We start from the raw sequence: 121,896 nt of genomic DNA on the forward strand, positions 1-121,896 counted from the left end.
AACTCTCTAAGACAAACTAATCCGAGCCTCTAAAATCTACTCTGTAAATATGGAAGAATTAGAAAGTGAATATTTTCATTAAAACATATTTATTAACATTGCAAACAAAATTCAATATAAGGATCCCTGAAATAGTTGGCATCTTTATTTATTTTTTATCCTCACCTGAGGACATAGTTGGCATCTTTAGATATTAGGTGATTCCATTTCCAAAAATGTTGTTCACCCACAACTTTTCAGAAATACAATGGCCTTTAAAAAAAAAGATTTTATTTGTTTACTTTTAGAGAGAGGGAAAGATTGACATGTGAGAAAAATATTTATCACCTGGCCTGCAACCCAAGCATGTGCCCCGGCCAGGAATCAAATTGGCAACCCTTCGGTTCACAGGCTTGTGCTCAATCCGCTGAGCCACACCAGCCAGGGACTTTTGAAATAAGGCACACCTATGGTTACAAAATGAGAAAAATGGAAATGCTAATATTTGGATTTCTTTTAGAGGTAAAGCCCTGAGCTAATTATTGAGGTGATTAGCCAACTCTGTTCATATTAGACTCATTTAGCAAGAAAATACAAACAATATTTTTGCTTCTCTCAAACATGTTCAGAAGCTGAGAAACCTTTGGGACAGACAGTACAAATACCTTTTGAAGTAGATTTTATTAATGGAACTTCACTAACTCATTACATCCTTATTTGATTAATTGGTCTCACTGTTTTTGCATACACTTAGTTGTTCTGAAGTAATATTGCATTTTTCCAGCAATCTGGCAGGCATGGATTTTTCAGACTAGGAGATATTTAGGGCAATCGCTGCTCTGAATCTCAGTTTCATGTTAGATGTGGAGATTATAACAGACTCCTTTTACTGCTGGCCGAGTGTTAGAGGCTTGGAGCAGATTCCAATTTCCATTTGTTAGTTCTTTGTTGAGTAGTTCAGCCTTTGTGATACATGGTGGTTGGAATAATCTTCCTACCTACAAAACATAAAATAGCTTGGGTTTTATGTTGTTGGATGTTACAAAGGAAACACGTAAGGGTTTGAATACTCTTGGATATCTTTATCTAACAAACTAGGTGGAGTTTGGAGCAGAGTTAGAAGAAAATGCACTGCAGTGAATGAAATTCTGACCAATATTAAGTCACACAATTACTTCCAAACTCTTCCCTCACTGAGCTGTTATTAGAACCACTAACAAGCAAACTGTTTTGGAAGATCATCTTTGCTCCATGCCAATGAGGTCAGTAAAAGTCATTAAGTGGCTTAAAGGAAGGGGGAGAGTGTCACCCCTCTCAAACCCCAGGGGCGTGTTTGTCAGCAGTGATGGTATCCACTGGCTACCCACCTTCCATCCAGAAAGGCCAGGTTTGCTCTTCCTCCTCTCATTCAACACATAGTTAAAAAATGAATCTAACCAACAGAAAATACCACACAACATACATTCCATTCATTCTTTCAGAAATTATTTATTGAAAGCATAGGATGCCCTAGGCATAGAGACACAACTATGAACTAGACCCGTTCCCACGCTCATGGAGTTGGAGGTTCTCTACTGGAAAAGACAACATGGTGACAAAAAGAACAAAATTGTTACATGTCATCCTCTTTCACGAGATCTATAGAAGAAACCCACCAAAGCCTGGGATTGGGAATATCAGGGAGCCACTCTGTTCCATGGAGTGGTTAGGGAGGCATCTCTGAGGAAGTGATGAGTGAGCTATGGGACAAGGGGTTGGGTATTTCAAAAGCAAGCGGGGAACGGAGCAGTAGGGAGAAGGAACAATGCACGCAAAGGCCAGAGCCTGAAACTGGGCTCCCCTGTTCTAGTAACTAGAGAAAGCCAGCCTGTCTGGAAGGCAGTGAGCAAGGGAGAGGGAGCAAGGCAGTAGAGGGAGCCCAGGATCAGTGGGGATCTGGATCATGCTGAGCTGTTTTAAGCCTCTGTATTAGTTTACTAGGGCTTTAGGGTATGTGAGGGTTTTTTCCCCACACTGCCAAATAAGCAGCTCAGATCTGTCACTATCTACCTAGAGATAGTGTCAGATTCCACAGGTCAAGGGCTCGGCTCTATAAGACTGCTGCCGCCACCTTCAGACACCAATGCAAGTCCACGTTGTCACTTGTGCTTCTGACCAACCCAACTACACACTGGAGGTTCCAATGTCCTCTTTCTTGGGTTTGATTAATTTGCTAGAGTGGCTCACAGAACTCAGAGAAACATTGTTCTTACTAGATCACTGGTTTCTTATAAGGGATATAACTTAGAAATACTAGCCAGATGGAAGAGGTGCGTAGGGCCGTGTGGGAAGGGTCACAGAGCTTCCTGCTCTCTAGGCTTACCACTCTCCTCAAATCTCTACTTGTTCACCAATCTGGAAGCTCTCTGAACTCTGTCCCTTTGAGTTTTTATGGAGGCTTCAATTCACAGGAGCAATTGATTAAATCAGGGGTTGTCAGTGAATGAACTCAATCTCCAGCCCCTCTCCCCAGAAATGAAAGTTGTGGGTGTGAGGGATTTCCAACCCTTTAATCACTTGGCTGGTTCCCCTGACAACTAGCCCCCACCACAGGTTACCTAGGGGCTTTCCAAAAATCTCATTAACATAACAAAAGACACCTTCTTCTGCTCTCAGCACTTTGAAAATCCCAAGGGTGTAAGGAGTTTAGTGCCAGAAATAGGGAGAAGCCAAAATATATATTACTTATTATAAATCACAATAGCACAGGCTACCATAACAAAATAGCACAGATGAGGTGGCTTAAATAACAGAAGTTTATTTTCCCACAGTGGAGAAATGGAGGCTAAAAAACCAAAATTGAGGTGTCAACAGGTTTGGTTTCTCCTGGGACCTCTCTCCTTGGTTTGCAGATGGTCGGTCTCCTTTTTGCCGATGGGCATTTACTCTGTGCCCAAGCATCTCTGGTAGGTGCTTCTCCGTAGGTCCTAATGTACTCTTCTTGTGAGGGCGCTAGTCAGATTTGAGTCAGGGCCCGTCCTAAAGGCATTCTTTTCACTTAATTACCTTTTTAAAGGCCCTATCTCCAAATATAGTTATATTCTGCAGTACTTGGGTGTTGAAAAACAAGACAATAGGCCAAAAATGGGGTCATTTATACTAAGTCCCAGGTCCCCAAACCAACACTTAGTTTCACCTCTCTCGAAAAGGACTCTTAAGCCAGTCAGTTGGGAATGACTTCAGAAGCACCACGAGGTAATTTGCACATAGACTCCTGTGATGCCCTCGCGGGGTGTCCAACCTTTTGGCGTCTCTGGGCCACACTGGAAGAAGAAGGGTTGCCTTGGACCACACGTTAAATACACAGAAAATGAAAATTGATGAGCAAAAATAAGGTTTTAAGTACATTTACGATTTTGTGTTGGGCTGCGTGCGGGTTGGACACCCACCCCTGCAGGAAAGTGACCTTCCAATAACCAGCCATCTGTTTTGCCTAGAATAGTTTCCTTGTTCTTCCTCCCTTCTGCCTGTAAATGCTGCACAGCTTTTCAGAGCTTCCTTCTAGTTGCTTGATTGGATACTCCCCGGTTGAAATCAATTTTTGCCTCAGTTTATCTTCTAACAGGACTTAGGGTTTCAACAATGAATTAGCGGCGGGGACACAATTCCGTCCCTAACAGCAACTTTAAGGATTGTATTTGATTTTATTTAGCCATTTCAAACGAGTTGGTTTGATTCCAGCTGGTACAGAATTCTGGATGGAACAAAGACTGAAGAACACACTTTGCCAGGATTCTGGGCTGGCTTTACTCTGACCTCACAGCTGAGGTTGAAATGGCAGTGAGAAGAAGAAAGAGACGAGCCACTGCATGATTAAGATTATTATTATTAACAAAAGTTTATTCTTAAATGTACAACAGGCTCTGAGACAACACTTCATTCTAGCTATAGGTGGCAGGAGATGTTATGACAGGGAATCCAGATGTTAAAATAGGAATGGAATGAAGGATCACCGTTGCCCCAGGCACAAGAACAGCTCACTTTTTGCCAGATTTCTTAATTTCACCTATAGCCAGGGGGCCCTTGGCCTTTTCTTTTAGCTCTTCAAGTTTCTTCTGCTCCTCTTTTTGCTTCTGCTTGAATGCCCTATCTTATCTCTCTCCTTGGCTTTTTGGGCTGCTTCGGGGGCTTCTTCTTGTCACCTTTGTGGCCAAACATGGTGCCTGTCACCCCTTCCCCAGATCCTGCCACTAGAAGCTCCTACTTTAAAGATTTTAGATTTTCTTCTAGAGCAGTAGAAAACCACTGCAGGGTTTGAAGCAGGGGCTATGTTGAAGGAGATATAGCAGATGCTTCTAGATATCGATTCTTTACTAACAAAACCCTGGTTTTTTGTTTGAGGCATTGATATGTTCAGCCAAAAATGCAAATTGACTGGTTCCCTTGGCACAAGGGGTGGTCATGTGACAATATAAGTGGCTAATGAGATATAATTTGGAAGTCTACTGAGTGGTCTTCTAATAGTGTCAGGGAAAACTATTGTTTAGCTGATAAAAATATGTCACTTTGCCTTACAGTCTTTTTTCTTTTTCCTATCTGAGAGAAGGGCGGAGATACAGCAGCCACTTTGCGACCGTGAGGAGGAAGGTTTCATGTCAAGGATGTAGAATGGGCAGATAGAAGGAGCTTGGTTTTCAGATGACACCCTTGAGCAGCTATGCAAACGCTGATCAGCCCATGCCCAGACTTTGTGTTGCATGAGAGTATTAAATCCCTACTTGTTTAAACTACTGAGGTAGGGATTCCTGTTACAGCTGAACACACTCCTGATCAATACAGATGGCTGGAGCAGAAGCAGGAACACCAATTGGGAAGCCTTTGTCAGAGTCCAGATCAGAGATGACAAGGACCTGTATTAGAATGACGGTAAAGGACTGGGAGGAAGGACACAAGATACATTACCTGAGCAGCCCCCATATGGATACCAAGAATATCCCTTCACTTATTCAGGGCCGTTGAACCCATCTGCGTATGAGGTATTGGAGAGGCTGAGGCTGGGGAGGTTTGGGAGGTTTCCTGGAGCATGGGGATTTGCATAAGTCAGTAAATGAGAGAGAGAAAACAACCTTATATCTAGATCAAAGTTCCCTCTTCCAGCCTTGTCTTCTCTGTACTTGCTGCTTCCAGTTATTAACAAGAGACATTCCTGCCTCCTGGGCCTCTGAGAGTATTCCTATTCTGTGGGCTGGAAATCTCAGACTTCACATTCTTGGCTCACATGGGAAGACCTGGCAGGCAGGACACTTACTTTTTGTCACCCTGGCTGAAGGGAGGACCCAACTGTTCCTGGGAGAGCCACCTAAGAAATTGCTTTTCCAATAAATAAAACAAGGCAACTTTAATTTGGTAGTCTGGGACAGGCTCCAAGAGACACTGGTAAGTGAGAGAAAGAAAAGTACAGACACCGCGTATAATATGCTACCATTGGGGGGAAAAGGAAGAACACACACCAGACTGGAACCGGTTTTCTGTTTGAAGTGAGCCGGGCAGCTGCGAGATAAGGATGGGAGAGGCTTAGTTTTCATGTACACCCTTTTTGTGTTTGGAATTTTTTACCAGAACATGTTATAACCTATTCAAAAAGATTATTGTTTCCAATCAAAGCAATTCATGCAGCCTTAGAAATGATGTTATGAAACATGTTTAATAACATAGCTTATATTGTGGGCAGGAGGGGGTGGGTGGAGGTGGAAGAGGGTATGGAGGGATGAGTGGTAATGAAAAAATCAAAAAAAAGAATCTAATATATTTTGATCAGTAAAAAAAGAAACATAGCTTACGATATCATTTTAAATGAACCATTATGTACATTTATAAAACAAAAGTAACAATAAGCAAAACCCCAATGTATACAGAAGAACACTGGAAAGTTATATACCATAAGGTTATTGGTGATTTCTGAAACTATAGGTATTCTCTCCTTTTTTTAAACTCAAATTTTCTTTTATTATATCTACCTTTTTTAAAAAAAGATTTTATTTATTTAGTTTTTAGAGAGAGGGGAAGGGCAGGAGAAAGAGAGGGAGAGAAATGTTGATATGTGGTTGCCTCTCATGTGCCTCCCACTGGGGACCAGGCCTGCAACCCAGGCCTGTGCCCTGACTGGGAATTGAACCAGCAATCCTTTGGTTTGCAGGCCCATGCTCAATCCACTGAGCTACACCAAATAAGGCTCTTTTATTATATCTTTCATTTCATAATGGTGAAAACATAAATCTTATAACAAAGAAAATGAATTGCTTTTCCTTCCCAGATTGCAGCAACTGAGCTGTCCAGGAGAGAACTAATGTGTCCACATGGTGTTGACTCCCCTGTGGCTTGAAGGGTTAGATTTGGAGTAGAAAGAAGCTGAGAGGCAGTGAACAGAGTCAAACAAAAACAAAGGCAGGAATTTCAACTGCCTTCCACCTGAGGGAGTTTCTTCACCTTCTCCACTGATGTTTGTCTAGTGTGGAAGAGTCATGTGTTCTTGGATAGATATACCTGCCCCGTAAAGCTTTCTCGATCTATTATGCTCCCACCTCTTATATCACCGACTCTTCTAAGTACTTTCTAGTTTGTAGCTCACAATTTCACACTTAACTCCTGCACTGCCTGGTAGCATCCATTTGATTCTCCGCCTGAGGGTGCATCTCCATCATAGGTTTGTCCCTGACAATGCTAAAAGCCCTACCTCCTGCTCTGTGGAGATGTATGATCAACTGCTTCCTGGGTGTCTTCCTGGAGAGCACCAGGTGCATTAGAAGGGTTTGAAATGAATGTGCAAGTCCCCGGCCGAGCCTGCTGCCTGTGTTGTACTCCTCATCTCTGTGAATAGCACTACCACTCACCCAGCTGCCCAGCCAGGGATTTCTAACTTCGCCCTGACTATCTCCTCTCCTTCTTTTCTGCTAGTTCTCCCCTTCTCTCTATACCGTCGCCTGTCATTGCTCATCCTCAATCTCCCAGCTGTTAGTCCAGCCTATCATTTTAAAATTAAAATCTTACCAAGCAGCTCTCTTACTTAAAAGACTCCCAGCAGAACCCCATGACCTGACGAAATCCAAATGCCTAGTTCGGTAGAAAATGTTCCTCATGGTACATTCCCAGCCTGCCTCTCCGGCCACATCCCCTGCCATTGCCTAAATTATACAAACCTTCAGTTTCTCAGTGCTCCTTGAACAAAATATGTTCTTTACAACTCTGTACTTTAGTACATAATGTTTCTAATACTTAGTTATTTCCTACTCTCATTGCAGAATTACCTGAATTATCGCCTCCTCCCTGAAGCCTTCCCAACTTCCCCAGAAGGTAGCTGCAGTTCCCTCTTCTGTGGGCTCAGTAACAGGCTTTAATCTCTAATCCTTGCCACTACATAAGAACAGGGAGTATATATTAATTCTTCTTGATTTTCCCAGAGCCTTCCCTACACAGTGTCCACCACACAGTAGGTGCTCAAAATGTTGAATGAATTAATGAAATGTTTGCATCTCTCCTGTACTCCTACTATGCTATAGTGGCCCTGAAATGTGGTCAAATCACTGGGTGACAAAGAGCCATGGACCAGAAGAGTCTCTAGTAAAGAAAACTTTCCTTTCACCTGTTTCTCTGGTTCTTCCCTCCAGCCGTTCCCCACTTCTCTATCTCTCAATCAGCAGACCTGGGCTATGTGGGTGGTAGTATGCATAATAAAACAACTAAGCCTTTGATTTGATTCTATTCTTAATTTTCATCCTACTCAAGTCTATTCTTTCCAAAGATTTAATAAGTAAGCATGCATTCTCCCTTGGCACCACACTGCAAATGGAGCAAGAGGATTCTATTATAGCTAAGAAATCATCTGTGCAAACAGAGGAAAGGGGAGCATCAAAACTGTGCTGGCAGGAAAAGGGCTTCCAGGCCCTTGGAAGAGAGCTGCCCACCCCATCCTCTGGCTTTGATCTCCACGGCTCCATTAGAACAACGTATTATCTTTAACCAGCTCTTTGTTTCTATGCCAGGAATGTAGACCAAGGGGTTGTACCATTAAACAAAAAAGAACAACAACAACAAATTGCTGAAGTCAGACATGACACAACATTAGGAGATGGGTTCTTTCAGACATACTCAGAGTCAGGAGGCTTTCACTAGAAGGCTAGAAGGCCTTTAAATAAATATTACAGGGTCTTAGGGTCCTGCATTCTTAGCCTGTCAATTCGTCCAAGATGCTAATCTTCAGATGTCTGGTGGTAAAAACAATGGAACAGTTTCTTCCTGAGGTCACTGAGATGGTCATCTGAGGATCTGATGTATATCCAGGCATTGACTTGGACTGGAAAGTTCAGGAGTTTAAGTTCTCAGGCTAGTTAGCGCAAGAGCAGAATCGTTTCCTCATGCCTCAGCCTCCTTTATTTTAATCATTTAGCGGCTTGACCATAGTGACTCCATTTTATTTCTTCACTTTATTCCTTGAGACAAGAAGCAGGAGCAGCTGTGGCTGTGATCTAGAAATGGGAGGAGGTAATCTCGGACTGCAGTTAAGCAGCTTCCCTGGGAGCCACAGCCCCTGCTGACCAGAGGAGGCCCAGGCCCAGGACTGCTGAAGGCAACTGCTATTGCCACACACTCAGAGGGAGGTCGTCACACGGGTAGTGTGGGGACAGAGAAGACACCAAGTCTGCTAAGTCTTCTCAGACGGTATCCTCTTCTTCTCTGGGAGAATGGTAGTGCCATTCACAGAATAAATAAATCTTTTATTATTTATTTTGAGAGAGAGGGGAAGGGAGGCAGAAAGAGGGGAGAAACATCAATGTGTGGTTGCCTCTTATGTGCCCCTAACTGGGGACCTGGCCTGCAACCCAGGCATGTGCCCTGACTGGGAACCAAACTGGTGACCCTTTGGTTTACAGGCCAGCACTCAATCCACTGAGTCACACCAACCAGGGCATAAATAAAATCTTTAAAAACAAATAAACAAACAAAAAGCACACCAGAACCTGCCACTCCACTCCTTTTAGGGGTCTCCACTGGACTCAGAATAAAACCCAACTGCCTCCTCTAACTTGAGGCCCTTCTTCCACTGGCTCCGGCTCCATTTCAGATCTCACCTTACATGTCCTCCCTCTCTGTTGTCTTGGCTGAGGGAGCAGCCAGAGCTTTTTGCTTTAGGAACTCTGCATGTGCTGTTCCCTCTCGTCCTTCAGAGCTGAGCTGAAGTGTCCCCTTCTCTGACTACCACCCAGCAGTGTCCCTGTCTGTCATTTGTTTTGGTTGTCAAATGATCTTTAATTGAAATATTTCCCTTTGTAGTTTTCTTTTAAGATTGTACTTATTTATTTTTAGAGAGAGGGGAATGGAGGGAGATAGAAACGTTGATCAATTGCCTCCTGCTCACCCCCAACTGGGGACCTAGGCGAGCAACCCAGGCATGTGCCCTGACCAGGAGTTTTGGTCTGGAGGCTGATGCTCAGTCCACTGAGCCACACCAGTGAGGGCTCCTTTGTAGTTCTTAACTAGTTGAGCAGTCCACTACATAGTACTATATATTCATTTCTACACCAGCACCAACTACTGGGCTAGGTGCTGGGGACTAACAGGTAACTCACAGACTCTCCCTTTAGTGAGTTTAGTGAGGGAGACAAACAAGTAAAAAAAAAAAATGATGATGGCATTGTAAATCAACTAGCTGGGCATCAGCATTGCAGCCCACAGACTGGGCAGTCCCCAGGGTCTCTTTAATGGGTCCAGAGAGTTCTTTAGCTAAAGATTAGTGCTGCGTCTGTTGGGCGAAGTTGACAATCTCATCAAAAATGGTATTTCCACTATGCTTAATGTTTTTGTTTTTGTTTTTACTTCTTTCTGTCTTTTGGCGGTACTCTGAGGGCTTTGGTGATCAGCGCAGAGGCAGAAGGTAGAACGGGCAGAAGGTAGAGCAGGGGCAGAGTACAGGTCCAGATTGAGGACCTGTTTGTTCTGAATGATCAGTTTCACTGTAACTCTTCCAATCACTGGTTGCTTTGATGATGTCATCACCAGCTCTTTCGGGAGATAGACTCAGAGGGCCACTCTTGGGAATCAGGAAAGATGTGGCACTGACTTCCCCGCCAGGATACTTCAGGTATATGACTTTGGTCATGTTGGGGTCGAACTTAGGTGATGTGGTGGAGGCGGCCAGTGTCAGTAAAACCCAGATTCTGGATGCCGGAAGAAAGTCGCACCTAAGCCTCCCCCGAGCCGAAAGCTGACAGCTTGTCTGTCTTTTTTTTAAACCACTGTATCCCCCCAGTGCCTGACAAATAGATGTCCAATGAATAGTTGTTGACCGAGTGCACAGAGGAACAGGGCCACTGCCACTCTAGGTGGGAAAGGTGGGTTTGGGGTTTGGGAGTCTTATCTATCCTTGGACTGTTTTCAAGGTGAGGCTTTGAAAGGTTTTAACATTTTTGGTTGATCTGGGAGGTATTTTTAAAAAATAGAAAAAGACACATGTTGGTTTGTGAGACTAGTAGATACTTTTTTGAAATATTTGTAGCAATTTCTGGACACCATCCATTTCCTGGTTCTGCCTGTCGCCCGGCACCTCCCCCTCTCCCCCCATAGCACTAAAAGCACATCAGCATTAGCTTATATTTTCCACTGCTGTTTTCTGGATTTCTTTTTTTTTTTTTTAATTTTTACTTATTGATTTGAGAGAGAAAGAAAGAGAGAGAGAGAGAAACATCGGTTTGTGGTTCTACTTATTTATGCATTCATCAGTTGATTCTTGTATGTACCCTGATCAGGGATCAAACCCCCAACCTTGGCGTATCAGGATGATGCTCTAACCAACTGAGATTCCCGGACCATGTTTTCTAGATTTCTTGACATATTGCCTTCCTCATTTCTGATTTAACAAGGAAAACCTAGTTGGAGTAAAAACTAGGCTGGAATCAAAACCTAGCTTTTTATTCCAATTAAAATTACTCTATAACAGTAATAAGAAGAGTGACAAAATTTGTTTCATATCATTTGCTAAACTTCATAAAGAGTTGGTCATTTTCAAAAAGGAGCCAGAGTACAGCTGACTCACAGTGTCCCCTCACCCAGAAATTGCTAGCAGCCAATGGCAAGGGTCCTGGCCAAGAGAAAAAGGCAGCTCGTTTACTGAGAAGCCAAGGTCCTGCCCCTGAGCATCATTAGGAGGTACTCTACAGGGGAGAAAGAAATAAGTAGGGACCAGAAATCTTTTCCAAGGGAAAAAAAGAGTTAAGGAGAAAAGTGAATGTTTGACAATCCTATCAAAATAAAAAATGGCATAGACCAGGGCTGAGGCTTATATATTCACTCACTTCTTCATTTTCATTTATGCATCTATTCAACAAACATTTGGCGCTTCGAGCAAGGCACCAAACTGAGTCCCAGCTGACAGACTCAAGAATGAATGAGTCTTGGTTCTTGGATGTAAATAGCTCACCGTACATGGCCAAATGATATGTACGGTGTTTGTGAAAGTGACTTGTGAATGGCAAACATTGCAATGTGTTGGTTATTTTTCCAACATTTAATACAGTGGCTGGCATGGAATAGGTGTTCAAAAATGGCTGTTGAATGAATGAATAAGGAGCAGGATCAAAACAACAAGCCAAAATATGTGAGTACTGGAGACAGTGGAGGCTGAAAACTACAAAGGAGATCTGTGTGATTCAGGAAAACACCAAACAGGGCTCCTTGATTATTTCAGCAGTTGGGAACTCAATGTTCCAAACACTGCTCTTCTGGTGACCATGTGACTTGGGCGCCTTAATCTCTCTGGAGTTGGATAACGGACTACCACCCTGCTATGAGACTACCCCACCTGTGATGTGCTGTATTTGTGAATTGGGCTCCATCCTGAAATTCGTTAAAGTAGCTGGAGTCAGAATAATACATTACTGCTTCTCAATTGTAAATCCCTTCAAATCCCATGGAAGGAAACACATAAAACTGTTAATAAACATTTCCCGCTTTTGTGTAGGAATGTGTTCACCTCAAATGAGAACTGTTGGTTAAATTAAAACCTCACACTGCTGCTTATTTGAGCTTGTCTTTCTCCTGTTGATCTTCAAGAAGCTGCAATAAGAATTTAGTATCTAGTTTGGAAATTAATTAGCTTGTCAAGTTATGAGACTTGTTTTGAGAGATTTACAATAAGGTGCCAAATTAGCTCCCTCAATTTCTTATATCATAAAAGTGATCATTAGTAGATATAAATATAACAAAGAAAAAGTTTCAAAGGCTGTTTAACCGTCAAAGCCCGTATCACTCTTAATTTGCACCCAGTCAGGGGAGAAATGGGGCCAGAAACCCCAGGGCAGAGAAGTCCAACAATTCCCCAAGTTCCAGAATGAGATGGAGAGAAGTCAAAATTTAATCCTACAATCTCATTAAAGCTTTATGGCTATAATTATTACTTGAAAGCTATCAGGTGGTAGAGACACGCATTACTATTGTGGAAATTGAGTGGTACATCTACGTTTTTCAACAAAGAGATCACTTTGAGGGTAAATTCATCATAAGTCGTAAGGATCTATTTTCTATTAAAACATTTTCATATATCTCATTATATGATAAATAAATATTCATTATTAAAAAGTTAGGAAATGTAGAGACATGAAAAAGAGAAAAAAACACTCAAAATCCCATCCTGTAGGGAAAAAAACACACATACTTTTTAAAATTAAAAAAGGGGATTATACTATTTGTAACAGGAAAAATACTCAGAACCTAAGATCAAAATGCCTGTTTTCATACTAGAGGAAGCAGCACCTAGAAAGCAGTAGAGGTGAAGGATGACACTTGTTTTATAAATATAAATACAAAAGAAAATGAAAACTGAAAAAATACCTTGATAATGAGGCAATTTTCATATGTTGCCTTATATTTGTATGGTATTACTTGAGGTTAGAGAATTTCGGTTCCTTGTTTCCTCTGCATAGTCCTCATAAATGTTTATTGAATTGTTTGCTGACTGGTAATGTTCTAGCATTCCACTTAATTAATTAAGTATCGTATGTAGTGTTTATTATGCTCAAGTACCAAGCTTACCAGGAACCGGCCTGGTGCAGTGCTTTGTACCTAGTAGATAATCAGTGAGTTTTTGTTGAATAAGTTCATTCATGTACAGTATTTAAACCCTAGTTTCAAATATTATTTGAACGTCCCAGCCTAGGATGTTGTATTCACATGGTTCATAGGTCTTAACAATCTTGGGAACATCCTTTTCGGAAGAGACTTGAATGACATGCACAAAGCACAGACTGACACCATTGTAAACGGCATGCTTCGTGAAGTGACCCAGAGTTTGTCTGGCCGCTAAGAGAAAAATTTGGTTCGTAGCAACAGTGAATGAACTGCAAACTTTTGGGAAAGTTCATCATAGGGAAGAAAGAATGGGCCAACCATGCTGCTTTAACAATTCCCCATCAGAACATGCTAGAGTTTATTTCAAAGGCAAGGAGTGTTCCAGAGAAGGGGGGATGACTTGCTCAAGGCCATATAGCTAGCTAATGGCAATGATAGGACTAGCAGCCAGGGCCTCTGAATCCTGATTCATTGCTTTTCTACCACCATGCTCTGTAATAGCATATGTCCTACAAATAAATGCTGGGTCAGTGGCCCCAGTTTTGAATACTTCCACATTATGTTTCATCTAGTGATGAAAAGCAAATGCTTACCACCTTTATTGCAGACAGAATAATAGTCTACATCCTAATAATCCTCAGAACCTGTGAATATGTCACTTTAATAATCAAAGGTGATTAAGCTAAGCATTCTGAGATAAAAGGATTATCCTGTATTACCTGGATGGGCCCCAAGTAATCACCAGGGTCCTCATTGGAGGAGTCAGGAGCATCAGAATCAGAAAAGGAGCCGAAGATTGGAGTGATGTAGCCCGCTCACAAAGAATGCTGGCAGCCTGTGGAAGCCAGAAGAGGCAAAGAACAGACTCTCCCTTGAAGCCTCCAGAAGGAACCAGCCCTGGTAACAACTTGATTTTAGCCCATTAACTCATTTCAGATTTCTGACCTCCAAAATCTGTGTTGTTTTAAGCCACTAAATTTGTGGTAATTTGTTACAGCAGTAATAGGAAATTAATATAATCTTCATTTTAAAGTAGTTCTGATCTATTATTTTTTATTAGACTGTTGATGATCTGGAGGGTGGAAAAGTGGTAGAAGAAATCCTTTTTGTGTCTGGCTGGTGTGGCTGTGGACTGAGCACTGGCCTGAGAACCAAAGGATTATCAATTGACTCCCAGTCAGGGCACATGCCTGGGTTGCAGGCCAGGTCCCCAGTAGGGGGCACGAAAGAGGCACCCACACATTGATGTTTCTCTCCCTCTCTTTCTCCCTCCCTTCTCCTCTCTCTAAAAATAAATAAATAAAAATCTTTAAAAAAAAAGTCCTTTCTGTTCTGTGAGTGGTCAAGTATTTTCCACGTTGTATTTCAAAAGCTATGTTTTGTGTTTATCATATTCACTTGTTTTTATCTCTCCTTTTATCAAGCCCTCTGTTTACATATCCCATTCATATTTTTCTACACCTATTCAAAGAAACTGTTCTATAAAGAATCTATAAGCTTACTTAGGGAGAGTCAAAGTTGAAGCTTCTCTTTGTGCCTTTGATCACAGACCCATCACATGTGCCTCACTCTTTCTCCCCATCCCAATTCTTTTTTCTCTTTGTCTTTCTGTTTCACAAGATCCCCCTTTCCTTCTGCACTTTTTTTATGTTCTTCTGCTCCACTTAATTTCAGTTAAATTGCTTAATCATCCACTTTCTTCTCTTTTTCTTTGGTGTTCTCTCTGACCCTGTCATATTCTTGCGTTTACATCTGATCTTGCTCACTATAGTCTGGACACTTTCTCTACTTCATCCACACTTCGGATTTCTCACACAGTGCCTGAAAACCAATCAGAGGAGTCAAGAGGTCCTCAATTCGAACGGTTTTCAAAAATCATCTAGTCCAACCGTCCACCCATTCATGTTTGAATCATACTTTCCCCCTAATATGTTTGACAAATAACTTCCTTCCACAAGTTTTTGTTGTTGTTGTTGTTTTCTTTTGTTTTCAAGTCTGTGTGTCAGGTATATGCTCAGCCTTTGCTGGAGCATACCCAGGGTAGAGAGCTAATTCATCAGGAAATTCTAAACTGATTGCTTTAAAATTCTACCCCTGGGAGAGGTTGAAACTGCAGTTAGGTTAGTTGTTAAGGTTTGGTTTGGTGACTTGGCTTAGCAAAAGTGACTCCATTTTGGGTCTTTTGTTTCTTTTTTACAATGTTGTTATTATTATTATATTTCTTTACTATGTGTATTAGTTTTCTAGGGCTGCTATAACAAAATATCACAGACCGGGTTACTTGAAACAATAGCAATTTGTTTTCTCACAGTTCTGGAAGCTAGAAATCCAATATCAAGGTGTAAGCAGGTTTGATTTCTTCTGAGGCCTCTCTACCTGGTTTTCAGATAGCCACCTTCTCTCTGTGTCCTCACATGGCATTTTCCAGGTGTCTCTCTCTCTTTCTCCTTATATATCATCATCTCCTCTTACAAGGACACCAGTCAGATCGGAGTAAGGCCCACTCTAATGGTCTTCTAGCTTAATTACCTTTTTATAGGCCCTGTCTCCAAATACCATCACATTCATTGTAAGGTGCTTGGGTATTGTAAGGCTTTAAGGTATGATTTTCTGTTTTGGGGAGGGATACAACTTAGTCCACAACACTATGGTTCTAATTTTATTTTAAAATACACATTTTAAAAAAGATTGAAAGGAAATCTAGTAGATCTGTGATGTTGTGAGGAATCCCGAAGATTCATATGTGCTAATTGGTAAAAAGACTTTGCTCACGTACAAATCTGAGACATGCAGCCTGCTAAAGATGGCCTGTGGCAATAACCACTGGGCATCCTCATCTCACTGGGTTTCTTCTTTTCTTTTTTCCTTTAGATTTTATTTATTTACTTTTAGAGTGAGGGGGAGGGAGGAAGAAAGAGAGAGAGAGAAACATCAACATGAGAGAGATACATGGACTGGTTGCTTCTTGCATGCTCCCCAACTGGGGGCCTGGCCTGCAATCCAGGCTTGTGCCCTGACTGGGAATTGAACCAGTGACCTTTGGGTCAATCCACTGAGCCACATGAGCCAGGGCCTCATCAGTTTCTTTATGTTTCACTCATTATCTTAGATGCAGCAATTTTCATTAAAAGTCACATAATTGTTTTGGTGATGCCATACCATATTTTATAGGGGAAATATGCCACAAATTATTTATAAATAATGATGCTCTCCCATAAATATATAAATAATAAAAAGTATTAAAGGTTAAGAGAGGTTATTTGAGTAATATGATAATGTTATTTTAATTTTTTTTTGTAATATTTGCAATTTGAGCATGTATTGCTCTTATAACTGGGAAACAAATTTATGTTGCTGAAAAACTATTGAAAACTTTCCACCAGAAAATATGGGACCAAAATTGATGTGTTCAATTTCATGGTTTGTGATTCTTTACATTTTTAAAAATTCTATTTAGTTTGGTTTGACAATTACTTGTTGTACACCGACGCTGTGCTTGGTGTTATGGTTCAAAGCGTTATGAGACATCATCTGACCTTACTCTAAGGTTTGAAAATTCTTATTCTAGTTAAGGAGACTGAAAATCACTTTCCTGAATGTGAAAACTGCTATAAATAAAATGTGGAAGTCTAGAGGAAGAATCAATAAAAGCTTCACAGGGGTGACTTCCACTTTAGAGTTAAAACTTGAGGATAGAGTAGGATTTCACCATTCAAAAAAGGGGAAAGATGTCCCCTTTTACAAGCGGGGTCTGCAGGGAGGCAGGCAGGCAGGCATGGAGGTGTTTATACCTGTTTTTGAAATGAGGAGCAGGCCTTAAGCGTGGAGAATCGTGTTTAGGCAGGGGTACAGCAAAGGATGAAATGGTGGAGGCAGTGTTTTGGGCATCAAAAGTAGTTTGGAAGTCATTATGATGGTCCATGAGAAATGATAAGGAATCATTAAAGAACTAGCAGCTGCAGGGAGAGTAGGGGGCCAGTCAGAAGACCATCTGGAGCTAGAGTTGGCACCATTGTATTTGCGGGAACTAGCAAAGAGGTATTGGGCTAGACAAAAAGTTCATTTGTTTTTTTTTGTAAGATGGATCTAGTACTGCTTTGTTGCCTTTAACTTAATTCAAAACAATTTTGTTATATTTTATTGTGACAGCTGTCATATCAGTGTGCATTAAAAAAACTTACCAGTCCTGGCTGGTGTGGCTCAGTGGTTGAGAGCTGGCCTGTGAACCAAAGGGTCGCCAGTTTGATTCCCAGTCTATGGCACATGCCTGGGTTACAGGCCAGGCCTCCCAGTGGGGGGCATGAGAGAGGCAACCACACATTGATATTTCTCTCCCTCTCTTTCTCCCTCCCTTCCCCCTGTCTAAAAATAAATAAAATCTTTTTTAAAAAATTACCAAAATTGGTGAATTTTTGTGTAGCCATTTTAATATCGAAGATAGAAGAAAATATACAATATTTTGGCATATTATGCTTTATTATTTTAAGAAAGGTAAAAACACAACTGAAATGCAAAAAAGATTTGTATAGTATATGGAAAAGGTGCTGTGATTGATCAAACATGTCAAAAGTAGTTTGCGAAGTTTCATGCTGGTGATTTCTCGCTGAACTTCATGGTTGTTTGGGTGTTTCATGGTTGGGTTGACCAGTTGAAGTTGATAGCAATCAAATTGAGACATTAACTGAGAACAATCAATGTTATACCATGTGAGAGAGAGCCAGCATACTCAAAATATCCAAATCAATAAAGTTATTGGTGAAAATGAAATGTGTGCCTCTTATTTTACGGAAAAAATCATATAGTCTTTTTGGCCAATGTAATACAATGAGATACCACCTCATACCTGTCAGGATGGCTAGTATCAAAACATCAACAAATAACAGGTGTTGGGAAGGATGTGGAGAAAAGAGAACCCTTTTGCCCTGTTGCTGGGACTTTAAATTGGTACATTCACTATGGAAAACAGTATGGAGTCCTCAAAAAAATAAAAATAGAACTACTGTGTGATCTAGCAATTCACTTCTGGGTATTTATCTGAAGAAAATGAAAACACTAATTTGAAAAGATATGCATACTCCTACTTTGTTTATTGCAATGTCATTTATACTAGCCAAGATGTAGAATCAACCTAGGTGTCCATCAATAGATGAATGGATAAAGAACATGTGGCACATTATACAATGGAATATTACTCAGCCATAAAAAATGAAATCTTGCCATTTGTGACAACATGAATGCACCTAGAAGGTATTGTGCTAAGTGAAATGTCAGACAGAGAAAGACAAATACTGTATGGTTTCCCCTGTATGTGAAATCTAAAAAAAATAAAATAAACAAACAAATAAAACTGAAACAGATTCACAGAAAAAGAACAAACGGATGCTTGCCAGAGGGGAAGGGGGCGGGGATGGATATAAAGGGGAATAAGCGGCACAAGCTCCCAGTTATAAAATAAATAAGCCACAGAGATGTAGTGTACATCACGGGGAATACAGTCAATAATGTTGTAACAGCTTTGCCCAGTGAAAATGGTCCCTAAACTTAGTGTGGTGCTCGCGTCGTGGTGTATGTAAATGTACAGTCACTATGTTGCACACCTGAAACTACTATCATGTACGCCCACTTTATTGTAATAGAATTTTTTTAAAAGGCTGAACACCAACTTGCCTGATTTAATAAGAATTCGGTCCGGAATCCAATTTGGAGTCCAAGATATCTTTTTTCTTGGAGCATTGAAACTTAAAGTAACACTTTAATTTTGTCATTTAAGGCATAGTTTTCAAAGTGCTTTTGCTTTATTATTTCATTTCATACCATGAAATCTTTTCTTTCACTAACTTAGAAATTTGAAAAAAGCAAAGGAAAGCAGTGCAGATGAAAGCACAGCCAGCCCCTAGTGTAACTGAACCGGAACTTAGCTTTTACTGCCAAACGTGAGCATACATCCTTCACTCAGACCGTAGTCTGGAAGAATCCTTCGCCCTGGAGTAATTGAGCCAAACAGATCAAATTAGTATGGTCAGAGAGATGCTGTATCAGATTTTGTAAGTGCTGCCTTTTGTGAGTTGGGGAAAGAGTAACTGGTAGAAAACAAAAACTTTCTCTTTAAAGAATAGATAACATAATAGGTGAGGACAAGGATGTGTAAAATCCTAGCTTTAAATCTTTCTATTTTTAAAATTTCTTGAACTGATATATTTGTGATTAAATAAAAGTTGTATTTATGAAGATGTGAACATCCATTTGAATTACCTTGATCCCAAGAAAACAGTGGTCATGAGAGGCCCTGGAAAGAAACATTGACATCGTCAGTGGTAACGAGAATCACGGCTAATGTTTCCTGAGAGCCTGCTGTGTGCTGAGGGCTCTGTGGGGGTTAACTCTTCCATCCTTTAAGTCAGAGCTGCTCCTACAGCAATCTTCCCTGACAAGTGTCATGCTTTAATCCGAAATTAGGGTACCCTAGTTTGTGTTTAGAAATAACATTGACGCACAAGTAGAAAAAAATTTTGAGACTGAGTTATATACTTCAAAATAACATTCCATTGCCTCTGCACAGATGTATGTAGCACTTACATATAAAATGAAAGTTTAAAAATGAACAATCATGTTTAATATATTGATATACACATACACGTACAAACATTTTTACAACATGAAATAAACTTTATTTTTAAAACAGTTTTACATTTATAGAAAAAAATCTAAAGATGTATTACAGAGTTCCCATACCCCTGCATCCAGTTTCTCCAATTATTAACAGCTTACTTAGTTGCCACATTTGTTAGAATTGATGAGCCAATATTAACAATGAACTAACTTTCATATTTTACTCAGATTTCCTTAGGTTCTTTTTTTACTGATTGATCTTTCAGAAAGAGAGGAAGGGAGAGAGAGAAATACTGATTTATTGTTCCACTTATTTATGTATTCATGGGTTACTTCTTGTACGTGCGCTGACTGGAAGTAGAACCCACAACCTCGGTGCATCCGGATGACACTCAATCCAACTGAGCCACCCAGCCAGAGGCCCTGGGTTTTATTCAGTGTTCTTACTCCGTTCCAGGACCCCATCCCAACATCGTATTTATCCGTCGTGTCTCCGGTCCCTTTGGCTGTGACAGTGTCTCAGACTTTGCTTTGGATGTCCTTGACAGTTTTGAGGAGTACTGGTCAATTATTCTGTGGGATGTCCCTCAACTGGGATTTGTCTTATTTGTTTTCCCCATGATTAGACTGGGTTTATGGATTTTTTGGAGGAAGATCACAGAGATAAAGTGCCATTTTCATCACATTATATCAGGGATACATACTTGATTACCTGGCTGAAATAGTGCTTGTCAATTTTTGCACCCTAAAGACCACCCTGCATTCTCCCCCCTTTTCTTACTTTCCTTTTTGAAGGAACTCACTGTGCACAGCCCAAACCTAAGGAGTGAGGTGTTGTACTTCACCTCCTTGAGGATGGCATATCATTGGAAATTTTCTGCAGGAGAGATCTGACTATTCCTGCTCCCCGCCCCCTCCATTTATATACTTAATCATTTACTTGTATCAGTATTGACTCATGGATACTTATTTTATATTTTGTGTTATAATCCATACTTTATCTGATGTGCTTTCTTTGCTCAATAAAATGTGGACAACTTTTGCCCTGGCTGGTGTGGCTCAGTGGACTGAGCGCTGGCCTATGAACCCAAAGGTCACCGGTTCCATGCCGATCAGAGCACATGCTTGGGTTGCCTGCCAGGTCCCTGGTTGGGGGCAGCCAATCAATCGATGTTATCTTTCGTACAGTGATCTTTCTCTCTCTCTCTCCCTCCCTTCCCCTCTTTCTAAAAGTAAATAAATAAAGTAAATGTGGACAAATTGCAAAGTCAATAGAGGTGAACATGGTAACTTTTAGAGGTTGTACATTAATAGTATGCATTTAATCAGTCCTCTACTGAGGGATATTTTTGCTTTCCCCATTTCCTTACTTCCAACATCGATGGGATAACATCCATGTACATCACTTTTCGGGGGGCACTTGTGTGACTATTCTTAGTTTATTATTCTAACCCCATCCCTAGGACGCATTATACTTGCTTTCCTCAGTTGCACTATTTTCTCTACCTAGAAAAAATGCTCTTCCCCTATCTCTGCCCGCTGACGTTTCCTCTTTGATTCAGGGCTCAGCTCAAAAGGCTGCTTGCTGTGGAAAGTTTTCTCTAGTGTTTGAAATACAATTTCCCCTCTGCATTCACTTCTCTTTGTTGAACATGTATTGCTGAGCCTCCCATTCTACCCCAGGACTTTTCCCTAGTAGTTCATGAACGGGCACAGGCAGAAATGTGATCCATCACACTCACCTGTGTGCTCGCACCGTCACCGCGGTGGGCACATAAAGTAACTACAGAATATTTTGAGGTTGAAATGACGAATCTGAACAACTGAGAAAGTTAGAAGTGTGCTCAATATTGCCCAGCTAATTACTCTTCGTTTCTTTTTCTACAATGTTGTTCCATGCTTCAGGGAGACAGAGGAGTTGCATATCTATGTTAGCTTTTAAGTGCAAACAATTCTGCTGTAGTTTAACAGTAATGTTTACTAGCTGTCTGTCAAAAACGTTTGTTTGAAGACTTCGGTATTATACTCTGTGTCTTCCAAAATGAGTATCTTCAATTCATAGGAAATTGTATATGAATGCAGGAGAAATGAAGTTAATTAAATGAGTCGTGTGATCCTTCTGACTCCGTTTTTAAGTAAGCAGGTGGCATAATGTTTCTTACATGTTATAATTAGTAATTAGAGCTGAAAGCCAAAACAACAAAACAAAACAAAGAGACAATGGTTGTGAGGCTGTCAGTGAGCTGAGACTAAGGATCCCACCCTGCTGCCCTGTGGACCCTCCGGCCTGCACCTAGAAGACGCGCCCCTTCCGTTAACACTGAGGCCGGGTGACCTACACTTCTGTGACCCCGCACCTGGATCCGCGCTCCTCGCAGGGGAGGGGGAAGGCGCTGGGCCCCGCCTCCGCTCCCCGAGGCCCAATCGCGTGGACACCTGGGGCCCGTCCCGCTGACGGCCACGCCCCCAGCCGGCGGGGTGGGGGGCGTCTTTAAGAGCCGGTGACTGGGCCGCGTGGGGGTGCGGGGCCGTGGACTGGGATTTCGAGTCCCGGACCCTGAGGCTTCTCCACGCAGCCGCCTTTCTCCAGGCAGCCCCTGCGCCTGGCGGCGCCCCCCAGCTGCGGCTCCACTGCTCCCGCTTCGGCCTCGCTAGGTCGCCCTCCGGGCTCCGGGCTCCGGGCTCCGGGCTCCGGGCTCGGGCAGCTCCTCGGGGAGCCCGCAGGGAACTCCCGCCCCTCGCGCTCCCGCGGCGCCCAACGGGGTCCGCTGGGGCCATGGTGCCCTCCCCCGCGGAGCCCGTCTCCGAGCCGGGGACGAGCGAGACGGAGTCGCTCGGCCCCGCGCCCGTGGGGGCTGCCCCGCTGCCCGGCCCGGGACCCTCAGACGGTCCGGAGGCGGCCGCCGAGAACGTAGAGGTGGAGTTGGCGGGGCCGGCGGGCGCCGAGCCCCCTCAGCCTCCCGAGGGCGGCTGGGGCTGGCTGGTGATGCTGGCGGCCATGTGGTGCAACGGGTCGGTGTTCGGCATCCAGAACGCCTGCGGGGTGCTCTTCGTGTCTATGCTGGATACCTTCGGGTCCAAGGACGATGACCAGATGGTGTTTAAGACAGGTGAGGCGCAACGCCCGCCGCGGCCGGCCCGGGGGGCAGGCGTGCCTCCCCGCCACGCACGCGTTCCGCGTGCCAAGTGTGGGTCCACGCCCGTGTGGTGCACCTCGGAGGGTCCCTGTGTGCTTAGGTGAATGGGCGCCTCTCTTGTGGGCGGGGGTCGCCCTCTGCTGAAGCACAGGAGGCACAGGAGGCAGCCAGATTAGGGATTGGGAAGAGGGAAGGTGAGGGGTTACTTTTTCCTGTCGTGTTGTCATGCTTAACGATTTACCAAACTAGATAAAAAGGTGAAACTCAACATGGGGGTGGGGGTTGTAGAGCGTTATTATGGGATCTAATGATTGATTAGGCAAAAAACAAGTCCAAGACCTTCTCTATAACTCTTTCACGTACATGATTCGTTTTATCCTGCAAGGCGGCGTTGTCAAGCCCATTTAGGTCAGCAAACTGGCGCTTGGTGAAATCAAGTGTCTTGGTGAGTAGCAGAATGGAGATAGAGCACACGTCTTATGCCTTAAAGGGCCAGGTGATTTCCATTACTAAATCAGACTCCCTTCCTGCCACTTAGGGAACTTGATATGATAATAGTCTTTTTTTAACTTTAATTAAAAAATTATTTTTCGAGTGAATGTTCCTTGGGTCTTTAGTGCACATATAATGAATATGTAAGATTGCTATAACAAATTCTAAGGCAGAGGTAATGTTGAGAGTTTTAAAACCTTATGAATATCAATAGTATTACATGTATCATTCTGCAGTTTGCTTTCTTTTACTGTGTTATGTCTGCAATTTATCCATATAATACCTCAATTTGAGCTGGCAGCCTACATTTTTTAACTCATAGTTTTCCATTATATGCCATATTATATTTTTTATGCAGTGTCCCTTTAATAGACATTTAGATTATTTCCAAACTTACTATAAATGATGCTGCAATGAATATTCTTGTGTGTACACTGTCTCCTTGGGCATGTGTTAAATAAGGTACCATGTTTACCCTGGAATTTCTGTTCCATACATAGCTCTTGAAGCTGCTGTGTTATGCAGGTCCCAGGGCTAGGTACAAAAGTGTTAAAAATGTAATATCATATACTTACTTTGTAAGGAAGGCTACCACTAAAAAGTTTAGCAGGATGTATATGCATGTGTAATAGTAAACACATAATTTTGTGTCTTTTCTATGTGAGTATCAGGTATCTGGGGGGGAAAAGCTCAAGGAGGCTGAACTGGCTGTGTTACCATTTTAGGACTAGTTCCTTCAGCATTTAGCATATTCTTGCTTGGGATTACAGATTTTTAATGCAGTCAAAACAACAAGACAACAGCCTTTCATGTACTACTGTTTTTGCAAACTCAGGTAAGTTAATTCATTGGTGTCTGTGGCCCTTCCTTCCTTCCTTCCTCCCTTCCTTCCTCCCTCCTTACCTCCTTCCCTCCTCCCTCTGGGAGAAAGACCATAGCTTTGCTGGAGATCAGAGTTTTGCAGTGTTGAAGCCTCTACCTACCAAGTTCCTATTGGCCACAATATCCCATTACTGGATAGCTGAAAGTGAGGGAGGGGGACAGGACTTGCTCTCTTGACCTTTTTGAAACTCCGTATTTTCAGTTTTCATGAATATCTTCCTCCATTTACTCAGTTAACTCCTTGACAGCTTTGTCATGTCTGAGGATGTGTGTGTGTCATATAAACAATTACACAGGCATGCCAGTTAGATACTGAAGATCCTGGGGCTTATCTGCGTGACCGCCGTGTTCGGTCGTGCCCGTGCACAGAGTGCCTGCTTCGGGATAGGTGGAGACAGAAAACCAGCCCGTGCTCTGGGTGGCCTTTATCTAATTTCTGCAGAGGGGCCTTATGCATTTGTGATGGCTCTCTGTAATAGCAGCTTGATTGAGTGTTGGCCTTTTTTGGATGCTGTGTAACACTTGTACAACAGATGCATTTTCAGATAGGAGGGGGAAACATATTTAACCTTATCTGTGAAAAAGGGCGACAAGATAGTTATTGAGCCACTTAATGTTGAGTTACCCCTCTCCCCTCCCCAACAGGTGTCTCTTAGAGTCCATCATCTATAAAAGGCACTGAAGTATTTGAGAATAATTGCTTTGAGGTTTGGCTTTTCCACTAATGCGGAGTCATCTGTGATGGAACATATGCAAGCTTAAGTACAACGCAAAAAATATCTAGGCCTATTCAGAGCTTTTATTTTTAAAAGTTTTGGTTCATATCTGATTCATGATTGATAATCTCAGCATTCAAGGGCAGTTAATAGTCTCCATGTTTTCCTTAGCTGTTTCATAGTGAATAGTCCAAGGATACCCTGGGAGGCTGTGGTAAAATGGGAACTCAGGTTTTCAACTGATGGTTCATATTTCTTGAGAACTTCCTGTTTGCCAGCCCAGTGCTAAGCACTTCGCATGCATTCCTATGTAAACCTTCCTGCAGCCCCATGGGGTTTTACTTGATATCTTTCTCTTCAGACGTGGAAACTCAGGCTTGCAGACTTTAAGTTAAGCAGTGGAGCCAGGATTCAAATTCAGATTTATCTGATTCCAGAAGCTGGGTTTTTAACAATTGATCATATTGCATTGGCTAGATAATATTCTGCTAATCCAATGTTCTTTATGTTTTTGATTAATTTAAGCATTAGCAATTGACTACTATACCAGGAATTCTGGTGTTAGAAAAGAAATCTGAAAGATCAGGGTCCCTGTTTCTTCCCCCCCCCCCCAAAAAAAAAGCAAACAAAAAACACCCTTTATTTAAATCCAGTGGGAAAATAAACTATAAAAATAGCCACGTTTGCAAAGTCACAGCCTTGTTAAGTGACAGGCCATAGACATGGCACAGGGCTCATCAGTTCCAAATCCCCTCATCTGTGCTGGAGCAGCTGGTTCAGCAGAGGTTCAGTTGGGTCATACTTGGTTTCCTGATTCTTAAGATGTGGTCAAATAATTCAGCGCCAGGCAAACACAAAATGACCCTTCTCATACCATGAAGGATTGATTCTGTGTTTTGTTTAGTTTTGTACTCCTGACCCTAACCTATCCCTGAAGTATCCTGGGTTCTGGAATTTGTGAGATTCTTCTAGTTCTTCTGGATACGCAAAGGAAATCTGAAAGATCAGAGTCCCTGTTTCTTGATCGTACTTAGCTGTCAATAAACAATTGCCAATTGTTAATGTCTTATGGAAATAGATCTTTGAAGTATGGAGAAACAAGATCACAAATAAAAGTCTAGGGTTTCCTTGAAGACCCACGCTCCTCTAGTCTGACTCATAGCAGGACGGTGTTTCCAGGAAGAGCTGAAGAGTGGCCTTTCTCAGGCTTATTTCTCCGTTTCACGGCTCTCTTAACTCTTAGGTAACTGATAGTCCACCCCAAATTTCTTACGAAAAGGCCTGAAGACATTCATGCACACTAAGATTTAAGTGAGTTTACACGTCCTCATGTTACTCCTCATCCATCCTCCAAGTGTCATTCATTACCAAGTATCTGACACCCTCCGTGCAGGCCGCTGGAGTTGGGAACTGAGAGAGACAGCTGTTTCCCAGGGAGCTTGAGATCTGCTTTGGGACACAAACAAGTAAAAAGACGGATAAAATACTTTCCTGAGGCACTTGCAATATACCAGGACCCAATTTATTTTAAAAGGCTGAAATTCCAGAGATTGGTGGGGGCTGGAAAAGGCATTTAATGGCCTCTTTCTATAGGGTAATGAATCTCACTGTGTGAAATTAAGACTTTGGAAAGGGAATCAGACTGAACTACAAGTTAGGCAGTAGAAGCCATGAAAAATGTTGAGGGCATCCCAGCCCCATTGTGGTAACGCGGCTGGCAGTGGCGGAGTGCTCGGAGGTACACCTTGCCATATGATGCTGGGTCAGTTGTGTCTGTGGAGGGAGCAAGCTGAGCTTGAGTTGTCTCTTTACCGTTAAGTATTTACTTGTTCATATGTGCATGCTTCTTGCCTGTGTGGTGGGGAATCAGACAATTTTGGGAAAATTAAAACAGAGACTACAATGAACTGGAACGTTGTTTCCCCTTAGAAATTGCAACTTAGCTAGATATTCAAGAACTCATTTTTAGTTCCTTCATGGAGCTGATAAATAGTGCAGGGTTTTTCATTTTCCTGATGCAGTGCCCTGAACACTCTCTGGGATTTTACTAGGGTATTAATTCAGTTTACTTGTCTGCTTTCTTCCTGCAGAAAGAAAAATGTTTTAATGGTATATGGACTTAAAAAACATACCTATTTAAAACAAATATGTTTTCAGTATCAGTATTTAGGGTAGTTAATGATATCCTTTTGAAGAAATTATGTCTTTGTGGTCCAGAGGCTTGGTCAAGAAGACCCTGCTTCTTTCTTTTGTAACTCCCCAAATGTGTTCTTTAATAGCCTTTCTTTCTTTCTTTCTTTCCTTTCTTTTCTTTCTTTTCTTTCATTTATTTTATTTTTAGAGACAGGAAGGGAGGGAGAAAGAGAAGGAGAGAAACATCAATGCGTGGTTGCCTCTCGTGTCCTGGCCCCGGCCCCCCCACCCCCATGCCGGGCACTTGGCCTGCAAACCAGGCATGTGCCCCGACTGTGAATTGAACCAACAACCCTTTGGTTCAAAGGCCGGCACTCAGTCCACTGAGCCACACCAGCAAGGTAATTGACTACCTTTAAATTAGAGGTCTGTGGTTAAATAAGTTTGAGAAACAAAGCACATTATCCTCCTCTTGCATATTTATAGTAGAAAACAAGGTATTAAAAAATTCAATAGTTATAAAGAGAGGTGGACTGACTGTCAAAAAGGTTTCAAAAGGGAGACTTTTTGGCAACAGTCTTTGAAGGAACTGTTTTCCCTTTGTGGAGGTAGATTGCTCTTTAAAATGGTTGTAACCACAAAGTAGGATTTTCAGTTGCACTTAACTGGTGAATGCATCTCGAAACACCTCTCAATATAGTCTCACTAGTACCTCTGAAATTTCAAGTCAGTTAGTGCTTCCTGAAAGTAAAAAAAAAAAGTTTTCACATTTACAGTTACGCTGATACCTACATATGGCAGCTGTGTGCTACACTTAAACTTACAGGAGGTTTTGCCTACAGTTCAGAACTGAACTGTCTGGCCTTTAAGCTGAGGGGTTTTTTTGGTGGGGAGGGGAAAAAGCTGCTTGTAATCTAATAATTTCTGTACCGGAGCAAAGTGTTTTTAGTAACGGTGCTTTGTACAGTGGATGAGTGATCTGGGTCTTGGTTCTAAATGTCTTTCACTATAAATACCTAACTGGTATTTTGCACTGAGAGGTTCAAAAACTAAGAGAACTTGCTTATGGCAGCTGTTTTACTTGCATTTCCTTTATTCTTCCCATCTTAAAACACCCAACCTTTTATGCCATGTGAATTCATCTAAACTGCCTGCTAAAAGAAGTCATTAGACCACAAAAATTATTCCAGGACTTTGGAATAATAAAGGAATGAGTACAGTGTGAGCATTTCATATTCCATTTCTAAAATGTTTCTGATTTCAGAGCAAGACTGAACAGTGCGAATAGTGTATACTGAATTCTAATTAAATACAGTCATATGAGTATTCCTGGGGTGTTTTTATCATGGGATTTTTGTCAATAAAATTAACCATCAGAAGAACCAAATCAAGCAAAAATAGAGGCATAACAGGATAATTATTGGAGAGATTTTGAGGTGTCATTTTATTTATTTATTTTAGCTTATTTTTTAATTGTATTTTTTTCATTACCACTTATCCCCCTTATACCTTCTTCTACCTTCTGAGGTGACTCTTAGACTAAATTATACTCTGTGCTCTTGATGTGATATGCTTATCTTTTTACACGGGCCCTTGTTGAGCCCATCTTGGATTTCCTTGAGGCTTAGTCCCAGGCCACGTAGTTTCATTTTTCCTGCCTTCCTTGGTGTCTCATATGCCCCATGGCTCCAGCCACTATCTTAGGTCGTTTCCAAATATTTTCTCTGTGTTCAAAACCCGTATCTGCTGTTTCTGGACAGTTTCATTTGGATATACAGGTACATCATACTCGACTAAAATGAACACATTTTTAGCCACTCCATTTAATCTTCACCTACCACCCAAACAACAGCATTCCAAAAATAGACAACATTTCTTGTAAATTCTCTCAGTGTATGACACCTCTGGTTGCTTAAGTCAGAAACCTGGAATCCATCTTAATTTCTTATTTCTCCCCTTTCCTTAGATATTTTGTTAAATCAGACCAAGTGCTTTTAGAGTGTTTACCTCTGTAATGCCTCATAAACCAGTCCCTTCTTTTCCTCTAGTGCTGTGTCTTAATTCATGACCTTATTACTTTTGGCCTCATTTATTGTCATAGCCCTTTAACTTGTACACCTGAGTGATTATTCTAAAACATTGGACCATATAATTTTTCTGTTAAAAAAAGTCATCAGTGATACCCATTAGTTCTAGGACAATGCCAAACTCTACCAAAGGCCTTCAGCTCTGCCCTTGCCTGGCCCTCTAGCCTTGCCTTTCAACTCTCTCCCTTCTTGTTCTTTATGCTCCAGCCGAGCTGAAGGGCTCAGATTGTCCCAAGTTTGTCCTGCCGTCTTTGGCCTCTGTGCCTTTATCTGTGTCACTTCTGTCTTCAGTGGGTTTTCAGTCCTTGGGCAATTCTGATAAGACAGTTGGCCATTTTATTCCTTTTGTGACAACCCTGTGATATAACAATAATTTTATGCAATTTGGGATGTTTTGTTGCATTTTTAATGAACTTGGAATGTTTTAGGGGTAGTATGAATTCAAATGAGTTATGAATTAAGCTTAAAGTGGAAGACAAAGAACCAAACTTTAGCCTATTCTAATCTAACATTCTGTGAAAGGCACTTTTAAGATAATAAATATTTGTTTAAATGATAATTTGCATAGCCCTTACCATAAAGAAAGAGCTTTCATGTACATTAATTTTATATTGTATATTAATTGTATATCAATTTTATTTTTTAGAGTAGCCTCCTAGGATGTCATTACCTCCACTTGGAGATAAGAAAGTTGTGACATGCACAGTTTAGGGTTGGGCCACATATCAGTGTTTATGTACATTACGTTGAATTTAACAACATCTCTAGCTGGGTAAAAAATTATACTTATGTTAAAGTTGTCTTGAAATGTAGAACTCTGCCTCTTTTCCACTCAAAACTAGTCTACATACTTACCTATGCGTTCTCTAGAGCCTCACCAGAAATCCTGTGGCGCTGTTTTTGCCATAGAATACCGTGTAGAGTTATCACAACCCAACTGAGGATCTGACCCCATATTCAAATTAAAGACACGAACTTCAACGGAAACAAACTGAACCCCCACAGTACTGAACGGTCAGCTCACCACAGCTGTGAGCACACAGGAACCATGGGTGTTTTTAGTGGCAGTGACTCAGAAGGAGCAACTGCAGCATTCCTGGGGGACAGCCAGCCCTTCGCAGACCTGAGTGTCGGAGGAAAACGGTGCTTTCAGGTGTGCGTGCACCAAATGTGCATCTGCAATACCTTCTTGGCTAAAGTATCTGCATTAGCAACAGAAGTAATTTCCCACTCTGCATGTACCTAGACACTAGAACTTAAGAGCTGAGGGAACGACTTAGCTTACTGTCAAGTTGGAAGTCTTTTTTCCTTTCACCAATTTTTAATTATGGGGCTGCATATGAAACGCAGGTTCGAAATAATGCAAACAGACCAAAGCAGTGTTTCTAACCTCCTTTGTTCCCTCTTGATAAACGTAAAGATCTCATGGCCCCTGAAGTGCATACACACCTCCACGGCTAGTTTACCTTTTGAGTGAGGATCCCTAATATTCAGAAGATAAAGCCAAGTATTTGTCCACCAGCCAAGATTTTGTCACTTTATTTTTAGTTGTACTTTGCAGATAATTAGGATTCATTTTTGTTTTTTCAGTACAAAATTATAATAATGCATTTTTTAAAACCAAATGTGCCTCCCTGGAACTTCTCATATGCCCCTCTTAGTGAGGGGGGACTGTGCTGCCCCCTCCTCTCATCCCCCCCTTGAGAATCACAGACTAGAGTCTTAAGTTCAACTCAAGGTATGTTTTTCTGTAACTAGATAGCTCAGTGAAAGGCTCAGTCAGTGGTTAAATTACTGGATAAAAGTCAGGGAAAGGTGCGTTGCTCTGCAGTTCGTTTATTACCACCCCCCCCCTTTTTTTTTTTTGCTAAAAAGTACATTATATGAGTGGTGTTGTGCCCTGGCTGGTGTGTCTCAGAGGATTGGGCACCGGACGGTGAACCAAAGGGTCACCGGTTTGATTCCCAGTCAGGGCACATGCCTGGGTTGCCTGGATAACAGGCCAGGTCCCCAGCATGGGGCACGGGAGAGGCAACAACACATTGATATTTCTCTTTCTCCTTCCTTTCCCCTCTCTCTAAAATAAATAAATAAATAAAATCTTAAAAAGTAAAACTACAGAATTAAAAAAAAAAGTTGTGCTGTGTTCAAAAAGTCAAAATTAAAAAAAAAATTAAAAAAAAAACCCAAAAGGTCAAAATTTATTTTTATGACAAACTTAGACTGGATCCAAAACCAAATTCTGAGATTTTATAAAAATAGAAAACCACCATTCATTAAATGGAGATATTTATTGACTTTTCTGGGTACACAGGTATTGATACCAAATTCAGTGGGCTAGTCTGGTGATTGTTTTTAGTAATAAAAACCGTTTCATCTTGCTTTATTATCCTTTTTATTAGTTTTGACTTTGTGTTCCAATTTCAAATGACAATATCTCAAAGGCTTCACACTTGTCAACGGTTGTTTAAGCAACGACACTCCACAGACCTAACTGATGTTTTAGTGCAGATGGGGGCAGAAGGTTGCCATTGTTGTCCTATAGTAATAAACACTGACCTTGGGCAGCAACACCCCTAACTTTGTAGTTATCCCTGAGTGCCAGGTTTTGGGGTTTCTTACTGTTTGTTTATCTGTAGCTTCTAATTTTCTGTGTTGAACAAGTATTGCCTTTATAATAGTAAAAATTTTAATGTTTAGAACATTAGCCATCAGTGTTAGAAATACTAACTCATGACTGTAGTAGTAAACTTACCCTAAGAATAAGCCATGTTGTAGGAATAAATGATAGACATGTGAGTTGTAGGTGTACTAGTATGTTTGTCTCCTACTTGGAGAAAAATGTTGGTCATGGAGTAGACTGGAACTGGCAGAGAGACCTCGTTTTAAATAAGATCAGATTATTTGGCCACATTTTGTTTTCTGTTGGATCAAAACAGAGATGTGTAATGTCAGATGGACAATCGTTAAGAGCTAAATCGTGGTACCAGTCACACCTGGGCCCCAGCCAGGCACTGCACGTTAGATTCTTGTTGGTCTTTGGTGGGGAGCGTGGAGGGGGTAGAGAATAGGGAGGGTCAAAAGAGATAATAGACTCCTATTTGTGTTTGTATGCATAATTTTATAGGAAACATTAAATCTGGAGTTCGTAAATACTTTCTGACCTAAAGTCGTCTCATTTTGGTGGTTCTTATGTGTTTCTGACACACAAGCTAACTTGTATGGTGAGCAAAAGCAAATATACTATTTCCCTCACATGTTGCTGGCTAGCAGAAAAAAAATCTCACGGTCTTTGTCTGGATAAAAAAAATGGTTGTTTTAAATGTTCCTTTAAATCAAAAGATTTCAAGTAATGCTTTTAAATGACTTAAATCTTAGATCATTGTATTTAAGGGCCATCTGGAAGATTTTTTATAAAACCTGAGGGTTTGTCATTTCTTTCAATAAACTCGTGTCTGTAAATGATGACCATTTACAGATGACTGACCCTTTTCCAGAAATACTGTGAAATCCTCTATAGAAACCTACTTGAAACTAAGTAAAAAGCAATTGTGAAAATTTCAGTTTTATTGGTTTGGAATTTGTAAGGATTTGGAGAGGGATTTGTTTTATCTGCATTTATTTGTCTTTTTACACACTCCTACAGATGTAGCCAATTTTAGGAGCCTCCCTAAAGAATATGCTCCTTTCAAGTACTTTTTTTTTTTTTTACCAAAACCTAGGAATACCAAACTTTAACTCTTTTACTTTAAATTTACAAGTGATGCATATGCATGCGTACACACACACATGCACATACAGAGATGTGATCAGTACAGAGCCACAATCCCTTCTCTGAAACTCTTGGGACTATATATGTTTTGGGGTTCAGATTATTTTTGGATTTTGAAATAGTAATCAGGTATATACATACACCTATGTTTTTTAACAGTCCCCAAGGCAGTCTGAGGCAGCACTCTGCGGTTGAACACAGTGATACTTCTCCAACAAAATGTGTGGGTGTTCAGAGTGAGTGGGACGAACAGGGGTCATAAATGGCCTTGTGAGTTCAGATCATGTTTTCCTTCCAAGCGAATGTTGATGCCATCGTACAAAACACTTTGGTTTTGAGGTTTCATTTCAGAATTGTAAATAAGGAGTTGTGGATTTAAATTCAGTTATTTAATTTGTTTTCTGTTTCTCAGTGAACATTCTTTTAAGGCACATTTTTCTGTATCATATATAGTGTACCTACTTAGTGATTTCATTACGTGTGATATTCTACATTACTGGTTGGTTACTCTAGGTTATTCAACCAGGCCTCCTTTGCTGGTTGTGTTAATTGCAAATAGTGTTAGATGATGTAAGTAGCATATATGTATACATCTTTAAACGGATTGTTTTTTTCCCCTTTTGGATTGCTTCCTTCAGGTATATGTCCAGAAGTGAGATTACAGGTTCAAAGGGTATGAATACTTTATAACACTTGTTATACATTGCCAGCTTGTTCTTTTTTATTATTATTATTTTTTAAAGATCTTATTTATTTTTAGAGAGAAGGGAAGGGAAGGGAAGGAGAAAGTGAGGGAGATAAACATTTGTGTGTGAGAGATACATTTGTTCGTTGCCTCTCCCACACCCCCAATTGGGGATCCAGCCCAGGACCCAGTCATGTGCCCTGACTGGGAATTGAACCGGTGTCCCTTTGTTTCACAGGCTGGTGCTCAATCCACTGAGCCACACCAATTAGGGTGCCAGCTTGTTCTTTAAAGAACTTCAATCAGTTTTCTGTGCCCCAGAAAGATGCTGGCTTCCTGAAAACCCTACCAATGTTAGGTTTATTTTTTTATCAATTTGGTAAGTGCCAATGGTATTTTTAAAAAATGGTTTTAAATCAACTTTCATTGCTTTTAGGGCTATGCGTTTTCCCAGTTTTTGAAGCCTTTAAAAGCAGCAAATGCCTTGACAATTATATGTAATATCTGGAAATATAGAGGACACACACCAGTGAATATATTAGAGTAAAACTTCTTAGTCCTTAGATTCTCTCCCTTGACATACCTTGGTAGGTGGGATGCGCCCTTGTTCCCTTTCCTCTGTTCTCAGTGCAGGTGTTCATCAAGGCCTTTCTTGCGATCAGGAGTGGTATTGGAAATGAACCTTCTGGAGACTCAGCCATGAGTTGGTTCTTTGTGACTCTTCCAGGTGACATCTCACCCCAAGGAGGCTTGGTCTACAAGAGCACTCCTGTCTCGTTCCCTCTCTGTGCTGTTACCTTGCCTCATCCTCCTTGGACCTGGCTAATCCTGTTGAAAATAGCTTTAATTAATTAATCTGGGTGTATGTGTGTTTAAAATTATTTTTTGCTCTATTGATTTTTAAGAGATAAATCATTTAACTCACTGAATACAAACTGTACTAGGGACCATGCAAGAAACAAATAAGTTTGACTTAATTCCATATTCTTGAGAAGTTATGAAGGAAATATATAAACAACTCTAAAGCAACATGCTACCCATGGTAAGTGCAGTGTAAATAAGAGAGATTTTAGAGGAAGGCAAAGTGACTTCTGGCTGAGCTGACCAGGGAAGGCTTCATGGAGGCAGCTTCTGAGTTAGGCTTTAAAGGATTGGTAGACTATCCTCAGCAGATTTAGCAGAAAAAGGTATTCCATGTGAGGTTTCAGGGCCTGGGCAAGGGCTAGTAAAGTCGAATAATGAATGTTTTACTGTGCGTTACTATGTAGTTTATATTATCTTGTTTTATCTATTCAACGATCCTGTGATGTAACTGCTATTACGATCTTCATGTTGTAGATGGGCAACTGAGACGAGTGAGTAGCAGGGCTGGCTTTGCACTGGAGTCTCTGGCATCGGGAGCCAGGCTCTTTATACTAGACCACACACTGGACTGATTAAAAGAATGACAAGGAGTACGGTTTAGCTAGAGCCCAGAATGTATAAAGTTATAGCAGGTAAGTCTGGATGAGGATGGTCGAGCTGGGGAATGGAAGGTTTGAATGCTGAGTTAAGCAGTTTGGGCATTATTTAACAGACAGGCAATGGGGAGATAATGAGGGTTTCTGAAGTGTGCCTTAAAAAGACACGAGTGGGTTGCAAAAGGAAAGAAATAAGAGGAGATTTGAGGTGCAGGAGAAGTAGGAAGGAAGGGACAGATGTGAGACATTTCATAGGATGGACCGAAGGAATTCTGGCAAATGATGGTTCTGGACAGGGACCTGGAAACAGGTGGTGCTTGTGTTGGAGACTGCGACTGAACAAACTTGGAACTGGGAGGCCTCACCTTTTCATTTTGTACCGCGCCCTACAGATCACGTAGACAGTGATGGGTGGTGCCATTGATAGAACCCAGGGCCCTGGAGCGGAGGAGTTGACAAAGAAAGGCTGACTCAACGTTGGACATAAGACTGTTAAATGCCAAAAGAACATCAGGGATGATGTCAAGCAGATAACTGGAAATGTAAACTTGGAGCCTTGGAGTGAAGCTGAGCCTAGAGGTGGAGCTTTGGAAAGCCCACATGTCTCTAAGAAGAACATGATGTAACAGTAGAAAGCAGAAATTCTGTCTCAGGCAGACCTGGGGACTGCTTCTAGGTCATTTAGTTAGCTTCCACTGAAATCATCTTGTTTAAAAGTAACAAAACTTTATTTTTTAAGAAGTCTTTCCAGCATTTAGATTTCTCTAATTCAGATTTGCAACTTTCCAAAGGAGGGATTGTATTTTTACTATCATTGTCCTAAGTAGTTCCAAAACTTAGTCCTAGACTTAGTCATTTTTTAAAAAATATACTTTATTGATTATGCTATTACAGTTGTCGCATTTCCCCCCCTTCACTCCCCTCCATCCTGCACACCCCCTCCCTCCCACATTACCCCGCTATAGTTCATGTCCATGGGTCATACTTATAAGTTCTTTGGCTTCTAAATTTCCTACACTATTCGTACCCTCCCCCTGTCTATTTTCCACCTATCATTTATGCTACTTATTCTCTGTACCTTTCCCCCCCTCCCCCTCCCAATCCCCTATTGATAACCCTCCATGTGAGCTCCATTTCTGTGGTTCCATTCCTGTTCTAGTTGTTTGCTTAGTTTGCTTTTGTTTTTGTTTTAGGTGTGGTTGTTAAGAACTGTGAGTTTGCTGTCATTCTTACTGTTCATATTTTTTATCTTCTTTTTCTTAGATAAGTTCCTTTAATATTTCATATAATAAGGGCTTGGTGATGATGAACTCCTTGAACTTGACCTTATCTGAGAAGCACTTTATCTTCCCTTCCATTCTAAATGATAGCTTTGCTGGATACAGTAATCTTGGATGTATGTCCTTGCCTTTTATGACCTGGAATACTTCTTTCCAGCCCCTTCTTGCTTGTAAAGTCTCTTTTGAGAAATCAGCTGACAGTCTTTGGGAACTCCTTTGTAGGTAACTGTGTCCTTTTCTCTTGCTGCTTCTAAGATTCTCTCCTTCTGTTTCATGTTGGCTAATGTAATTATGATGTGCCTTGGTGTGTTCGTCCTTGGGTCCAGCTTCTTTGGGACTCTCTGAGCTTCCTGGATTTCCTGGAAGTCTATTTCCTTTGCCAGATTAGGGAAGTTCTCCTTCATTATTTGTTCAAATAAGTTTTCAATTTTTTTGTTCTTCCTCTTCTCCTTCTGGTACCCCTATAATTCAGATGTTGGAATGTTTCAAGATGTCCTTGAGGTTCCTAAGCCTCTCCTCGTTTTTTTGAATTCTCGTTTCTTCATTCTTTTCTGGTTGGATGTTTCTTTCTTCCTTCTGGTCCACACCGTTGATTTGAGTTCCAGTTTCCTTCCCATCACTATTGGTTCTGTGTACATTTTCTTTTGTTTCTCTTAGCATAGCCTTCTATTTCTTGGTCACAAATTAGATGAATCTTTTCATCTAATTTGTGACCAAATTCAACCAATTCTGTGAGCTTCCTGATTACCAGTGTTTCGAACTGTGCATCTGATAGGTTGACTATCTCTTCGTGGCTTACTTGTATTTTTTCTGGAGCTTTGAACTGTTCTTTCATTTGGGCTATTTTTTTTTTTTTTTTTGTCTCGGTGCACCTGTTACATAAAGGGGCGGAGCCTTAGGTGTTCACAGGGGTGGGGTAACGCTGGTTGCTGCGCTGTGACACTGTATGTGGGGGAGGGGCCAAGAGGGAGCGATGGCACCTGCTCCACTCTGCCGGATTTCAGTCACTGCCTCCACTACCCACAAGCAAAGTGGGCCCTTTTGGGGCTGCTTCCTGACTGGGTGGGTTTGTGCACACTCTAGGCCCCTGTGGGTCTCCCCAGCAAACTCTCCTGTGAGGCTGAGAGTTTCTCCTGCTGTCACCTCAACCCCCATGGGTGTTTTCAATCAGAGGTTTGAGGCTTTATTTCCCCACGCTGGAGCCCTGGGTTGCAGGGTCTGTGGCCTGTTCCACCAGCTGCTGCTTCGCTGGCCAGCTGCAGCTTTGCCTGCCCCGCTCCACAATCCGCCACCTTGCTGGGTCCGCCAGTCTCCACCTTGCTGTGAGTCCTCTCTGCCTGGCTGCCCATCTCTGCCCCTCCTACCAGTCTGGATGAATGGTTCTCCTTTATCTCCTTGGTTGTCAGACTTCCACACAGTTCGATTTTCCGTCAGTTCTGGTTGTTTTTTGTTTTTAAATTGTTGTTGTCCTTCTTTTGGCTGTGCAAGGAGGCACAGTGTGTCTACTTATGCCTCCATCTTGGCCGGAAGTCCCTAGACTTAGTCATTTTTACCTCCTTAATTTAACAGGACCTCTGAGACTATTGGCATTTACGGTTTCTCTCATTCATGATGTAATTAAGTCTTATTTTCAAGATGTTGTAGGCCAAGAGACAATGGCAATAGCTTAGAAGTGTTTCAGTTAGCCCTTGCTGGTGTGGCTTGGTGGATTGAGTGCTGGCCTATGAACCAAAGGGTTGCCAGTTCGACTCCCAGTCAGGTCACAGGCTTAGATTATGGGCCAGGTCCCTTGTGGACGAGGCACAAGAGGCAACCACACATTGACGTTTCTCTCCTTCTCTTTCTCCCTCCCTTCTCTCTCTCTGAAAATAAATAAATTTTTTTAAAAAGCTAAAAAAAAAGTGTTTCAATTAATTCATATATTTCTAATTTAAAGGTATTGACAGTGGTGGCAAACTTGTTCAACAGGCAGGCGGTGTTATGTTGTAGATCAGCCTTCACAGCGTTTAGTAACTGACTCAGCTACTTCATTCACCATGCAAAATGAAAACAGCTCACTTCAGTATAGGCTCATTCTTTTAAAAATTGCCCAGGAAAACTACTAGAAAACTAAAATAAATGAACTTCAGTTCTCTCTTGACTAGGACCAGGGTGGAACATCGTGCCCTTTGTTAAGAGACATGACTTGCCGTGTTGCACTCTCACGTTAGCCATCTGAGGCTCGGCAGGTGGAGGAGGAAGCTGTCCGTCTTGTGTTTGCTGGCCGGTAATGGTGTAAGTTGCAGTTCGGATAATAACCAGTTACCTGGCTACACACAGTTGTGTTTTGCCTTAATTTCCTGTCACACAGCGTAGCTGTGAGACTGAAGATAATAGAATGTCTAAGTGCTTGGATGTATGAGGCACAACAGACGTGTTATGAGCCGGCTGGCACCGCATCCCCTTGTGGGCGTGCGTATTGACTCATGGGCGCTGCTGTAATCTCTCAGAACTTGGGTCCTGAATTGCTCTCTTGTGACCAAAGCCCAGCGAAAGGTGCTGGACGTGCAGTGACCCTGGAGGAAGAACCAGTGAAAGCAGGGGGAGGATGAAAAGGGAATTGATAGTTGTGCAAGAAGAGGGTGTCTGCCTTATTTTGTAAGCCAGGACACCCTTACCCTTCCAGCAACTGTTTCATTTTTAATATCATTTGGCTTCATTTACAAGGTCTGTATTAGAGCCAGTGCCAAGGTGTAAGGCAGTACTTTTGACCACCTCTGCTGTGGTGCTGGCTGGGATGGACTGGCTTGCTGACAAGTAAATTTGATATCTAATAATTATGGGGAGAGGAGGAAGAGGGAAATTTAGCTAAAACATTTTCTTTCTCGGAGTTTGAGTAACAGAAGCCACATAGTCTTTTAAATCCCTGCCAACACACCGGACAGAAAGAAGTCAGGAATCACAAAAGAGCTCTGCGTGTTTTTTGGGTCTTCACTTCAAAGCACACTGTTTTCTATAACTTAGAGTTCATTTGTTGTGTATATGCTATAATTAATTTTGTGTATGTGGTAGTTTTTTATAACTTTGATTAGGAAACAAATAATAAGCCACTTAAATTAAAAAGCAGGCTATTAATTCTTTTTTTGAAAAAAAATTAGGTAAAAGTAATGCTTAATCCAGTTAACCTGTCCTCTAATTCATCATAACGACTTTGGTTGTCTGGTAGCAACCGAGAATGGGCTATGGAAAAACGTCAGGGCAATGCAATCTCTATTATTTATGGTCACTTAAGAGGATCATCATTGGTCACTAATCTTTGGATAATTACTCTATTTAGTTGGAAATTATCCTCAGTTTTTTGGAAAGCAAGTCAGTGCGTTAGTAGACCTGTCAAAATTGATCAGCTTTTTTAAGCCTAATAATAAGCGAATGGAAGCTAGTTGCCTTCAGCCTTATCTTCCCTGTATTGTAGCACAATCATTTTATAACTCTGGAAACTGTATACGAACAACAGGGAAAATACATTAATACCCTGTCTTGTGGTTTTCAGGTAGGCATTCATAGTCTTACCTCAGCTGAGGAGTAAAAAAAACTGCATTAACCACAGGTAAAGGCTTGTGACTTGAGTATGTGTTTTGGTTACTAAAATTAGATAAGTTAATAACATTATAAAATTTGTTTGAATGTAGATTGTTTAAGAAGTGAGTCTTAGGAACAGCAATTTCATTGATTTATGCATTAAATAAATATTTTGAAGGAGTCAACATTATGTAAGTGCTGTATTTATTAGGTGCTAGGTGTGGGAGTGGTATTAAAGAAAAGTATATATTTCAATCCCAAAGGAATAAAAAAAAAGACAAAGTCCTTGCTGTGTTTTCCTCGTGGGTATAGTATCTCAAAGGCAGACCAGTGTTCATCTTTTGGAGTTTGAGGTCTTCACTAGGTTCCCAAAGCACCTTTGTCTTTGAGAGCAAGTGAGATTGCTATGCATTTGGAATCAGAGACATGCAGCTTATTTATCACAAAGTATTGATATCTCAATAATAACAGAATTCACATGCTTATGTAGGAAATAAAACAGAATTCTGCTATGTATTGTTTTCATTCAGTTGAGTGGGATTTGTGTCATAATACCGTATATGGGATTGAATTACCATAGAACTAAAGTATAAATTAGGGCATTTAGAAAACAAAGGCAGATTTAGAAATCTTGACTAGGATCCATTTTAAAAGACTCACTTTAATTAATTTTTAAAAGTTAATTTTATTGAGGGGTAATTACATATGATAAAATTCACCAATTTAAGTGTACAGTTTGATGAGTTCTGACAAACGTGTAGTCACGTACCCAACATCACAGCGACGGCACCGAGCCTCTTCACCGTCCCAGTGCATTCCCGCGTGGCCCTTTGCGGTCAGCTTCTGCTGGACCTCAACCACTGGCAACTACTGACGTGCTTTCTGCCACTACTGTTTTTCTTTTTCTAAAATTTTCTGTCAGTGGAATAATACGGTACGTTTTCTTTTGTATCTGGTTTTTCACTCAGCGTGATGCTTTTGGGATTCATCCGTGTTTTTGCATGTATTGGTAGTTTATTCCTTTTTCTTGCTAAGTAGCATTCTGTTGTATGTGGTGGTAGTATTCTAAGTAGTCTTGTGAAAAATGGTATTCACAATTTTTTATCCATTCGTATGTTGGACATTTGGCTTGTTTTTGGTTTTTGCCTTTTGTGAATATTGCTGCTATAAACATTGTGCGCAAGTCTTTGTGGGGACACATGTTTTAATTTCTCTTGTGCACTTTGTTATTATTAATTTTATTCTGTATGCTTAGCTTTATTTTTAATTTCACAAGAGGATCATGTATGCATTTGAGGTTAAGGGAAATTGTGACTGAATGAGGAGGTGAAATAGTGGCAGTGGGAGGACAGGCTGTCACTTGGGTGAATGGCAGCACTGGAAATCACGCCAGTCAGATATGGTTGAGATTTCCTGTTTTAAAAAAAGACTGACAAAGCCCTGGCTGGGTAGTTCAGTTGGTTAGAGCATCATCCTAATGTGCTGAAGTTGCTGGTTTGATCCTAGGACACACAGAAGAATCAACCAATGGATACATAAACAGGTCGGTGGGAAATCTCTGATGACTTCTGCATGGTATACCCTTTGGCCGTGGTTGGCAGGGTGTGGGGCCTGATTATAGCCTGGAGCAGTGAAAGGGCAGTAGAGATGGGGGTGCCATCAAGGGGAGAAATAAGTTGGTAGCTAGAGGAAGACTGGGGCCAAGGGAGGGTAATAATTTAATTTGTTAAAAGTGGTAGCCGTTTCAGGAGGAGACTGTAGAGAGGGAGAAGGGGAAGTTACCAAGTGGAGCAGGTCAGACATGAGGGAATCCAGCGCACAGCCAGTGGAGGTGGGGTTTGCCAGAGGTGTCACCTCTTTAGGACCTAGAGAAGTAAGAACCAGAGCAAGTGGGGGTAGGGTTGGGATGATCTGCAGGCTGAGGGGCCTTTGTTTTCTCTTTGTTAAGTATGGTGTGTGGGGACGAGTAGCAGATTTGAAGAGAGGGACAAAGGTTTGGGAGCTGATTAGTGATAAAGAAAAGGATTGATAGCAAGCAGTTCTGAGAACTCCAACAAGATCAGAAACCATGAATTTGTAGTAAAGTCAGTTTCTAGATTGTGACTTTTTTTCCTCTCAACTGTGCTCTGCAGCCTGATACGTGAACAGGGAAGGTAAACTGAACAATTGATGTAAGGCCAGAAGAGTATCGAAGCAAAGTAATTTCATTCTTTCTGTCTGTTTTCAGCTGTTTTTTTTTTTTTTTTCCTGGCTTCCTCTTTACCTTTTAATACACCATCTGAGACTTGGAAGTGCTGATGTGTTTTAATTCTTTGGTGAAATTGATTAAACACTTAACAACCAAATGCGATTTTTTGCATTTTTTTAAAATAGTGTAACATAAAAATGTATTTAACATAAAATCTACCATTGTCACCATTTTTAAGTGTACACTTCGGTGGCATTAATTGCCACATTTACAATGTTGAGTGCCCATCACCACTATACTACAATTTTAATTTGAAGCATGACTTTGTCATCTCTTTTCCTCCCTTTGTGTCACTCCCGATCTATAAATTCAACACAGTCCCTTCCTGGATTCAGTATTTATATTGCTGAAATTGAGGTACTGATAACAGCATGTACAGAGCTTAACTTCGGCAGGCGCTGTGCAAGGCACAGTGGTAGCATTAGCTCTCTCACTGTGTAGGTGTCAGTCATTCGTTCGTGTCTCTTTTCCTTACTCGACATGGAAGGTCCATGACTGCAGGGGCTAGCCATTCTGCCATATTTGCAGTTATACCTGCACCGTCCCGCATAGTGCTTGGCATGTAGTAGGCATTTGTAAAGTTTTTGAACAAATGAAAATCCTTCATTGAGAAAATTTATTTGTTTAGTAAGTTCTTTCTGTATGCTTAATATGAAGTAGGCAAAACTTGTATTTACACGTTAATACAGATTATGGGGCATGGCACATTCCAATGTCTAGTTAATTAGTAGAAATCAAAAACAGGGTTTACATTTGCAATTTCATCTGGGAGGGTATTAGAGCAGATCGTGTATTAAACAAGTGAGTGTACAGAACTGGTAGCAGTAATCCTGAGCTCGAAGACTGTAGGTTAATTTGGATAACTTGACAGAAAGTGAGTTAATAAGATTTGATAGTTTAAAGAATGTTCTAATAATTTATATTCAAATGTACTTCAAATATATCAGCAGGTAACAGGTGCTTTAGTTGCAGAATGCTCCAAACACCAGCACACCAGTGGTTTTTTTGGTTTACAGTAATGCTTTGGAGAAAGAAAACCAATAAAATGGTTTGGGGCTGTTTGGTTCTGTTACCCTATATTAAATATAATACATGAGTTTAAAATATAACCTTTGTTAAAGATTAAAAAGTGTAGTTTATTAAAAATTAATTTAGGGATTCTATTTTTCTTTTACAGTTACATTTATAAATGAATTCAATAATACTTTTATTTATTTAAAAATATGCTTTACCCTGGCTGGTGTGGCTCAGTGGATTGAATGCTGGCCTGTGAACCGAATGGTGGCTGGTTCGATTCTCAGTCCATGGCATATTTACCAGGTTGCAGGCCAGGTCCATAGTTGGGGCTCGCTGGGGGCGTGTGAGAGGCAACCAGTCGTTTCTCTGGCACATCAATGCTTCTCTTCCTCTCTTTCTCCCTCCCTTCCCTTTCTAAAAATAAATAAATAAAAATTTAAAAAATATATGCTTAATACGGGAACTTCTCTGTTGACTGGTATTAGGTAAATAAAACAGTAGCATTTTTCCTAACTGGCTTTTGGTAAATGGAAGTAAAGGGGCAACATACACATATAAGAATTAGTTAGCAAGTAATGCATTCCGATAATAATCATCACACTATGTCCTCTGACTTGGAAAGGTGAGGGCTCTTGATGTGTATTTGTAGAAAAACCTGTGAGGCCCCTTTAAAAAGTAAAATCTGCCTCCAGCAAAGTATTTTTGGATCATATGGAAAGAGAAAGGAAAATGCCCTTTTTAACTCTCCATAAGCTAAAACTGGAGTTTGGTTTTAGGAACCAGTAATGGAAATTTTCTTATGTGCCATCAGTTAAATCTAGTACTGAGGGGTTACTGTGTGTGTGTGTAGGAGAGCAGACAGACAGACAATGGATGTAGGTCTCTGAGATGGATTTCCTCAACTGAAGAATAGAAAGAGGAATGTAAATGAGCAGGGAGAGAGGTGAGGTGGAGGGAGGAGGGGCAGAATCAGAAGGACAAAGACAGAGGCTGCAGTCTTGGTTGTGTAAATGCCACTTCTTTGTCTCTCCATCACTGCAGCCTGTCCTGTCCAGGGGCTGGTGTTCAGCCCTGGTGAGAGGAGCTGGCTGTGTAAAGGGGGGTCTGCCGTCTCAGTTCCTGCTTGGCTGACGGGAGCAGGGCGCATCTCCTCTGGGCTCTGGAGTAGCAACAGCACAGATTTGCAGGAAACAGCTCCTCCCGTCATCATTTTTATTCCCGAATTACCATGTTTAGTTATTCAAATGTGTGCTGGTCTCAGCTACTTACAGATCAAGCAAGCAGCATTTGTTTTTCTTCTTTCCTTCCTTTTTCTCTTTTGTTCTTATTTCCATCTTCTTTGTTACTCTTCTTTATTTTCATCAAGCACACACATTTGAACATAATGGTTTCCATTTCCACTAGTAAGCATAGGAATTTCTCCTTCCCTGGGAATGACTCCTACCCCCATTCTGTAATGGTGACTTAAGACATTCAAAGATGCTGCATACATGGAACAACATGGATAAATCTTAGGAACATAGTATTGAGTGAAAATAGGAAGTTGTAGAATGTCAAATGTGATACCATTTTGCATTTCATTTTAAAACTGTGTAAAACAGTCCTACCTTATTTTCTGGAATCTAAAATACTGGTCTGAGATACACCATTGTTTTAAGTACCCAAAGAAAAAGGGGGAAGCTGCAGATTAAATTGTGATGTAATGCTTTATAATAGGTTGTGAGATGCATCCCAATTTTAGAGAGGTTACATGTGAACAAAATATTATCTTAGAATTGAAGACATAGATAAATATATTTTACTGGAACATACTTTTGTAATAAAAATATTAAAAAATAGAAATAAATAGACACTTCAAGGATGTGGTTTATCTCTGTGAAGGGCAGGAGAGGGATAGAGGATAGGGTCACACAAGGGACTTCAACTCTCTAATTTATTTTTAAAAATTTAAAGCAAATACTGCAAAAGTTTAAAATCAAAGATGGTTGGTGACTTCCTATAATTTTCTGTATGCTGAAAACATTTCATAACAAAACGTACATATTTAAAAGCTACATAAAGTACAAGTTGCAAAAGCCGATATAGAGTAGACCATATTTTATTTTCTATTGGTTTTGTGTTCTCCCAGACTTTTTCTTATGTCTGCTATACCATAGCCATGGGTCTTTTTCTTGTTGGAATGTGGGGGACTTTCTGTGTTCCATTTTGGGGTAAGAATTTAATGATCAGATATAATAGAATGAACAGGATTGGCTGGCATTATTTCTTGCTGTTAATAGTAAGAAGTAAGTAAATACTAAAAATATTTTTATATGCTCCTTTGACATCATTTGTCTGGTTGCACCTTTACTCATTCTCTATGGCATTCATTCATTTATGATTAGGAGTCATGTGGTATCTACAGAGGAGCCAGGTCTTCAGAAAAAAATTATTGTACAAGTTGAACAAAAATAAGTACCATCATGCCTAGAAATCTGATAGACACTTTTAAAGTAGGGTCATGAAGCTTACAAACTCTTCTTCTTTTTTTTTTTTTTTTTTTAATCATTTTACTTACACCTAAAAAGAGTGTTTCGGTTTTGCCTTCCTTATCACCAGATGAAAGGGCCAAGGTAGAATGTTTGCTTATTACGCCCTACCAGGGGTGTCCAACCTTTTGGCATCTCTGGGCGACACTGGAAGAAGAGTTGTCTTGCGCCACACATAAATACACAAACACTAACGAAAACTGATAAGCAAAAAAAAGGGTTTTAAGTAAATTTACGATTTTGGGTTGGGCCGCATGCATAGCCATCCTAGGCTGCACGCGGCCCACAGGCCACAGGTTGGACACCTCTGCACGCAATAAGGAATCAAGGGCTGAAAAGGGTATTTGAGTTAACACACTGCCTTAAGGACCATTCGCCTTCTACATCCATGAAAAAGGAATATTTTTCATATCCCATAATATTATTTTAGTATCACACTTAGGGGTTTAATAGTAGTTACTGTGAAATTAAAAAAATAAGTTGGCAAGTCTATTAAAAAGTGCTGAGTTATGTATAGTCACACCTTTTGACCTGAAATCTTACTCCCTAGGAGATTGCCTAATGACTCGTAAGGAAAAAAAAGCCATATGCATGGTGATTATCACTATACCATTATTGTAAGACAGTAAAGCTTTGAGGCAACTTAAATGCCACCCCCCAATATAATCAAGTAAATTATGGTCAAATAAATAGTGAATATCTACTTTTGGGGTTATGTCAAAACTGTAAATGATAACAGTTGCTATGTAGCAACATGGAAAATGTTTGATGGTGAAAAGAGCAGAAAACACTACATGACTATGACTAAAAATGTGCATAAAGGTGAAGAGAGATGAAGGGAATAATGGAAAAACAAAAAGTTGCATTAGGATGGAAGAATTTTGAGTGAATTTCTCACCTCACCATTTGTAAAAAAATTTGTACTTATTTTTTGGAGGAGCCAGCTGTTTTAAAGAAAAATTTGAGCGTCTCTTTAAGAAAATGGCAAATGGTAGGATGGGGGAATACTAGAAAACTAAAAGCAAGCGGCCCTTTTGAAGATAAAACTAAAACATTTTAAGCCAGATTGCCTTTAGCAATGCATGTATTGATTATCTATTTAATTTTGTGTTTTAGAAAAAGGTTGGCCTAGTGTAATTGTGTGGAAATCGGAATATTGAAGAGGATTGGTAAAAAAAGTGGGAGGATCAAAGCCAATGATAGCAGCTTATTCTTTTGCACTACGAAATAAGCCAAATTTTTGGACTGTGTCTGCTTTAGTCAATATTTGATTATTTGCTTGCAAGAATTAACGTCCTCAACAGAGCCAAATCTGACCCTGAAATGGTAGAATCTTGACTAATGTTATTATTTACAGAAGTGCCCCCTAACCTTTATTGGTTTTTCCATGGTTTTCCGTGGTCAACCACAGTCCGAAAATATAAATGGGAAATTCCAGGAATAAATAATACGTGAGCTTTACATTGTGGGCTGTTCTGAATAGTGGGATGAAATCTTTTGCTGTCTTGCTCCTTCCCACTGGAGATTTGAATCATCCCTTTCTCGAGTGTCCGCATGTAACCATGCTTGATATGCTGCCCACCTTTTAGGAGCCTATTAGTCATTCAGTAGTCATGTTGGTATCACAGTGCTTCAAGTCACCTTTATAGTAGCCTAATGCTCTGTCTCAAAGACTGTGTTATTTACCTCACTTGATCTTACCGTGTCGGATTGTGTCACCTCACGTCACTACAAGAATGATGAGTACAGTACAGTGAGATATTGTGAGAGACCATGTTCACATAACTTTTATTATACTATATTGTTATAATTGTTCTATTTTATTACTAGTTATTGTTGTTAATCCCTTCCTGTTCTCAATGTGTAAATTAAACTTTATCATAGGTATGAATGTGTAGGAAAAAACATGCTATATATAGGATTCAGAACTACCTGTGATTTCAGAACTATCCACTGGGGTCTTGGAACATATCCCTTGCGGATAAGGGGGGACTACTCTATATAAAAACGGACTCTTCTGAGGACATGAAGGATCATTTCTTTTCTCTCCATGTCTTTTTTATTGTAAGATCACCACTGATTTATGGCTACCAAATAAGATGTCCCATAATTCACAGTTAAATCATCTTGCCATCTCAGGTAGAATGGGGCTGGTGATGATTGAGAGAATAGAAAAAGATCAATAGGCTGAAAGAATTTTAGACTTTTAGGGTCTTGCTGGCCAATTAATCCAGTCCCTTCACTTTATAGGTAAATAAATTTCAGAGACTCATCAATGACCCTATGTCTTAGGACTCGAAATCTAATGCCCTTTTTATTGTACTGTAAGGAGAGGAAGAGGAAAAGGAAGAACTGAGTCAAATTATTGACGTTTTAGGGGCTACTTTTTCAGGAAGGACAGAATGTTGGACTTGATGTTGTTATCATCCTGAGTTACGATTTTTACAGACTACCATCCCAAAACAAAAATTGGTGAAAGACTCAAACAGACAATTCACCAAAGAAGAATTATAATAAACATGAAAAATATGCAAAGTAACTTAAGAAATGTAAATAATAAAATAAATGCATATTGCCATCTGAATGTAAAACATTTACATATAAACTTTTTGTTATATTCATACCATAGACCTGAAGGGCACAAAGCAATTGAGAATAGTTATCAGCACATAAATTAATGTACTTTCCTCTCCTCACCCTCAAGCCAGAGAAACTGGATTAGATTTGACTAGGAAACAAGGCCCCGGGAAGTCAAAGCCAAAAATAAGAATAATCCGAACAGGCATGGGACCAAGCAAACAGTTACTGGAAAAGACAGAGTCACTTTGCGATGACTACGATGCCAAGTGTGGTTCAGTGAAGCCAAGATGGAAGGGGACTGAGTGGGTGATCTGTCCTTGACAGACATCTTTTGCTTTTACAAATGATGTTATAATGAATTTTTATACATACAAATTATTAACATATGTTGGTAAATTTGTAGGTATACTACCTAAAAGTGAAAATTATGAATCAAAGGGTATGTGTTTTTTTTCAAATTTTTAGAACCTTTTTATTTAGGAATAAAGTTGCAAAAATAAGAATAGTATAAAGAGTACTTGTAAATCCTTTATTACCTCTCATTAAAATTTTACTCCATTTGCTTTACCTTTTCTGTTTGTTCTTTCTTGTGGGTGTTTGTATGTATACATATACACTCATATATTTGAGAAGAAATTTTCTGATTTTCTGAATACTTAAAATTAATAAATTGTTGAATATATTATGACTCTTTCCCCCTGAATGCATGTGTATCTCCTGGAAGTAGGACATTGTTTTTTAGAACCACAATAAATTATGAACTTCAATAAATTGAACATGGGTGCATTTCTCTAATATATTCTATCCATATTCCAGTTTTATCACTTGACCTAATAGCATCCTTTTTGGTCTGTATGACCACATTTTCTCCATAGAGTTGGTACCACTTTACATTCCCATGAGAATGAGTGATTTACCTTCAACTTCACCAGCAGTGTATGTTAACACTTTCTGACAATCTATTAAAGAAAGAATGATATTTCATTATAACTTGCATTCTCTTGGTAGAAGATGTTCTCTTCTATAAAGAGTTGCTTATGTGTACTTTTTGTGAACCGTCCGTTGTGTCCTTTGTCTGTTTTTCTACTGGAATGTTAGCTTTTTAAAAATTGATTTTTAGGGGCTACTCATTTGTCATGAAACTCAGTTATTTGTCAGTAATAGGAGTTGCAAATATTTTTCCCAGTTTGTCATTTGCTTTTTGACCTTGTCTATGGTATTTATTGTTATTGTTGCTGTTTGTTTGCCTTTGGGACATTTTAAAACCATAATGGACTGGCAGGAAGGATGAAATTGTGAATATTTTATATTATATTTAGATTTTATAATCAAAGCCGTAAGTGTGCTTAGCATATCAGTAGAGCAATATAAGAAAATAAGAAGCAGGTTTTCACCTCTTGGTATAAAGGGGTGAGTAAAACAAATAAAACATAATGAATTTATTTTGGACCTAAATAATTGCTACTATCCCCACTGTGCCAGAGCTCTGAAAGAAAAAAAAAACCCAGAACAGTTACGGTGAATATATATGTTGTCTGAAACTTGACCATAGCCAGACCCTATCTATGACTTAGAATTTTAGAAAACAAATGTCATTACAAGAGAACACTGTAATCTTACTGGTTTAGAAACCATGGTATTGGTAGTTATTATTTTATCATTTTGGATGTCTTTCCTCAATATTTTACATATACAAACTCATAATTTTTATGATAAAGGAATTTTTTTAAAAAGTTGATTGGGTGTTATGAAGTTGGTTTAAACCATTAAGTAGTGTTAATGGAAATATTCACCATAGAAATTAACTGAAAATATTTAGAAATACAGAAAAATGTGCTCATGACTATAATGCCTGTATCTATTGATAAAAGCTGATTTACACATATCTTCGCTTTGCAGAATCACACTGATATTCAGAGAAACATGCTAATGTTCTTCTAACATCACTAGTTTGGGTTTCAAGAAGCAATTTTTTCTGCTTCTTGTTTTTCTGTGTCTGACACTTTCTCAGATTCTTGAAAAAATAATCAAGACATTTTCTCTGAGCCCACTTCTAATCATACAGGGATATACCCAGTGTGAAATGTGCTCATCATCATTGTTTTCAAGTATGCATAAGCACATAAAAAATGGGCCCCGAAATCAGAGATTAAGAGTTGATAAATGGCAATTTTCCTACATGTCAATGTTTTACAGATTTAACTTAGTTTATGGACTAATTTAGGGCTAGATAATTTTGGCAGCCTTTGCATTTTCAAAATATGCTTTTCTATAGTTAGGCATTTTCAAAATATACTTTTCTGTAGTTAATAGACACAATATATTGTGTTTACAGTACACAATATATATTTTACACCTTAAATTGAAGCGAAGTAAATGCCAATTGAAATTTGTTATTATGTGCATATCTCCAGTCCAGAATGACTGAAAAAGAAAAAAAGGACTCAGACACAATGATTTTGGATTTGTATTATATTGGGTTGCCCAAAAAGTCTGTATGGTTTTTTCTATAAAATAAAAGACACATTTTTCATTTTCACCAATAACTTTATTGATTTGAATATTTTGAGTATGTCAGCTATCTCTCACGTGGTATAATGTTGATTATTCTCAGTTAATATCTTGATTTGTCTCTATCAACTTCAACTGGTCTACCTGACCACGAAGCGTCGTCCAGTGAGAAATCGCCAGCACAGAACTTCACAAACCACTTTTGACACACGTTCGATCAGTCACAGCACCTTGTCCATGAAGTGCAACTTTGATGCCTGCTGGACTGCCCACCGGTAGAATTCCTTTCTCCACAGTGGGCTGGCTGGGAGGAACCCTGGCCTTTTATCTCATTGTGCTCTTTAAAGTTTCCAGGGCACAACTGACATCCTTCAGCTGCAGCTCTTCCATGCAGACTTAGCACTTGGCTTAGGTAAGGGCTCTTGTTACCCGGTTCTGATCAAGTCCTTACACAGCACAGCACCTGCTTCCTGCTTCCTCAAAGAGAACTGGTGGGTTCTGTCCTAGGCAGTTTTGCATGGTTGGAATTCACTCTCAGGTGTTGTCACCCATGTCCTGGGAGGAGTGCTGGGCATAATTGCTAGGTACTGCTTTTGGTATTTACTGCCAGTTCATCATTACTGAGAATCATCCCATCTGGAAAATAAACATTGCCTCAGCAGTTCATGGCATAATAGTTCTACACTTGGCTTTCACTCACATGTTGCATATTAACTTTCCTTCTGAGAAGATCAGTGTGCTTTGGAAGCCTAGAACGATCTGGATCGTATTACTCTCTATGTATGTTTTTATCATCAGGTGCTCTCTTCGGACTCTAGACCATCCCTCCCACCTGTCATCATCCTATTAGGCTGATTTTTGCCTGGTTCCACAGTAACTTTGCTTTTGTATTTTTATTTCTTCTCTTCACCTCTGCTTGCTCTCCCCTGTCAAATGTAATTCTCTCATGAGCAACTGATAATCCCAATATAAAGGTCCAGGATGTTTTAATGCTTTCAAGGAAGTCTCTTCAGATTACAACAGCGTAAAACAATCCTTTCCCTTTCAGCCTCTTGTTGCTTACTGCATCAATTATTCATTTCCTTGTGTAACTCATGTCCCTGCTCAGGTATGTGTCAGTGTAGCTTTGAGCCTGTGGCTCCCTTTGGAGAAGGATCGGTGTCTGATACTAGCCTTCTTCTTCGGTGAGTAATTCAGTGAGGACTAAATCGAGGGACGGGAGTCTGGGGAAACCTGCTGGCTGGAGACCTGCTGCTCCCTCGGTTATTTGGTTCACTGTCTGAGCCCAGAGCCAGGGGGTGACAGTAACTTTGATTCTGTTGTTTTTCAATTGACTGATTATGGTAAAAGTTCCCCAATATTCTGATATACGTTAAGGGGCAAATAGGAGTCTGAATCGGAGCCCCTTGTCACAGATGGTTTCCCTGAGGTGCTGGACTGGAGTCTCAGTGCTCCTTCATACCGACTCTGCGACACTCATCTCAAGGGGTCCTTTCACACCTAAATTCCCTCCCAAAGGAGGCGCCGGTGCAAAGTAGACTTTGCGTTTTGTTACCATCAGGAAGACACTGGCTTCAGTCACATACCTCTCCCTTTTTTTCCTTTTAAAATCCCTAGGAAGTCCCATAGTTGGGGGTCAGCACTGGATCAGAAGCAGCAGGAAAGTTCACCAGTCAGAGGTGGGAAAGGTTGAAAGGCCACATTAACTGTGGCCTTTCATTAACAGAAGAAGCCAAGAAAACTCCTTCTGAGGTCCTAAAGAAAACTGCTCTAAATCCAGGACAGTTTTATCCTATGCTATAAGATGGAGTGATTCTTGGTTAGCTGAGGGCTGGCTTTTTAGATGCTATGAAGTAAGTAAATTTTGGATGGCAGAATTGGCCACAGTAATACAAAGGGATCCTATATGGTCAGCTCTTCTTAAATTAGGGCCTTTTATCTGCTTATTATGAGCCCAATTATTTGGGGTTGGTTGATGACTGAGAAATGGACTTTTGTACTTAGTGTTTGAAAAAAAAAACTTTAACATTTTAAATTTTCCCCAGTAGAGTGCTTTTCCTTCATTGAATCCCTAAAACTTTATTCTGGCTTAGATTTTTGAGTAGTAATAATTTTTAGTGTGATCTTTGGTATGATACAAAAATAAATCTCTGAAAATATGAAGTAGAAAGTGTTCTTTATAGACTTCTGGCCAAGATGGAGGCATAGGTAGTTACACTTTGCTTCCTTGCACAACCAAAAGAAGGACAACAACAAATTTAAAAACAGAAAACAACCAGAACCACCAGAAAGTTGAACTGTATGGAAATTTGACAACTAGGGAGTTAAAGAGGAAACATTCATCCAGAGAGACAGAAGGGGTGGAGACGGGCAGCTGGAGTGGAGATGACATGTGGCAAGGCGACGGAATGGACAGGTGAGGCAGCCTCTGGAGGACCGGGAGGTCCCACATCTGTGTGCAGATAAGCCAGGAGGAACAACTGGGGAGTGAGACAAACCACACAACCCAGAGTTCCAGCATGGGAAACTAAAGCCTCCAAACCTCTAGCTGTAAAGACCTATGGGGGTTGTGGCAGCGAGAGAAAGTCCTAACCTGACAGGAGAGTTCATTGGAGAGACCCTTGGGGTCCTACAATGTACACAGCCCACCCACCCAGGAATCAGCACCAGAAGGGCCCAATTCACTTGTGGGTGATGGGGTAACTGGCTGAAAGGGGAGTGAGAGCCAAGTGGCATTGTTCTCTTTCAGACTCCTCCCCCACATGCAATGAAGTGGGTTGCCCCACCATGGTGAATACCTAAGGCTCTACCCCTTACAACGTAACAGGTGCACCAAGAAGAAATATGGCCCAAATGGAAGAACAGATCAAAACTCTAGAAAAAGAACTAAGCAATGAGGAGATAGCCGATCTATCAGATGCATGGTTCAAAACACTGGTAATCAGGATGCTCACAGAAATGACTGAGTGTTGGTGTAAAATAGAGGAAGAAGTGAAGGCTATGTAAAGTGAAATAAAGGAAAATATACAGGGAACCAAGAGTGAAGGGAAGGAAACCGGGACTCAAATCAACAGTTTGGAACAGAAGGAAGAAATAAACATTCAACCAGAACAGAATGAAGAAACAAGAATTCAAAAAAATGAGGAGAGGATTAGGAACCTCTAGGACAACTTTAACCATTACAACATCCGAATCATAGGGGTGCCAGAGGGAGAAGAGGAGGAGCAAGAAACTGAAAATTTATTTGAAAAAATAATGAACTTCTGCAATCTGGCAAAGGAAATATACTTTCAGGAAGTCCAGGAAGCTCAGAGAGTCCCAAAGAAGTTGGACCCAAGGAGGAACACACCAAGGCACATCATAATTAAATTATCCAAGGTTAAAGATAAGGAGAGAATCTTAAAAGTAGCAAGAAAAAGGGAGACGGTTACCTACAAAGGTGTCCCCATAAGAGTGTCAGCTGATTTCTCAAGAGAGACCGTACAGGCAAGAAGGGGCTGGCAAGAAGTATTCCAAGTCATGAAAGGCAAGGGCCTACATCCAAGATTACTGTATCCAGCAAAGCTATCATTTAGAATGGAAGGGCAGATAAAGTGCTTGCCAGATAAGGTCAAGTTAAAGGAGTTCATCATCACCAAGCCCTTATTATATGAAATGTTAAAGGGACTTATCTAAGAAATAGAAGATAATCAAAAATATGAACAGTAGAATGACAAAAAACTCACAACTATCAACAACCGAACCTAAAAAACAAAAGCAAAAGCAAACTAAGCAAACAAGTAGAACAGGATCACAGAAATGGAGAGTTATCAGTGGGGAGGGGGAGAGGGGAGAACAGGGAATAAGAAGCATAAATGGTAGGTACAAAATAAACGGGGGGAGGTTAAGAATAGTATGGGAAATGTAGAAGCCAAAGAATTTATATGTACAACCCATGGACATGAACTAATGGGGGGAATGCTGGTGGGAGGGGTGGTGCAGGATGGAGGGGGATATAGGGGAGAAAAAAAATGGGACAACTGTAACAGCATGATCAATAAAATATACTTAAAAAAACAAAATATTCTTTATAGACTTTCTTAGGAAAAACAAACAGTTTATAAACTGTTTATCAACTGTTTGTTTTTCCTGCCTCTGCAATTTCACCCATTAATAACTGTCAGAGTTCAAGTTCAGTTGTTTGCACAGTATCTTGAAATTTTCCCCACTGTTAATTAGTAAGACTTTGAATCTTAAGTGTTGATGGCTAAATGGCAGAGTTCACTAAAGATAGTCATACTTTAACCTTAGTTCTGCTATATGGGAGAATGAAATAAAATTAGAAAAATACTTTATTAAAATATCTTCAATTTTATTAATTTTAAAATTAATTTTAACCTTGAATTAATATTTATTTTTGTTTCTAAATTCCTGAGCCTGATCTAAATAGATCATGAAATATGTAGAGACTTATTATATATAATTCAAAGATGTTCCTGCTTCTATAATTAACCACACTAAAGCTCACATTATTAACCTTAAAAGCAGTGTTATTAAATTACAGAAAATTAAACAGTTCATCTCCAGGGCTAATGGGAGTAGCTGGGGGTCAGCCATTGTAGAAATAGTAGTATGTTTTGTCAAATGGCATGTGTGGTCATTATGGAGTGGTTATCACTTACTTCCCACGAAATTTCTGGAAAGTCATGTTTTTCAAAAACCAGGACACACTCACAGTAAGATGTTAAGATTAGACTCATGAAAAAACTGTGTGACTTGATGAGTTCATCAAAAAACTACTCTTTCCAGGTCTCATCCAACTGCCCTGGAAACCCCTTTGCCTCTGCCACGTTCTTTTAGATGGTCTGAAGAAGGGAATACAATTTTTTTGATTTTTCTCTGGTTAAATAATTTTTTACAATTCTCTTCAATCCAGAATAACATTAAAAGTTTGTATTTATACTGTATATTTGTTTTTAGAATTGCTTTGAATTGCTGTATAAAAAGTGTAAAGTCTGTTTACTGCTTTATAGTTTCTGGTATATTTATACATAACTAACACCCTTAATCCTAACTTCACCAACATGTAGGATGATTTTATTATCATCCTCCTTACTGTACAGGTGAGGACACTGAGGCTCAGATTGACGAGGTGTATAACAGGAGGTAACTGGAGAAACTAGGATGCAAACCTGTGTCTTTGGACTGCAAGCTCCATGTTCCTTCTACTGCTCTGTACTGAATACCCTCATATACCGATTTACATTATAAATTCTTTGTGAAGACAGGCATGGCAATTAGTAACTTGAATCAGTAGTGGCTTTATTCAGACACAGACATATGCATATTTTATTGTATGTATTTAAATGTATGTAATATTTGTCATCAATGTCAGAATTATAATCAATAGTGCCTTATTTTTAGAGTTGAGAACCGCTGCTTCTTTTAGTGGGAATTATCTTAAAGCCCCAGAATAAGAGATTTTGAAGACTATTCAAAACAGTGTTACAGACTGGCTATTATCTCTCCTTTTTTCCCCATGTGATGAATGAGGATCAGTGTGCTGGTGTTTGGCTGTAAAGGTGAAGCTGACTTCACCAGGAGTATTTTCTTGGTTATTTATAGGCCCTCTTTTCAACACTAACCTTTTGGTTAGCTTGTTCCTATACTTCATTCATACTTAGGCAGTTGCTGCTGAAGGGTAGGTGGGTAAAGCATGCATTGCTTTATGTTGAAATACACTCATGTAGCGTCAGTTCACACTAATACTGCCAGCTGTGCCAGTTATGAAGTATGAGATTAAAGAACTTTGCTTATTACCTTTCTTTTTTGACTTAATTGGGTTCATGTTAGGGAGTTGGTGACTATTTAGGATATTGTAATACATCTGTATAGCACTTGATACTTTTTGGTGTTTTTATATATTCGCTTCTCACAATAAACCTGTTAAGACTAGTGAAATGACATGGTTATTATCATATTACAAATGAAGAAACCTGACCTCGAGATAGTATAGCACTGTGGTTAAGAATATGAGTTTTTATATTCTTACATATTCTTTTATGAATGAGACCAGAAGCCTGAGAGACCTTAGGGCAAATTCATCTCTAAGCCTCGGTACCCTAACCTGTAAAACGTGGGAACCTGGTGAGGTTGTTGGAGAGTTTAAATGAGATAATGAGCAGAAAGTCTGTAGAAGAGTGGACAGTCAATGTAGTAGGCAATCAGTAAACACTGGGTAGCAGTATCATCTCCAGAGGTTACTATTCATTTATTTAACTCAACAAAAATTGAGAGCCTTTTCTGTGTGCTAATCACTGAGACATGATGGTAAACTACACAGATAGGGTCCTTACTCTGATAGAATTTACGTTTTAGAGGTAGCAATGGTAAATGAGTCAATAAGAATTCCATGGAGATTCTTTGAAGAAAGTAAAAGGTGACAGTGTTAGAAAAAGGCCTTCTTCGTCTGGGAAGTCCTGTTGGAGACAGCGGCATTTGATCTCGGACCCGAGTGGCCATCTCCGCAAGCAGGTCTGGCAGAAGAGCCTTCCAGGAGGAGGAAAGCAACGTGCAGAGGCTGAGAGGTGGGACAAGGGTGGCTGGCACGGAACGGGAAGACGCTGTCTTGTGTGGAGAGGCGGAGGGGCTGGATTGTGTGGGCTTTGTAGGCCTGGGTAAAGAGTTTGGGTTTCTTTCAAGTGTGGGGTTTGGGGCAGGGGAGGGATATGTCCAACTCTGGGCAAACACTAGGCCAGGTGCTATGAAGGAAACAAAAGTATGGGCAAAACATTTCTTCCTGTGAACAAAAGTATAGGGGAAACATTTCTTTCGCCCTGTAGTTTATAGTCTTTGGCATCATAAAACTAATGCCTGGCACAGGAGCAGTTAGAGCCCTGCAGTGCTCCTGCTGGCTGCCCTTCATGTGATAATGGATGCTCTTTGTCACGTATTCTCCCTGCAGTCATCTCTGAAGGTATCTATTGACGAATCTGTGTTTCTAACAGTCCAAAGTGGACTCACAGCGCAAGGTTTTCTAACAGTGGAGGGTGGAGGCAGAGTGGGGGAAAGGATAAAGAGGCTGTTTCTGAATACTGGATACAAAAGAGAGATTGCAGAGTAGGGGAGTGGAGGGAAAATGCAAGGTCCTGTTGGGCACAGAGGTGTTTAAACTGTGGCTCTTTAAGGTGGCACAGGTGGGCCCACAGGGGCTGGGTCACGACTCTCCCAGGTTGGTGAGCCTGGGCTGTGCAAGCCCAGATGCTGCCACCTTGGCTTTGTAGCCTGAGACTGTTTGTTGGCAGCTTTTCTCATTTCGACTCAGGGCAAAAGGGGCAGTGATACCCTTCTGTTTTATTCTCCAAACAGGGCTCCAGTCCTTTGTAAGTCTGTTTCTTTGAATCATCCCATCAGTTTAATGTTAATTTACATTATAATAGTTATATGTAATTATTATTATAGTAGCTAACATTTATTGAATGCTTACTGAGAGCTGGTTACAAGCTCTCTTACCTACATTATTCTACCAGTCCTTAAACCCTCTGAGGTAGGTACAGTACTACTATCCTTCCCATTTTACTGATGGGGAAAATGAGGCACAGAGAGGTTAATTGATCTGCTTGTGGTCCCAGAGCAGGTCCGTGAAGCCAGGCCTCAAACCCATGCTTAACTCTGAACTGAAGACTGTTCTTAATTGCTTGTTCACACTCTTAATGTCCAGTACTTATTGGTTATTTATGGGCTGATAAGAAAGGGGCTGGTGGTGTTCTTCTATTGGGGAAAGTAGCTAATCAAGACAATACCAGTTAGTTTTAAGAAGCAATATATAATTCTGTAGCAGCAGGGGGTGGCCAGCCCATGGACCACATGCAGCCCAGGATGACTATGAATGCGGCCCAACACAAAATCATAAATTTACTCAAAACATTTTTTTTTGCTCAGCAGTTTTCATTCGTGTTTGTGTATTTAACGTGTGGCCCAAGTCAACACTTCTTCCAGTGTGGCCCAGAGACACCAAAAAGTTGGACATCCTGGGCTCTCTGTTCTGGAGAGTTCCACCTGTATACCATTAAGTGAAATGCAGTTGGGGAGGGTATTTATTGAGGAGAGAACAAGATGTGTTGTCCCTTATAGAAGGGGGCTTGCCAGTGACAGGTTGTGATTATTACCTCTTTGGTGGTTTTCTATTGTAAAACAATATAATATTATTAATATTAACAAAAATTTATAAGTCATAAAGACTTTTCCCCCAAATTAACTGTTTTTATTTTTTTACATTCACTTCCAGTTCTTGTGTTTATTTGTGTATAATTTGTGCATACTTACAGAGCATCTGCTAATTTTGCATTTAACATTAAGTGACAGCAGGCTTTAAAGTGAAGCAGTAGGTCTATCCAGTGAAAAGGAAAAGACTGGAGTATGAAGAGGCCACAGGGCGTTCATAATTGATTGGCGTGATGTCTCTGAGGCAGCCACGTCAGTCTGGAGCTGGCCTTGGAAGGAGCAGCTGTGTTTTTGGACCCTGGAAAGTCTTCATCTTTCCCTGCAGCCTGTCAGACTCCCAAGGAAGTTGGGGGAAGTGGAAAAATACAGTGATTTGCAACTTATGTGAAACTAACAAGCTGCTTGAGTTCACTGTTGCAAAAGAGGGAAAACATTCCCTACCTGATACGGCCCTTTGAGGGTAAAGCTTCAGTGAATAGGTAGTGCATCACTGTTTGTCAGAATTATCAACAGTTTGCTCTTTTCAGTGGCTGTAATTGTTACTTATTGGTTATAAAAGTAGGTTTATCAGACTGGAAGAACAAAGTACTTGACAAATACTATTTGTGATAAAGATGTTATTCTGTATTTAAGTTTCTCTTCATGTGCAGTGGCTGTGAATATCATGCTAATTGGCAAGTACCACCAGAACCATGAATTAGAACAGGAAGAAAAGCAAGAAAATGAATAATCAGCCCTCCTTAGAAGTGAAACTTCATTATGCAACAGTCCACTGCAGTCATGCTCTGTTAGTTTATTTTCTTTCACCTGAGTGCCTCTGCTTACGTCCTCTGTGCATAGGGGAGTCCTCTGTGGTGCCAGTCTCTGAGTTTGGCAGTGGCACGGCCACAGCTTCATGGCTGTTAGATCTAGAGACTCCCTTTTGTTTTTAGGACATACGAAGGCAGATAGGACGGCAGATGAGGAAATGGGCTTCTTTGAGCCCTGAACCGGAGGAAGTATGATGCGTCTCACTGTGTTCAGCGCTGAGCTGCCGTTAATAAGATTTGTTACGGAAGTGCCCATCTGTGATCTGCCTGGGTCCCTCTGCGGGGCTCACGGGGAGTGCGGCTGATCACGTCACACCCCTGTTCAGGCTTTAGTTGATCATCTGTCTACCTTTTCACTGTTACACTTTCAGTAGATGCCTGTTATTTGAATTTGATTTTGAGATTAAATAGAATGGCAGGGATAATTTTGATTTGACTAAGACAAATGTTTTTCCTCTCATGCTGTAGCAAGAAGATCAAGATTTCTAGAACATAGAAGAACCAAGTGAAAGATGACTGGCTTGGGTATCCTTTCTTTCTTTTAAGCTATTTTTTTTCTCTGTCACTTGTCAACTCAACTTATCTTAATACATAAACTCTTTTGTGTAAAACCTGATCTCGGTCCAATATTCTCTTTTGGGGGAGGAATGTGAATGAGAGGCTTGGCTTGCCACCCTGCCTAATTATGCAGTTGATGGCTTATCTTGGCTATATAAAAGTTAGCTCTTAATTTTCTGCTACTCAGTAGTAACTCACTCCCTGGCAGAATTACTTGTGACTAGGAATGTGGTTTGAGAGCATTTTTGTTTAGTTGGTACTTAGGACAGGGCAAGGAGGCATTTGATTCACGGAGATAGAAATCTACCTGTTAGGCTGAAACTGATCTGTGTGGACTGATGCTTTCTTAGAATCTCAGGACTCGTTTGTACAGAATAGCGTTAGGAGGAGGAGCGCCAGTGTGTCTCCAGAGGTTTGCTGTAGTTGTCAGAGACGTTGGCTGCTCTCAGTGGATAGTGCGTAGTGGTTAAAACATGGCCTCCAGGCTGCCTGCGTTCCCTTCCTCACATGGTATCCTTGTGGCCTTGGTAAAGTTGGTTAACTTAAAAAAGTCAGTTAACTTTAAAAAATTAGTTAACTCTAAAGTTCTTTGCCTCAGTTTCCTTCTCCATACAAGGATAATAAGGGTACTTCAGTGAGGGTTGTTGAAAGATTAAACTAGTAATGAATATAAAGCACTACAACAGTGCCTGGCACGTGGTAAGCACTTAATAAATGTTACCCAGCACAAAACTCTATAGGAAACGTATACGAAGTTTTGTGCTGGGCTACAGAAGGGGTGACGGTTTGCGATTAGCTGGAAATTGTACCTCGCACTTCTCCTAGACCCATCTAAGTGACTTGTTCTCAGTAAACCCCATTGAATGGAGTAGACAGTTTTCTCCTCCCTCTTGGAGGGAATGGGAATATGGTAAGCTGTCTGGAATGACCTTTAGCATTCTGAGCTTTGTGAGGTGTAATATGTAATACTCCTTTTTACTTTTAAAAACAAGGCATGCTGCTATAAAGCTTTGTGATTTAAATTGTTTTTAAATTCTCCAAAATCTCACAAAGGACTTTTTTGAAATACTTGTCTTTTTCCACTCACACTGGCCTGATACTTTACCTTTGTTGGCAGAACTGATACTGCTTGGGGGAGCCGCCTATTCATAGTCTGGACCCTTCCTCTCTAGTTTGCTTTGTAGCAATTACTTTAATCCTCCACTTCCCCTTCACATTACAGATATTCTCATTGTTAAAGGGAGGATAGTTGTCTTTATGTTTTCAAGGATTGGATGCTCTGGCAAGTTAGTCATTGAATTAGGTTTCTAGCTCAGACAAAACTAGCTACAAGTGTAAGACTGTCTTGTTATTATCCCCTCCCCAAATCAGGAGAGGCTGTGTTCTGACTGGACTTAGGTAACCTACGTCCACCATTGATCTCTGACCCACATATTGAATCTCTTCCTAGGAATGTGGATCAGGTTTCTCAAGTTGTGGGCCAGGCCACACCACCGTCACAACTCTTCCTATTCCCAATGCTGTTATTCTCAGCTTAGGCTATGTGCTGGGTAGCTTTATTGTTATTTTATCATATTGGTATCATATGATATTTAAGATTAAAAAAAAAAAACCCTGCCCTGGCTGGTGTGGTTCAGTGGATTGAGTGCCGGCCTGCAAACCAAAGGGTAGCTGGTTCGATTCCCAGTCAGGGCACATGTCTGGGTTGTAGGCCAGGTCCCCAGTGGGGGGCATGTGAGAGGCAACCACACATTGATGTTTCTCTCCCTCTTTCCCCCTCCCTTTCCCTCTCTCTAAAAATAAATAAATAAAATATTTTTTCAAAAGTTCCTTACCTGAGGATATGTTGATCGGGGGTGGTGCGGGGGAGAGAAAGAATGAGAATGAATCATCGATCAGTTGCTTCCCATATGTGCCCTGACCAGGAAACAAACTTGCAGCCTTTTGATGTAGAGAATGAGGCACCAACCAGCTGAGCCACCTGGCCAGGGCATGTGTCTTGTGATTTTTAAAAACAGGACCTGGGATATGTCCTGATTAATTCTAACAAAGTTGTTATAAATTTTCTTTCTAAAATTAGTTTTTATGATTACCCAAGTTGTGTATGCATGTAGTATAAAAGTTCTGATTTCTCTAAGACTTATAACAAAAGGGAGCATTTTCCTGTTCCATTCCCTGCCTTACCCTGGACACCCTGCTCCAAAGGCAAGTGCTTTCAACTCTTTCAGCTGTTTCTTATGGTTATCTTTGTATTTCTAAACTTACGTGGCTATATTTTGAATTTTCAAACTTATCTACAGATTCCTTCAAAGGACGGTGAAGATTTAGCTCATTTATACTACCCCTTTTCTCTCTTCTTAACATAAGCTATATTACAACTCTTGTTTCAATCCCTTCAAAGGCAGTACAGCATCGCAGCTAAGAGTAAGGGCTCTGGGCTTGAATTCCAGCCTCACTACCCATTAGATCTGTATGATTTTGAGCATTTTTTTTATGTTGGTGCCTCAGTTTCCTTAAGAATAATCTACCTCATAGGATTGCTGTGGATATTAATTGACTTAATATATATGAAGCATGTAGAGTTTCTGGCACATGGTTTTAAACAAACCCCAGCCGTCATCATCATCAATGTCATTGTGACCCATGGCCACCTAATGCCTTTCTCTGCATGGAAAGGATGGGGCTGGCATGGCAGTCATAGCTGAGCTGCTTAGCTTCCATCTCTCCTGCAGGCTTTGTTCTATAAGCTTATGTCTTGGATTATCAGAGCATTTGGACCTCGTGAGGACAGGCCACTACTAAGGAGGAGAGAAGCCCAAAGGGGCTGACTAAGCATGCTCAGTTTCTTCTACTAAAGTCACCAAGCAGATATTGTATTTTTTGACTATAAGACGCACTTCTTCCCCCCCAAATTTGGGAGGAAAATGGGGGTGCGGCTTATAGTCCGAATGTAGCTTACCTGGCTCTCTGTGGGGGTGGGCGGCGGCAGTGGAGCCGGGTCGCAGCAGGCGGGAGCAGAGTCGCCGCTGCGGGAAGCCGGGGCGATGCTGCGGGCCCTGGGCCGGGAGGAGCGGGTGTCCCCGCGGTGCGAAGCTAGGGAGGCAGGAGCGGAGTCCCCGCTGCGGCGTACTATAGGGCTAGGGAGGAGGGTGCAGGCGGTGCAGGCACGTTAGGAGAGGAAAGCCTGTGGCGCCCGTACGTGCCTCCATCACGTGACCGGCGTGTCTCCCACAATAACAGGCGAATTCCACTGCAAAGTCACCTGTGCAAAGTCACCTGTCAATGTGGCCCAGCAGCTGTTGTAAAACTACAACTCCCATCATGCTTGGACAGGTTGGGATGATGGGAGCTGTAATTTGGCAACAGCTGCAGAGGCACACAGGTTGTGCAAAACTGCTGTCCCCATATAAGAGTGTTGCACAACCTGTGGACCCCCAGCAGCAGATCTCCCCCATAACAGTGTCAGCAGCAGATCCCCCCATAACAGTGTCAGCAGCGGATGTCCCCATAACAGTGTGTCATCCACTGATGTTCTCGGTGCCCCCCATAACTGTGAAGGACACAGTGCTGATAGTTCTGTCATTACTGTATTTTGTTGTAGAAAGATACAATAGCGTACCGTAGTCTCCTGCTGAATCTACTGTAATTGTGGAAAGATGTCAAAGCAGAAAAGGATTTCTGCTTTAAAGGATGTTATTAAATATTTTACCACATTTTTTGCTTCAAAAATTTTTTTCCTATTTTCCTCCTCTAAAACCTAGGTGCGTTTTATGGTCCGGTGAGTCTTATAGTCTGAGAAATATGGTAATCCTATTTCCCAAGCCAGTGAGGGAGTGGAGAAAAGCCTTGAGTTGATTCCACTGGGAAGTCCCTGAATGAGAAACGAGAAGCCAGGGAATGAGGAAGTCTCCCTGCGACAAGTCTCTACTTGCACAGTATTAGGACAGATGTTTTTATCTTGTGGGTACATATTTGTGATCTGCATAACATAACTGCTTACTCACTGTTGCTTTTCGAAATTTATAACATCCAAACATGCAAGTGTGAGGCATGCCCCAGGAGTATTATCAGTCTATGTTAAATTTGTCTGCTCCTTTTTAACCTATTTTGTCCATCAGGTCACCTCTACTGGCATCCAAAATCAGTAACAGTTGAGATAGTCCGGCTTGTCTTCCCCCAGAATAATTATTTCAAAATGTAGTAATTGAGGAAGTACCCCATGATATGGAAACTTTTGAAAGATTGTTTAATATAAAGCAACTACTTCTTCCCTGAGGTATAATTTTGGAAAAAGAAACTTGCCTTACATTCAGGCATATTGAGTAAGTTCCTGGTATTTTCAAACGAACTCGTCCTCCCTTTTCCCCACTCCCCAAACTCATTCTTTTCCTTTATTCTTAGAATCTGCCTCTGCCTCTCCCTTACTTTGTCACCTAGCCAGATAGATCTCTTAAGAGTCAACCTTATTGTTAACCCCCTTTATCTTTTCACATCTAATAAATCATCAGTTCTATTGATTTCATCACCTACATTTCTCTCATGTGTTTCTCTGGATACCCTGCTATTTCTGAGTTCAGACCATTGTCATTTGTCAAATGTAGAAGCCTTCCAACTGCCTCCCTCCCAATCTTCCCATGAATAGTCCACTCTCTGAACTGTTGATGTAATTCCTAGGTTAAAATCTAGTGATGAGCCCTGGCTGGTGTGGCTCAGAGGATTGAGCGCTGGCCTGTGAACCAAAGGGTCACTGGTTTGATTCCCAGTCAGGGCACATGCCTGGGTTGTGGGCCAGGCCCCAGTAGGGAGTGTGGAGAGGCAACCACACATTGATATTTCTGTCCCTTTCTTTCTCCCTCCCTACCCCTCTCTCTGAAAGTGAATAAATAAAATCTTTTAAAAATTAAAAAAGAGAGAAAAGGGAAGCATAGTGGAGAAAGGAGAGAATTTACCTATTACTCAAGGAGGCCCAGTATTCGTAACCCTTCGCCTCTTGTAGAAAGCACTGAGTAATGAATTAATGTTGGCATTACCTCTATGGTAGATGCAATAATGTCTTTCATCAGGCAGTTTCTTTGAGTATACCTTGATGAAAGTTGAGGCTATGACAGCAGGAGACAATTCTAAAAGCGGTTCTACTGGGGGCCAATAGATCTGACCTGAGGTTCCAGGCCTGGTCCAAATCTAAGGGTCATGTGGAGAGCACACTGCATAATTTCCCCATCTTCTTTAAATATCATTGCTTTTCAACAGGGCTTTTGGTGAGAACTGTTCAATAACAGTGCATTTATCTCCTTTAGAGCTCAAACTGGCAGACTTTCAGGTTGTCATCCTCGCATGGAAACTCAGAAGCCTAATTAAGACTCACATTTATCCGTATGACTGGCACACTGCCTTATGGCCATGGGCTGGGGACTTTTATCTGCTGCTTTGAACAATGGTAAGGTTAGAAAATGTTCGTTACTTTTATTTTTATAAATTTTTAAAAACATTTTTATTTATTTACTTATTTTAAGACAGAGGAGAAAGGAGGGAGAAAGGGAGGGAGAGAAACATCAGTGTGTGGTTGCCTCTCACATGCCCCCCACTGGGGACCAGGCCTGCAACCCAGGCATGTGCCCTGACTGGTAATCGAACCAGTGACCCTTTGGTTCACAGACTGGTGCTCAATCCACTGAGCCACACTAGCCAGGACTTCATTACTTTTATTGTGAGTTTTGATAAATGAGGCGTGTGGAATCTTTGCATTAGGAGCTAGAACTATGAATCTAAGTGGGGAGTTAAAAGATACTGCCCAAACTGAAGGCAAAATGTGTACTATTTTGAATTTCTCTTTTTTTCAAAAGAGCTCTTTAAAATTTTTTATTTATTGATTTTAGAGAGAGAGGAAGAAGGGGGAGAGACAGAGAGAAGCATCGATTTGTTGTTCTACTTCTTTATGCATTCATTGGTTGATTCTCGTTTGTGCCCTGATACGGGATCAAACCCACAGCCTTGGCGTGTAGGGATGCTGCTGTAACCAACGGAGCTACCTGGCCAGGGCCTTACTTTGAATTTCTGAGAGCTGTAAATTAAAGGTGAACCCTGGAGATCCAGCAGTTATGGGTATGACATATTGTGATTTTTTTAAAACCTCAGACTTGATGTTACTTTTCATATTTTAGGAGTAGTGTACGATGCACAATTCCAGAAGTCTCTGTAGTTGCTAGAGCCATGTTTCTTCAGCTCAGCGCTTCCCCAGTGAGGTGAATAGTTACAGGTGAGCGTTAATGTTGATCCCCCCGGCACTCCTCAATCCCAGGTCCCTGAGCCATTGCCTCCAGCTACATGCAAACTTGCCCCTTGTACTTTAGTGGGCTGTTCAAGTGTTATTGTTTTCTGTGTATGTCATGACCTGGAAAACAGAGGGAAGTGAAGCTTTAGTTCACTTCATGTCTAGGTAATCTTAGCATTGCTTTAACATTCTTTATTGGCTCTGGCTGGGTGGCTCAGTTGGTTGCAGTGTTGACATGGACACCAAAAGGTTTTGGGTTTGACCCCTGGTCAGAGCACATACCTAGGTTGCAGGTTCCATCCCCAGTTGGGGAGTGTATAGAAGGCAATCGATCAATGTTTCTTCTCTCTCTGTCTCTCTTTGACTCTGTCTGTCTGTCTGTCTGTCCCTCTCATCTCTTCCTCTCTAAAATTAATAAACATATACTTGGATGATAATTTAAAAAAGAAAGAAAAAAACAATTTATTAAAAACGCATTCTTTATAGAGTCTTGATATTTTGAACAAACAAAAAATATGGCTATTTAGAGAAGACATTTCCTCTCTAAGTGTAAGTTCACTTCTCCTTTTACTTGTGTAACTTTCTGAGGTGAAAAGTAGGAGATTATCAGATTTTTCACTGTAGGAATGGAAGTTTATAGAAGGGAGAAGGCTAGAAGGACTTGTGTGATAAAGGATTAGAATTGAAGACATCAGTGTGAATTCATGTTTAGTGTGATATATATAGGTAGGGATGGTTACATATAGAAAATATTTAAGTATGGACATTAGTATAGATTGAATAATGTGTCAATATTGGTTAATTACTTGGACAAATGTACGATACTAATGTAAGATGCTAATAATAGGGAAGCTGGAACGAGCATGTGGGCACTCTCTATATTGTCTTCACAATTTTTCTATAAATCTAACACTGTTCTAAAAAAAGCGGAGAAGTCTTAAGTTTTAATCTTACTGTTGAGATAAGACTTGGATGTTTTTATCTAAGAATGAGGTTTCCGAGAATTGTAGGTACAAGTTAGCCAGGCAGTCCAGTATTCACGAAACCATGGACTAGAGCCTGTAGTCGTAAGGCAGGTCTCTGGCACGGCAAGTCTCAGAACTGTGACCCTAACTGCCCACACCAGAAAGGCTGCCTTTCTCATCCGTAAGCCTCGTGAAATGCTGTTAGTATACAGAAGTGATGGGTGAGGGGGGGCGATACATGGTTCTTCCCTTATATTTTTATTTGATGTTTAAAATGAAATATTATTAATACAAAGTGAAAAGAAGCTTTAATTCCAGAGCAGTGGAATATATGGAATTGGAATATTTCAATTTTGCCAAATACCTCTTATTTTTAAAATGAGCTTTATAATGGAAAGAGTTTAAAATTGTCTTTCCAATTTTTAGCCCTTTTTTGTAAAGCTATTCTACCTTCTCTAGAATAACCTTTTGAGAATCTGAATACTAACTTCATGTATCTCTTTTATATTTAATATTTCAAACAAACAGAAAAGTATAGTGAATAGCAAATGCATGTTCTGTATGCCCACTACTCAGATTCTGATTTTCTCTGAATTTCTCATATTAACACTGAAAATCTCAGACCCAGCCATTGAACTAGAGGGACCTTGTCTCAGGGCCAGGTTGTGAGGCTGAGTCTATATCCTCCTCCTTCTTTTAGAAGATTGTAAAGTTCTAAATATTAAAGCTGTTAAGAAATCATTGAGCCCTGGCTGGTGTGGCCCAACGGATTGCGAACCTGTGAACCAAAGGGTCGCAGGTTCGATTCCCAATTGGGGCATATGCCTGGATTGCAGGCCGGGGTCCCAGTAGGTGGCATGTGAGTGGCAACCACACATTAATGTTTCTCTCCCTCTCTTTCTCCCTCCCCTCCCATCTGTCTAAAAATAAATTTTAAAAAATTAAAAAGAAATCATTGAGTTCCCATGCAGCTGTCTCTCAATGCCAGCCTCCTCTCACTAGGTGTTAGGGAGTTCCAGCTCTGGCCTCAGCTAACCTGCTTAGCTCTCCTTTTCTGGCTCACAGGGAGCACTTTTAGTCCTCTTTCAGTGGCCACAGCCTGCTTCCAGACCTTGACCCCAGGAGGCAGGCCCACCCTGGCCCATCCCTTTTTGCAGCTAGTCTGTAGCTCATAACCAGGTCTTCATTGTATTTTTTAAATGATTTTTTAAAATTTATTTTTTAGAGAGAAGGGAAGGGAAGGAGAAAGAGAGGGAGAGAAACATCAGTGTGTGGTTGCCTCTTGTGTGCTCCTTACTGGAGACCTGGCCCACAACCCAGGCATGCGCCCTCACTGAGCCACACCAGCCAGGGCATTATTGTATTTTTTAAAAATACTCTTAACTGTATTACTACTTTGTGTTTAGAATAGCAGATGATACATTGAAGTGTGAATTCACGGTGTCATCTTAAGGTCTGGATTTTGTCTTAATTAGCTCGATTGTGAGCTTCTCCAGGGAGGGGTGGCTTTTTATGGACATAAAGCATTGTGCCTGGCTATGGGTGCTCACAGTGGATGTGTTTTATGAAGGACTCTCAGGCATGTCTTCTTATTCCTGTTTACATCTGGAATGTTCAGTTTGAATCCCACTGACTTTGCATAATAATCACAGTCAGAGTTAGAAAAGGTGAAAGAGAATAACAGTTTATTATATTTTTATGGTGTATATCATAATCCGTAAGACCTTGGATTCTTTGGGATGCCAGATTAAACCTTTATAAAAACTAGAAATTTTAATGAGTTTATAATAGCAAGTAATTATTCATTCAAGAATTAACTTCTTCTTGAATTTGATCAGAAGATAGACATAACTTCATATATTGCTAATTATTGTAACAATACACTACTGGGATTTAGCTAAGGCACTAAGGTACAATCGTATAAAATTCAAAAATGAATATTTCATGTTCAGGAACCAGGTAGAAGCTCTAAAACCCATAAGAAGTATTTTTATGGGTTAAGGAAGAACATCTGTATGGTTTCCTTCAGAAAGTTATGCTGTGGGTTCCTCCCACCCTGTGGGAGACGTGGGGGGTTCATGCTCTTTTACTTGCTCTCTAGTGAGAGGAGCTTTAAAGGGATCACTTAGAGATTTAAAGAATTCTCCCTCTTTAGGGGGCACAGAAGGTGGGGGTCTTAATCCCTGAGAAATGCAACAAGGACAGAACTGCCTGGCTCCCTGCTCTGAAGAGCTGTCCAAGAGGCGGCTGTGTGGCATTTGCCTGCACTCCAGCGTTTGTCCCAGTGAAGGACACATGAGTGTTTCCGACAGGTCAGAGGCAGGCCCAGTGAGGAGAGGGGCAGGCTGGAACTGTTGGGTTCTTTCCCAAATAAACTGCCTAGAAGGGCAGTAAGGCGGCAACAGAGAGTCTTGGAACTAAAACTAGAAGGAACTCGGAGGTGAGACTGAAGAACCCACAAAAGTGCATCGGAGAAAAAAGTCAGCTTTAAACATGATCAGACAGGCCTTTTGGCAGGACCATTTAAGTTGGAGTCTCCTTGCCTTCCTTCTTCCAGTGTGCCCCTCTCCTGCGTCCCCTTTGGAGAATGATATCTGGGGAGGGGAGAAGGCGGCATAGGAAAGAGACCAAGCTGATCTTACTCTCTTCCCGGAAGGGGTTGGGAAAAAAGATTTGATTACCAAGTGAAGATTGGTTTTTTAACTAAAGTGATCCTAGGTCTTTCTGTTATTTAATATTGACTGGAAGAATCGTGTGGGCTTGCTGAAGTGGTCCTCCAACGGCAGGGGAATATTATCCCCTGTATACATTTTAAGAGGATAATTGGGACAAAAATGAAGTTGTATTTGATTATATCCTGCACTTAGTGGTGGATATAATCCACCACTACATTCAGTGGACATAAAAATCTGTAAAAATGTTCATATTTGGTATAGCAGATCAAAATTTACAGTAATGCATAAAGAATTGCTTTCATTCTTGAAAGTGCCTAGATGTATATGAGCATTACTTGCAATATAAGTTTCTGGATTTCTTAATGTGGTCTCTTGTTTAGTGTTGGTGTTTTTGTTAATTGTAAAAGTGTCTTTATCCAAAAACAGATGTTGTGACGTTATTCTGCTAGTCTGCCTAGATTGTTTCATAGACGTGACAGGTGACTAAACTTTTTTTAATGAGATTCAATTATTATAAATTGGGGGGGTATTTTTACATAAGATGGTACCCTAAAAAATTCTTTTAAAAAATTTTTATTGATTGATTTTAGAGAGAGAGGAAGGGGAGGAGAGAGAGAGAGAAAACATTGATTTGTTGTTCTACTTTATTTATGTGTATTTTGATTGATTCTTGTATGTGCCCTGACTGTGAATCAAACCTTCAACCTTGGCACATTGGGACAATGTTCTAACCAACTGAGCCACCCGACCGGGACCTAAAAAATTCGTATTTCTCCTTAAACAGATCCATACTGAACAGCTCTGCACATTTGAGACTGGGGCTCTGCTAACTCATCTGGCCAATCTCCTCTCTCTGCTGTTTACCTCTGAACCCCCAAACCCCAGCCACCAACACCTAAGTCAGGATTGCATTGTTGTACAGTCTCTTCATTGCGTTTTGTTTTCAGGTAACAGTCTCCCTTCTTTCTGATGAGGGAAGAAAGGAAATGGAAATACAGCTGATTAAAATATACAGAATATTAAAAAATAACTTAAAATGTAAGAAGACAAAGAAATAAATGAAATTGTTATTCTGATAAAGCTTCATTTGGACCCTGCTATTAAGAGATGGCCATTTGCATAGTCTGCACTTCCTTTGCTGAGGAAATATGATGACACACTAGTACACTTGCAGAGCTTGATGGAGATCTCTAGCTCGTCGGTTTCATTTTATAAGACAGACAATTTAGTGTTCAAATTCTAAATTATTAAGTGCTGCTGTGCTAGATAATGATGTATAGATACATTTTCTCTAATCCTTAGTAGTCCTGGAAATGTTTATATGTTTGATTCCCTTTTAAGATAAGAAAACAGACTCAGGATATACTGTAGTTACAGAGCTGTGGGATTTGGACCCAGATCCATGTTCCCTTAATCGTCATCAGTTTATTATACTTGTAAAGAAGAATTACAGACTTGACATCTTATGAGCTCACTCATTTCTTTGGCACAAAATTATGATAATTTGTACTTAGTATTTCTCTGTCTTTTGGTTTTGTTTTGGTTTTCATAGAATCAGGACAGGAAATTATGACTTCTGATTCTTAATTTTTTTATTGTGGAAGATAACATACTTTCAGAAAGAAGATAAAATATATGTATGGTTTTATTAATAATGTGAATGCCCATTAACTATTACCCAGGTCAACAAATACTCTACCTGTGCATGACTTGATTCCCTTAGCAAAAGAACTAAGCCTGGACTCTAGGCAAATGTTCATTTCATATTTTTAAATATTTTATTTATTTATTTTTAGAGAGAGGGGAAAGGAGGGAAAAAGAAAGGGAGAAAAACATCAGTTGGTTGCTTAATGCCCCCAACTGGGGACCTGGCCCACAGCTCAGGCATGTACCCTGACTGGGAATCAAACCAGCGACCTTTCAGTTTGTAGGCTGGAGCTCCATCCACTGAACCACACCAGACGGGGCTAAATGTTCATTTCTTTCTTTTGTTAGATTTTATTTATTTATTTTTAGAGAGAGGGGAAGGGTAGGAGAAAATAGAAGGAGAGAAATACTGGTGTGTGGTTCCCTCTCTCGTACCCCTCACTGAAGACCTGGCCCACAACACAGGCATGTGCGTCCCCCAGCGACCCTTTGGTTCGAGGGCCAGCACTCAGTCCATTGAGCGACACCAGCCAGGGCCAAATATTCATTTCTTTCTTTCTTTCTTTTTTTTTTTTTTTAAATCCACATTCCCAAGCTTTATTAAAGAAAAAGCAATGATGGTAAATCTCTACAACATAGTGAGTTTTCTGGGATTCTTCCCCTGAAAATGTGATGTTTGATTTCAAAACACACACCAAGACATACATGGTTCCCAATTGTACTAATTGGGTGAGAGGCTGAAATCCTAAAATGTTCATCTTCCAACTTTCCGCAGTCTGTGGTCTGTCTTTGGGTCAGCAGTAATTGCCTGGACAGCTACTATGGCTTCATTAATTTTTGTCTGTAGCTCTCTGAGCTCTTCTATATGTAGCAATCGCAGAATTTGAGCAGCTCCATTAAGAACTGCATCTCCTGTGTCAAAACCAAGGATGTGCTTATCTAAAGCAACAGGCAATCCCTCTTTTGTTTAATTTGCTTTAGCAGTTGCATCCTGTGCCAGGCGCTCCTGGACCAAAATGCGTATTGCCTTAAGCATTACCAGGTAATCATCACGAGGCTGTATCTGAAGGTTAGCCAAAGCCATTACACCAGCCTTAAAATCAGGATTATTTACATCCAAGTTGATCAATGGCTCTGCATTTTTAGCTACATTGTCAGCATTTTTTGTATTATCAGATACTGAGTCCTTGTATTTTTCAGCATTATCTCCATATTCAAGTCTAACAGCTAAACCAAGAAGCCAGTCAATTGTTTCTTGTCCATCTTGAATCTTGAAAGGACAGTTAACATCTGTGAGATACTTTTCAAAGAACTTGGGCCAGTCACTGCTGTGGATGTTTCTTAAGTTACCTCTGTCTTCAGTCGTGTAGTGTCTGATTTTCTGGTCTTCAAGCCAAACAATAAAGTTTCTAAATTCTGTTTCATCTTTGCAGTTGAAGCCAGCAGGGTTGTGGTAGTCCAGGGCCGTCAGCTTGCTCCGGAACCTGGTCCCAGCTTCTCGCTCTCGTCCCCTGTGCTTCAGCCGGGAGAAGAGACAAATGTTCATTTCTTAACTACTAGATCCAAATGGTTATAATTCCCTTTTCTTCACCCGGTAGTTAACCACTATCCTTACTTTAGTGGTCATAATTTCTTTGCAGTTTGACTACTTACAGTAATTTTTCCAATTAATTTTTTTTTCACAGAGAAGTTGCTTAAAAACCATAGAAATCAGGGTAGAGATTAATAGTGTTTGAGTCCTAGAAGAATGTTTGATTTATTTAAGAATGCAAACTTCCCAAGAATTAGATTCAACACAAATAATTGCTATGCTAATTACAATTAGTGTTGGCTAATTCTTTGAGCTGTGATTCATGTTTGTTAGTAGTTTACTCCAACTTTCCCCCACTCGTCTGGGTAGTACCTTTTCTGCATTAATATTTTCCTAAGTAAGTATTATAGCTTGTGGAATGAGTGCAAATATAACTTACCATGTACTGTCCCTTTTTTTCTCTCTCTCTTTACAGCATGGGTAGGTTCTCTCTCCATGGGGATGATTTTCTTTTGCTGCCCAATAGTCAGCGTCTTCACAGACGCATTTGGCTGTCGGAAAACGGCTGTTGTGGGCGCCGCTGTTGGATTCATTGGACTCATGTCCAGTTCTTTTGTAAGGTAAGGACTGGATTTCTTTATGTTGCTTTTCAAAAAATGTTAGATACTTTAAAACCTTCCTTTCAGAAACTTTGCTGTTTACAAGAAAACATCCTCCTTTCATTGCTCAAACTATAAGCAACAGAACATAAACATTGTTATCCATAGCGGCAAATCAGAGCTTGAGAAATTGAATGTTTTTGCTTGTAGCACTTAAGAGTTAGATGTCAATCAGGATATATATGCTCCCTGGAGCAAGAAAAATGTTTCTTCTTTTGTTTTCTTTCTATTCACATGAAAACCCTAAAAGAACTCGTAACTATGAGTTGTTTAAAGCGAGAACATTAGTTTAAGGTCAGCTTAGTCTGAGGCCCAACGGTTACAATACGTGGTGTACTGAAGCAGCTGTTCATAGGCTCATTGTGAAATATATTTATTAATGAAATAAAAACTTTGCTATTTATTTCAACCCAGGTAGAGAATTCCTGTGTGTATTAAAAAAAAAAAAGCTAAAATTTAAAAGTATTATGGCAAAATGAAGTGGTCAAATGAAGCTTAAAATAAAAATTATCAATACACTTTCCGAGTCTGCTAAAAGACAGAGAGCACTGGAAAGGAACTAACTGCAGAGAGCTGTCACTGTATGAAGCACTTCTGCCTCGAGTCCCAGTTCCGCTAGTAAATCCCTTTGCATTGTCAGAATAATCCTTAGTTAGAGAAACACTGGCTTAATATGAAGCTCTGGCTAACAGGAGGTGATTAATAAGAAAACCCCTTAAAATGATATCCATCTTGTATCTACTTTAGTGGTGTATCTTAATTTCCTGCCTCTTTCCCTTCCCTAGCTGTTTTCATGCACTAGTTGAAAAGCATCATTGAGGTTATTAGAAAAACACACACACTTACATTTCTTGCCTTGATTGTTTTTAAATATTATGGATTTAATCAACAGAATCCTTGGTTTACTAAGTTTATCCCCACCCCACCCACACCCCTTCCTCAACTCTAAAATGAGCGTCCCTTTTTTGCCTGCCTTAGAAATTTTATTTGGATTCTAAACAATTATTTTTGTGTCTTGATAGAAAATATATATTCCATCTTTAAAGTGCCTTTAGGGATTTTTCCTTCTAAAGTTGTCTTTAAAAAAACCAAAAACCAGTTTCGTTTGAAATAAGATTCTGTTTGGTTAATTCTGTGAGATCATTTACTTTTAGTTCTTTTTTAAAAGCAGTAATACAACTTTGTGTTATTAACAATTCATCAGGTACCTGTTTGGATCTGGAAGCTTGCAGGTACCCATTGTCAGTACCTGTGGCCCTAGCACTTACTGAATGTATTAACAACCAGGCTTTGCTGGAGAGAGGACCCTGAGTAGAAAACCCATGTAATGTGTTACCTCACTTGGTAGACAAAATGCAGACCTACTTAACAGCGAGCAGTGTTTTTCAAACCTCTTTGGTAACTGAGAAGTAAAAAGTAGGAAATATGTTTTACATTGTGACTCAGTTCTCTGTGTGTTCTCTCCCTTAATGGAAACACAATGTGCTAAAACCATATTTACCTTAATACATGTAATGCTCTCATATTTTCTGCTTAGTTTCACTATTTATAACCCACTGATCAAAAGCTATAAACTTGTAGAGCAATACATAGGAGGAAGGGGAAATGTGGTATGAATTCTAAGTGCTGAACAATGGACCCATTTTTTCTCAAGTTCAAGGTCCTGCCTTCTTAGGAAAGCCTTCTCCAACAATCCCGGGTCACGGCAGTGTCCTTCTCCGAATCCCTTTTACACACACGCCTGGTACCTTTCTGATTCACACTGCCCTTACTCAGGGGTCAGACTTCAACAACTTGAGCCATTTGCTACTGAGGTGGAGATTTAGAGATAAGTGAAAAAAGGCTCAGCAGTGGTGAACAGGCCATCCCAGAGCTTACGTGCTTGACTCTGGGAGACAATAAAGCTAATCTTGCCCAGCACGTAGTACTTAACGTGGTGTGCCGAAGAATGTGTTCAGTTTGCATCCTCGGCTCCCTGGGCTTTCCACTGGCGGCTTTACAGTACTGTAGTGTGGCTGTGTAGCAGTTGGTGTTCATGATGATACTCTGTTGGCAATACCATTTTTAATACACGCTTTGGAGAAGTCAGAGAAGTGTATAATAGATTTAGGTTTTTCCTTTAAAATTAGAGAAAAATAAAATTATAAGTAAAAATACTAAAAATAAATTAGTACCTTAAGAAGTAAGTTGCAATTCTCTGGAAAACTACTTATGTGGAAAAACTGATGCAGAATAAATGAATTGTTATTTATATATTGTATTATGTAGGGTAGATGTCTTGTTTTACTAACCAAACTAAGAGTAGGAGGACATAACCACATTTTAAATATTTTTTTCACCAAGTACCTGGAACACAGTAGCTGCTGAATGTATGTCTATTGAATAAAGAGTGGAGGTTCAGTAATGAGTGATCAGAGTTAATTTGGGAGTGACTATTGAAAGGTGGTGCTAGCTGTGGATAATAGAGGCAGAAGGGCATCTGAAAGAATTGCAAACATGCATTAATTTTTATCATATTCTAGAGTTCCTTGTGATTACCTCCACTAGTATTATTGTCCAAAATTTAATTATTAACCAACTTTATCTTAGTTTCTAATAAATAGTTGCCTTTACTACTTGATAAATAGCCTTTTCAATTGGACATTTAAAAAACAACTTTAGTTTTATTTTACTCCTTGTTTCAAAGAATGTAATGATATAATTCTTTATTTTCAGAAGAGATGTGTAATTAAGTTACTTGGTTAAACTATGAAGTTCTTAATCCTTTATTATTGTTTTGAGACGTACGTGGACTTGAAGCTTACAAACTGGGATCACTAAGGAACATGCTTCATTTAGTCTCCCTGCAATCAGCATGTGATTTCTTGTTGTCTTGCACAACACTGAGAACAGTGTAGAACAGGGCGAAGGTTGGTCTGCAGCCCTTAGGCCAGCCAAAGTGAGGCACAGCTGCTCCTCTGTGCAAACGTTTCTTGGCGAAGAAATATAAAACACAGCCTTTCGTTGAATAGGTTGCTGGGAAGTGCCTGGGAAAACTCTGTCAAAACTCCTCCTAATTTAACTATGAAACTCATAGTTAAATTCTTTAAACTTGTATTGAGACTTATGTGTATGTTTGTTAGTGTAATCACTGTCAGTGTTACAGAGGCCCTCCCTGGCCCTGCCTGTGTGAGTGGGGGACAGCACAGCGGCTTTTGCCTGGGGCTGCCCGGTTCACCAGAAATCCGTGGGAAGAGGAGGAGGAGGAAAGTCACCTTAACGGTCATTTTTCACGTACTTGAGACATTTGCATTAACCCATTCAGATTAAATGAAAATGTTTTTAGTGCTATATTCTTGGTTTATTAAGTTTTTCAGGTGTGTTTAGTTCAATTTTATTTGTAGAAAATACACTGATTAACTAGAACCCACTTTTATGCTAAGGTTTTATTCTACCAAGCACATGATAAAAATAATGAAAGCTGCTTTCCGTCTTTTTCATCTTTACACAGTTCCATCGAACCTCTGTACCTTACCTATGGAATCATATTTGCCTGTGGCTGCTCCTTTGCATACCAGCCTTCATTGGTCATTTTGGGACACTATTTCAAGAAGCGCCTTGGACTGGTGAATGGCATTGTCACTGCTGGCAGCAGTATCTTCACAATTCTGCTGCCTTTGCTTTTAAGGGTTCTGATCGACAGTGTGGGCCTCTTTTATACACTGAGGGTCCTCTGCATCTTCGTGTTCGTTCTCTTTCTGGCCGGCTTTACTTACCGACCTCTTGCTTCTGGTGTCAGAGAGAAAGAGAGTGGAATCAAAGGAGGAAACAGAGTCTCCCTCTTTTCCAAGAGAAAGTTCAGTCCTCCAAAAAAAATTTTCAATTTTGCCATATTCAAGGTGACAGCTTATACAGTGTGGGCAGTTGGAATACCACTGGCACTTTTTGGATACTTTGTGCCTTATGTTCACTTGGTGAGTATGCTTCCTTGGCTTTGCTGGTAACATGTTATTTCGCACAGGAAAACTTCGAAGAGCAAGATAGATCAGGTTGAAGTTGACCTTCAATGTTATGCTGATTACAATTCAGGCAACTCCTGAAGTTCGTGGTCTTTTAAGAGAAGGTCAAAAAGAACCATCAAATTATTAAACAGAGGAAATGTTTAATGGCGTGCTTCGGTATTTTAAAAATCACCAAACCTGAACAAATAAGAACAACTTTAAAAAATGGAATAAATGGCATCAGTATGAAAAACTTGATAGGTCATTGGTGCTTCAAGTGATTTTCAAATCATAATCAGGGACAAAGATGGTGAACATCAAAATATTCTTTTTCAATAAAAGGGTGCAGAAATTAGCTGAATATGGCCTTGACACAAAGAAGCATTACATTCACTTGTGGGATCCTTCTGGGAAAATGGGAATTCAGGGGATTGATTGTTTGAGAAATGTTAGCAAGTTCCCAGTGAGGGGAGAGGGAATGGTTTCATAGGAAATCGGGATTTTAAGTGCTCAGGCAATTTATATTGTTTACCTTGATTTAAAAGGTGAATTCAGCCTCTTTATACTGAACCAAGAAGAAGCAGTGTCTAAAATACTTGCTCCTGGCAGAACTTGCTCAAAAGAGCTTATTATGTTTTTTTCCTTTTTTCTTACTGTTGTGGCTGAAAATGTATCGATAGTTCAACATAGTTTATAAACAAAAATGATGTTAGGATAAAGTTTTCTTTTGTATGTATACTATGCATGTGAACCTGAATCTTTTCTAGCTTTTACTCTACTTTGGATGTTCGTGCAATTTTTCTCTAGTTAAAAGTTGTGTAGCCCTGGCTGGTATAGCTCAGTGGATTGAGCACGGGCCTGCATACTAAAGGGTCACTGGTTCAATTCCCAGTCAGGGCACATGCCTGGGTTGCAGGCCAGGTCCCCCACCCCTGGTAGGGGGTGCACAAGAGGCAACCACACATTGATGTTTCTCTCCCTTTTCCTCTCTCTAAAACTAAATAAATTTTTAAAAAAGTTTTGTGAAGTTTGTAACAGTTCAAAAAATTACTGGGCTCAAGGGGTCAGCTGGTAAACTACATCTTCAACACTGTGGGTCCCTGTGCCTCGTTCAGAAAGGAATCAGGTTAAGGAAGCATAAAGAGATAGGACAGGCATATCCTGGATCCAAGAATACTTTTGGTTTCTCAGTTCTCCCTATTCTCTTTTTGCCAGAGGTGTTAGGGAAGCACCTGGGATGACCAGTAGGGAGACAAACAAGAAGGACTAGTGTTTAGGACTCTGAGCCACTTAGCATTTTGCAGAGACTGAGGTACTAGGTAAAATGACTTGGTATGTAACTCCTGTCACATATGCAGCGTGTGGCTACAGCTGGATCTAATGATCCATTCCACAGTTTTTAGGGAGGCATGTCTAAACCATTGGAAACTAATTTTGGCTGGACTATAGATCCATTGTAGAAGGATCAGCGTTACCAACTACCTCTCCCATAGCTTCTGTAGTTAAGATAATATTTGTTATGCCCTTTGCAAAGACGAGTAGATTTTTAAAAAAGTTCTCTGGTCCTACAAGGTAAACATCCCCAGAGAAATCAGTCTCTCAGCTTTGCTAATACCTAACATTTACCACAGAACAAGTAGTAGATGATTGTCTAGTTATTTCTAGTAATATGTTTATAATTTGTAAATTAACTTAACATATATTATTTCATTTGACCTTCACAATAAATCTGTGAAATAGGCAAAATGTGTAATGTTAGCTGTATATTTTACAGACCAGATAACAGATCCATCATTACCAAAGATGTTAAGAGACTTCCCAAGAATCACTTAACAGCAGAGCAGGGGTTGGTGCCCTTCCACTGTGCTTACCTGGTATAGCAAGTCTAGTCTAGCCCTCACTAGATATGCCCGTCTTACTGGGGGGAAGGGATGAGTATGCATGAGAAAATATAATAAGTATGTTATGGTCTTTCTCTTAACGTAAATCAAATTTCTTAGTGAATGATGAGTGAGACAGTGTTGTAGATACTAGCATCATCAGGAGGTTATAAATCAGAACAATTTAGGTCTCTGTTAACTCTGATGACGAACTGGCCTTTTTCCTGCTTTTCCTCCTTTGGGCACGTTTTCTTACAAAAGGTGTTGGTATTTGGGATTTTCTCTCTGTCAAACTATTACAGCACTGAAAGCCTTGTTGGAGAGAAAACGCCAGGCTTAAATGCCATGTGGGGTGTTCAAGTCTCGTGTGATGGGTGCACTGAGTGTGTCACTGTTTTGTAATTTAAGGTTTGTATTAAGGACACTTAATCTAGACTTCGTGAAATGGGACACCACCTTCTTTCTTGGAGGGGTAAAAGGTGTCTCAAATCTTTCCGAAGACTAGTTGATGATGTTCAATTCATGTTAAGCCTTTTATTGGGTATTGAAGGTCATAGACATGTAAGGCATAAGAACCTGTCCTGAAGAAACATAAAATCTAGTGATATAATAAAAACCACGATAGTTTATAAAGGGTTTTTATACACATTATGTTATTTGACCTTCAAACAATATACTAGCTGTGATGTATCATCCTCATCTCATGAGAGAGAAGACTGAGGCACTGAGAGGGTTAAAAACTTGCCCAGGGCCCTCAGAGATCGTGACTGATAAGCAGTACTTTTATGCAAGAGGCAGTATTGTACAGTGGATAAAGGCAAAGGCTGTTAAGTAAGATATGTCTGGGTTCGAATCCTTGTTTTGTCCCTTATTAATTGGACAACCTTGGGTAACCTTTCTAAGCATTAGTTTCTTCCCCTATAACAGGGATAAACCCAATTTTGCAAAGTTGTTGTAAGGATTAGAGAAAACGTATGTAAAGCATCTATCCAGTTCTAGTATAAAAATGAGAGTTAAGACAATGTGACTGCCAATTGAGTAGTTTTGAGGGGCAGGGAACTATAAGAGTCAAAGGGGAAAGGTGATAACCTTTTGGAAAAGAGGTTAGTAAAAAATTCACAGGGTTGGAATTGGGCCTTGAGCATGAGATTTGGTGTTAAAACCATATCACTAATCAACTAGGGGACTAGGTTTTTCTGAAAGGTTCAGAATAAAGTGCTCTCATGGTTATGTTGAAAATTCTGACATCTGTTTATTACACTACACATGATCATTTGAGAGGGAATATGTACGCTTTATGGTAATCTTGCTCTCAAAGCAAGGTTGAAGGTTTTATCATTTAGTAGTTCACTTTCAAAAATGAAGAATCAGCCCTGGCTGCTGTGGCTCAGTTGGTTGGGCATCATCCAGCAAACTGAGAGGTTGCCGATTTGCCTCCTGGTCAGGAGACACGCGTGGGTTGCTGGTTAGATCCATGGTCGGGGCATGTACAAGAGGCAACCGATCGATGTTTCTCTCTCACATTGATCTTTCTCTTCCTCTTTTTCTCCCTCCCTGCCCCTCTTTCTAAAATTAGAAAAAGAAGAAGAATCATATTGCTCCTTGAGAGCTGTCAAATTATCTTTTAGGCCTACCCATTTATAATCTCCATTGTAAGATCAATTTAGGTGAGACCTAACTTTGTAAATAACCATTTCTAGTAGCAGCTGCTTCAGTTTTTATGAGGTGCTCCTTTTGCCTAAGAGTTTTGTTCTGTTTTCTGGGTGACATTTTTATGGCTTGTCCTCATCCAGTCTTTTTTCATTAGCTTCTCTTAGTTTTCCTCCTTCCTCTCCATCACTCCTTCCTAGTTTCTTGGCTGGCTCCTTCTTTTTCACCATGACCCTTGAACATCAGCTAGCCCCTTGATCTTTTTATTCCACTGGTGGTTTCATATAAGCAATTTATTTTCTCGCCATTTTATTCTTTAAAATTCTTTGCTTTGATACCACAATGCTTTTTCACACTTTGTACTTAGAGGACGTTACGATGTTCATAGTCACTACACACTTAGCAAATACAGTGGTACCTCAGTACTCATCTTTAACTCGTTCTGGAATTTGTGATGAGTTTCCGAAACCAATGAGTACCAAACGATGGAGCGTTTTCTCTTGTGGGACAGCGTCGTGACTCATAAAAGTTCTAGCAAACGCGAGAAGTTCTGAGCAAGCACCAAATACTGCAACATTTTTTTCTTGTCAAAATGTGGTGAGTGCAGGGTTTGACGAGTTCTGAAGCCAGCGAGTACCAAGATGTGACTGTCAGCTCAAACTCGGCAAACCTCAGTGTAATTGAGTAACACTAATGCCACCTGTTGATGGAGGAAAGCGTTGATGTGTTTTGCTTTGAACCAAGGCTTCACATGCATATGTTGAAATTATAAGCTGACAAATAGAAGAAATTCCTGTGTCTCTGTCATAAATTGCAAGTATATGGAAGGAGGGAAAAGGAACTCCTGGTGGCCTTGCTCATCAACAGGGAAAGCTAGATAACTGGTGTCTGCCCTATGGTGTAGCAGCTGAGATTCTCGAAGAGCCTTGCGTGCAAGAACGGGATGAGGATGCAGGAGCCACAGGCCTCAGCTTTCTTTCTTTGGTGGAGCACTGACCACGGGGCAGGCAGTGCTGATGTAACTTTTCTCAGTGGTTTCTCAGACTCCATCCTCGACATGAGGAGGATGATTTAGTTTTAATTGCTTCATGTGTCTCCACTACTACTCACCTTTGAAACGGCTATTTGGTACCTGTATTATTCTTAGACTCAGTAACATATGGTATTTGGGTTGCTTTAGTTTTTAAGTTTTAAACACATGTAGTCAAAGAGAATGACTGACTCATGTGTTGAAATCTGCAGTATGGATAGATTAGCCTGTTTTTAAAAAATTTCTGATAAGATATGCATTGGTTTTATGGCAGATAGTAATTGACTGTTCTCAAAAGAACCTTGACCTGATAGAAGGATCTCATTTGTCTGATGTTGTGGTTAAAGCAGAGTCATGTGCCTGCTGACAAGTTAAGTGGACAACAAGACCAGTTGTAATTGGGATAAAACAAGTTGTATTTTTAAATTAGAAATGAAAATTTGAGACATACAAGCCAATAAGTTGGGCATCTTGAAAGCGCCTCCAGAGGTATTTTATAGCTTTGATTAATGTCAAATGCTCTCCTGGGTCAATAATGGAATGTAGCTATTAGGCCTCACTAGCTAGGGCCCCTCTTTTCATGTTGTGGTCCAAGCAGGAATACTTACTGCTCCAAGGCCAGAGCTCTGGGCAAACAGGAATAGCGTACATGCCTTTATCTCTTTGTGGCTTCTGCAGAGGGATATTCGGGTAACACTTGTCAAGACTCTATCATGCGTTAAGCATTTTCACAAACTCTCATGTGACCATCACAAGGATGAGTATAATAAGTGTAATAAGTAACTACATACTTAGATCTAAGGGAATGACTCTGCTAAGCTATGCTTGTCCAAGGCCACTCACTGAGTTATGCTCAGAGCTGGAATTTGGACACAGGTCCCACCCAGACTCCAAGTCTCCTGTTCTTTTGATGAAAGATTCTGCTGTTCCTTCACTGGGTCAGAAATGGAATGATGCCTGTTATCAGCGACTCTAGATCTAGACCAGAGCTTCTTTGCCTTGCAAGTTTTCCTTCTGTTCTCTCAGGGACTCTGGGAAATGTCTAAGTTAGTTTGGAGTCCAGAAAGACATCTTTTAGAATTTGGTTTTCAGAGATTTGTCAAAAATATCAAAAGGTTTGGACACTTGACTAAATAAATAAGGGTCACAGATTATTATGAAACAATATTTAATTATATATTTTACCAAAGTGACAATGAAAGATTACAAAGACAAGTATAACCCTGGCTGGGTATCTCATTTGGTTAGAGCGTCATACCGATGTGCCGAGGTTCAATTCCCGGTCAGGGCACATTCAAGAATCAGCCAGTGAAAGCATTGATAAGTGGAACACCAAATCGATGTTTCTCTTCCCTTTCCTCTCTCTAAAATCAATAAATAAAAATTTAAAAAAAACCCAAAGACATATACAGAAAGTTAGCTCTTACTATTGAGAAGATTGTTTTCTGAAATAATCAAAGACTTGATTAAGACAATATAAAACACAAAATTATTTTGATAAAACACAGAATTTTGCTTTCTCAACAGATTACTCAAAAAGGAAAACCTTTAACAGATAGAAAAAATTAAGTTTTGGTTTTATATAAATACACCATTGATATTAAAGTTTAATTTTAAAAACCCTAGTAATAATTCATTTTTTAGCCAGCTTAATTACACAAGGTAAAATTCTCTTTTTCTCTACAACTTTTTTGTGTACCCTTGGTTTATCCTTTGTAACCAGAAATTCTAGTTAAGACAATATTATTCTCATTTCCCTTAACAAAAATGCATCTTTATTTCTCATACTTTTTTGTAGCTAAAAACACATTCTACTTTCCTTGTGGTCTGAAAGGCTAGGGGCTTGCCCCTGGGTGAAACTGTCTGCTAACTCAGTTGGCTCCAGGCAGAATCCTTTAACTCAGTGATTTTCAACTGGCATGCCACAGGAATTTTTAAAACATGCAATACCTGACTGTTTAGTCAGGGGCACTGACCTCTTTCCCCTTAGATTGTTTAAAAAAAAAAAAGACAGCAGCCAATACAATAATAGCCATCTGATGTGAATGCTCTGTCTTGGACCATGAATATATAGGTCCTGTAATAGAGTTGCATCTTTATTGGTCATGTCACATAATAAGGTTGTGTCTGATTGGTTAATTCTTAGCACCAGAAATCCTTAAATTTCTTTTTAATTTATTGATTTTAGAGAAAGAGAAGTCTTTATTTCTTGTTCCACTTATTTATGTATTCATTGATATGTGCCCTGACTGGGGATCAAACCCACAACCTTGGTGTATCAGGACAGTGCTCTAACCAACTGAGCTACCTGGTGAGGGCCAAAAATCCTTGTGTACAAGTATAGGCAAATGATTTTTAAAAAAATATATTTTACTGATTATGCTGTTACAGTTGTCCCATTTCCCCCCCTTCACTCCCCTCCACCCTGCACACCCCCTCCTGCCCACATTTCCCCCGCTATAGTTCATGTCCATGGGTCATACATGTAAGTTCTTTGGCTGCTACATTTCCTATACTATTCTTACCCTCCCTCTGTCTATTTTCTACCTACCATTTATGCTACTTATTCTCCATACCTTTCCCCCTCCCTCCCACTCCCCTGTTGATAACTCTCCATGTGATCTCCATTTCTGTAATTTTGTTCCTGTTCTAGTTGTTTGCTTTTGTTTTTGTTTTAGGTGTGGTTGTTAATAACTGTGTTTGCTGTCATTTTACTGTTCATATTTTTTATCTTCTTTTTCTTAGATAAATCCCTTTAACATTTCATATAATAAGGGCTTGGTGATGATGAACTCCTTTAACTTGAGCTTATCTGAGAAGCACTTTATCTTCCCTTCCATTCTAAATGATAGCTTTGCTGGATAGAGTAATCTTGGATGTAGGCCCTTGCCTTTCATGACTTGGAATACTTCTTGCCAGCCCCTTCTTGCCTGTAAGGTCTCTTTTGAGAAATCAGCTGACAGTCTTATGGGAACTCCTTTGTAGGTAACTGTGTCCTTTTCTCTTGCTGCTTCTAAGATTCTCTCCTGTTTCATCTTGGGGAATGTAATTATGATGTGCCTTGGTGTGTTCTTTCTTGGGTTCAACTTCTTTGGGACTCTCTGAGCTTTCTGGACTTCCTGGAAGTCTATTTCCTTGGCCAGATTGGGGAAGTTCTCTATTATTTTTTCAAATAAAATTTCAATTTCTTGCTCTTCCTCTTCTCTTTCTGGTACCCCTTCGGATGTTGGAACGTTTCAAGATGTCCTGGAGGTTCCTAAGCCTCTGCTCATTTTTTTGAATTCATGTTTCTTCATTCTTTTCTGTTTGGATGTTTCTGTCTTCCTTCTGGTCCAGACCATTGATTTGAGTCCTGGTTTCCTTCCCATCACTATTGGTTCCCTGTACATTTTCCTTTGTTTCACTTAACATAGCCTTCATTTTTTCATCTAATTTGTGACCAAATTCAACCAATTCTGTGATCTTCCTGATTACCAGTGTTTTGAACTGTGCATCTGACAGGTTGGCTATCTCTTCGTGGCTTAGTTGTATTTTTTCTGGAGCTTTGATCTATTCTTTCATTTGGGCCTTTTTTTTTTTTTTTGGTCTTAGTGCACCTGTTATGTAAAGGGGCGGAGCCTTAGGTATTCACTGGGGCGGGGTAACACTGGTCGCTGGGCTGTGATGCTGTACATGGGGGAGAGGTCCGAGAGGGAACAGTGCTCTGCTCTTTGTGGGCTTTCAGCCACTCCCTCTGCTACCTACAAGCATAGTGGTCACTTCTGGTGCTGATTCTCGAGTGGGTGGGTTTGTGTATGTTCTAGGACCCTGTGGGTCTCTCCAAAGAACTATCCTGTGAGTCTGGGAGTTTCTCCTGCTTCTGCCTCAACCCCCACAGGTGTTTTCAGTCAGTGGTTTGAGGCTATATTTCCCTGAGCTGGAGCCCTGGGTTGTGTGGTCTGTCTCACTCCCCAGTTGTTCCTCCCGGTTTATCTATGTGTGAATGTGGGGCCTCGGGGTCTGCCAGCCTCCGAGTTGCCTCGAGTCCTCTCCACCAGGCTGCCCATCTCCGCCCCTCCTACTGGTCTGGATGAATGTGTCTTCTTTATCTCCTTGGTTGTTGGACTTCCATTCAGTTTGATTTTATGTCAGTTCTGGTTGTTTTTTGTTTTCAAATTGTTGTTGTCCTTCTTTTGGTTGTGCGAGGAGGCACAATGTGTCTACCTACGCCTCTGTCTTGGCTGGCAGTCTGATTTTTTTTTTAAAGTCACTTTGGAGCAAAAGTGTAGGTAATTACTATTATTATTTTTATAAATCAAAATTACACCTTTTTTTGTCAGATCGGCAAAATATATATTTTTTGGTGTGCCACAGAATATTAGTAATTACTTTATGTGTACCATGAGATTAAAAAGGTTGCAAATTGCTGCTTTAATTATCTCAATTGGTTGTGGGTAGAATTGTCTCCCATCTCCTGTCAAGGAAAGCCATTTATATCTGGAAGAAACTCAGAGCAGAGTGAAAAACTGGGAGGGACTTACCAACGTCCCAAGGAAAGTGCAATAAGGACAGTAAACTCAAAATGGGGCTTGTGGGTGCTGTGCCTGTGTTTCTCATTGTTCCAGAATGCCATCAGAAGTTCATGTGGGCCCTGGCCAGGTAGCATACTTGGTTAGAGCATCGTCCTGTATATACCAAGGTTGCAGCTTTGATCTGTGGTCAGGGCACATACAAGGAGCAACCAGTGAATGCATGGGTGGATGGAGCAGCAGGGTGATGTCACCACCCCCTTCCTCTCTCTCTAAAACTCAGTAAAAAAACCCAATTTTTTAAAAAGTTCACTTGGCTCTGAATGCCATCAGAAGTTCACTTGGTTCTGAAGCTGTCACCAAATCTGTTAACAAAATGCAACTGAGTAAATTTGAGGATGTAGTTAGCCTTATTAAGTGATTCGTAACTCAGGTAGCATCCATCTAGCGTCTAGAAGGGTACTCTGATGAGTTGTAAAAAATGGAAGGTTTTTATAGGCAGAAAGAGGGTGGAACTAAGATGTTAGAAGTGGATTATTTCAGGCAAGGACACCTTCCCAGGGGACAGCCGAGGGTTTTACGAGGCAGATTACCTCACTACTGCTGACCAGGAAATTCCAGACTGATTGGTTTAAAATTTCACTTGCAGACCCTGGCTGGTCTGGCTCAGTGGATTAAGCTCCAGCCTCTGAACCAAAGTTCCTGGTTTGATTCCTGGTCAGGGCACAGGTCTTGGTTCTAGGCTAGGTCCCCAGTTCGGGGCATGAGAGAGACAACTGATTGATGTTTCTCTCCCTCTCTTTCTCCCTCTTTTCTCCTCTCTCTAAAAATAAATAAATAGTCCTGGCTGGTGTGGCATAGTGGGTTGAGTGCTGGCTTGCAAACCAAAGGGTCACGGTTCAATTCCCAGTCAGGCAGATGCCTGGGTTGCAGACCAGGTCCCTAGTAGGGGGCACGTGAGAGACAACCACACATTGATGTTTCTCTCTCTCCCTCCCTTCCCCTCTAAGAATAAATTAAAAAAACCTTTTTAAATAAAATCTTAAAAATAAAATTTCACTTTTGGGAGAGGCTGAAACTACAATTAAGTTACGTATTAAGTTTTAGTTTGGTGATGTGGCATAGCAAAAGTGACTCCATTTTGGCCTGTTTTGTTCTTTTTTAAAAAATATATAATCTTTATTATATATTTTTCCATTAGCATTTAGTCCCCTTATATCCCCCTCCCCTCAGCAATCACCACACTGTTGTCCATGTCCATGAGTTCTTTTTCCTTTTTGCTCCATTCCTCCACCCCCTCACCTCCCTGTTCCCCCACAGCTGTCATCTGCCCTCCATCTATGAGTCTCTCTATTTTGCTTGTTAGTTCAGTTTGTTTGTTAGATTCCATATATGAGTGAAATCTTATGGTATTTGTCTTTCTCTGACTGGCTTATTTCACTTAGCACAATGTCCTCCAGGTCCATCCAGTACTGTTGCAAAGGGTAAAATTTTCTTCTTTTTTACATAGAATGAATTCCTACATAATTTATTCTGAGTAGAATGAATTGTGCTGAATAGAATTCCATTGTGTAAATGTCTCATAGTTTTTTTATCCACTCATCTATAACAGAGTGGTAAGACCACTTTTAAATGACTGGAAAAAGGTATAACAGTAATTTAGGAGTGAACGGGATTGTACAGGTCATTTAAGTATCCTTTTTTCCAGACTGGTAAAGGTACTAAGGCACAGAAAGGTTATACAAGTGTCAGAACCAGGGTAACATCCATAAATTTCCATGGAAAATAAACAGAAGCTTATCATAGCCTAAAATGTAAATGTGTAAATGTAAATTCTGCTACTTTAGATGAGTGGGGATCTTTACTTCTCTGGCCACATGTGACTCATTAACGGTGATGTTAAACGTCTACAGAACACGCTCATTAAAACAAGCTAGTTGATTTTTTTTCTGTTGAGTACTTTTTTCCAAATTGTAGTATCTTGTCCTAGTATAGGAACTTGATAGGAAGACAGGACATAATACATACATCTAGAAAACTAATCAATAATTAAACTAAAACAGAGCTGCTTTTAGTAAGGCAGAACAAGTTTGTCCCATGTTCCAAATTATGTTGAATATTAAGCCAAAAATAAGTTGTTATAGATAATATAGCAGCTTTCTAGAAATGATGCATGGTTTATTCAGGCATGAAAATAATCCCTAGAATGAAGGCCCAAACCACTAAAGGATTTTAAATTTTCTGGGGGAAAGAAATCCACACATATTTAAAAATACCTAATTTTAAACTGAAAAGTAGTGTATTTTTGTTAGGCCCTTATACCATATAACGTATTCAATGAAAGTACGGGAAAGGCTGGTGAAAACTAGATTTATCTGCAAAAGACACTGGGGACTTTTATGTTGGAAGTGTCCTGACTCCTCAGGAAATGATACAGAAGAAACAGGTAAGGAAGATGGGACTCTTCACGAGGGCAGGGACAGAGTCCCCCTTCGTTGCTCCGTCCCCAGCCCCTAGCTGGTGCCTGGCAGGCACTCAGATGTTTTTTTGACCATTTTCAGGCTGAGCTTACAAAGGTTGGTTGAATTGCTGAAGTATGTGGTCTACCGATTTCCCTGCTGGTGACTACTTCTCATGCTGATAGTACTGTGTGTTCTTCAGGCTCATTCTTCCTTTGATCTTCAGCATATGGGGTTGGCCAAAAAGTTCGTTTAGTTTTTTCCATAAGATGGCTCTAGTAGAGCTTAGTTGCTGTTAACTTCATTCAAAACAATTTTGTTACATTTTATTGTGACAGCCGTCACATTAGTGTGCATTTTTTAAAAAACATCAAATTGGTGAATTTTTGTGTAGTCATTTTAATATTGAAGATAGAAAAAGATATGCAACATTTTTGGCATAGTATGCTTTGTTATTTCAAGAAAGGTAAAAAGTCAACTGAAAAGCAAAAAAAAAATTGTGCAATATATGGACAAGGTGCTGTGACTGGTCGAATGCGTCAAAAGTAGTTTCAGTTTTGTGCTGGAGATTTCTCCCTGGACGATGTTCCACGGTTGGCTACCCACTTGAAGCTGATAGTGATCAAATTGAAACATTAATTGAGAACCATCAACATTATACCACATGGGAAATAGCCAACATACTCAAAATATCCAGATCCACGAATTTGGATATCACGAATATCCAAATAAAGTTATTTGTGAAAAATGAAAAATGTGTCTTTTACAGAAAAAAACATATGGATCTTTTGGCCAAAGACAGTTAGTGACAGGGTGTGGTTTAAAGCCTAAATAATAGAAATAGAAGTATGCTGAGCCTCCCGCCCCCCCTCCCTCTTCTCGAATCGCAGGACACTGTTCCTTAGCCACAGGACCCCATGCTCGCCGTCGCAAAGGCGAGGTTTTCTGAACCGTCCCATTCGTGAGCCCCACTACAGCCTGTAGCCTGGGCTCTGCTTACATAAAATTCTGAGCAATGGCCAGCACCTTGGAAAACTCGCCTTCCAGTGTAGGCTGGTGAGGATGGGTGTCTTAGTTCAGGTCCCCACAGGGTTCCCACTGTCCTCAATGAGGACCACGTTGTTGGAATTGAACCTAGGGGTCATCGGAGGACCAGGCATGTGATGCCCCACAATGAGCACCTTGTCCTTCTGTCCCTTGATGGCCAGAAGTATCCGGTTGTCCACTTTGCCCACCCCATTCTTGTTATGGACATGGACGCAACGAGGAGGGTGACGGTGTGGGGTGTCCTTCCCCAGGGCACTCTCACCTGCATCATCTTCTGAACTGCACTGAGGGTCCCGGTGGTGCTGAAAGGGAGCTGGCTGGGTGTTCTGCTCACCCGGGTGGAAGGAACCCATAGCCCAGTAGAGAAAGCCATGGAGTCCTGAGAGGGCAAATCGGCTCTCGCTGCCCTGGAATATCCCGCCGCTGGCCCTACTGGCCAAGCGCCACCTCCCGCCCGTACCCTACCTGGCCCCTCTCCCTGTGCCTGCAACACTGGACCCAGCTGGGAGGGCTGTGATCTGAGAGTCAGTGTAGAATAACTTAAGGCTCTGGGTGGCAAAAGGTACACAGTCAGCCCTGCTGAAGTAAAGTGACACCTTCTATACCTTGTACCTTCTTCCAGCTGCTTCCAGAAGAATGGGATGCATGAGAGTGACCACACCTAGCAAGTAGGCGAACACATGCCCATGCCCCTCTAGACCCACATAAACTTCCGTGGGCTGTAAGATGCTGCTGTACATACATGTATAATGTAGAGAGAGATAGGAAGAGGGGGAGAGAGAAATATTCATTTGTTATTACACTTTCTTGTATATTCATTGGTTGATTTTTGTATGTGCCCTGACTTGGGATTACACCTACAACCTTGGCCTATCTGGACAATGCTCTAACTAATTGAGCTACCTGGCCAGGGCCAGCCATATATTTATTATTGAATTCATAAAGCATTGTTATAGCTACAATATAAATCAAGTGTCTCTGTTCCTACTTAATTGTATCTCTCCTTATGTGACCACATGGTTTACTTTTGCAAGGGGGACCCCCCCAAAATGGAATTATCTTCTGGAGGGTGGGTCTCTTGTACAGGCTTCCCCCACTAGGTGAGTGTTCTAGGAATCCACCTATATCAGTGTTACCAGCTGCCATTGTTGGGAGAGGCTGCGTTCAGCTTCAGTGAATTTTTTTTGAAGACTCTTTTGCCCACTTCATGATGGGTGATTTTATGATCACACCTGCCCACGATGCACTGAGGGTTCAGCAATTTTTGATCAAAAACGGCATGACCCTTGTGCCCCACCCTCCCCTCTCACCCTGTGCTACTTTTTTTTGTTTGTTTCCCCAAATGAAAAAAGTCCTCAGAGGGAAATGTTTTACTGTTGTGGAAGAGGTAAAACAAAAAACAAAAGAAGCACTAAAAGGCATCAAAGTCAACCAGTTCAAAACTGATTTGAGCAGTTTTTGGAAAAAATGTCTCCATAGGTGTATTACATCAAATGGAGAGTACTTTGAGGGTGACTGAAGTTTAAACATGTAAGAATAACTACATAATTTTTAATAAATAAATTCCAGGGTTTTTTTGAGGTCTCCCCTTGTATATGTTCCTGAGCTGCCTCCGGGACTTTTCACGACTCTGCCAGGCATCTCCTTGCTCCTGCTCTCGGTTCCCAGGGCTGCTCTGCATCCTGGGCTGGGATTGCTCAGTCCTAGTGTCCTCGTCCCACCTCTTCCTTACGAGGTGCTCTTTCAGCTCTGCACCCCTGTCACCAAGCTAGAGCAGTGTCAGACCCAGGGCCTCCTTTTCTTTCCTGAATCAAATTCCTAGGTCATAAAACCTACCTGTACACATGATTTCTAAAAAGTTAATGCCCTACCTATAACATAAAGGGTAAGTGAAAGAAGTAATTTATGAATACAATAATATGTATTTTACTTATTTTTGAGTTAAATTTTTGTTGTTTTTTATTTAATTTATTTTTAGAGAGATGGGAAGGGAGGGAGAAAGAGAGGAAGAGAAACATCAATGTGTGAGAGAGACATCGACTGGCTGTCTGTTGCATGCACCCAAACAGGGACCTGGCCTGCAACCCAAGCATGTGCCCTAACTGGGAATTGAACCACTGACCCTTTGGTTTGCAGGTCCGTGCTCAATCCACTGAGTCACACCAGCCAGGGCTACATGAAAAAAATAATACGAATTTTAAAAGGTAGTGCTTGGGACACATACTAGAATGTGAAGACATGCTGAGTGAAATAAGCCAGACACAAAAGGTCCAATACTGTATCATTCCACTTCGATGAGGTGCCTAAAGTAGTCAAATCGTACAAATGAAAGGTAGGGTGGGGGTTGCCAGGGGCTTGGGAACGGGTGGAGATGGGGAATTTTTGTTTAATAGTCCAGAGTTTTAGTCTGGGGAAATGAGAATGTTCTGGGGATGGACGGTGGTGATGGTTACACAAGAAGTTAAAGGTACTTAATTGCCCCTGAACTGTTCAGTTCAAAGTGGTAAATTTTATTAAAATAAAAAATTAATTTAAAAAGTAGTTCTGGGGCCCTGCTCAAATAGCTCAGTTGGTTAGAGCATCGTCTCAATATTCCAAGGTTGCGGATTCGATCCCCAGTCAGGGCACATACAATAATCAGTCAATGAATGCATAGATACGTGGAACAACAAATCAATGTTTCTCTGTCCCTCTCTCCCTCCCTCTCCCCTTCCTCTCTCTAAAATCAATTTTTAAAATTTTATTTAAAGTAATTCTTAGGCACAACTGTATCAGAAAGATACCCCCAGGGTGGTGGTACTCCCCATATTGTGACCCAGTGTGCAGTATTTGAGATCAGGAGACTGATGCCCAGTATCTTAGGATCAGTAAGGAGTAGAGCTCTAATTTGACTCCAGATATGTTTATTTTTTCCTACTATGCCTCGGCCTTCCACCCCTCAGTCCACAAAAGTGTTCTCTCCTATTCCAGTTGCCTGAATCCAGACCCTACAATTTCTTATCTAGCCTCCTGCAGGGGTGTGGTCCTTCTCTTCCTGAATACTTTAAAGTCCAAAGACAGAACTAAACATGTTCAAAATACTGTTAATCACATCCCCTCACCTCTGGGCTCTAAAATAGTCTTATTCTTAAGAAAGGGTAAAAAAAAAAATAGGGGTAAACAATCTCAGAAACAAGTGGAAATGACAACAGTGGAAAGAAAATTTATCTAGGCCTAATCCTAACAATTTTTCATCTTCATCCAGATAAAAATGTGAAGTGATACTAGGGAGAGTCAGCAATTAGGTAACTGTTAGAATAGAAAAGACTCAACACTGTATGTCTTACAAAAACCAGAGGAGAAAGGAAGACAGGGGGCTTTGGTAAAGGAATTCTCTAGCCATCCTCACTGGTCCATTGGCATCTTAGTGAGGTGAGATTAGAAGACAGAATTTTTATGGAAGGATCAGTCTTTGCTCACTTTACACTTAAGGATAAAATTAAGAAGCCAAATAAGAACTAATGCTCCAATTTCTTTGCTTCTCTCAAAAATCAGATTAACCTTAAAATAAATAAAATTTCAAGAAACCACCAGTCTACACATCTTTCATTAATTCAAGAAGGAATAGAACCCATTTTGATTATTTATAAAACATCTGGCATATTGACATTCTTGCCATGCCTATTAAATAAGTTATCAAGTTACCCGAAATCCTAGTGATTTAAATAATACTTTCTGAAATTATCCATACCTATTTTAACATGAAATTTATTTTAAACTTCTAGAATTTAGGCATAATTGAACTAGCCTTTGTTGGGTGCATTTGTTCATTTTAGACTACTTTTCAAAATTCATGCAATTTATCTTCTGATTAGTGATTCTGTAACCCACACCTATTTATTTATTTTTTTTTTTTTTTAATATATTTATTGATTATGCTATTACAGTTGTCCCATTTCCCCCCCCACTCCACTCCATCCTGCCCACCCCCCTCCCTCCCACATTCCCCCCCCATAGTTCATGTCCATGGGTCATACTTATAAGTTCTTTGGCTTCTACATTTCCTACACTATTTTTACCCTCCCCCTGTCTATTTTCCACCTATCATCTATGCTACTTATTCTCTGTACCTTTACCCCCCTCTCCCCCTCCCACTCCCTTATTGACAACCCTCATGTTCTAGTTGTTTGCCTAGTTTGCTCTCGTTTTTGTTTTATGACCCCACACCTATTTATCTGCATGCACATTTAGCTAGTGGGTGACTATCACCAGGTAAATCCAGGAGTGAGTTTAAGAGAGCATATCCTTGAAAAACAAATGCAAACGTGGAAACACATGAGACACATAAGAGCCTACATTAATCATACCCGCGAGAGCCCTTGCACCACTGTCTGTCCTCACGGTGCCCTCATGAAGCATGAAGGCGCCGGTGCTGCAGGGGGGCTGTAGGCTGTGGCTGAGCTCCCCAGAACCATCTTGGTGACAGTCTAGCTCCTGCACAGAAAGACATTGTCTGAACAGTTGACCCTCCACTGTGTTCATTCAAACTAGCCAGGAATCGAGGGGGTGAGAGAGTGGTGAATCTGGTGTGCAGGAATGAGCCTCCAAGAAAGAAACTGTTCAGTCACATCTGGATTTAGGTGTAATGCATAAAAATGTAAATCAACCAACAGGTTAAACACTTTTCATTGTTCAGGAGGGACTAGTACAGGTTTTGATGATTTTCGAAGCATATGGCACAGAAATTATCAGGCTCACTAAATAATTTCAAGTTACCTAAAAATTCTAGTGATTTGTTTTCTATTTTAAGATGAAGTCCATCTTCAAAAATTCAGGTTTATTTGAACTGGTGTCTAAATCTAAATTGGTTTTGATTTGATAATGTTATGAGAACATTTTGTCAAATCTCAATTTGATTTAAATAATGCTATGTTGAGGATGGATTATCTTGTTTTGTTTTAACCTAAGGGGAAAAAAATGTAAGGGAAAAATAACAAAGGTTTTAAAGAACCTTTAGAATTAGAAAATGTTTTCAAAATTAGACCAACCATTAGTCATCTTTCTTCCTTCTGAAGTCTTTTTCTACCCCTAGTGGCTGTTAAATAATCTTCCCTCTGGAAACTCTTCCCTCTTTTATCTCCGTCCCAACTGTAATGTGCCTTAATGGTGCCACGTGGGCTGACTGGCACCATGGAAACCTATCTTAATGAAATAGAAAGACCGGCTGTTTAAAACAAACAGAATCAACTACCCATGTGGTCTGGAGTCCTGTTAGGCCAAAGGTCTGCTCTCCTTTCAGCTGCCGAGGAGGCAGTAGGTCCCTGTACTGTGAGTTTAGTCGTGACAGAAATGCTAGTAATGGACATTGGGGTGCCTGAAGGTGGTAGTCCTTAAACATGTTGGCAGGCAAAGAAATTTTGTCTTTGCACTTCAAGCATATCTTAGAGCTGTTTATTCTCAAAGCACAGTTGATCAGATTTCATCAGCTAAAATGACATTTTAAGGCTGACCTAATCACTACCTATTTTAATGACCATAAAGTCATATTTCAATATTACGTGACGTAAAGGGCTTAATTTTATGAACCCAAATCTGTGGAGTTAGTTTTCGTTCACCTTTGATTACCTTACTGGGCGTCCTGGTGTGCAGTGCTCATGGACGACTTCCTAAGGGAATGCCCCACTTGTTTTAATTCAGTCCCTTTTCTTAGCAAACAGAGAGAAAAAAACACAGTTGTTTAAAAAAGAAAACAAACAAAACAAACCCTCATTCCCATCAGAAGATTTGTTCATCTTACTTTGAAGTCAAAGGGTAGTGTAAAATTTTGATTTGCAACAAATTCTGAGGTTACCCATTAACCAAACTAGCAAGCTTTCTACTTTCTTTCCAATGTACATCTAATTTTTCAAAGGAACCAGGCTTTTTGCTTTGAGTTTACTTTTTAAAAATATATTTAAGCAGAATGCTCTTTTACAGTTATGAAAACGCATTTTTAAGTGTTGAATGGGTAATACAGGAGTCTTAGAAATTAAACTGCAAGCAAATGACAGGTAAGAGGCTGAAGCTGCTGATCTCTGGAGTGAATAGCGAGAGAGTGAAAGTGCTTTGAACTCAGTACACCTGTTGGAAAATAGGAAGCCACAGAAATCATTCTGTATTCCAAAACCACTGAAAAATTGTGTAGCATTTATTGCCCTGTTTTTGGGTGTACCACATAAAGGTAAAAGACCCAGGTCCCCTGCTCCCGCCAAGCATTTATTCTCCTAGAGACCAAGTGAGTGCACATGCCTACTTGTCTGCCCCTCTTTTGAGTTTGGGAACTTTCTGAAGAGGAAGGGCAGGGAATTAAAATCAGAACAAATAAGGCAGATGACTGCATGCCTGGAATTTGTTTATTGCCCAAAGGGCATGGTAACTGCAATAAGAGTGGATGATAAACATGGTTGATTGTTTCCCCCCTCAGTGCTGCAAAGGCTGTATGTAGTCCCATTAGTTCCATAGCCTGCAAGTGCTCCATTGGGCTTGGCTTTGCCCTGCTTTCTTAGCCTCTCTAAAGTACTGCCTTTGTAAGCATTTGGTACTTCCGTCAGTCAGCTGTTACTTCAAGTCCACCCTCAGAAATAAAGCTATCTTTGTTTGGAGTCTCCCGTGATTTCCCTCCTTCTTTAACTGCTATTACCCAAAGACATACAGGCACACATCGTTTTATTGTGATGCTCGCTTTCTTGTGCTTCGTAGTTGCTGTGTTCTTTTACAAATCGAAGGCAAGACCCTCCACCGGCAAAGATTCCTACTCGCCCGCTTTATTGGGATGCTTGCTTTATGGTAGTGGTCTGGAACCAAATCTGCAATACCTCAAAGTATGCCTGTAATTTAACTTGTATGCACCAAAGTTTGTATCATTTTTAATGTAATAATTACACAAACATTATATACAGGACATTAAGCAAAAACCACCCATCCACTTAAAAATGTGGGGGGAAGGACAGTTGAGGCTAGTGACTATCATGACGTGACCCAATACCATAATCTTAGGAATACCGCTGCAGGGGCTCGTCGGACCTTTCTGACCGGCGGCTGTCCAGTGGGTGTGTACCACCACTGGGTTTCAAGGCTTCTGTAAATTAAGTGTTTGGAATTTCCTTTCTATTGGGCATTCTTCTATTGTGAAGCCATTTGTTGAAGAGAAGCTTGAGTTTCTGATGTACTTAGGTCAGTTTTATTGGAACTGGTTTTATACTATGTCCACCTATTTAACTTCCTTCATTGTTGACTCTGAGAGCCAGAGGACTCAGCCTGGATTCTCAGGGAAGAACACTCTGATGTCTCCGCTGTCAGGGAGAGTTGGGAGGGGAGAAGTCAGGGCTGAGGCTAATTTAGTGAGATGATGGCTTTTGCTTCCTTTGGCTGCTGCCCCTCATCTCTCAAAAAGGGGCCTACCTCTGGGCTCTACTGAGAGATGAGTAACCTCTCCCTTAATGAAGTTAGCTGGTCATCCATAGAGAGAGGCTGTCTCACCATTTACTTGAAGTGGTGATGGTTGGGAGGATGGGGAAACTGTGAGCTGTTTGTGTGTGTGTGGGAGTTTTTTTTTAAATTTAATTTTCAAATTAAATTTATTGTGGTGACATTGCTCAATAAGATTATTAGGGGACACTCCCAAAAACTGGAATTATCTTCTGGAGGGCAGGCACCTTGTAGTACAGGCTTCCCCTGCTGGGTGAGTGCTCTAGGAGCCCATCTGAGTCAGTGCACCAGCTGGTGTTGTGAGAGGATGTGTTTGGCTGCAGTGAATTTTTTTTAAGACTCTTTCAAAGTGTTTGCCCATTTCCTGATGGGTGATTTACAAGTGTACCTGCCCACACCGCACTGAGGGTTCAGCAGTTTTTGATTAAAAACAGCATGACCCCATGCCTCACCCTCCCTAGTCACCTGATCTTGCCCCAGGTGACTTTTTTCCTGTTTCCCCTGGATGAAAAAAGCCCTAAATGACACTTGGCTGACGTGGAAGAGGTGAAACAAAAAGCATCAGAAGCATCAAAATCAATGAGTTCAAAAACTGTTTTGAGCACTTCTTGGAAAAAATATCTCCATAGGTGTATTACATCAAATGGAGAGTGTTTTGAAGGTGACTAAAGTTGAAACAGGTAAGAATAAATAGCACAATTTTTTAATAAATAAACTCCAACTATTCTTAAAACTTTTATTAAACGTACTGGGCTGACATTGGTTAATAAGATCATATAGCTCCCAGGTGCACATTTCTATCATACCAGGATCTGTATATTGAATCGTGTGCCCACCATCCAAAGTCAGATCATTTCCGTCACCATATATTTGGTCCCTTAACCCTACACTACCCCTCACTCCTCTTCCCTCTGATAACCACTATACTGTTGTCTGTGTCTGTGAGTTTCAGTTTTATATCCCATATATGAGTGAAATCATATGGTTCTTAGCTTTTTCTGATAATTTTGCTTAGCATAATATTCTCAAGGTCCATTCATGTGGTCACAAATGGCAGCACTTCATCTTTTCTTATGGCTCAGTAGTATTCTGTTGTACATATGTAGCATGTCTTTATTTCATCTCTTGAAGGACATTTTGGTTGTTTCCTTATCATGGCCACCATGAATAATGCTGCAATGAACACAGGGGTGCATTTATCTTTTGAATTTTATATTATTGATTTTTAGTGGGAGGGAGGTGGGGGGAGAGAGAAACATAGACCTGTTGTTCCACTAATTTATGTGTTCACTGGTTGACTTGACTGGGAATCAAACCTACAACCTTGGCATATGGAGACGACACTCCCAACGAACTGAGCTACCCAGCGAGGGTAGGAGTGCATATATTTTTGTGAATAAATATTTTCAATATTTGGGGGTAGATACCCAGAAGAGATATTTCTGGGACATATGGTAACTCTATTCTTAATTTTTTTGAGGAATCTTTATACTATTTTCCATAGTGGCTGTACCAACTTACAATGCCACCAGCAGTGATAAGGGTTCCTTTTTCCCCCTGCCACCTCTCCAACACTTATTGTCTCATTGATAACAGCCATTCTAACAGGTGTGAGGTGGTATCTCACTGCGGTTTTGATTTGCATTTCCCTAACAGCTAGTGAAATTGACCATCTTTTCATATATCTGTTGGCCATGTGTATGTCTTCTTGGGAAGAGGTGTCTGTTCAGGCCCTCTGCCTATTTTTTAATTGAATTGTTTGTTTGGTGTTGAGTTGTATGTGTTTTGTGTATATTTTGGATATTAACCTCTTGTCAGAGCTGTTGTTTGCAAGTATCTTCTTCCATTTGGTTGTTGCCTTTTTGTTTTATTCTTGGTTTCTTTTGCTGTGCAGAAATTTATCAGTTTGATGTAGTCCCATTAGTTTATTTTTGCCTTCCCTTGCCCTTGGGGTCAAATATAACATCTCTAAGACCAAGGTCTATAAATTTATTACCTATGTTTTCTTCATAATTTATTGTGTCGGGTCTTATATTTAGATCTTTGATCCGTGTTTTTTTGTTTTTCCTTCTTTCACCATGGCTGTAGAATGAGCAGATATTTTGAGTTATGATTTCTTGTTTATCTTTGGATAACAAAACAATTAATAGGGTTTCACACAATCCAAAGATGGCTTTGGTGGGTAGGGAAGTTGCTTGAATGAGCAGTCAGCAAGGCTCCAATAAGCCCTGAGAGGTATGCAGCCCTGGAGTAAATAGATGTTTGATAACATGAATAAAAGACTAATTCCTGCCCTGAAAGCACTTACACATTCGGATAAAGTTGACTTAAAATTACCGCTCTACCAAATGATGTTTTCTTCTATGTAGATAGTGGCCTCTAGTAAAGCATTGTATTGGTTTAAAGAAGTTAGGTTATATGTGGAAACATCTGTTCAACATTTTCATGTCCCTACCCTTGCAGCTCGTTTTCAGAAGCATTAATTTTGCCCAGGATTCATGCTCTCTGCTAAACTGAAGAGCAGCGATCCTGGGAGACCCAGGCTGCAGGCAGAACACACCAGATCTGCTGAGTCCTGCTCCCTCAGGGAGGAGGGGCCTCTAGGACCCAGAGAGCCAGAATCCTCAGATCCTGTTCTCTAAACTCCCTGTTCCCTGACTTAATGACTAAAGAGACTTTTGCAGATTTTGGCTGAGGGTGGGGACAGGGTATTAGAAGCTAAAGTTCTTGCTTTATTTAAACAATAGCAAAATTCTATGAAAGAATGTCCTTTATATCTGAAGAACTAAATTTCCCCTTAAATTTGAATTTACCAAATTTACCTTCTTTCAAAACACTCAAAACATTTTACTTTATTATTTCTTTTAAGGATTATAAAGTAGAGCAGGGGAAAAAAATAAGCCACTAATAAAGAATAATAGCAGTTTGCCAGGCACGTATTCTTGGTTTCATCAAAGGAATGACTGGAAATTTTAGTCTTTTTAAAAAAAATATTTATTTATTTTTAGAGAGAGAGGAAGAGAGGGAGAAAGTGAGGGAAACATCAATGTGTGCTTGCCTCTCACACACCTCCTACGGGGGACCTGGCCCACAACCCAGGCATGTGCCCTGACTGGGAATTGAACCAGGGACTTTTTGGTTTGCAGGCCAGTACTAAATCCACTGAGCCACACCAGCCAGGGAAAATTTAGTCTTTTTTAAAATACTAAATATTTCTTTAAAAGTTATAATAGATCCTTTGGGTGCTTCCTGAAGTGGATTAATACAGTAGAGTCTGGATGCAAGTTCCAGATAAAGCCAATGCATATTCTTAATTGTGTCCTGCCTGCTTTAGATCAGGTTATTAATTTTCTTCAGAATTGAGATGGAATCCATCTCTTTCTACTTTAAAAAAAATCCTCACCTTGAGGATGTTTATTGATTTTAGAGAGACAGAGAGAGAGAGAAAGAGAAACATTGATATGAGAAGGAAATATCGATTGGTTCCCTCCCATATGTACCCTGACTAGGGATGGAACTCGCAACCTAGGTATGTGCCCTGACTGGGAATCAAACCCATGACATTTTTGGTATACGGGATGATGCTCCAATCATTGAGCCACTGGGCCAGGGCATTTTTCTGCTTTTTGTAATCTTGCTTATGGGAAGTGATAAGGGCCTGGAGGAATAAACCAGTTTGTGGTTACCTTTGTTGACAGCTGTCTTACCTTCGCAGGCACCAGTGGATTTCTTAGACTAGCACTGTTCAATAGAAATATAATGCAAGACACATGTAGAATTTAAAAAATTTTAGTAGCCGTATTTTTAAAAGTAAAAAATAAAGTGAAATTAGTTTCATAATATAGTTTATTTAACCAATATAGCCAAAATACTATTTCAACATGGAATCAATATTTTAAAATTATTAATGAGATATTTTGTGTGCTGTTTTTTTCCCACTAAGTTTTCTGTATTTGCTGTGTGTCTTACACTAACAGTACATCTCAGTTCGACTAGCCACATTTTAAGTGCTCAGTAGCCCACGCCATGTTGGATAACACGGTGTTAACGTGGTGAGTATAAGGAGGCTGCTAAGGTGAGGCTGCAGTAACCAAGCAGGAAGGTTTTATCCATCAAACCAAGAGTTTGAGCTTTACTCTGAAGGCTATGGGAGCCATAAAAGGATCTTAGGCAAAGAAGTGTTATTTTTTTATTTTTTATTTTTATTCAAGAAGTGTTATTTTTAATATTGGACTTAATCCAGTGATCACGGAGAATATAGGTTAGAGAGTTAGGAGTTGGGGCTCAAGCAAGAAGCATTGTTAGAAGGCTGTTGTAGTGGTCCAGGTGGGGAGTGACAAGAACCCAAACTAAAACACTGGGGAACGTGGACCGAAGGGAGTGTGTCTGACGGAGATTTAGGAGGTGAAATCATCAGAATTTGGCGGTGGCTGTTGGATTTGAAGAGAAGGAGGGAGTAATCTAGGATGGCTATCAGGTTTCTACCTTGGGTAGTTAGGCCAATACTAGCAGTGTTAACTGACAGGGAGGGGGGCAGGTTGTGTGGGGAGATGAGTTCAGCATGGGGCATGTTGACTTTGAGGCACCTTTTCACAGGCAGGTAGGCGTGTCCAGTTTGTTGTGCAAGAGTTTACTCAGGAGTATGTGTAGAGTTAGAAACTATAAAGGCTGTGCAGGAACAAAGTACTTAAGGTGCCAATGAAAACTTTAGGCAGTAACAAGAAGGGGGTGTAAGGCTGAGTAATCAAGAGCAGGTGGGATTTTTATAGAAAAGGTGGGATTTGAGCAGAATTTAGAATGTCACGGAGGTAGAAGGGGCAGCAGAAATGTAGAGAGAGAGGTGAGAATGTTTCAGACACTGAATATATTATACCCCTCCTGCTGGGCCAGATGAGATTAGGGCTGAGATCAAAACTGGCCTAATACATTTGCAGACCTGTTCTGTTTGGCTCCAAGGTGGGGGCGGGGGGGGGGGTTGGATTATGCTTTGTTCTAAATTTAAGTTAGGTGCCAACATTTCCACACAAAAATCCAGATTTCTGTCTTCATTTTAAAATAAAAGGGGGCTGGGCAACACAGGTGGTCCTGTGTGGTACTGATCAGCTGACCTGTGTGCTCCCCCTCTGGCAGTCTGTTGTGGTCTTTTATGCTCGCTTTGCCTGAGTCCTGTAGACGCTTGAGTTGTCTACTTCTGAATCAAGGGTCAGTGAGTAATAAAGGTACAAAGATAGATTGGTGACAGACAGTTTAATGCTAAACTAAGGAGTTTAAATGTGGGCAGTGGGCAGCTGATAAGGGATTGACGAGACTAAAGCCATATTTAGGAGGATTATCTGGACCAGTGGGAAAGCACAGAAGTTAAGGAGAACAGTTACCGGTTTTGAGAGGGAAAAGACAGATGTGATGCTGTTGGCATGCCTAAGTGGGCTTAAGAACGCAAAATGGAAGTCTGTTAAGGAGATGTCACCCAGAAAGGCTACTAGTGCTACATGAGACCCATCTGGCCCTTTGAACTTGCTGGGAAATCTGCTTTGCAGGTTTCCAGAAGTCAGGCCCATGTTTGCTATAGGGGGACAGTGAGTCTAATTGTTTGAGACAGCTGTTTATGATTGTTATAACATCTCAGTAATGGTACAGACATGCTTTTTTTCCTTGTCGTGAGCACAGATAGGTGATCACTAAGAAAACGAAGTGCTGCCCTGGCTGGTGTGGCTCAGTGGATTGAGCACCGACTTGCGAACCAAAGGGTTGCCGGTTCAATTCCCAGTCAGGTCACATGCCTGGGTTGTGGGCCTGGTCCCCAGTTGGGGGTGTGTGAGAGACAACCACACATCAATGTTTCTCTCCCTCTCTTTCTCCCTCCCTTCTCCTTTCTCTAAAGCTAAGTAAATAAAATATTTTAAAAAAACGGACGTGCTAGGAAAGCTGTGGCAAACTGAGAAACTCGGACTGTGGGAGCAAAGTTTACGTTAGATGGTGGGTGCTGAGCTGCGTGGGGTGTCACCCAGTGTGCCGCCTGCCTGGTCATACTGCCTTGGTGAACACTCTCAGGCAGTTGGTTTGCAGTCATTGTTCTAAGTAGACACTAAATTAAAGGAAAGTTCCCTTTTAAATAATTAGGCTGAAATTAATATCTGATCATCATTAACTGTGTGTCAGGTACTCTTCTAAGTTCTTTATACAGGTATTTAATCATCACAACTGCCTTCTTGAAGTACTACTGCTATCTCTATTTTCCAACCACAAAACTGAGGCCCTAGAGGTTGAGAACTTACCCAGGGTCACAAGGCTAATAAAGAATGCAACCAGGACTTGAACCTAAAGCAGCCTCTCTAGACCCTTTTCTTTTAATCGTGGTGTTAAACTGACTCTGTATCTTTATCTGCTCTCATGTCCCACAAATAGGCAAATTCATAGGTAGCGAGTCCTAAGCTCCAGCACAGCTTAATTCAGAGGTGTCCGTTTGGTTCAGGCTCTCCTAGAAGAGATGAAACTCCAGAACTGACCCTTAAAATACTGCCTTTTATGGAAGAGATCATGTGCTGGATCCCTGGATGACCTTGACAGAGCAAGGTCATGTGCTGCATTCAAAGGGCTGTTCTCTTATCACTGAATGGATCAATGTTAACTTTCAAAGTATATGTCGGTAACCTTGTATTAAACATTGAAACAGACCTCACGAAAATTCTTATTTAATGTACGCTAAAGCTTGTTAACTTTTCTTATGTTCTCATATGCTCTCAAAGAGCACATTTTATAAATACTCGAATTTGGAAGGAAGGGCATGGCAGTGGGTAACATCGTAGGCGTTTGTACAGTGCCTCAAAACTTGTCAGGCTCTCCTGCCGCATTCAGTGTGGCTCCCTTCTCTCTGGTCTGCAGATGAAACACGTGAATGAAAGGTTCCAAGCTGAAAGCAAGAAAGAGGTGCTGCTCATGTGCATCGGCATCACGTCGGGCGTTGGACGGCTGCTCTTCGGCAGGATTGCGGACTACGTGCCTGGTGTGAAGAAGGTTTATCTACAGGTACTTTCCTTAGTCCTTTCCCCCAGCAAATTATTCTGTCACCTACTGGCTCGTTTATTTACTTGTTTTTATTTGCTTAAATTCTTCTGTAAAAATGAGGAGTCTAATTTCTACAAGCAGTTTTTCAAGGGCAAAATCAGTTCGGAGTCGTGGGTTTTCAGCATGAAAAATTGGTGGTCAAACAACCATCTTCTCTGTTTAGCTGTGGAACTCCACTAAACCAAAATGGGTTTTGCCCATAGCTTTTTTTCTAAGGGGAGTGTTTTTGGCATAGTCCTTATAGTCATGTGCCTTTTGCAATATCTTGTGAAATTCAGGAGCAGGGTGTGTTTGTCTTTTGAGCTTCTTTATTGCAATGTGCCTTCTGGGTATTGTGAGTACACAATAAACAAATGCTAATTCCAAGATCAGATGGACCTCATTCGACAAGTGTTTAAGTGACTCCATGCCTGCTGATGAAACATGGTCTGTGGCCTCAATTAGTAGCTAATGGCCTCCTGGGGAAACAGAAAACCGTGATACAGCACAGTGGAATAGTGGGTGTGCTAGGGGGTGCCATAGCAACATAGGCGCCAAGCATCTGAATCACTGGTGAGGGTCTGAGCAGCCAGCCCTGCTGGGCTCGCAGAGTGCTACCCGTGAGTAGTAGACAGATAAGGAAGACAGAGAAGGGTGTTCCAAGCAGAGGAAACCATATGGCAAAGAAGTGCAGGTGTGATGGAAACGGAATGTCTGAATGGAATAAAGAGAGAATAGTAGATTGACTGGGGGGTTAGGAGGGAGCCAGGTTGGGAAGGGCCTTCACAAGCACAAACGAGGATGAACTCTATCCTGAAATCTACCAGGACCTATGAAAGGATCTTAAGCAAGGGAATGACATGACATGAATTGTATTTTATAAAGTTTAATCCAGCAACTCTGAAGGGTGGAGTGAAGTGGAGGAGGGGGTAAGAGTTGAGAAAGTCACAAAAGGCCACATATTGAATGATTCCATTTCTATGAAGTGTCCAGCACAGGGAGCTCCATAGAGACAAAAAGTAGATCAGTGGTTTCCAGGGGCTGGGGGAGGAGGGAATGGGGAGTAACTGCTATGGGTATGGGGTTTCTTTTGGGGGTGATGTATTCTAAAGTTAGATAGTATTGATGGTTGTACCACCTTGTTAATGAACTAAAACCCATTGAACTGTCCACTTTAAATGGGTGAATTTTATGATATATGAATTTATATTTCAATAAAGCTGTTATTTAAAAATAAAAAGCAGAAGCAGAGGGATAATTTGGAGACTATCGAAGTACTCTAGGCAGGAAGAACCAAGGCAGAGATATGGGAATCAAATAGGGAGTAAAATAGGGGTACAGGGAATGAGGGGTCGATGGAGCCATCTAAGCTGGGTCTGAGATTTATGGCTTGGATAACGGAGTGGATGGTTTTGCTGTTTTATCAAGTTGAGTAATTCAGTAAATCGGAGTAAAATGATGAATTCATTTTTGCCACATTAAGTTTGTGGTGCTTGTGGAAAGCGAAGTTGAGTTTGGAGCTCCTGAGAGAGTCCTGTGGGACTTTGGTATTCATGGGCTGTATGGGCTGAATGGAGGACCAGGGGTGTGAAGGGAGACCCAATGGGAGTGGCCACGTTGGTAGGGAAAAGCAGGGCTCAGCAGTGGGAGTGGTCAGCAGCGTCCGTAGCTAGTGAGAGGACAGGCATGGGAAAGACTAAAAGGTTTTCGTTGGATTTAGCAACAGAAGTTTCAGCGCATCGGCAGGTACAAAAGTCTGATCGTGACCAGCTGAATAAATGCAAATGTAGACAACTCTGCCCGGAAGCTTGGCTGTGGAGGTGAGGTAAAGGAGAGCTGAAAGGGGACTTGGGGTTCAGCACTGAGCGTGTCTGCTCACCGTGTAGAGGAGAGGCAGTATTGCAGCAGGGCCTTGAAGGAGAGGTGAAATTTGGGCACAGGAGAATGATTGGAAAAGGGAACAGATAAAGTATCTCACTGTGTACAGATGGGCAAGTTGGCCGGTGAAGAAAGTTGATAGGAAAAGCATGGATTCACGTGAAACACGGCGTTGGGGGAGAGCTCCGTGGATACCGCCAGAAAGACAAACGAGTGGGTCTTAGAGCAAATGAAGCCGGAAACTTCGCTGGAGGCCAAAAGGACAAAACTGAAGCCATCCCAATTTGGGCCACAATGATGCTGGGATAAATCGAAGGCTTGGGGATGAGGGCAAGACCAAATATGAGATGGACTCAGTCTCTGAGGACCGTGGGCATGAGGCTCCAGGCACTGGGCAGGGCTGCCGGGGACAGGACATTGTGGACAGCTCTCATTCACAGGGTCCCAGGAGTCAGAGCCCACTCAGCAGCATGTGATACACACAGAAGAACTTCCGCTAAGTGATTTGAAGTAATGACGGCCTCCATACATTAAGCATTTCCACATGCATTACCTCCTTTACTCCTCAGCCCGCCCTTTGAGGAAGGTCCTGTTGTTTCCACTGATAGATGTGAACGCCAGCGAGAGGCTGCCTCCCGGTGGGTGTCTCTGTGTGAGGAGGTCCAGGTGGACAGCCACAGGCAGGAGTCTGGTCATACAGCCAGAAGGACAGGTGGGAGAGTTCTGCTTTTTAAAGTATTTACTATACTGTTAATGGGGGAACTAAAGATTTTAGCCTTAGTTGATAGGCCTCAGTGACTAATGAGGGTGGAAAGCTGTTATTTCAGGAATTGGAATGCATGACCACATGACTCCAGGAGGCCAGCACTCAGCCTTTGTGCCCCAGGGGGTTTGCAAGCCTTGGAGATGGTCTGTCATCTGAGCCGTAGTGTTCCAGGAAGGGAACGTCCATGATGTAGATAAAGAATTGTTGATCAACAGATAAAGTACCAGGAAAATGCTGCCAGACTCCAACTCTTTTCCAGTGAACCTTCATTCCAAACCCCTTACCTACCGTTTCTTGTCCTTATAAAAAGGTCAGCTTGAGATGAGATGTTAAGACAGTTTTTGATGGTACACAGCCTCCTGTCTTCTCAGATCGCTGTTCATCTAAATAAAGCGCCCATAAAGGTTTGATCCTTCTTTCTACTTACTGGTTCTAGTAGTGGCAGGCAGCACGAATGCCAGCCTTTCTGATTTCACTGCGATCATTCCCCGTTATATTAATACCTAATTGTGGATGTTCAGGTCAAACATTTAGCAGAACATTTGGTCTTGTTCTCAAGTGTCAAGGGAGCCCTCTAATGGCCATTTGTTGCATTACAAAGTTTCAGTTGCTTTTCATTAATTCAAAAATGCTGGACACAGCTCGGGTGGAGAATTCCTATCCCACAACAAAAAGTGGTGCTTCTCAGGCCCAGCAGCCATACCAAAGGAAGTTGAGCCACCTGTGGGGTTCCCAGTCTGACATATTTTTGTTTTGAAGAGCAAAAGCCATGGGAAAGGTGGCATAAGAACAATAAAGAACCCAAATTATTTCATTCCAGAAAGGCAAAACATGCCCTGGCTGGTATGGCCCAGTGGATTGAGCACCGGCCTGTGAACCAAAGGGTCACTGGTTTGATTCCCAGTCAGGGAACACGCCTGGGTTGTGGGCCTGGTCCCCAGTAAGGGGGGCATGAGAGGCAACGACATGCTGCTGTTTCTCTCCCTCTCTTTCTCTGCCCTTCCTCTCTCTCTACAAATAAATAAATAAAATCTTAAAAAAAACAAAACAAAACATAAAATAAAATTTCTGAGTGCATACTGTGTCCCAAGCACTCATCTAAACCTTGGTAGCCTAATATAAACAAGACAGATACAGTCCCTGAGTTCTGGAGCAAGACTGGAACCAGGGAAAAGCTGGACCTGTTTGGGAACTCAAGAAGACAGAGTGGCATGCTAAAAGGTTGGAAAGCCAGGAGGGGCCAGATGACACAGAGCCTTCAGAACCAAGACGAGATTTTACTTTCAGTGTAGTGGGTCTTTGCTGGAAAATAACAGGGCCTGATTTTACATTTTAAAGTCACTGTGGTTGCTCTGTGTGTAGGGGATGGGTTACTGGGAGGGAAGCAAGAGTGCAAGTGGGGAGGAAGACCAATGAGGAGATCCGAGTGGTGGTCCAGGAGAGAGATGATGGAGGTCCACACTAAGGTGCCACGGGGCATAAAGTTACGGTATATTTTACACATCAATGTTTTACTCAAACTTGTGAAAAATTTTCCTGTTACTCGCAGGGCAGTCAGGTCATTTACATTTGGGGGCACATTTTAATACATATTACATGGAATTTACAAGAGAAGATACTTTCCTAACCTGTTCCATGTCTGCTTTGCAGTAACACAGCAGTGAGTTAAAAGTCAGTAATCTCATTTTGGATGAAAAGTGAGTCACAACCTTTTAGGTCCTCTTTTAGGGCTTACCTGTGAAGGTAAGGTAAGTCCATCCTTCGAAGGACTTCAGTGTGTCCCCTGGCTGCTGGGAGCCACTTCTGGGTCCGTCTTGTGAGCCCACTAGCCCCGTGCCAGCCAGCACAGGCCCAACCCACACGGGACCTGTCCTTTATACCACCCCCCTGCTCTGCCCCTCCTTCGTCCGGCCTCCCTGGCCCAGCTTCCCAAAGTCACTGTGGTGTTGATTCTCAGCTGGGCTGCAACCAGCTCCAGGTCGGCCTGTTTGCTCATTCCTCTTTCTTCTCTCCCTCCCTGGCTGCCTGCCTTTTGGCCCAGCCTTTAAGGGTTGGAATGCTCCTGCTGCTTACCTCTCTTTCCTTCCTTTTGTTGGTGTTTTCTCATACCCGCTCCCTGCTTTCGATCATTACATCCCAGCCTCATGGGACTCTGACAGTTCTCTCCCCAACTTGTCCGTTGAAGCCACTTCTGAGGGGCAGCTGGGCACAGAACACACTTTATAACCCCCCACAGGTCTAATTCCTGGTCAGTGTCATCTTGGGTTTGCGAGGCTGCAGCGCAGAAAAGCACAGGCTCTGGAGTGAGACTGGAGTTCACACCAGTCCTGCCATTAATTGTCTCCGGAACTGTCAGAGGCCTGTGGGGAGGAGTCACGGTGACATCTTATACCAAGTGCTGGCCCAGAGTGGATGATTGATTCATCTCGCGTCTATTATGTTTTATTATTCTATTAAATACCAAGGCAGATCCTGATCTGGAACAGGTCCCAAGAAAGGAGGCCTTGGTGATCCTGAGCTGGCGGCTCTGTCACAGGTAACAAGTTTAGGAGCGTATCTCACACATTTCCTTAGAGCTCTGAATTAGGACGCCCGCCAAGGTCCTGGGTTTCAGGTACTTTCAGCCTAACAGTTTAAAATCCTGAATGAAGAGATAACCAACCTGCGTCATATAGAATAGTAATGGTTAAAGAAAATCTTTGCAAAGGTTCCCAGAGTATGTTCTCATGTGTACTTTATTGGGAAGAAGACAGGCTGTGTTCTGGTATTTTCTTACCATCTTTCTTCCCTTCACAGGCCCGCCTTTCCAGTCGGCAGTAAATTAGTATAGATTTGAGTGTTTAGTATGTAACTGTTTCAGAAGTGTGAGAGTGTTGCAGAGGTCTGGAAGTTGTAACTGCGCAGTGAAAGAACTGGAAACTTTGGATTTGGATCACTTTCCCGTGGGGTCATGTTTCTGTGCGGGGTGGGCACAGTGAAGTGTGGGCCTCGCATCCGCCGATGGAAAGCAGACAGACCTGAACGACCTGTGGGTGTGCGTGGGAAAGGTCTAGGAGGGTGCAGACCAAACCGAGTGGTATTCCTGACAAGGACAGTGGGGATGGGTTGAGGATAAGAGGAGCTTGAAGGAAGACTTTCATATATCACTGCATACATTGTTCTAAGATTTGAATTGGTTTAAAAAAATGTATTCATGGATTACTTCTGTAATTTAGAATCTTTTGTAATTTAGAAAAATTAATCACTTTCATACCCATCTTCTTGTGAAACCTCCTCTGGCTGAGATAGGATGAACTGATTTGTGTTGCCTGGTTTTTCGTTCTGTTTTACATTTCCTTGAAGATATCTTGGGATGAGAGTATATGCTGTACCAACATAAGCTATTTCCAAAATATTATCCAAATTCTTAGCAACTCCCCATCCTGCATGAGGCCCCTCTCCTCAGCCAGGCTGCGGCACTGGGGCCATTACCTCCCTCAGGCAGAAATGGTGGTGCTTGTGTTGTGGAGAAAGTTGAACAGACTCCCTGTGAAGTACTTTGAAAGGGCTGTGGCCTCTTGTGCTTTAGAAGAAACCAGCTACTCGGCTGTGGCCCTTTAGTTTGTGATGGCCCGACACATCTCTGCTGCCCACTGGTTTCTGCCCTGGGTCCCTAGCCGGGGGCTCTAAAGTCTGGAAACTTAATATCGCATCAATTCATGGGAGGAACGCTAGAATCTAACTCCGGCTGCTTGCGTGGCCGCCTCTGCAAACGCCTTCTGCTTATTCAGGTGCAGCTCATTTTTCCTCTTGAACTATACTGAGGTTCCTGAGCAAAAGTTAAACTGACCGTTCTGCAAGAATGCTCTCTTTGTGGTAGAAATGAGAATGGTAATAACAAACAAAAAATTTTTTGTTCTTAAGTACATAACCTAAATCAAGCAGGGGGTTGGTTTTCGTCTAGAGCCTGTAATACTATGACAGGATATATTTCCTTGGGTGGTTTTAAGAAAACAAAAGCAAGAAAGACATCTCAACTGTCAGTGCCTTATTAACTGTCAGTGCCAGGACCCAGAAGAAAATCAGAAACCTTTGAACCCTTATTTAAATCTAACCACAGCTGCTGCGTTTGAGGAAAACAGACCAAAAAATCAAAACAAAAACAAAAACATTGCATGTAATACTAAATTTATTTGTCTTTCACATTCTGGAGCCCAGAATCTACAGATCATTATTAGATACACGGATCAATATTTATTCTGGGAAGTGATGAGAAGCACCGAACCTCCCGTAAGAACGGTTTGTGAGACCTGGGCCTGTGCTCCGTGTGGCTCAAATATCCCTGCACACGAGGGACACGTCTGCCCTCAGCAGCCTGGCCTGTTGACCCCTAGCTGAGCTGCCTTTCGGGTAGTGACGATGCCTGCGGGGAAAGATCATCACTTCTCACCAGTGAGCTGCAGGGAAGGGAGAAACAGCTAGTGAGAGAAATGCTAATGAGTACATGTGTGGATTTCTGTGAACTCAAATCTTAAAGAAAAACCAAGAAAGCGTACTTTGAAATAACAGTGAACAATTTTAATTTGACAATTGTTAAAATTTAACAAATTTAAATAACTAATAGTTATTGTCAAGTAATTGAAAAAGACTATAAATTAATATAGTTTGAATTGAGTAAAGGAGAACTTGTAGTCAGGTAAAGTATTAAGAAATATGCCCAAAATATATAGTAATACATTTTGAACTCTTAAGTGAATGATTTCTCACATTCCTCAAGGATTTTTAAAACATGAAATATCTGACTGTTTAGTCAGGGGCACGGACCTGTTTTCTCTTAGATTATCAAATTTTTTAAAAATGACAACAGCCAACACAATAATAGGTGTCGCTGTGAATCAAAATTATACCTGTTTTTTGGTCAGATTGGCGACAGATGGACTTTGGCTGCCGCAGGATTTCAGTAGTTAATCTGTGCGTGTCCTGAGATGGACGGGGTGGAGTCGCCTCCGTAATGGGAACACGGAGCAAGTGCTAGGGGGACTCGGGGGGGATGGCTGCGGAAGTTTGTTACATGTATACAATCAAGGGGAGCTGGGCCGGGAGGCGACAAACCCGTGACTACCTTAAAGTTCTAAACATGTTGCTCAGTAATTGTAAGAGTCACTTCTCCTGGATGTAGGGTTGACATTGTGGTGTCTGTCCTAGGTTCTCTCCTTCCTCTTCATCGGTCTGATGTCCATGATGATTCCCCTGTGTAATGTCTTTGGGGCCCTCATCGCTGTCTGCCTCATCATGGGCCTCTTCGATGGATGCTTCATCTCAATTATGGCCCCCATCGCCTTCGAGCTAGTTGGCGCCCAGGACGTTTCCCAAGCGATTGGATTTCTGCTGGGATTCATGTCTATACCCATGACTGTGGGCCCACCCATCGCAGGTAAATGTAATTATTATTTAGTAATTACATTCATTCATAGCATTATTACCACAGGTCCTAGGTGTCTCTTGCATGTAAAATATGTAACTTATTAGTTACTGGCCTTTTGGTTTTGTGTGCAACAAGAAGCCAAATACGAAATGTCCCATAGTGCATGATTCCATTATGTGAAATATCCAGAGCAGGTAAGTCCATGGAGGCAGAGAGTAGATTTGTGGTTGCCAGGGGCTGGAGGGAAGGGGACTACGGAGTAACTGCGTAGTGGGAGTGGAGTTTCTTTTTGGTGAGATGAAAACATTTTGGAACTACGCAGAGGTGGTGGTTGCACAAGATTGTGAATGTACTAAATGCCACTAAAATGGTTAATTTTATGCTATGTGACATTCACCTTCAGAAATCCTGAGTGGTAGTATAAAGATGTCTCATGTCCAGTACTGCTTGGGGGCCAGTGTGACTTCGTATGATAAGAAGACTTGATGAAATTTAAATGTATTCACTATCATCTGTGTCGGGCACGTGAAGGGCTCAGTCACAGTGCAGCTCAGTTCATTCTCACGTACAGAGCCACACGTGCCTGGCAACTCTGCCAGCTGGGAACCAGTCCTGAATCAAGCAGGTGGCGTCACTGCCGCGCAGACCAAACAGAACTCAGGATCTCCAGGCACAGTCTCTGAAGGAGACCCTCCAGCCCTCCCCTCTTCCCACTAGTCACACTCGTTTTGCACCTTACAAGCTTAGCTTTTTAGGGTTTCCAGGTCCACAGTAGACGATAAGCAGAACTTTAGTAGGAATGGTGTTTGCTACTAAAAGTAACTGATAATGGACCAAGAAAACAGGGGGTAACAGGAAACTTCCGAAGCAGGCAGAGCACCACAGCCACTGGCGGCAAAAAGCCCCTGGTTCGCCAGGAGGTTCTGGGGGATCATAGTATTACAGCCAGACAGAATAATTAGCGTTTATACGTATGAAAGGTCCAGTTATGTAGGAAGTATTCTGATTCGGAAGATAGGAAAATCGCACACTTAGACGTATTGTATCTTTTAGGTTTCCACCCAGAATGAGTGCACCCTTTTCCAACGTGCCGCTGCTTAACTGGACCGACCCTCGGCAGGGTCGGGTGTTTAGTGCGTCCCGTTCCCGGGTCCTTTCCGATAACTGAGGTTGTAAAGTAAAAGCTTGATACGTTTAAAAACACTAAGATAACTACTAAAATTTGGATTGGGTTAGAGTAAAACGTAAGGAGTCTGCTAAATAGCAGTTCTCAGAAGCAGAATTCAAGGGTCTGTTTATTAGAGTGCCACAGACAGGTTCTCGTCGTCTCCTCTCGTGAGGATAACCCTTGGTTACCTTTCGATAATGTATGAAATCACCCTTTTCTTCCTAACTTAAGTGATAAATTTTTCATGATGTTAAATTATAATTTTAAATAGTTTCATGTTATCTCATAAACAAGCAGACCCAAGGAAGGGCTGCAATGCCGACACTTGGAGGTGTGTGTGAGCATTTTCAGCTCGGTGGCAGCTTTTCTGACGCCGTGTGGCAGAACCGCCCCAGACGACCTCCGAAGGGCGTTGAGAAAGCCAAAGCTTGGTTGCAAATATTTTTTCCATGTAATACCTTGTAGTCTGTGACAAGATTAAAGATATGGGATCTTTTCCTTCCTCCTGTCAGAAAAGGTTTACGTTTCAGACACATTTCCTTAAAAATATTTAGTAATATGAGATGTTTGACCTAGTTCTACTGAGATGAAGTCATTAGGTGGGGACTAGGCAGGCCATGAGTGGGACTGGTCTGAGACCCCTAGGGGCCACACTTGTTCTCTCTTGCTGACAGTTCGTTCCCTTCCCAGGGTTACTTCGGGACAAGCTGGGTTCCTATGATGTGTCATTCTACCTCGCCGGAGTCCCCCCCCTGATCGGAGGAGCTGTCCTTTGTTTTATCCCGTGGATCCACAGTAAGAAGCAAAGAGAGATCAGTAGAACCACTGGAGGAGAAAAGACGGAGAAAATGCTGGAGAACCAGAACTCTCTGCTGTCAAGTTCATCTGGAATCTTAAAAAAAGAATCTGACTCTGTTATTTAATGCCTTACATACCTCCACCAGACTGGACTTGCTTTCAGAAGTTTAAGCAAGTTTTCCTTTTATATGAATTGCAAATTTCTTATTTTTTTAATCGCACCCTAAAAATAGCACAATAATGGGAAATAGAACCCTTATTACTGTAAGAACCATTTTCTGCCACTGAATAGCTGCCTGATATTTCCATGGGTCTGAGGGCAGAGACTCTGGTACATGAAAACATGTCTGGAAGTCAAATAGGATGAGAATTTGGATCTATTTCAGTAAAAAGCAGCTTTGGAAACTGTGAATGCTATTCAGCGCCTACAGATATTTAAAAATACCTCAAGCTATACTGAAAAGGCTGCAGTTTGGTTAGGACTGGAAATATTGTTTGTTGTCTCACATGCTGTTTTTCGTTCTGGTATCTATATTTTAATTTCTCCTATTTGGAAAGTTTTTTTACAAAATTTAAGCCTGGATTCTAGGTAATGTGAGATCTGCCTAAACCCCAAGTCTGGGTTAAAGTCACTTGCCTGTTGAACAGGCTGTGGAACGAAGTTCTCATGGGCTCTGGGGTCAGGACCCTCCTGGAGCAGATGCTAACAATGTTTCCGTGATCAGCATGTGGGATGAAAAGATCCTGTTCACACGGGCAGAGCAGCTCAAAAATCAGGTATTTCTTCCGTTTATGGTTATTCCCTTTGCGTTTGCAGTGTGTTTTACTCAAGTAGCCAGAAACACCTCAAATTTCTGAATTTGTTTAAATTGTAACAATAAAGTAAAATAGAATGAATGAGAGACACTCTGGCAATTTTAATGTAGCATTTTTTCTGACTTCTGAATTTGTTAGCACTAGGACCTGATATTTAAACAAAATTTTATTGAGCATGTTGTCAAGCTGCAGCCTCAGGCACACCTGGGAAAAGTCTTTGTGTTTGTGAAGAGATTCTCTATTTCTGAGGACACAGTTGCTCACGTTGGCTTATGAAAACAATGGGTCTTGAAAGGTTAAAAGCATTTGTAAGGAGAAACAACTGCTACATTTCCAAGACTTTCTGGCAGAAATTTGCATTCATGTGTATTTTTCCTAGTGTGTTCCCCGTGAACGTTCCCGGTACTTTTTCCTGTTTACTCACAGACAGTTGTAAGAAGGCTGTTAGAGTTTTAAGGACCTAAAATTAAAACCCCAAGCCATATCATGACCTGTACTCATCCATAAAAAATGGGACACGTTCCCAGTCCCTGGAATCGTACTTCAGTGCATCTTTGTTTCTTATTTAGGTCTTTAAAAGTTAATAATATGCACATATACTTAATCCTAAATATAGATATATATTAGATTTTCCTCAAATGTAGCTTTTTCACCTGGGAAGAATGCTGCCCTTTTCTAAAGTACCTCCAGGATCCACCTGTTTGTAAATTCCCCGTAAGGAGAAAAACTCCATTGTCTCCCTACTTTCCTTTTCAGCTCTGATTGTTTCTGAGAGGCAAAGCATTCCTACTTCCACTCCTTGTCTCTGCTGAGGAGGGGGCACCTGGAAAGCAGATGAGTTTGTATTCGATACGGGCGGGAGAGGCCGCACACTGGAGGCTGGAGGGAAGTGCGGCTGTTAATGTAAACAGCTAGAAAACCCAGTGACTTTCCGTTCAGTATCAACTTTCTTTTCTGCAAAATAAGCATTGAATTTGGAATGATTTTTAGTAGGACTTTAAATAATTTTGATGGTGAAAACACTCAGCAACTTACTACTTCCAATATTTCCATATTTCATATTTAGGGGACTTAGGTAATTTGTTTTTTGGAAGGTTCTATTGCAAACAAACAAACAAACAAACAAAGTACATTCATCACACTGCCCTCTTATATTCTTATTTTAAACTTTTAGAAAGTGACTTAGAAATGATGTGACACAGTATCAGGTTTTTCCTCTCTGCATGCCTAGTTATGAAACATCATTTCCTCATTGTCAGTGCTTTTGAGGTAGGTAAGGACATACAACTGAGAGCGACTGTAAAACCTGCCTGAGACTCCTAAGACTCACCCACCTGCAATTTTACAGAAAGAATAATTCTGAAGTAGAACATTTACTCAGTAAAGACTTCTAAAGTACTTTTCCTTTCCAAATTTGGCTGATTTTAGGGGGAGAGATAATAATCTGAAACTCGAAGACTTGATCTTGCTTTGTTAGTTTTCATAATAAAAGAGAAAAGTCACTTGCTTAAGTTTTTATAATAAAAATTAGATCTCAGACTATTACACATATAATATCACATATATGTAGTTTTCAGTCCAGTGGAATGAGTCAACCAGGATCTATATCACCAAAACAGTTCTATTATAATAGACTCCTATGGAGAATACTGTGCTGTAATAATGTAAAGTTAAAAAGAAAACGTATATAAGGTAAAATGCTAAATTCCATAAAATGCATATTTAGTAATACGTTGTTTGGAACAAAAAGTTTTAAAAGTCTATATAAAGTTCTAAAAGTTCTATAAACTGAGAAAATGAAAAATACTAATATCCATAAAGATTCATGTTTCAGACACAGAAATATTAATCTTTCCATCAAAGTAAATTATTTCTAATTCTGAACAAAGTTTTAGACATGCCTAAATTTTTTTTTAGTTAAATTCAGACACTTTTTTGAGAGGAAAATAATAGTCAGAACTTTGCTTTCCAGCTCATCATCCTGTTTCTGACAGGACTCCGTAAATTGTCACATTCACAATATTTTTTTGTATATTTGAGGCCATCAGTAACATAAAAAGGGGAACAATCAGGGTTCCTCTCTGCAGAAATGCTGGATCAGATACACAGGTAACCGATGCCCGAGGATATTCCGGAAAAGGTTTGGTTAAATTTCATTGCAGTGGATATTGTTGGGATCCATCCATTTCAGGTTATCGGTACTTCACTCCAAGTTTGTAAATGGCTTCGCTTGCAGTTGCAGTGCTTGGTCTGTGGCCCTACACCAGGACGTGCGGTTTTCACTGAAATTGCACAGTGATTGCATCAGGCTTCCAATTCTGTTCATTTGCGTTTCATGATCCATACATTATCTGTTTGCGGATGATCACATGGGCTCTGCCCAAGGGTGGAGAAACCTTTAATGCTATTAGCTTCAACTTTTCACACTTTTAAGGTAAATTTACACTTAATTGTAAAGTAAGCATGTCTTCTTTCATATTATATTCATCCTTATCATTCTTTTTCCCTTTACTTCCCCATTCCTTCAAAAATCTGCTTTCAACTGAGAGTGCTAATGGTGTACGTTGAAATTTTTTTAAATTATGTGATTATAATTTGGGGGGGATTAAGTTTCACATAATTGGCATCTTTGTGTTAACATGTAAAACTTTATTTAAATGTTTAAGGTAAATCTTTCAGAGAAAAGACTGTCAAGTTCTTAGCATACATATTTTTTGGAGAGTATGATTTTTTACTTTGATTGTCCTATTCCTTTAAAGTTTCGCTAAGTCTTAGTCCCGAGAGCACACCGTGGAGGGCACCTTGGAATGTAGGGAGCCTGTGGGGGCAGGTCCTAGTCAGCCTGCCTTAGGCTGGCTCACATTTGGTGAGTTTAGAGGCACAATACAAAGGGAAAGTATAAGCTAATTAGCTCCAATTTTTAAATATGTAAATGACTTAAATAAGTATCTAAAACTTATTTGAACCCTTTCAGAAATTTCTAACAACACTGAAAACTTTATTGTTGCTGGCATAAACATTAAGGAGCAAATTCTGTATTAGATTAAAGATTGTTGCTTTTTTCCAAAACGCAAAAAGTAGGAGGAAGAGAACTTTATTTCTTTTTACATCTGTAGTATTTTTAATTTGAAAGACAAATAGTGTCTTGCTAATAGAAGAATACACCATTCATATAGTTTAATTAACTCTTTAAAAAATGCAAACCTTTTGCTTTGTTACTAAAACAAAAGAATAATTTGCCATTCATAAGGGTGATGTGGTAGTGTGGAACAAGAGCAAACAAACCATAGGAGGAAGGCTTGCTTCTTTACTGACAATCACTAATTCTGCTCACCTTACACTCACCGATTATTTTGTTGTTGATTTGGTAAAAGGAAAATAAGACCATCTAGAGTCTTAGAATGCTTGGGGTCCAGGGATCGATCACAAGGCGAACAGCAGCAACAGGCAGCTCCTGGACTCCCCATTATTTCATAGCCACAGCCACGTTCATCATTTCAGTTGCTGGTGCAGACTAACACTTTGTTTGATAAATACGCTAGAGAGTGGTAGGTTGCAGTGCGCAAGAATAAAGGGCCCGATGCCCATAGCTAAATGTGAGAGCTGAATACAGCTTAGAACCACAGCTACTGAAGAGTCAGAAATGTGGACTTAGCCGATGGCTCCTTCTAAGACGATAAAGACCCGTGGAGCAATATCGCTGCACCTTTGAATCACTCAGAGAAACCTTGAAGTCTGGGACACAGTCGTTTACTTAGCTAGTTCTTTGTTAAATTAATCAGTTTTTAAGTAGTGAACATTAATCATTTTGACCCCTATACATTCACAGAAATCCCCCATGGTAGTATCTTCTTGACAGGTATAAGACTACCTCATTTATGACACAGAAGAGTTTAATTTTTTATTGGTACGTTGGAAAGATACTGGGAGTTTGAGAAAACCTTTCTGAGTCCTTGACCATGACACTTGATTATGACAGCGCACCTACCTCAGCTTTCAGTGTCCGACTAAAAGCCGTGCTGAGTCAGGAGCTGATGGTGACTCGGGTGTCTAGGCAAGGGGGTCAAAATAATAAACTTTCTTAAGTGCTTTGTCTGACAAATGGATATAAAAGGAACAGAAAACGAGCATTAACTAATGTGGTCTGTGGAGAATCTAACAAAGGACAGATCTGTGTGTAATAGTGAACACTTACTAAAATGCTTTACCAGTGGCTTTTCCAGTTACACGGGCAGCCTGGCGACGAGGTTTTCTTCTCATCTGTGTTTTCTTTGGCGGGATGGCGGACGATCACTGACAGCAGATTGTGTGCTTGCGCCTTCACTTTATAGCTTACACCTTGAACTTCTGTGAAAGGCTCCCTTTTCCTAGTGGTAACGAGTTTTTGTCTCAGTGGAGTTTTTGGAAATGCTGTTGTTGATTTTATCTATAGTGTAGAGGTTAACCCACAAGTTCCCAATTTAATTAAAGTTGTTTCCAGCTTTTCAATATTAGTTCTGTAAGAAGAGCATTTTGGAGTTGAATGTCACAGAGCATGTAAGTGAGAGGAACTATTTATATAAAATAACATTAAGAAATCAAATTAGGTTTGTGATTCTATTTTGAGGCCTCTAATATACAGAGCGCGGCAAAAGTCGGTTTGTAATTGTTCGTATAGAAAATAGTGTAATGATTAATAAATAAGAATACATGAGTAACTCTGTTTCATGTGCTCGCAACTGTAAACTTACTTTTGCCCCACCCTGTATGACTTTTGTTCTTTACCAGATAGTACTTTCCAGTATCCGTCAGTTATCGAAAGAGTGGATTTTAAAAGTATTTGAAATGTGTGTAAACACAAATCTTTACTGTGGCCTCCCCTTGCTGCAGTCGTCCGTAATGTAGTCTGATTGGAATGCATCACAGGAGCGGGATGGGTAAATGTGCCTTCCATTATTCAGCCTACCTTGGCATGCTGCTTCAGGGCCAGAGGGCTCCGTGTCAAGAGCACTGTGTTTTGACCCCAGGCTATGAACTGATTGTGTTTTTGGTGCCTTTTTCCCCCCTACCAAAGAAAGATTTAATCAAGATTGGTGCTAAATTTCATGCTTCTTTCAAAATTATTTTTCTTTTAAAGTATATATCACACAATAGGAAATGTGAGACCCAGCAGTATTATGTATGTTGCATTTCGTGTGTGCATCTGAGGAAAACACCTTGTCTGTAAGGCAGTTATCGAGCTCAAATGTCTACTTAGGGGTATGTGATTTTTGTAAACACATAAGGCTTTAAGGTGGGAAACGTCAAAGAAAATGCTCACCAAATGAAAGCGTAATGACGAACACAGCCTCCAGACAGCTCTGGTCAGTGCTTCTAGCACAGAGTTTTAGGTACTAAAAGCGTTCTGTAACTCTGAGGGTATGTAAGAAACATGTAATTTTACTATATAGTTCTATATTTACAAAATAACTTTAAGTAGATGTTTTAAGGTATTTTTCAGGCTAAAATCAGAGTTCTGGGAGTCATCAGTCTTAAAAGTTGGATAATGAGTTACATTTTTTTTAAGAAAATTCACACTGCAAGTATCATTGGTCATCCTTCAGATTTAACCTAAAGACTTACATGGGTAAGGACTCTGAGTCAGTGTCAGCAAATCCCAGACCTCTGGTTTAGCAGGGATGTATCAGTCCGGCATCATGGCTGTGGCTGTGTGACCGTGTGACACGCTTGTAACCATGCACCTGAATTCCAGGTGGATTGCTGAGTCCTAACAGACCTGCCTGCAAGATTCAAATGAAGTGGGGACCACAGGTTTTATTTAATCCTGCTGTCTTTTATAGACTTTGCCTTAACTCTGTTTTATGAGGATTTGATAAATATAAATTAGAAAAATGATGGTACACACTATCATTTTCCTAATTAGGAAGACCATACATCCAGAATCTACTAGAGTTTAC

The 121,896-nt window shown here is 40.8% G+C and overlaps 1 protein-coding gene and 3 pseudogenes across 1 annotated transcript; 1 reads left to right on the forward strand and 3 right to left on the reverse strand.

Moving 5' to 3' along the window:
- Positions 1 to 3,995: 3,995 nt before the first annotated feature.
- LOC112297209 (translation machinery-associated protein 7-like) lies at positions 3,996 to 4,176 on the reverse strand (annotated as a pseudogene).
- Positions 4,177 to 22,190: 18,014 nt separating this feature from the next.
- On the forward strand, positions 22,191 to 121,500 carry SLC16A10 (solute carrier family 16 member 10). Its single transcript, XM_053913942.1, has 6 exons — positions 22,191 to 22,793; positions 73,903 to 74,047; positions 77,577 to 78,039; positions 104,969 to 105,112; positions 112,959 to 113,187; positions 115,037 to 121,500. The coding sequence occupies exons 1-6, from the start codon at positions 22,460 to 22,462 to the stop codon at positions 115,267 to 115,269; spliced, it is 1,548 nt and encodes a 515-aa protein (XP_053769917.1). The 5' UTR covers positions 22,191 to 22,459; the 3' UTR covers positions 115,270 to 121,500.
- On the reverse strand, positions 72,609 to 73,471 carry LOC112297182 (RNA transcription, translation and transport factor protein pseudogene; annotated as a pseudogene).
- LOC112297017 (large ribosomal subunit protein uL14m pseudogene) lies at positions 90,590 to 91,025 on the reverse strand (annotated as a pseudogene).
- Positions 121,501 to 121,896: the final 396 nt, after the last annotated feature.

This window comes from Desmodus rotundus, chromosome 11 (assembly GCF_022682495.2).
Source record: "Desmodus rotundus isolate HL8 chromosome 11, HLdesRot8A.1, whole genome shotgun sequence".
NCBI classification, from domain to species: Eukaryota; Metazoa; Chordata; class Mammalia; order Chiroptera; family Phyllostomidae; genus Desmodus; species Desmodus rotundus.

What these genes read in the sequence shown, in the direction of transcription:
- SLC16A10 (XM_053913942.1), top strand. Translation starts at nt 22,460, where the DNA reads ATGGTGCCCTCCCCCGCGGAGCCCGTCTCCGAGCCGGGGACGAGCGAG. An exon ending in TTGTGCCTTATGTTCACTTG is followed by an intron (nt 78,040 to 104,968) that starts GTGAGTATGCTT and finishes TCTGGTCTGCAG; the next exon opens with ATGAAACACGTGAATGAAAG. An exon ending in TGAAGAAGGTTTATCTACAG is followed by an intron (nt 105,113 to 112,958) that starts GTACTTTCCTTA and finishes TGTCTGTCCTAG; the next exon opens with GTTCTCTCCTTCCTCTTCAT.